The sequence below is a fragment of the Adiantum capillus-veneris genome, chromosome 25, assembly GCF_014529385.1.
Source record: "Adiantum capillus-veneris isolate H3 chromosome 25, ASM1452938v2, whole genome shotgun sequence".
NCBI lineage: Eukaryota > Viridiplantae > Streptophyta > Polypodiopsida > Polypodiales > Pteridaceae > Adiantum > Adiantum capillus-veneris.
In genome coordinates, this window is record NC_140955.1 from 142,059,971 (window position 1) to 142,204,149 (window position 144,179).

Sequence of the window (144,179 nt, forward strand, 5' to 3'; positions counted from 1 at the left end):
GGATTTTAGTGTTTTGAAGTGTTATTCCAAGGTTTTTATGCATTCATGGTGTTCTTTTTGTATTATGGAAACATCTCTTATGTGTTTTCTCTCATTGCACATCACATCGCTCATTAAGATTCACGGACATGGATTTGTGTGCACACTTAAGTTGGGCTCTTGAAAAGCATTTTGTACGAGCATACACATGAGTGATTGGGCAAACTTATACCTTGTGTACTTTTCAGGATTACCTCTCTCTATGTTGAGGTGGCGTTTCTTACAGGGCCCAAAATTGAGTCCAAATTTCTCCTAATGTGACTAGGATGTAGTATTGCTTTCTCGTTTTAATCAAAATAATGGCTCATATGTAATCTTGCTTTCTCATCTCATGTTTATGGAATGTAATGGCTCGAGCGAAATTAAATCCCCATCAATAACAAGATCGCCCCCCCACAAAAAAAAAACCTTTTGGCCTTGGCCTTGCAACGAGGTAGCGAGGCATCGTCTCAACTGCACTCAAAGTTGTCCTACGCGACCTCCCCCCTCCTGCACCTCCACGCGACCTCCTTCCTCCTGTCCCCCCTGCCTTGGGGGTGGGGGGGGGGGGAGAGAGAGAGAGAGAGAGAGAGAGAGAGAGAGAGAGAGAGAGAGTCACCCACCTCCAATCGACAAATAGAGAGAGAATCTCCTTGGAGATCTTTGATTTTTCTTTTTTTTGCTATGGTGCACACATAATCATCTTCCAGTTGGTACCTCCTCTTATTGGTGTTGGTTTAAAAAAATTCCATTACCTACAAGAGTCCCCAAATCTCCTCCCCCTCCTTATAAAAAAGAGAGAGAAAAATGCTATGTGCCTCTTCGTCTCCTCCCTCGCTGCTCGTTCCTCTGCATCTCTATGCCCCCCCCCCCCGACAAACCACCATGTTAACATGTCCTGCCAGCAGTCACCTCATCCCAAACGTTTCAAGCTCATACTCAAGCAACTCTCGCTTTCTCACAGCTTTCTCTTCCTCATCTTCCACGGGGTAGCATCTTGCACACGCTGAAAGCAGCCAGAAAGGCTTCTATGATTGAACAACACAAGAGATAGATAGATAGATAGATAGTTCTATTATCGTCCTCACAGGTCAAATATGACCTGTGGTACCAAATAAACATGTCACGTGGTGTGAGTGGAGGTCATAAGTGACTCTCGATGCTCAAAAATGGCTGAAATGAGCATCGCAATAGAGAGTCCACATTGTGGTTGGGAGAGGAAAATATGTAGGGAGAGCTCATGGCTGAATATATGGGGAAAAGAGGACCTAATGTGGTCAAAAGCTGAGCACTCAAGTAGTGTGTGGTACTCACACTCTCGCACTTGACGAGGGCATAAGGTGCAAAGTCGATGAGACTCCTCGCCAATGCCCCAACGTCCTATCTCGCATCGTAGAGAATAGGAGCTAAGACGAATGGAGGCAATGGTGCGGATCGCACTCAACGGGATGGGCTCAAGGATGTAGGGATGGATTCCGTTACCTCGTTCACAAAAGAAGAGAGATTTGTAGTTTGGGGTAATGTGTGTGGTGTAATGGCTGAAGCGAGAACCTCCGGATTTCTCCCAAGCCGTGATACATTGGTGTTGTAAGAAGGCCTCATTAACTCGGGAGTTGATCGACGCATCCTTGACCAAGTGACATGCATCCCATCTTCCAAACCATTTCTTGATGTCAAGAATCCACTCCGAACTTAATTTTTAGCTCTTGCATGTCTTTTGGACCTTTTGACTTGCTTCATATGCGATTCTAGGAAGTCGATACAAAGGGCTACATTGTGTCTTAAGCATGTACTTCACAACCCTTTGCATGCCCAAGACCTCAATGGGAACCGATCCGAACTCAAGAAGTAAGAGCATGTAGGGTGTTTGTGTCTTGACTTTGAAAAAGTTGGTGAGAAAACGCTTTTGGACATTCTCAAACTCTTTCCAAGTAGACTTCCTGACGCTACCATCCCACAGTTCCACTCCATAAAGAAGCATTGACCAATGTGTCAAAGAGGTACTTTTTGAGAGCCCAACACTTGATCTCTCCAGCATTGCACATGTTCTCAAGTGCATAATAAGCCCTCTTTCTGACTTCCAAGCGACGCATTGCACAATCCTTCCATCTATGATTGGATGGAATCTCAAGGCCAAGGTACTTGAAGCTATCTACCTCTTTAAGTTGCTCATTGCTGTATACAATGCATGGATTTTCATCATTGAAGGTCTTTACAAGCATAACTTTGGTTTTGGATCCATTCACGATCAGCCGGCTATGTAGGCAAAAGCGTTCCAAGACACTCATAAGCTTTTGTGCATCTTCTAAAGTATGTGCCAAGAGCACTACATCATCGGCATAAAGCAAAAGCATGATCATCGCATTTCCGATCTTAACCTCTTCTATGCCTTCTTGTTGCATAAAATCAAGAACCATGCGTTCCAATTCATCAATGAGTAGCCCAAAGAGGGTCGGGGAAAGTGGGCATTCTTGTTTGACACCAATGGTGATTGAAAAAAATTCTGAAATTCCATCTCCCATATGTAGTTGACATATCACTTTTTGGCAAATGCGAAAGATTGCATGCATAAATTCTCTCGGCACTTGAAGGCTTTGCATATGTCTCCAAAGATTTCCTCGTGGTACCATGTCAAAAGCTTTCTTGAAATACACAAAGCAACAATACAACTTTTTTGCTTTCAATCGAGACGCTTCCATAAGAACTCAAAGAGTGACAAGGTGATTAATAGTGCTACGATGCTTTGAAAAACCTGCTTGGCCAAGCGTACGTTTGTCGTTCTTTTCAGCCCATTCACTTATCTTCATCTCAGTGATACATCCAAATAACCTTGCCATCAAAGAACCAACCATTATAGTGCGATAGTTGTTCACATTGTTTACATCTCCTCCTTTGTGTAAAGGTTTGATCCAATTTGCACTCCAATCATGAGGCATGTCATGCTGAAGTGCAAGGTTAAACATATCGCGTATCCAATATCATGTTTTCTTACTTGTCCATTTAATCATTTCAACCTTGAGAGCTTGAAGGTTCCCTGCCTTGCGAGTAGCAAGTTTCTCAAGCGCGCGGCATACATCTTCAATGGTAAAGAAGGGAGGCATAAACGGAAGGGAGCTACAACACTCCATCTTATCAACATTGTATTGCTCATAGAGGTTCTTGCAATGTGTATACATATCCTCAAGAGTCAAGTCACCAAAGCTCTCAACACGCTTGCCTTTTAGATTTTGCCAAAACTTGCCACATGCATGTGCTTTCTTTTACACTAAAAGAAATTGTTTTTTGACTTCTCACCTTCTCCTCTGTTTTTGAACAAGTGCTTTGTATGTGTGTGAACGTTCCAAGTAAACTTCCTTGTCTTTGCTTGCATCCAACCTTAGCAAGTGTTTTCGGGCTTGACTACATCCCATGTCAAACCATTTCTTCTTGGTGCTACCTTTCTTAGACCTTTTGCAAGATATGTGTTTCGTCGAAAAGCATTCCTTCGCACAAGAGCAAATTACTTCTTTGAAAACTTTCCACTTGCATTCTAATGTTGGGCTATCTTGATGCTCTGTCATGCTTAACATTTGGTCCACCATATCAACATATATAAGTGCTCGTTTGAAGTCTAGACGTAGGTACAAATGATTCACATCATGATTGGAGGCTACATGCTCGGGTCTTTTACCACACTTGAGGTCAATACATAACATCCTATGATCTGATTCCGGATTCCATTCACCAAGTGAAAAGCTTTGTGTACATTCTAGAGTGGCTTCCGAAAACAACAGACAGTCAATCACGCTATCACCATTGTGTTTTCTACATGTAAAGTCAATGGTGCCTTGCCATAAAGATACACCATTTGCAATGAGCATTTCGGTACTATTGCACATATGTAGAAGTGACTTTCCATAGTGATCCAGTTCTTTTGCATCATTAGAACTTCGATTATACATGTATGAGTCATCCATTCTTCTTGAGACATGCGGCATGTCGACTTGTTGTGTGTCGTGTTGTAACGTATTTGTGCGAGCATTCATGTCTCCAAAGACAATGACTTCACCCTGGTCCTTGTACTGAGCAATGTCTTCCTCTAGTTCAACAAAGGGCTGATCTCTATCCATATCCAAGTGAGCATAAACGTTGGAGTCATAGTGAGGAATAGCAACCAGCCACAAACATGACTTGACCATTTGGTGGGCTGATTTTCAGCCATAAGGAGCGTTTATACTTATCTTCTTTGACAATAGAAACATCTTTCAAACCCTTTTTGATCATACATGCTACGCCTCCTTGGCCTCTACATTGCTTTGCCTTTTTGGCCCACATCAAAGCACATCGTATTTGTCAAATCCAAGAATTCGTTGCGCATCATGCTCCCATGTTTCGACAAGAAGTATCACATCGGAGTCATTGGTAAGCTCATCAATGCCAATTCCCGCATTCCATGGATACCCGTCACAATTCCAAAAGCATATTGGCAAGCGTGAGTTGGTCTCATAGATCATGTGTCCCTATTTGTTGGGTGGCTTTGCATCCTCCTCAAGTGACTTTTCTTCTTGAGATGATACCTTAACCTTCTTGCTTCTTTCCTCATATGCTTTGCAACGTACATTTTGTTGCATAAGAGTGCGATCCTCATATACATTACAACCCATTTCTTTGAGGTAGATCCAACTATTGTCAAGAATGATCTTTCTCTTTACTTCATCAGCCATTTACATACAACAGGTCTTTCTCCCGAGTGAGGGACTCCTTGTTTTCCAACTCGATGTGCACCATAAGACATGATTCCAGACATGCCAAAGCATGTAGCAAAAAACTCTTCAATAGCAATCTCAAGAGATTGGGGTGTTTCCATGCTTTCCTCCTTGATTCCACAAATGACGATGTTCTTTGAGCGTTTTTGCCGTTCTTGCAATTCTTGAGTGTCCACATTCTCTACATTCTTTGCTTGGACAACGGCTTGCATGATAGGAGATGTAGAAACCACATTATCCTTACATATATCAACCCATGATTTGGATAAATTCTCAACTTTGCTCAAGCACTCTTTCAATACATTCATGTCAACAAGAGAGTGCTTACATTCTTGAACTTCATTCTCAAGATGCATCAAGCGTGTTGTTTGCATTTCAAGAACCTTCTTAAGGTGCTCATTCTCCACAACGAGAACTCTTAAAGTTCCATTCTCCATTGCAAGTGCTCGCAGCTCTTCACCTTGCTTGTTGATGGCTTCTTGTAATGAGACCAAGCAAGCCATGATCATTGCTTCCGTTGTTGTAGACGATGTGGTTGGATTAGCATCCAAATTCCTTGGAGATTTTGCATCATTCTCCATGATGAGTGTGGATTTTCCACCCTTGCGAGTTTTGTCCGACATTGCCTTCAAGTCGGCAACAAAAACACAAAGTTTTGATAGTTTTTTCAATTCTGAGATGCTCTGTGTGTGTGTGTGTGTGTCTGTGTGTGTGTGTGTGTGTGTGTGTGAGAGAGAGAGAGAGAGAGAGAGAGAGAGAGAGAGAGAGAGAGAGAGAGAGAGCCGTGGCATCTTGCACAAGCTCAAAGCAGCTAGAAAGGCTTCTATGATTGAACAATGCGAGAGAGAGAGAGAGAGAGAGAGAGAGAGAGAGAGAGAGAGAAAGAGAGAGAGAGAGAGAGAGAGAGAGAGAGAGAGAGAGATGCATGCTGTCATGGCCTTCCATGTAAACAAAAGATAAAAGGAGGGAGACATGGAAGTGGCAGTCGCCTACAATTTAGAGAGAAGAGAAAGAGAAACAGAAAGAGAGAGAATCTCTTGAGATTCTCCTCGTTTTTCTTTTATAAAAATGGTATCACAGACTCATCTTAATAAGCTCTAATGACTCGTTTGCATTTATATCAAGGAGAATCTTCACAGATTTTGTAAAACATTTCCCATGGATCTCACTTTGGGATGCTTCATCAAAATTCTGAGAGCAAGAATTCAACCAGTGCGCCTTGGAGATTGCCTCTATAGGCGGTTAGCTAACCAATCTAGCCAAGAGCTGCCACTGTGTTCAAAGTGTAGCCAAAAACCCACTCCCTAGCCCTCGCGAGCCCCTGCGTTAGCTGCTTTCCTCCTCACCCTGCCTGCCTGTGTCTTCACCATCCGCTCCATCCCTTCGCTGCCATGCATGCACGTACCCATTCTCCTTCCCCCATCCCTTTGCTTTTCTTTCTAAAACCCTTCCCCTTTCACTTTAAAACTATCACCACCATTTTTCGATTTTACACCAACTGATATCCCCTACTCATCTATTACCTTTAAAACTATTACCACCATTTTTCGATTTTACACCAGTTGGTACCCTACTTATTTTCTTCTAATGGCTTCAAAAAAAAAAAATTCACTACTTACATAGTGCAAGGACATTCTAAGAGAAGAAAACCCTAAGGAAAAAATAAGCAAAGAAAAACACAAATGCATCAAAGTCCACTCAATCATCTCTATTTATATGGGAAAAAAAAAGTCTTTTGTCTTCCATGTGGTCTTTTCATTTCCTAAACTCACCTTTCACTTATGCACTTAAGATGTCTTGAAAGATTTTTCGAGATTGGGTGACCTAATGAAATTTTTACTTTGTTAGCGTAGAAGGCAAATTTTCAGTTCTGGCTCCACGTTCGTCCACCTGGCATCAAGCCCATAATCAAAACCTGGGTCGTTCGTAGAAAAGCAAATGGCCGACCAATTTAAAGAGCGAGAGACTAAGATGCGCAGGGAAACGCGATGCAGCAGGGACCGAGGGCCGTGGGATTTCCACGTAGTTCGCTCTTGCAACAGCAACCCAGGAGCTTCGTTGCCATAGCCATGTTGGGCATATGCTGCAATCAAGAGAACTCTCATGAGCTTCTTGCTACATTTCAACACGAGTCTTAATGTTTTGCATGTCTTTCAGATCTTCATTGTCTCTAAAGTTTTTTGCTTCCCTATGGATACATGAGAGTACCTACAAGTCATCGATTTATGGCTGCCACACGCTTTGCTGTTGTTGGTAAGTTTTCTAAGCAGAGGCTTTCCACACGCAAGATAGCCGACGGAGGCTCAGAAGCAATAAAATTGGGTTGTTCGCGTACTTTCTGCAGTAACATATAGTTGTCGAGCTCAGTGTGTATCCTGCTGGCGTGGCAAAGCTCCTTTCCCTAAGCATAGGCTTTCAGTCCAATCAAAAAAGAAAAACTTGTTGCAATGTGATGTTGTCACCATATGCAAAGGGAAGGCCTCTTTCCAGATGTTGTGCTTGGTGCTTCTTTGATTGATATGTTGGTCAAATGTCATCGCTACATGCGAATGGAAGGTCTCTTTCCAGCTGCATTCAACTATGTTTGTAAGTCATGGGCTGTTGCAGAAACATGTGCTCCTTGGCAATGCGTTGGTCCATATGTATGCCAATTGTGGTGCCATCATGGAAGCACGAAAATGTCTTTATAGTCATGCTCTTCACTTGGAATGCGTTGTTTGCAGAACACGCCCAACATTGCTTATGGAAGGAAGCTGTGGAATGTTTTAACTTCATGTGAATGGAAGGTCTCTTTCCATCTACATTCACCTATGCTTGCACCTACAAAGCCTATGGTATTCTATACGCAGGGGCTGTTGCAGAAAGATTTCAGTGCTTTCATCAATTGTATGCCAAATGCGATTCCCTTACAAAATCCATTTGATGGGCATCCCCTTTGGGATGTGGTCTCTTGGAGTGCGTCGTATGCAAGATATGCCCAAAATGCTTGTGGCAAAGACATTCTTGGCTATTTTACCCAGATGCGAAGAGGAGGCCTTTCTCCAAAGGCAATCACCTATGCTTGCACCTTGAACCCATGTGGCCTTATGCAAGATCTTCACATAAGTGAGAGAATTCACAATGAGATTGCTGGTCATGGACTTTTGGAGAAACAAGTTGTGCTTGGCACCTTTTTATGCTTGGTCTTTCTAGTGTGGTACCCTCGGGAATGCACGAGGAGTTCTTGACGACCTTCTTGTTGGGAATGTCATCACTTGGAACATGTGGATTGCAAGATATGCCCAACATGGCAGCAACATGGAAGTTGTGGGCTGTTTTTAGTGGATGCGAAGGGAAGGTCTCTCCCCACATGCGCCTTCACATGACTGAGAGACTTCACGATGATCTTGCAAGTCAAGGACTGTGGGAAGAATATGCATTTGTTCCAGGCTGGGTTGAGGAACCTTTGGACTGGCTAGTCATGGGCTGTTGCAAAAACATGCGCTGCTTAGAAATGTGTAGGTCCATGTATATGTCAAATGTGGTGCCATCATGGCAGCACGAAAAGGCATGCTCTTCACTTGGAATGTGTTGTCTGCAAAATACGCCCAACATTGCTATGGAAGGAAGCTCTGGGATGTTTTAACTACATGTAAATGGAAGGTCTCTTTCCATCTGCATTCACCTATGCTTGTACTCAGGGGTTGTTGGAGAAAGATTTCGTGCTTGGCAATGCTTTGATCAATTTGTATGTCAAATGCAGTTCCCTTACAAAATGTACTTGTTGGGCATCCTCTTTGGGATGTCGTTTCTTGGAGTGTGTTGTATGCAGGAACACTCTCGGCTGTTTTGCCCAAATGCGAAGAGGATGCCTTTCTCCAAAGGCAATCACCTATGCTTGCACCTTGAAGGCATGTGGCCTTATACAAGATCTTCACACAAGTGAGAGAATTCACACTGAGGCTGCTGGTCAGGGGCTTTTGGAGAAACAAGTTGTGCCTGGCAAGAATGTATGCTAAATGTGTTGCCCTCACGAAAGTTCTTGACGAGTTTTCTACTCAAGAGCACATCGTCGAGTGTGTATGTGAAATACGGTGCCCTTACGAAAGCACATAAACACCGTTATGAGCTTTCTATCTAAAATGTCATCTCTTGGAGTGTGTTGATTGCAGAATTAACATAGCTTTGGCAAGGAAGCTATGGGTGTCATGCAAAAGAAAATCATTGCTGCAAATGCAATCATCTATGCTTGCATCTTGATTGCAAGATATGCCAAACATGGCTTTGTCAAGGAAACTGTGGGCTCTTTTGACCACACATGACGGAGCTGCCTTTCTCCAAATGCAATCACCTATGCTTGCACCTTGCCCAGATTGTCATCACTTGCAACGTCTTGATTGCATGATTTTCTAAACATGACTATGGCAAGGACGCTATGTGTGTTTTCACCAAATGCTGATGCGAGGATATGGCTTTTCTCTAAATGGATTCACCTTTGATTGATATGTATGCTGCCTGTGGTGCAAAAGCACATAAGGTTCTTGACATACATCCTTTTTCGGATGTCGTCTCTTGCAGTGCGTTGGTTACAAGTTATGCCTAACGTGGTTTGTGAAGCGATGTTTAGGGCTATTTTACCAAGATGCAAAGCCAAGGTAGATATGTATGCCAAATTTGGTGCCTTTACAAAAGCATATAAAGTTCTTGCAACCTCTCTAGGGTGTGGTCTCTTGTAGTGCATTGATAGCTCGAGGCTGTTTTTAGCAATCTATGAAGGAAAGGCCTTTCTCCATTGCAATAATCTATGCACCTTAAAGGATTGTGGCCTTATCCAAGACCTTTACATGGGTCGCACGATTCATGATGAGCTTGCTACTCATGGCCTGTTGGAGAATTATGTTGTGCTTGCCAATGCTTTGCTCAATATCTCTATCAAATGTATGTTATCATAGAGCGTTCTTGATGAGGACACTGCTATTTTCAGCTTATGCAAGACCTTCACATTGAAAGAGAATTCACAATTAGCTTGCCTAGTCAACGGTTAGAGAAAGATGTTGTTCTTGGCGGTGCTTTGGTCGATATGTATGCCAAATGAGATTTGCGCTACAAGAGCAGGGCGAGGAAGCTCTAGGCTGTTTTTAGCGGATGCAAAGCATTGGAATGCAATGGTCGCGAGATACGCACAACACGAGCGGGGCCGGTTGCGAGATGTGCGCAACAAGAGCAGCACCAGAGGCTGTTGAAAAAAGATGTCGTGCTTGGCACTGTCTTGGTCGATATGTATGCCAAATGTGATGCACTTTAGAAAGCTCAGAAAGTGCTTGAGCAGCTTTCTGTTGCCTCTTGGAATGCATTGATTGGGGGGTGTGCACAACAAGAGCAGGGCCAGGAAGCTCTAGGCTGTTTTCAGTGGATGCAAGGCATTGGAATGCACTAGTCGCGAGATATGCACAACAGGAGCAGGGCATGTTACGAGATGTGCGCAAAAAGAGCAGCGCCAAAAACTGTTGAAAAAAGATGTCGTGCTTGGATCTATCTTGGTCAATATGTATGCCAAATGTGGTGCATTTGAGAAAGCACAAAAAGTGCTCGAGGAGCTTCCCGTTGCCTCTTGGAATGTATTGATTAGGGGATGTGCACAACAAGAGCAGGGCCAAAAAGCTCTAGGTTGTTTTCAGCTGATGCAAAGCATTGGAATACATTGGTCGTGAGATACGCACAACACGATCAGGCCAGTTGCAAGATGTGTGCAACAAGAGCAGCGCCAGTAGAGGCTGTTGAAAAAAGATGTCGTGCTCGGATCTGTCCTTGTTAATATGTATGCCAAATATGGTGCGGTTGAGAAGGCACAAAAAGTGCTTGAGGAGCTTCTTGTCTGGAAGGTCACCTCTTGGAATGCACTGATTGCGGGATGTGTGCAACAAGAGCATCGCCAGAGTCCGTAGTGTGGACTCTCGGAATGCACTGAGTGCAAGATTTGCCACGGGAGAAAGCTCTAGTCTGTTTGCATCATATCCAATCACCTACGCATGCATCTTGAAGGCATGTGGCTCTACGCAAGATGCTGACAAAAATTTACGCTGATATTGTTAGTCAAGGGTTGTTGATGACAAAAGATGTCGTGCTTGGCACTACCTTGGTCGATGTGCATGCCAAGTGGTGCGCTTGAGTAAGCACAAAAAGTGCTTGAGGAGCTTCATGTCCAGAATGTCGCCTCTTGGAATGCATTGATTGCGGGATGTGCACAATAAGAGCAGGGCGCGGATGCAAAGCAAGAAAGCTCTAAGCTGTTTTTATCGTATGCAAAGCATTGGAACACACTGGTTGCGGGACACACATAACACGAGCAGGGCCAGAAAACTCTAGGCTACTTTCAACTTCTCTTATAGCAGATTAAGTGCAGGACATGCTCACATCACAGATACAAGGAAGCTCTAGGTTGTTTTAATCGGATGCAAATTGAAGTTTCTCGCTAAACGAAGTCTCTTGGCATCAAGAGGAACCTTTGAACTGTTTTTGTTGAGATGCAACATGAGGGCAACTCTATTGCAATCTTCTTTCTTAGTGTGCTCATTGCATGGGTTGTTGATTATAAAGGCTCTTGGAAACATGTGCTTGCTGATTCTTTGGCTCATATGTATGCCAAATGTTGTTCCCTTTTACAAAGGACAAAAAGTTGTTGGAATGTGTTAATGAGTGATTCTTATGAAAATGCTTGCATATCAGAGACGACACAAAAATTTGAATGCATGAGGATTAAGAATGGTGCTCAAAAGCAGTGAGGACAAAGCTGTTGGACTAATGCAAGTGGAAGGGCTCAATGATTTGTTGATGACGATATCAAGTATCTACAAGGCAAACATATCTAGTTGTAGGCTATCATATGCGCGTATTGCGCTCATACTTGTCCCCTATCACTACAAAAGAGCCTCTCGGCTCTTCCATACTAAAGCTTTGGTGATGCAACTTCAACCTTCGCCTTGGTCACTACGTCTTTAGTATGCACCTATTGGGCTCAAAATAATTCTCTACCACTGTAAAAAATCCCTCTCGGCTCTTTCATACCAAAGCTTGGTGATGCAGCTTCAACCTTTGCAATGTCCACTCCGCATCCACTTTCATGTTTGTTTCGAGTAGTGCGGCCATATGGAAGATTGAATGCAACGTGTGTGCATCGATGATAGACATTCAATCGCACAGTGAGTAAGCATTACCATTTTTTATTTTTGACACTGAGAACGCAAATAATGAATGCGCTATAAATTGCACACTGTCGTGGGAATGGCATGTTCCCTCGTATTATAAAAATTGGGGAGGACTGTGCAGATGCCCCATGCAAGGAGTTGATATGGGCAGAAAAAGTGCTTGAGGAGTTTCGTTTCCGGAATGTCGCCTCTTGAAATGGATTGATTACGGGTTGTGCAAAACAAATCGCAGGAAGGGTCTCTATCCATATGCAATCAACTACGCCTACACAGGAATCTAGAAGGCACGTGGGTCAGCAGATGCAATGACGTACACAACCATAGATATTAGAATTCACGATATGATCGCTAGTCAACGTTGTTGGGAGTATGATTTCATGCTTGGTAGTGGTTTGATCGATATGTATACAAAATGTGGTGTTCTCACAATAGCACAAAATCTTCTTGAAGGGTATCCTCCTAGGGATGTCGTCTCTTGCAGCGGGTTAAGTGCAGGAGATGCCCAACATCGTTGATACAAGGAAGTCCATTGGCGATAGACATTCAATCGTGCGGTGAGTAAGCATTATTATTTCCTGATTTTTGACACTTAGAATGCAGTTAATGAATACACTGAAAATTGCACGCTGCCGTGGGAATGACACGTTCCCTCGTATTATAAAACTTGGGGAGGACTGTGCAAACTCCCCCATGCAACGAGACTTGCATGTTTTTTTTAAAAAAAACATAAAAATGGAACAACAAACAATTAATAACATTGTCATCTTGTATGATCATGAACATTGAGCTTAACAAAACTCTTAACATTCCTTGTGGTTTTTGGCGAGGTACCCCTCTAAAGCACTACGATCGGTAACCAATTTATGCAAAGGTACACGACTAAACCATGACGATCGGATATCCCAAACACTCTCAGGTAAAAAATTCTAACACTCTTTCATGAAATCTCTCTCTCTCTTCCTCAGTTTCCAATATTTTGTTCGATTTCAATTCGATGGAACATAGCTAACGAAGCACTCTAGTTTAATCGAATAAGCATACAACTCATTTAACATGACTTAATTTAGCACTGCTGAAATTTACAGAAGCTAAGTAGTGCACGCGTTTCTTCTACGCCCGAACGAGAGGGCGAGGATGGGCGACAATGTGGGGGATTCTAGTTCTGCTGTGGCCAAGGAGCTGGTGACTTTCCTCAACGCTTCGCCTACTCCTTTCCATGCCGTCCGTAAGTGCTCATAACTTCTCTGTACATTGGGCTTGCGTATTGTGTTATCACCTGCAATGAGCTGCTTCAACAGATGAAGCTAAGCTCATGCTTAAGGCAGCGGGTTATCAGCAGATTTCTGAAAGGTCTGATTGGAATCTCAATAGAGGTGGCAAATACTTCTTCACTCGCAACCATTCTACAATCATCGCCTTCGCTGTTGGCGGAAAGTAAGTAGGAATCATTTACGTATTTTTCTCTTATCCATGGATGCAAATGGCTTGCTTTGAAGGACTCACTTTTGTGGGTTCTCCTTAGAGCTGAGCAATAATTCTGGATGAATACCACCATTAGAGCTGAAAAGAATTCTGGATGAATATCTTTTGTATGAGTAGTTGCCGGTTGAGCACATGTATTTTGCCATTGCTAGTTTTAGTGCTTTAGTTTTTCTTATATTACGGGAAATCGTTATTTCTAGACGATTTTTCTGAATACTTAGTGTTGAGTTTCTTTGATGTGGCAGATATGAAGCTGGGAACGGTTTCATGATAGTGGGAGCCCATACTGATAGCCCTTGTCCTAAATTGAAGCCAGTTTCAAAAGTACAGTGTTGTCTCATCTCTAATTTTTTTTTTCAATAAGATAATGCATGATAGTATAGGATGCTGAATGATTTATGTGATCAATCCTATGATCATTTAGGGAAGATGGTACGATTGAGCACTTGAGAGGTTGCGAGCAATTGATATATCTCACTAGGTATATAAATATATCTTGCATGTTGGTGTCGTTGGAATTTTCTAGATATGCCTAATCATCATGTTGATTCTTCATTTTGTATCATTTATAATGTCAATAATTGTATAGACGGGCATTAAGCCAGACATTAAACTCAAAATAATGTCCCTTTGCTGTGGACAGTGTCTCATAGAGAAAACAGCACTCTGATCACAAAGTTGCACCTAAATAGGCAAAAAATGAACTCATTTTAGCAGAATTCATGAATAAAACAGTGATGGTGTGATGATGGATACTAGATAAGTACATTATGGTTGAGTCTGCCCTGCATCTCTAGAGTTATGAGCACATAGATCTCTGTATGCTTGTGTGGGAGCATATATTAGTACCTAGTTTGATACCCATTATTGAGCAATGACGGTGCTAGTGGAGATGTCATAGTATTTTAGTCAATACTATGCACGATGCAGCTGATGGGTATATTGTCTTATAGATGACTCCCATCAGTCTATACCTTGCATTTTCCTTCAAAGGTGAATCTGGGATTATTTGGAACTCATCTAGATTTTTTTTTGAATGTCGTAAAGTGGACATGTAGACTTTATATTGTGAAGTTTTTGTCCGGGTTATGACCAGTTGATGTTGTGTTAATTCTTTCTTTCTTTTGAGGTGAGTATGCCGTATTGACTACCTTATTTTTGTGCTAATTTTTTGTAACCGGCTTGGCATTGACAAGGCGGCAATTTTACAGCAGACACACAAATAGAACTGAAAAATTGTAACACTTGAATTTTGAAACAAACTGTAGTTGTGACATGAAGTGGCGGAATTCCACTTCCAAATGCAATAGCCCAACTGCCCCTTTTGATACTTCCTTTTAAATTGATAAGTCACAGAGTATAATTGCCGGGGAATCACTTTGTAACTGTGCAACCATGTACCGATCTGCTAGAAGTGACCACTAGCGCACTATTTTATAGGCACTTGGCCCAAAAGCATATGATACAAAAAGCCGGCGCTAAAAGCCAGACTGCTCAAAATAAAGCAGTGTAGAATTCATTTGGTTTCACACTTGGCTTGCCATGTGATTGTTCGTACTACTTTTGTTTATAAATTACGGGTGCCACGTCAATAGTCGCTGAACTCTCTCTCTCTCTCTCTCTCTCTCTCCTGTTGGCAATGTAACTGGCTTGGTGCAGACAAGGCGCTGGGGTAATCTTACATCAGCATACATACAAAACTGATAACTTTAGTACTTGAACTTGAAATCAAATAATAGCCGTGACACGAAGACGCACAGTTTCACATCCAGATGCACTAGCACCAAAGTTTGGTGCTCCTTTTGATGTTTTATATCGATAAGACACAAAGTACAATTGCGGTGTACTATACGACTGGGGAATTGTGCACTATGGATGAGATTGTGTCCGGGTTGCTTGGACGGTGTGTGTGAAAGCATAAGGCTAACAGATGAGTTTCTACTGCGTTTTACAGGTTCAGACTATTTTTAAAAGTGAGGGGCTGCCCACTTCAATTTTAAACCTATAGATAAAAATAGCCCTCCCAAATCTGGGTGGCCCTGAAAAGCAATACTCTCTCTCTCTCTCTCTCTCTCTCTCTCTCTCTCTCTCAAATCAGCTGACTCTCTCTCTTCCATTGTTTTTGGTGATGGAAAAAGCAACCTCCTCCCTCTTTCCTAGGCGTCCCAAATCTGCCCCTATTTATGCGAAGGAAAAGAAGTCCTTGCTGTCACAAACTGCTGACGTGCCAAGCCAGTGAAGACCTGGCGGGCTAGGGCTCTCTGAGCCTAACCCTAGCCAACGTGTAGATCTCGGTCGAGGAGCCTAAACCCTAAGAAGCAGCAACAAAAGAAGTAGAAGTAGCAAAAGAAGTCTTACCAATTTACAGATCCTCGCCGAGTGGGGTAATTTTAAAAGAAGTTTCTACCAACTTATGGGATCCTGTCCGATGGGGCCCTGTTAGGTGCAGCCGAATGAATGTTTGCGCTTTGCTCAAGACGAGTGCTCCGAACTGAGCTCAAGGTTCCTTTTGTTCTTATGGAAGGGAGAGCTTTTCGTTCTTAATGGAAAGTGCTATGATCACAAACAAAGTGAATGGACACTGTGCGTGCAAGTGTATGAGACTGAGAGATAGAGAGAGAAGAGAGATACGACACTAGAGACGTTGTAAAACCCTCCTCCAAAGGCCCCACTCTTGTCGGCGAGAGTGGTCTACTTATTGATTGCGCAAGTGGTACCGTTAGTAAAACGCTGGGGACTTAGGGATGCTGGCGATGATGTGAAGCTGAAAATTCCAGGGATCTGGTAATGATGGAAGTGCTAGCGATTGTGAAAACGCTAGGGCTGATTGTATCTGTGGCGGTGAAGCCAATCTGAAAAACGCCAGGGGTGGAAGGTGTCTGGCGATGAAGGGGATGTGAAAACGCTAGGCTTGGGGAGGGAGGTCGCCAAGGCTCGCGGGTGCTGAGGTTACTGCGGGTTCTTGCTGAGAAGATGCCTGTTGAGCATGTGCTCCTGCTGCCTCTTCTGCCAGAAAGTGCTAACTTGGGTTTGCTTATATATTAACTTAGCAAAATTGCCCTACCTACTTTTGTTGGAAAGTCACTTAAAAATAATAAGTGAAAAATACCAAAAATAGGGAAAATAAATGCATTGGAAAATTCCCCTGACTGAATCTGATGGATTCTGAAGGGAATACTGATGATCATGCTGTCTGCAACCAGAGGATATGCATCTATGCTAAGTGACTGGGCATGCACGGTTTACGAATAGACTCACAAAAGTGTCAGATCACTTCTAATCTAGACTTGACTGAACCCTGATCATGCTGTAGCTTGTCCACGACACATAGGGTTGGATGTGTCACCTGACATCCCCTCCTTTTCAAAGTGAGGTACTGGTACCGAACTGTATGGCGTCGAGGGAGATCGCCAATAGCATCCGGAATCCTGGAAGGGACTCTTCGTCGGCCCACTCTGATGTGTGGGTCGTGCGGTACTTGAACTTCATAAAGGTGTGCAATGCCTTCTTCTTTGGGCCGCGCCGAAAGCGACACAGTCTTTTGTGGCTCCTTTGATGCTTCAACTTCATCTAGTGTCATGCTTCTTCCTTCTTCAAGAATCTCCATGGCTGAAAATTCTTGAAACCATTTCCAACACAAAACCATGAACATACCCATTCCATGTAAAGTGAGTGGAAAAAATCTTGTCTTCCTCAAAGACTGTGCATGCAATGTAGATGAACAAAGAGACGGAGTGCTAAACCGTTCACCACATACACGCAAACAATGAGAGCAAATCTTTCTCTTATGATCTAGAGCAATCAACTGTGGCAAAACACAATGGAAATGCCCATGCTTGGTGCTTACACTTTCATGTGCTCGTTCGGAAACTGTGTCATGCCAAGGAAGAGACATGGAATATGACTTCCTGACATACATACTTTTTAGCTTTTCATGAAAAATCCGCATACATTCGTGCTCATCCATGAGAGAATATGTCATGCCTAGGAAAAGGGATCACATAACGATGCTGACTAAAATACAGGAAACGATCACGAATGAAACACTCCAACAATGCGTGCGTATCAATCATGTGAACACACAATACTTCCTGTAAGGGTTCTTTAAAGGGACCTAGGCTCGAGAGCCAAGATCGGTTCTTCCCGAATGATCGAATCGTCGTGTGGGGGTTCTTTGGACCTCAACTCGAAAGCCAAGAAGATTTGTTGAATTGCAAACAACACATCAAGGCACTCCTCCGTGATGAGAGCGTCCATACCGGGACGAAAGCCAGAGACCTCGATAGGAGATCTCGGACTAACTTCGAGGCGGGCTCTCTCAACAAGAGAGGAACTGATCACATCATGCATACTACCTGGGTCAAACAATATGACAAAACGTTGCCCCGACGTACGACCATAACATTTAATGAGAGAATAATCAATGGGAGGGTCAGGAGAAACGTGGGACACACTCGTGTTATCATTCATTGCATTGATAGAGGAAGTGGGTTCTGTGGATTCTTTAGATTCATTCGATTCAAGCTTAGGACATGTTCTTTTTATGTGACCCTTAATGTGACAATGAAAACAACGACCTTCCTTAGAATAAGTGCTTTGCTCTTCCGACGTGATAGTATCCTCCTACAATTCCTTGTGCTACCTTTTCATCTGGAGTAAGCTTAGGTTTAGCAATTGTGTTAGCCTTACCCTTAGATTCATTGGAAGAATTCTTTTCGGAGAGACTGTTGGAAGATTGGTTAGAAGAGTTGAAACCGGCCTGTTCAATCCAAAAAGGGCGGTAGACTTTACTTTAAACCTTGATTTAGCTTTCACCCATTATTAGTCGTCTATTTTACCTGTACTTTCAAGACACAACAAAGGGGAGAGGGATACAGGCTGCTAGATTGCACCTGTATAAGTAGACAGACACCAGATTGGCCCCTAACTTAGGCGCCCCTTTCGGTATTTCTTTATTGTTCAAAAGAGGGAATAAACGCTGTGGTTCCTACAAGCTGCCCCGCACAAACTCGGCTGAATTTCCACTGTTCCAGCCCGATTTCGGCAGCATAACTGTACTAGAACCTTTCACGGTCAGTATTCCCACGCATTGACTGACTTTCCCGACGCATACGGGCACTTTGCAAAACCTGGCGAGAATCTGCAGCACGCTGAATTCTCTGTTTTCAGCCCTGAAAATACGCCAGATCGCCTGTACAGCGGTCCCCTTGCGTCCCCGAACCTCCTGGGGGTATTAGGGTCCGTTTAGGGCCAAAACCCTAAACCTGCAAAAATACACAGCAGGCTGTAATTCACTGTTTCGGGCTCCGTTTCGCGTGCCGGTCGCATCCCTAGCAAGTCCTCGAGCTCCCGCACCTGTAGGGCTACTTGCCCTTTGAATTGGACGAGATTTCTGGCGTGAAACCTCTCCGAATTCACCTGTACCTGCGGGGGGATTAGCCGCTAGCTAATCCAGTACCTGTGCAAGAGGCTCTTGCCTCGGCAATCGCGCATGAACCCACACAACTGTACATTGGTCAAATGAAGAGCCCACTAGAGGGGCATAACATACTGCCAAAGGGGAGAGAGAGGGCAGTGCGTAGCGTGCAGGGCATCACTCCTGGCACCGCACTGTGCATAAGAGGGAAAGCAAGCACTCCATAGCTCTTAACCTGTGACAGAGACTTGCAAAATGAGCCTCCCAACTATAAATCACGTTTTTGCCTTCTCTATAAGTAGTAAACTGGCCTCAAAGTGCCAAGTGTCACTCATTTGTGCATTTTCCCGCTTTAGACCCTCGGGTCTAAAAATATCTCACCTGCAGCCTCTGTTGACTTGGCCACAGAGTAACAAAATGATCCCCATGTCAAACTGCACGTAATGACGCGAAGACATTTTCAGGTCCCAAAATAGCAGTTCCCTAAATTTTAGGAGATGCTGCCATTATATCTTTCTAGGTCATCCGACCCTCTTTGTACACTGCGGCCACATCCAAAACTGAAATGTAGCCTCTGTAGCAAAGGATTCCACTTTGGCTAGTCAATGACCCCACTTGGCTAACCATAGTCCTTGTCCAACCTTAGTGCTCTCTTGCCCTCAGGCCTGGACTCCCTCTGGACAGTTCCACACTAGCTATGCAATGCAGGGCAGTTAGATTTCCCGAGGGGTGTTTCCAAAAAGTGAAAGTAAATAGATAATAAGAAAGAAATCAACAAAAAGGATAGATAGTAGTCACACGCTGGTGACATACCCCCCTCCTGAAATCTCAAACGTCCTCGTTTGCATCTATGTCGTACATGCTTACTGTCAACACTGATGTATTCAACACCTCGTCGACTCATGTATTGCCTGCGTGTGAACCCTGTCCCAATGACATAGTGGTAGCTTCGCACTCTGCCATTGCTTTGAGTCACGAACTTTCCAATGACAAAATGGTAGCTGCACATTTTGCCACTGTCTTATAGTACACGTTGGATCCCGTAACACTTGCGAGCATACCCAAACCGACAGTTTAAGAATGCAGTTACACATGTACTCTTTAATAGAAGCAATCACTGTATCCTTGACAGACTGACAAGAAATACTCACTTCTATAGCACTAACCAAACTTTTGGACATTCCATAAGAGCAATTGCCAAACTGACAATCTGTACAGCTCTAACATTCATGTAACAGGTATTTGATTTGAGCTCACTTTAAATACCATGTACATCATTTGTTTCAAAAGCCATTGTCACACTGACAATCCATTTAGCTTTGAAACTCAAGGGGTCAAGGTAGGTTGCAAATGGAAGGCTTCCAGGTAAAGTGATAACACAGTTGGTGACTCTGCAAGTTCACCTTCTTCCATCCACTTAGCATCCATTGGTGGATAGTTTCTGAACTTTACCAAGTAACGCCTAGTAACCTTGCCTTTCACTTTCCTTTCTTTGTGTGCCAAAATCTGTTCAGGGACCAAGATCTCGTCAAGTTCCTCGACTTCCGGCTGATCTTCAGCTGGTATATCTTCTGGCACATCACCCACATAGGGTCTGAGAAGACTCACATGAAACGCATTGTGAATCTTCCAACTGTCAGGCAATTTCAGCCTATATGCAACATCACTGATTATGTCGCACACTTGAAAAGGCCCATAGTAACGCATGCTGAGCTTTGGAAAGAGTCTTTCCTTGCCCTTCATCTTCTTTAACCTTGCCTTTTCAAACCGTAGAAGCACCCAATCACCAAGTGAATATACCACTTCACGACGGTGACGATCAGCTGCTTTCTTTTGCTTTGCCTGAGTCCTTTCTAAGGCCACTTTGACCTTCTTGTACATTTCATCCATGTCCTGAACATACTTATCTGCTTCAAATATCTTATCCTTTGTATGCAGTATGGGAGGAATTTTCTTGCCACCTTCAACTATTTCAAAAGGTGCCTTGCCAGTTGATGAATGCACTGTATTATTGTATGCATACTCCACCAATGGCAAATACTGCTCCCACTTTCCTTTATGCTCTGACACATAGCACTTCAGCAGATCTAGGACAGTAGAATTTGCCTCTTCTGACTGCCCATCTGTTTGAGGATGAAATGACGAAGAGAATTTGAGCGTGGTACCCATATTCTCAAACAAGCCTTTCCAGAACAAACTAGTCATGCGTGGATCACGGTCGCTAACAATCGACTGTGGCATGCCATGATACTTGAAAATATTGCTCATAAACAAGCGTGCCATCTGATCTGGCTTTATCTTCTTCCTGACAGGAATAAAATGAGCCTGTTTGCTGAATCTGCAAATAATGGTCCAAATACCATCATTTCCTGTCTGCGTTCTTGGAAGATCAAAGATAAAATCCATAGCAATACTTTCCCATGGTTTATCTGGAATAGGTAGTGGTTGCAATAACCCTGGTGCCTTTTGCCTGTCAAACTTGACCTTTTGGCATATTAGGCATTCTCGCACAAAGGCATCCACATCCCTTCTCAATGTAGGCCAATAGAAGAATGTCTCAACCGCTTTAACTGTAGCATCAATACCACGATGCCCTGCATACGGTGGGACATGACTCTCTTCCATAACTTTGCGTCGCAATGGCTTTGTGACACACAATCTGCCATGCATCATCATGAACCCGTCTTTAAGAAGATAGTGTTCATGACGTTGTCCATCCATTAGTTGCTCGAAGACCCTTGCAAAATCTTCATCATTTGCATACTGTTCTCTCATATCATCAAGTTCATGATGATAAGGAATCGACACAGCTGAAATTTGTGGCTTCCTTGACAAGGCATCAGCCACAACGTTCTTCTTGCCTTCCACATGCACAATCTGAAAATGGAACATGGACAAGATATTTGCCCATCGCATATGCTTCTCAGATAACTTTGTCTGTGTCAAGAAGTATCGCAAGGTCTGATGGTCCGTTTGGACAACAAAGTCTGCACCTAGCAGGTAGTGTTTCCAACTTAAGAGCGCATGAATCACAGCCAGTAACTCTTTCTCATAGACCTGCATGGTCATCTCTGGCCCTTGCAAAATTCTGCTCTCATAGGCTACTACCCTGCCATCTTGCATTAGCACAGCACCAATGCTACTACCGCAGGCATCACACTGGACCACAAATGACTTCCTAAGATCTGGCAACACAATGACTGGATCCGAAGTCATCTTTTCCTTTAAGAGATTAAAAGCTGAAATCTCTTTTTGTGTCCATCTAAAGGTGACTGCCTTCTTTTGAAGAGCATGTAAAGGTGAAGCAATCTCAGCGAAATTTCGGATAAACCTTCTGTAATAGGAGCATAGTCCCAAAAAGCTTCGGACATCATGCACCGTCTTCAAATTTGGCCATGACTTGATCGCTTCAACTTTTGCAGGATCCATTCTGACACCGTCCTTTGAGACAATGTGTCCCAGAAAGTGAATCTCTTCCAGAAAAAACTCACTTTTCTTTGCATTGATGAGCAACCTATGACTGCGTAGCTCTTTGAACACAATGGCCAAGTGATGCCTATGCTCCTCTTCATTCTTTGAATAGACTATCATGTCATCAAAGAACGTACCAACAAACTGCTGGTGTGGACGGAAAATTCTGTCCATCATCCTATTGAACGTAGCAGGAGCATTTGTGAGACCAAAGGGCATCACTAAAAATTCGTAAAGGCCAAACGTTGTTCTAAAAGCAGTCTTGTGCACATCCTCTGATCTAATGCGGATCTGATGATACCCACTCTTTAGATCTATCCTGCTAAACATAGCTGCTCCTTCTAATTTGTCCATAATATCATCAATTCTAGGTATAGGGAACCTATTCTTGATGGTATTCTTGTTCAGTGCACGGTAGTCGATGCACATACGCCATGAGCCATCCTTTTTCTGCACCAACAACACTGGAGAACAGAATGGAGATGAACTGGGCTGAATCAGCCCCTTTTCTAACAGCTCCTGTACTTGGCCCATTATCTCTTTCTGCTGAGCCGCACTAACCCTGTACGGAGGCTTATTTGGTGGGCTACTGCCTGGCACCAAATCTATCGCATGGTCCTCGGGTCTCTCTGGCGGTAATTGAGACGGTAATGAATCGGAAAAACAGTCACTATACTGTTGTAAAAACATTGACCTTTCTTTATCTAGCACAGATAAATTTGATTCATCACAATCTGACACTTCACGTGCAAAAACCAAGTACGCAGAAAGATGCTTTTTCATTACAGAAGTAATAGCAGAAGCTGATACAGTAGGAATAGACTCCCCTTTAAGCTTTACATCCAGAATATGAGTCTTTCCCCTGCTCTGTACAGTGATCTTTTTGTTGTAGGCATCCATGATTCCCTGTACACGAAATAACCAAGGAATACCTAACAACACATCACATCCGTCCAGTGGCATGATGTAAAATTCTTCAGCATCTACATAGGACTGGATATGTAGACGCAACTTTCCAATGATGGGTGTCACAGCCTCTGTATGGCCAGGACATGCCAAACCTGCCTCTGCTGTATACCCCATCTCTTCAGGTCTGATTCCCAACTTTGAAGCCAATTCTGGGGAAATGAAGTTGGCTTTGGCACCTGGATCAAAGAAGATAAGCACTGTTTGATCCCTAACCTTTCCCCATGCTCTGCAAAGCTCACTTGCATCTGAATTTGGCTTGTCGCCCACCATATCTGGCACTAGACCAGCCATGGGCTTCTTTCCTTTCTTGTCTTCCTTGTCTTCAGAATCAGCTGGCCTTTTCTTTGTAGGACAGTTGTAAGCGATGTGGCCAGGCTGCTCACATATAAAGCATTTGTTCTCTGTCCTCAGGACCTTCTTTTGCTCTTCTGACTTGCGAGGAAAACGTCTTTTCCATTTCTTTGCTGGTCCTTTTTCTGATTCAGCCGTAGCTTTGTCTTTCCCTGTGTTGGCCGACTCCTGAGTCCCTTTAGGAGCCTCATTGGGAACGTGCTTCTTGGCTGAATTTTTCTTGCCTGATCCTGCCTTGACGCCAGTGTTAAATTCACAATCTTCTCCCTTGAGCAAACCATTGCCAGTGTTTGCTACCTCGATGAGCTGCGTCAAAGTAGTGACTTTGGTCTTTGTGCAGTATTTTCTCAATCCTTTGGGTAGGCCACAACAGTATTTTTCTATCTGTTCTGTCAATGGCACAAACCTATAGGAAGTTACTGGAAGTAGAGCTTTCCAAAACTTCCGATTGTAATCATCCAGATTTCTGCAAGTGGCAGCATTTAGCTGGTGCCATTCTGTCATGACATCTGCTTCGAAATCATCAGATAACCATGCTGCTGCAAAAATCTGCTTGAAGTAAATCCATGTGGACGGAGCTTGCCCTTGAAGCAATAAAGTTGTCCACCATTGTCCCGCATTCCCTGTCAAGAAAGTGGCTGCCTTGCGGACCTTTGAAGCCTCTGTAAAGTTTCCCCCTGCATAGGCCTTGTCAAACTGCTGGAGGAATGAAAGAGCCTTCTTCCTGTCATCAAACCCTGTAAAGGTCGTGAATGACACTCCTTTGCCACCTTCTTTGTACGGAGTTGGCCTCTCCAGCGGCGTTAAATTGTCATATGGAAGTGACTGAAACATGGGAACACTATTAGGGTTCATTTGTGTTCCTTGGCCGCTATTAACTTGACCTGGAAATGCCATATTTGGCTGCTGATTTGTAATTCCAGCCATACCAAAATTTGCTTGTGGCATCCCAAATTGTCCCTGAGTGCTTTGAAACCCTGGTTGCATACCCATGACACTGTACATGGGGTTAGGCATCATCGTTTGAGCACCCCCAAACACTGTTCCTGGCGTATAAAACTGATTTCCAGGTGCATGACCAGCCATGCTCTGAAATACCGATCCACCTCCAAAATAGCCAGGGTGTACTGAAGGTGGTGGGAAGACCTGTTGCATAGCCTGTAAGTTGCTTCCCTGCCCATTAGAACCAGCTATAGGCTGTTGAAAGGTGGCGGGCTGAATTGGTACAGCTTGAAAAACTGGCATCTCAGCCACCTGTTCTTGCACCTTAGGCATACGTTGTGGAGACTGCATGTTCTCCGTCAAGTGTACAGGTGTTTCCATTGACTGTGCGGTATGAATCACCTGTGTTCGAGCCTTAACAGGCTTTTGAATATGATCCAGTGACCCAACTTGCTGAGACGGAACAGGAGGTTGCAGAAAGGCTAAAAACCTTGGGTTCTGCATTACTTGTGTGAACATAGCCACAGCAGTAGCCAACTGGGTCCTGAATATATCATCATCAGTCTGTGGTGGTCTTGAGGACTCACCCACTTCATGTGTCTGTTGACCCTGTGAAGAGGAAACCTCTTCAGTCACATCATCTGGTCTGTCAGCCATAATTACAATTCCCTGTGTCTCGTCTATGATCCCCTGTGTCTTCAAGTCCAAAACTGCCCAAGGCTCACTTCTATGGGAAAAAGTGATTTAATCCCGTCGATGGAACCATGAAACCGGCCTGTTCAATCCAAAAAGGGCGGTAGACTTTACTTTAAACCTTGATTTAGCTTTCACCCATTATTAGTCGTCTATTTTACCTGTACTTTCAAGACACAACAAAGGGGAGAGGGATACAGGCTGCTAGATTGCACCTGTATAAGTAGACAGACACCAGATTGGCCCCTAACTTAGGCGCCCCTTTCGGTATTTCTTTATTGTTCAAAAGAGGGAATAAACGCTGTGGTTCCTACAAGCTGCCCCGCACAAACTCGGCTGAATTTCCACTGTTCCAGCCCGATTTCGGCAGCATAACTGTACTAGAACCTTTCACGGTCAGTATTCCCACGCATTGACTGACTTTCCCGACGCATACGGGCACTTTGCAAAACCTGGCGAGAATCTGCAGCACGCTGAATTCTCTGTTTTCAGCCCTGAAAATACGCCAGATCGCCTGTACAGCGGTCCCCTTGCGTCCCCGAACCTCCTGGGGGTATTAGGGTCCGTTTAGGGCCAAAACCCTAAACCTGCAAAAATACACAGCAGGCTGTAATTCACTGTTTCGGGCTCCGTTTCGCGTGCCGGTCGCATCCCTAGCAAGTCCTCGAGCTCCCGCACCTGTAGGGCTACTTGCCCTTTGAATTGGACGAGATTTCTGGCGTGAAACCTCTCCGAATTCACCTGTACCTGCGGGGGGATTAGCCGCTAGCTAATCCAGTACCTGTGCAAGAGGCTCTTGCCTCGGCAATCGCGCATGAACCCACACAACTGTACATTGGTCAAATGAAGAGCCCACTAGAGGGGCATAACATACTGCCAAAGGGGAGAGAGAGGGCAGTGCGTAGCGTGCAGGGCATCACTCCTGGCACCGCACTGTGCATAAGAGGGAAAGCAAGCACTCCATAGCTCTTAACCTGTGACAGAGACTTGCAAAATGAGCCTCCCAACTATAAATCACGTTTTTGCCTTCTCTATAAGTAGTAAACTGGCCTCAAAGTGCCAAGTGTCACTCATTTGTGCATTTTCCCGCTTTAGACCCTCGGGTCTAAAAATATCTCACCTGCAGCCTCTGTTGACTTGGCCACAGAGTAACAAAATGATCCCCATGTCAAACTGCACGTAATGACGCGAAGACATTTTCAGGTCCCAAAATAGCAGTTCCCTAAATTTTAGGAGATGCTGCCATTATATCTTTCTAGGTCATCCGACCCTCTTTGTACACTGCGGCCACATCCAAAACTGAAATGTAGCCTCTGTAGCAAAGGATTCCACTTTGGCTAGTCAATGACCCCACTTGGCTAACCATAGTCCTTGTCCAACCTTAGTGCTCTCTTGCCCTCAGGCCTGGACTCCCTCTGGACAGTTCCACACTAGCTATGCAATGCAGGGCAGTTAGATTTCCCGAGGGGTGTTTCCAAAAAGTGAAAGTAAATAGATAATAAGAAAGAAATCAACAAAAAGGATAGATAGTAGTCACACGCTGGTGACAAGAGTTACCATTCTTAACGTTCTTAGCGTTCTGAGGGTTCTGAAAAGTCTGCGAGGTACTTGTGGAAGTCTTGTTCTCCTTAGGCTTTCCCTTGTTGTGCTTCATCTCCTGTGCGAGAGCAATCGCTACCGCCTTGTTGAGATCGATTGGATCGAGAACCTCGACATGGTACTTGATATACTCGTCCAATCCAAAGAGAAAAGCCTCTTTGCGCTCATCATCCGATTTTCGTAGTTGAGTACCTAGTTGCAAAACACTATTAGAAAAAGACATGACTGGCATACCATTTTGCTTGAGAGAGCGCCAATCGTCCTTCAATCGTGCGAGGTACTGAGGTGGCATAAATCGCGCCTTGAGCTTGTCTTGGAAATCAGCCCAATTGAAGGAAAGGGGCGTGAATCCGTCGGCTTCCTCTAAGTGCGCGGCTAGCTGTGCCTCTTGCCATGCGTGGTACCAATTGATGGCATCATCGACAAGGTACATAGTTGCCGTCAAAACTTTGCTATTTCCTGTCTTCTTAGTTGTCGCAAAATAAGCATTAAATTGATGCAACCAAGAATGAATAACCGTAGCATCCATCTCACTGTCATACTTACTGAAGGTCAACTTCTCTGTGACTGGATGGTTGGAATCCGCATCGTGGCTTGCACCACTTGATGAACTCCCACGATCTTTGGGTGGTTCGGTTTTCGAGGCTAGCGTTTGTCGAAGCAATTCTTGAGTGCGTAGCTCTCTTTGAACTTCACGCTCGGTCTCCAAAGCCAATCTTTGAGCAGCCTCGTCCGCCTTTCTTTGTTGTTTTCGCTCTTTGTGTGCGTCGCGCTCGCGTGCTAAAGCAAGGCGATTGTCTTCTTGTTATGCGGCAATTCTTGTGTTTCTTTCGTCGCGCTCACGGTCCTGAGCAAGGCGATTTGCTTCTTGTCTATCCATCATGGCCATCATCTGCTTGACCATTGCCTCCATAGGGTTTGGTACACTTGGTAGCGTAGATGGCGAAGGGGGAGGGTTGAAAAAATCTTCTGGTGGAGAAAAGTCTTCATCGCCTCTCTCATGCTCATCACCTGTATGCGAAGTATCCATTCCGCTTCGGGTGACGACCATGCACTATGATCTTTGGTTCTTGAGGGTCTTGGGTTCTTGAGGATCTTGAGGGTCTTGAGGTTTTCTTTTTCTTGCAAATCGCGTTTGAGAAGGATCTTCTCTTCACCCGAGTTCTACTCTTTTCCGCGGGCGCATCCCTTGACGGCCTTGCGCTCACACCAAGGTTGCTTTTTCCCACCTCACGTCGATTGGCTGGCCGCTTAGTGCACGGTCCGCTCTCAATGAGTGAAAAGAGACACAAGGGGAGGCTGGACAAGCCTTTCTTTCTTGGGATTCCTGTCACTCTTCAACAACACACGATTAGGAATCGGCATGCCCAAGCGAACTTGGGTTCGTGCGACCGCAACAAGCAAAAAAAATCTTGTGGTTCTTTCCTTGAGTGATACAGAACACTGCCAAAGCTCTGTTACCAATGTTAGGTGCAGTGGAATGAATGTTTGCGCTTTGCTCAAGATCAGTGCTCCGAACTGTGCTCAAGGTTCCTTTTGTTCTTATGGAAGGGAGAGCCTTCCGTTCTTAATGGAAAGTGCTATGATCACAAACAAAGTGAATGGACATTGTGCGTGCAAGTGTATGAGACTGAGAGATAGAGAGAGAAGAGAGATACGACACCAGAGACGTAAAACCCTCCTCCGAAGGCCCCACTCTCGTCGGCGAGAGTGGTCTACTTATTGATTGCACAAAGTGGTACAATGCGATGCAATGGACTGATGCAACCTGGGACTATGCCAATGACAACGACGGGGATGACGACGACGACTTTAGGGCCGAAATCTGTGGTCTTTCTACTGCTGAATTTCGGGGCTGTTTCGGTGGCTGAAAATGAATATTTTGGCTGCGTTTTCTAGGGCTGAAAATAGGGAATATCTGCAACCAACCAGGGCTGAATCTACTACCGTCTTCAAGGCTGAAAACGCTGCTGCATCTGATGCAAAATGGGCTGAAAACCAAAAACGCTGGACTCTGCTGTAGCGTTAGTAAAACGCTGGGGACTTAGGGATGTTGGCGATGATGGGAAGCTGAAAACACCAGGGATCTCTTAATGATGGAAGTGCTAGCGATTGTGAAAATGCTAGGGCTGATTGTATCTGTGGCGGTGAAGCCAATCTGAAAAACGCCAGGGGTAGGGGTGGAAGGTGTCACAAAGTGATGACGTGGCGGACAGCATAAACCCTAATTTCTGCCAAAAACCCTAAAATTCTTGCAAACCGTAATTTTTGCCAAAAACCCTAATTTCCGGAAATCGCGTTTAAATGATGAGCGACGCGAATTTTGCTTTTTTTATAAAAAAAAAGAGAAAAGACTCTCTAAGAGAGAGAGAGAACTGATGCTTTTTATTTTAAAAGCTTTTGGGGCTCTGCTTTTGGGCATCCCTTGTATCTTTAAATAAGTGGTGAGGGCTTCACTTCTCAGAGCATGTGGACGCAGAGTCTGAGAGTGAAACCCTAGCCACTCTCGTACTTTGATCTGATTAATATAAAAAGAAATACCGAAAGGGGCGCCAGTCTTTGGGGCCAATATCTCTAGGCCCGGAACTCCGCCGGCCTGGTGCAAATCTATTGTGATCTGTGAATTGTTTTGAAGTGGTGCTGTCGCGGTTGATTCTTGATTTGGAGTGTCCAAGTCTGTTACAGTGGTATCAGAGCACGGCCGATTTCTCTTCTACGGGAAATCCGATCCCCGATTTTTTTTTTCCGCGGCACCTATGGCTTCAGGCAATGATCAGTCGACTCCCTTTGCATCTGGAGATGCAGGCAGGGATCACAACGAAGATTCCGACACGGAATATGGCCCGTCTAGGCCGACTCAGGCGGAGCAGCAAGAGATGGAGCGTCGTCAATTGATTGGCGATGCAACAAAGATCAAGGACCCGAAGATGGCAAAATATATGAACCAGACCTCTTTGGAAGAGGTACAGACGGAGTGGCAGAGAACCACAACACTACTCCCGAAACCCGTTTTCAAGAAACCTTCTGCCTCCAAGAAATATACGGAGAAGGAACTGGAGAACGTGGTTGATGCACGGATTGCTCAGCTTTTCGACGTGCAAAAGAAAGACAAAAAGCACGGCAAAAAGCAGAAGAAAGGCACTGACTTCCTGGGATATTTGGGTCGTTGGTCGACATTCGACAAGGCAAAGAAACAGAAGAAGCATGTCAAGTTTGAAGGCTTACCCAGTTCTTCTTCTTCTTCTGACAGTTCTTCTAGCTCTTCAGACTCGAGCGAAGAAGACAGAAAAGCAAAAAGCGAAGCAAGAAACAAAGCTTCGGAAAGGGCAAGAAAAAGGCAAAGAAGGCTAAATCTCGCCCAGAGACTGACAGTTCTACTGAGGACTCGTCTACAGGCAGCTCAGATTCTGATGATGGAAACTTTTATGCGAACAAGAAGAATCTTTACAAAGCTAACCAGTATGACTTTCTCGAAAATAAAAGCAAGAAAGTCCGAGAGTTTAAGGAAGGTGGCCACTCGATCAATTTTGATACTTTTTCAGGATACTCAGATGCTTCGAAGGCTTTGTCTTTTATACAGCAGTTTGACATCGCTTTCGCGGGAGGACGCTATTCAGAGCACTCCAAGATTCGGAGAGCTGCCTCTTACTTTAAGAGGAATGCTCGTACTTGGTGGTCCACGCTTCTTTTAAACAAGACGGGGCCAGTTAAATGGCTGAAATTTAAAAAGCTTTTTATTTCTTCTTGATTGACGCAAGAATATGAACGAGATATACGAGCTGCTTGGAACCATCTTCGGATGACCAAGAAAGATACAATCAATGCTTATTGTGAACGATTCTGGAGATCTTTTCTACCCCTCTTCATTCAAGAAGATCTCGTTCAGAGAACAGATTGAGCGGTTTACCTTGGGTCTACCTACAGAGATCCGAGATCACTGCTTGGAACAGAAGTCAGCTTCTATTCAGGAGTTGATGAGTCATGCGAAGCGGGGCTTTGCCATTCACTCTGGCAGTCTGACCTCCCCCAAAGACGAGGCCATGACACAACGAGCCGAACAGACTTCTGGGAATGAAAGTAGAAAGAAAAAAGAGCAACCCAAAGAAGAAGGATGCACGACCCAAGCTTACTCCTGAGGAGAGAGCTCGCTTCATCAGAGAGGGGAAGTGCTTTGGATGCGGGGATCAAGGACATATCTCCGCGAAGTGCCCTAAAAAGGCATAGAACGAACAGAATGATAAGAACGACGACAGGCCTAAGAGTTCGAGAGCAGCTGAGGTACGTGGCAGAAAAGGCAGATAGAAAAGCAGAACTGGTACCACATGGCGTGGGACTTGCACCGAATCTAATGAATGAAAGTACAAACTTTGCCGCTTTTAGGGCAAAGTGAAGGATCAAGAAGCTCTTTTGAAGGAGCCAAGGCCAACTTCTTTTCACTTGGAATTGGCAGCTCGATTTGGAATTACGCCCGACAGACTGACGCCACAGGCGGAGGTAGTTCGACTGGCACCCGGATGGGATGTTGCCATTACACCGAGCATTGGCAAACTTCATTTGCAATGACAGGGGTGTTCAGGGCACGTGAGTGATGTGCTACTCAGAATCCCTTGGTACCACAAGAACTACGCCGTGGTTGACTACCGGGCCGAGAAAGCGACTTTGATAAATGAAGGGCTTAGGGATTGTACTTGATGAACTTCAGTTTCTTACTCATTCTTTTGGGAGAGAACTGAACGATGGATAATGTTTTGACCTGATCAAAAGAACACCAAGATTTTTCTCCACACTCATGCCGATTGCTTTTCAGAGGGCCTGAAGACCAAACCATTGATCTGATACCTGGAAGCACTCCACCGAATCGGCCACCTTACCGTGTGAGCCGAGTACAGAATGAAAAAGATTATGAACCCAGTGAAAGACCTCTTGGAAAAGGGTCTTGTCCAGCCTAGTACTTCACCGTATTGCTTTCCAGTGTTGTTGGTTTTGAAGAAAGACGGATCTTGGAGAATGTGCATCGATTATAGCACTCTCAATGAAATCACCATCAAGAATAGATTTCCGATTCCTAGGATCGATGATATACTCGACAGGTTACAGGGATCCTAGTGCTTTAGCAGGATTGACTTGAAGAGTGGATATCATCAGATCAGGATAGCGCTGAGAGATGTCTACAAAGACAGCTTTTCGGACGACTTTTGTGTTATTTGAGTTTTGGGTGATGCCTTTTGGCTTAACCAATGCTCCTGCGACATTTAACCGGATGATGGACAGGATTTTTCAAGAGTACAGGCTATTTGTTGGCACTTTCTTTACAACATCATTGTTTTCTCCAAGAATGAGGCAGAACACAGAGATCATCTGCTTCAGGTCTTTCAGGCATTACGAGATCACAAGTTAGTGATTAATGCAAAGAAAAGTGAATTTTTTTCCTACCAGAGATACACTTTTTGGGACACATTGTGTCAAGCAGGAGTGCAAATGGACCCGGCCAAGATAAAGACTATCCGTGATTGGCCCGATTTGAGGAATGTCCATGAAGTTAGAAGCTTCTTGGGATTGTGTTCGTACTACAGGCGGTTCATACGAAAGTTTGCAGAGGTTGCTTCCCCTTTGCATACCTTGACACAGAAAGGAGTACCTTTTTCGTGGGGACCCACAGAGGTGACTACCTTTCGGACAATAAAAGAGAAATTGACTACGGGACCTAGTTTGACTTTGCTGGACTTGTAGAAGTCATTTGAAGTATATTGTGATGCTTGTGGTCGTAGTCTGGGTGCGGTCTTGATGCAAGAAGGCCATGTCATAGCTTACAAGAGCCGTTTGTTCTCTAGGCCGGAGATGACAGCACAGATCTATGAGAAAGAGCTTTTGGCGGTTATCCATGCTCTTACTCAGTGGCGGCATTACCTACTCGGAGCGGATTTTACTGTCTTTACAGACCATCAGAGTTTGCGCTACTTCTTGTCACAGAAGCAGCTTTCGGAAAAGCAGATGCGTATCCATGCTCTTACTCAGTGGCGGCATTACCTACTCGGAGCGGATTTTACTGTCTTTACAGACCATCAGAGTTTGCGCTACTTCTTGTCACAGAAGCAGCTTTCGGAAAAGCAGATGCGGTGGGCGAACATCTTGTCACAGTTCCACTTCCAGATTGTCCATGTGCAGGGACAGAAGAATGTGGTGGCAGATGCTTTGTTTCGGAAACCGTTGGTTCTGGCTATTTCCGCGATACATCATAGGAGCTTCGAGGATATGGTCGATCAATATGCCACAGATACAGATTTTGCAGATATTTTCAGACGGATACGGGATGGGGAGACAGTAGCTCGATACTCCCTTCGGGAAGGCTACTTGATGAAAAAGACTATGTTGTGCGTTACACAACCGTTGAGGGCAAAGGTTATGACTGAATGCCACTGTCCACCTTTTACGGGTCACCGTGGCATTGCTACCACCATGACGGGGGTAGAGAGATACTTCTTTTGGGCCGAGACTCAAAAAGGATGTGGAAGAGTTTGTGCGCAGTTGCTTAGTATGCCAGAAGGTCAATTTTGATAGGCATAAGGCACAATAATTGTTAGCGCCTTTACCCATACCCACCTACGCCTGGAAAAGTATTGAAATGGATTTCATTTTTGATCTCCCGAGAACACAGAATGATCACGATGATTTTCCGATTACATGGCACGTCTGAGACGATTGTCTCCGACAGAGACCCCAGATTTATGAGTTTGTTTTGGAAGGCAATTTGGGAGAACATTGGCACGCGGTTGCAGTTCTCGTCATCGTTCCACTTGCAGACTGACGGGCAATCTGAGATTGCCAATTCAGTGGTTTTAGATTTATTGAAGTCTTGTATCTCGGATCAGAAGACCCAATGGGAAAAGAACTTACCTTTGGCGGAATTTGCCTACAATAACACGATACACTCTTCGAGGGGGAAGACGCCATGTGAGATTGTTGAAAGTGCTGCGAAGGTTTCATCCTTCCTGAGCACGAAAGATTAGATATTTGAAGCGGATGAATATTCGCGAGATTTGGATACGGCTTTTGCCAAGGTTCACAAGACTTTGCAGGAGTCTCAAGAACGACAGAAAAAGGTAGTGGATCGCCATCGTTGCGATTTGAAATTGAAGGAGGATGATTGGGTGCTCTTACGTTTTGAGAAGGCACACCTACGAAAGAAAAAGGGAAAGGAGAGGCTTTTTCCAAAGCTTAGTATGCGATACTACTGACCTTTCCAGATCACTGACAAGATAAATGATGTCTCCTTCCGATTGAAACTGCCGGATACTTGGAGGATTCACAATGCATTGCATGTGAGTCTCTTGAAACGTGTTAAGGGTGATGTGCCTGATGATAGGGAGCCTGATGAGCAACCCGAAGTGGAAGAAAAGGAGGAGATCCTTGTTCCGGAACAGATTTTGGCACATAACGATACGAAGAAAGGTAAAGTCCAAAGGCGGTTCTTGGTTAAGTTCGAGAACTTTCCTGCATTTGATGCGAAGTGGATGGAGGAGGAGGACCTAGCAGATACTCCTCGGATTGTGAAACTTTACCTCGATGTTTTGGTTTAGCATAGTCTACTCCAAACGGAACCCAAAATTCAGCTTGGCGGGAAATCTGGTGCAGTGGGATGCACAAGAGGGGAGTCACTCCGCTCCCTTGTCAACAAATGCCTCGATTTTGATACTAAAGTCAGTGATGTCTCTTTGAGCTTCAGGGATACTGAGAGCTGACAGTATTCTGCTGGATGACTTTATGAAATGGAATTCCTGATAACGATACTGATTTGTTCTTGACTTCTTGTGAGTGCAGGAACTGACAGACGAAATGACTGCAGCATTTTGGTCTGATTGATCTCGAATAGACATGGTTGCAATAGGGGTTAGTCAATCGGACATCGATGAGGTCTCGATTGGACCTAGATGTGATTGCTAGCTACATTGCCGATAAATCATGGTCTAAGATCCGAATGAATGTTGAATGTCATGTGATGTCCTGTGATGTCTGGTGATGTCTTGTGATGTCGTGTGATGTGACTGGCGATTTTGTACATGTGCTAGATGTGTGTTCCTAGTACGTAGGTACTAACAGTCAGTGTATGCTAAGACGGTTTATGGCTTTTGTCGATTTTGCAGGCGTAATCGCGGTCGATTACAATGCTTTCAAGAGGGGAGTATGTCACAAAGTGATGACGTGGCGGACAACAAAAACCCTAATTTTTGCGAAAAACCCTAAAATTCCTGCAAACCCTAATTTTTGCCAGAAATCCATATTTCCGGAAATCGCGCTTAAATGATGAGTGACGCGAATTTTGCTTTTTTTATTAAAAAAAAGAGAAAAGACTCTCTAAGAGAGAGAGAGAACTGATGCTTTTTATTTTAAAAGCTTTTGGGGCTCTGCTTTTGGGCATCCCTTGTATCTTTAAATAAGTGGTGAGGACTTCACTTCTCAGAGCATCTGGACGCAGAGTCTGAGAGTGAAACCCTAATTAATATAAAAAGAAATACCGAAAGGGGCGCCAGTCTTTGGGGCCAATATCTCTAGGCACGGAACTCTGCCGGGCTAGTGCAAATCTATTGTGATTTGTGAATTGTTTTGAAGTGGTGCTGTCGCAGTTGATTCTTGACTTGGAGTGTCCAAGTATGTTACAGAAGGTGTCTGGCGATGAAGGGGATCTGAAAACGCTAGGGTTGGGGAGGGAGGTCGCCAAGGCTCGCGGGTGCTGAGGGTATTGCGGGTTCTTGGTGAGAATGTGCCTGTTGAGCATGTGCTCCTACTGCCTCTTCTGCCAGAAAGTGCTAACTTGGGTTTGTTTATATATTAACTTAGAAAAATTGCCCTACCTACTTTTGTTGGAAAGTCACTTAAAAATAATAAGTAAAAAATACCAAAAATAGGAAAAATAGGCTAAATGCACTGGAAAATTCCCCTGACTGAATCTGATGGATCCTGAAGGGAATATTGATGATCATGCTGTGTGCAACTAGAGGATATGCATCTATGCTAAGTGACTGGGCATGCACGGTCTACGAATAGACTCACAAAAGTGTCAGATCACTTCTAATCTAGACTTGACTGGACTGACTGAACCCTGGTCATGCTGTAGCTTGTCCACGACACATAGGGTTTGATGTGTCACGTGACAGGCCCAAATGTCTAGAGCTAATTTAAATAAAGCAAGACCACACACACACAAAAACTATTGCGTAAGAATGATGACGTGGCTGCTGTATGGACGCTCGCGAATTGCGTTGACAGTGCCACGTGGCAGCCTGTATGGACTTTCACGTTTTACGCTACTGCTGATGACGTACGCGTTTTGAGCTACGGCCCGCTTTTGCAATCAGATGCTTTTAAGGCTTGTAGCTTTTCATGTAATTGCTTTTGGATAGGCCCACTGGCTTTAAATATGTGCCATGGGCTCAGTGTCTGGCATGCTCCCGCGTGGAGCTACAGAGGACAGAGTTCCAACGTTGTATTGAGTTCAAGTAATATAAAGAAATACCCAAAGGGGTGCCAGGTTTGGGGCCAATGCTCTCTTGGGTGGAACTCCGCCACTCCCCATCTCGTGTGTCATGCATCTCTTTCAGTTCAATTGTTATTTGAAGTGCTTAAAGTTGTTCAATTTGTTCTTTTTTGTTGACACTTGGTGCCCTCTCGTTACAGTGGTATCAGAGCTCCGGGCGTGTGCTTTTCTGAAAGCATATCGGTCCTATCAAAGAGTAGACAGAGTAAGATGGCACTTCCAATCTTTTCAGAAATTTTTATGAAAAAATCTTTATGTCCCTGCCTCGGACTGACTAACCACTCCCATGCTTAGTCCATCGCGCATCCGGCGTGCTTCTGTCTTCATGGGTCTGTCTGAAGGGGCATAAGCCATAAAGAACCCAAGACCGCTTGCAAGAGAAGGATCAAAGATTTTTTTTCGAGCCAGCATTTTTCTCAAAGGTAGTGCCATGAAGTGGTGGATGTCTATAGCTACCAAGGCGCATACTCCAAGGACTTGGCAAGCTTTCAAGATTTTCTTTTTTTTGGGCCCGAAGTTACATGCCTTCGGACATCTTCCTCCGGAGCGCTGCTTCGTCTCTTCTCGAGATGATAACCTTGGAGGCCCAGCGTGACTGCTATATCATTAGACTACCATCACCACTACAAGAACACTGTTTGACGATTCAAGAGCTTATGGACCATGCTGCGGTCGGCTACAAACTTTTGGAAGAAACCTAATCCTAATTTTTGGTACATGTTTCAACATGGAAAGCCAATCGACTTTTCGAGCTCGACTAATGTCGAGAATGCTTTTTCAGTTTGATTTAGCAGTTTTTTGAATTCTGTTTGAGAAATTGTTTGGTGATCATGTTTGGAATTTGTTTGAAATGGATGGTATCTGTTTTAAACCTGTCTTGGTGCTGATTTGAATTGTTTGACTCTGGTTTTAATATTGCTTTCAATGATTGGTGATTTACTGCCGAGAGGAGTATTGACGAAAATTGATGCTTGATAATGCTTGCCCATACTCATGGACCAGACCCTTGTGGTTATTTGCGGGGGGAGTAACAGACCCTTGTGGTTATTTTCGGGGGAGTATTGAATGTTTGAAAAGTGCTGGTTTTACTCATGGCCCAGACCCTTACGGTTATTTACGGGGGAAGTATTGTTTGTGTTGATGGGACATGCAAAGCAAGGGTTTGCAATGCATCGGGGCACTCCTACGTACCCCACAAATAGATTAGTCACAGCTTGGACCGGACAAGATACAAACAATAGTAACAAAAGGAAGGGAAAGCAATAGAAGAAGATACTTTCAGGCCCTCGATTGCTGGCAGAACAACGAGCCGAATACTTCGAGGAGGGTAAATGTTACGATTGTGGAGAACAGTGGCATGTTTTAGCGAGGTGCCCTAACAAGGCACCAAAAGAATAGCCAGAGGACAAGCTTGCGAGTTCTAGAGCAGTAGAGGAGCGAGCAAAGAAGGGAAAGACAAACGTTGGACTGGTTGCAGATTTCGGGACCGACCCTGAGCAAATGGATTAAAGTACAGAGATCTACACAAGATGTCTCACAAATGAGACTCAAGTCCTATTTATAGGACTTCATAACCAAGGGACCATGTTCACAATGGTTGGACATAACTTTAGGCGCCCATCCTGATGTCTGGGGACGTAACACTTCCCCCCTTATTTTTAATTGCCGTCCTCAACAATTTCCTCGGTTATAAAGCTGGGGAAATGATTCCTTAACGATCTAATTGACTCTCAAGTGGCTTGGGACTCAGGATGATACTTCCACTTGGTCAAATATTCGGGGTACGAAGACTCGCAAGACTTGCAGACACTTTGATCAAGAACTGATTCGGGTTCAAGTGGAATGTAACAGGTGGCGTTTTCTAAGTTCGGGACTTGCTCAGGAGGAATTACTAAGTCATCCTTCCCCAACCGTTCTTTCAAACAGCTCACATGGAACAACAATGCCTGGAGGTAGGTCCAACTTTTAAGAAACCCCACTTATCCTCTTTGTGATTTGAAATGGACCACAATATCGAGAAGATAATGCTAGTTCGGATCGTTTCGGAATCCTGGAGTTCATGGGGTTGCCGACGTTGATTGGCATAAAAAGTGGCACGATCTTGTGCCGTCTTAATGTTCTCTTTTGCGATATGAAGTGTAAGGATTCTAGGTACTAATCCTTAATTAAGTACTTAAAGTCATGATTAAGACTTAAGAAACTTGAACTGAACTTAGAAACAAGACTTAGAAGACTCTGTGTTGATTCATTGAATGTGTGATACAAGGGCTCCTTATATAGGAGATGAAGAGACACAAATGAAAGACATGTCTCCTGGTGAAGAGACATGACTTTAGAGGTAAAGACACATCCTTTCGGCGAAGAGCTGCAACCATTGGGCGAAGAGTCGCACCCGTAGAGCGAAGGGGTGTGACCAATCGTCGAAGGAGTGTGGCTTTTGGTGAAGAGGCACGTCTTTTGGGCGAAGGGGTGTGACCATCCAAGAGTAGGGGTCCTCCTTGGCATGGCACTTCGCATATCTGCAACTAGGAGTGTATGTAATACTGCAACATAGTCACAATTGTGACATTCCCTCCCATTTAAGATGAGAGAGCCCGTGTCAAAGAAATGACTTCTGATGTTGATAGAAATGTGGAAAAGCATTGAATCTTCGAAAATCTTCAATCTTTGAGTTATCGGAAACCTTTGTCTTGAACCTTTGCCTCTTGCGAAACCTTTTTGCTTTGACTGCTAAATCCCGTGTCATTGCATTATTTGTCACGTGACACATCTAACCCTATGTATACGTGGACAAGCTACTTCATGACAAGGGTTCAATTCAGTTCAGTTAGTCTAGAATAGGAAGTGATCGAGCACTTTTGTGAGTGTTCGTAGACCGTGCATGTCCAGACACTTAGATTAGATGCATATCCTCTGGTTGCACACAGCATGATCATCAGATTTCAATCAGAACCCATCAGGAGCATTTTCCAGTGCACATAACCTATTTTCCCTATTTTTGACATTTTTCACTTATTAGTTTTAAGTGACTTTTGTTGGAAACTAGGTAGGGCAATTTTGCTAAGTTTGTATATATAGAAACCTAGCGCTAGCACATTCTGGCAGAAGAGGCAACAGGAGCACTTGCTCACATGCAACTTCTCAGCAGGACCCCAAGTTTCTCTAGCGTTTTGCATCACAGTAGAAGAGCTAGCGTTTTTGGACAAGAACCCAGATTAGCCAGCGTTTTTGCATCTGCATCAGCGTGGCGGCAACAAAGGACGGATCAGCACTAGCGTTAGTGGTTTGCACCAGCAGATCCACATTGTGTTTGCAACATAATTCATTTTCAGCCCTAGCGTTTTTGGTTTGCAGATCAACCTCAGCGTTTTTGCAGATCTTCGCGACGGATCAGCCCTAGACTCGGCGTTTTCAGTTTTCAGCAGTCAATTTCCGTAGTAGAACCCCCGAACCTCGCAGACCTCACCTTCCCGCAGCAGATCCTCGCCGCACGGTCAAATCCCGGGAAGTTTGCAGATTCAGCCCGGAAAACACAGATTTCAGCATCTGCATTTTCAACGCATCCTCGTCGCATCGTTGCCATCGACATCGTCATCGACATAGAGTCAAAATTCAGCAGCAGACAAAGATTTGCGGACTTCAGCCCTTAGCATTTTCAAATTTCAGCCGTCTCGTCGTCCTCCTAATCGTCGTCGACATCGTCGGCAAGTCCAAGCATTGTAGAGATTTGTGCAATCAATAGTAGACCGCTCTCGCCATAGAGAGTGGGGCCTTCGGAGGAGGGTTTGACAACTGGTGTCGTATTCTTCTCTCTCTATTTGTCAGTCTCATGTACCTTCATTCACAGTGTTCATCCACTTTGTTTGTGTCCATTGCACTCTCTCACTAAAGGAACGGAAGGCTCTCCCTTCTGTAAGTAAAAGGAACCTTGAGCACAGTTCGGAGCACTCATCTTGAGCAAAGTTCAACATTCACTTCCGCTGCACCTTACATTATTCAAAGACTTTTTGGAGGAATCTGGCATAATCAGGTTGACTGCAACAAGAGGTTGATCTTCAAAATTCTTCATGCGATGTAAGATTTCTGGTTCAAAATCATCTAATAACTGTGAAATATTTGGCGAAGAGGAAATCTTCTCAAGTCATTCTTTAGATGGGATAACTTCAACTTTAGTAATCACTGGAGAGGAGTTTGGCTTGAGACTGTAATCATCTTCCAATAATGAATCCAAAATTCTTTAGAATCATCTTCAGAAACTGTCACTTCATGACTTGCAATTGGCATACCATCATCCAATAAAGAATCAAAGAAAGCATACTCGTCTTCAGACTCGGAATCCGCAACTATGTCCTTATCTTTTTCATCATCAATTGATTGAGGAGAAGTTAATGAATTAAAAAATTCATCAATAATAATTTTTGCACGTGCATCGGAGATCATATTTGCTTCATAATCCACTGTGTCATGTTGTTTGACTTGTACACGTGAGGCTTGAATCACTCGTTCCGCATGATAAAGCCCGTGTAAAATCAATTCACGTCCATCTTTGAACAAGTTGATAGTATGTCCTCGAAAGCTAATAGCTTGATCATACTAGAATAACCAATGTTGACCAAGAATCATGTCGTAATAAGATAAAGGCATGACTTTGAAATCCAATTGATCTGCGTAAGTTTGAATCTCGAACTGCAACTGTCGAACTGTGTGATCACAAGTCAAAATTGATCCATCTGCTAATTCCATATCATATAAGTGAGACGTCTTCTGAGTTGGTAAGCCAAGCGGGTTTATGCCAGTGGAAGTGAGTTCTAGCAGGGGAATAGGTTTCGCGCAAGTTTTGGGGCTGTTATGTTGCGGAAATTTGGCCAAAACGGGTGGCATCTAGCTGGATACAGGTAAAGAATTCCCAGGACTCTACTTTGTAATTTACCCTCTCAAAGAAAAAAGAAATACCAAAAGGGGCGCCAATTGAGGCATTCTACAGGTTGTTGGTGTCTGCTCGGAGCATTCTAGCTTCCGAGCTGTGTGTGTGCTTAAGTGTTAATTCCCGTCGCAGGTTCCTTTTGCAAAGTGCTTTGTGTGTGTGTCTAAAGTAAAGAATTTCGGGTGAAAGCCAAAGCCTACCGCCCCATGGGCAGTTTCAGTCCAAACCCTCAAAGGCCCCCTTGCTCTATTGCTAAGAGCAAGTACTTTCTTTATGCTTGCACAAATGATACTACAATGGTTGGATGCTGAGATGCTGATGCTAATGGTTACTGTTGCTACTAATGCTGGGTACCAGTACTGACATACTGAAGGCTACTGAGGTACTGAGGTACTGAAGGGGACTATGTCAAAGACGATGATGTCGACGACGGGTACTGCGGGTTCTATGTCGAAGGCGGGGAGGCCGACGACGAGGTCTATGTCGAAGACGATGAAGTCGACGACGAGTTTTGTTGCCGAAGACCAGGAGGTCAACGACGGTCCTGTTGCCGAAGACTGGGGGGTCGACGATGGTCCTGTGTCGAAGACCGGGAAGTCGACGACGGTTTTGTTGCCGAAGATCGGGAGGTCGAGGACGGGTGTATTGCGACGAGGACGACGATGGTGTAGTCGCCAAGTCCGGGATTGCGATGACGATGACGATGTCGATGGCAAAGACGGTGTTGCCGAGGACAACGACGTCAAGCTGAAACTGAAAACGCTAGGGATTCTGCTATCTTCGCACTGCGACGGGCTGAAGTCTGCCATTGCCGAGTAGGCGATGGGCTGAAAAACACTGACCTGCTGTACTGGCTGAAAACGCTACTAATGGGCTGCTGCTGATCTGAAAAAATGCTGAGGCTGAAACTGTAAACGCTGGCTGAAAACGTTACTACTGGTCTGCTATCTGAAAACGCTGCTGGCTGGCTGCAACGCTGAGAGGGAGAGGCCTCCAAAATGCTGGCTGGCTACTGGTGCTCCCCTGTTGCCTCTTCTGGTGCTCAAGGCCCTGCCTTTATAGGCTGCGCAAGTTGGGTCGAGCAAGGCTTGCTGGCAGCCCACGATTCATTTTAATTAACTCCCAAAGTCCACTTAATAAGTTAAGTGACCAATAAGAGTGGGTTCACACGGCAAACACCTACATGGTGAAAATGCTCTACTGTGCAAGAGAGGGTATGCAACTGTGACCGGCCTGGACATGCACGTCCTGCTAGAGGTTCACAAAGTGCCAGGCTCAATCCTACGCTCAGATTGACGCTAGACTATGGCAGAAGCATGTCCACGTAGCGCAAGTGAAGTGCGCATGTGACAAAGATCCTCTCTCTAAGTCCATATAGATGCTCTTGTGTAAGCAAGTGATTTGATGTGTCGAGGTCAAGTGGTAAGTGTCTGTCCACCCAAGATGGTGGTGTCTTCTCTAAGAATGTCGGAATCCCATATGCCATGAGCATGGCCATATCTCGTGTGAACTCCTCTAATGAGTGCATAGGTGTGTCCAAAACAAACCACAAGTCACCATCCCCTCTGACTCTATGTCAGTGACGATGTCGATGGCGACGATGCGCTGAAAACGCAGATGCTGAAATCTGCGTTTTCCGGGCTGAATTTGCAAACTTCGCGGGATCTGACCTTGCGGCGAGGATCTGCTGTGGAAAGGTGAGATCTGCGAGGTTCGGGACTTGTTCTGTTGTGTCTAAAGGCTGAAAACTGAAAACGCTGGTCCTAGGGCTGAATCTGTCGCAATGGAATTGCAAAACGCTAACGCTGATCTGCAAACCAAAAACGCTAGGCTGAATTCTGCTTCTTGCGGTGGAAATCTGCTGACGTTGGGAATCTGCTGTCTTCTGGGGAATCTGCTAATGCTAGGGCTGATCTGCTGCCTACTGTTGTCGGGAATCTGCAAGTGCAAAAACGCTGGCTGATCTGATGCAAAAACGCTAGGCCTTCTGGTGAGTGAAAATGCTAGAATTGTTGCGGGGGGGAGTCTTGCTTAGAAGTTGCCTGATGAACACTGGGTTCCTGCTGCCTCTTCTGCCAGAAAGTGCTAGCGCTCGGTTTCTTATATACATCCTTGTTAAAATTGCCCTAGTTCCCAACAAAAGTCACTTAATAAATAAGTGAAAAATGTCAAAAATAGGAAAAATAGGTCTATGCACTGTAAAAATGCTCTTGATGGGTTCTGACTGTAATCTGATGATCATGCTGTGTGCAACCAGAGGATATGCATCTAATCTAAGTGTTTGGACATGCACGGTCTGCGAACAGACTCACAAAAGTGCCAGAACACTTTCTAGGCTAGACTGACTGAACCCTTGTCATGAAGTAGCTTGTCCACGTACGCATAGGGTTAGATGTGCACGTGACATCCTCTCCTTTTCAATGTGAGGTACTGGTACCAAACTGTATGGCGTCGAGGGAGATCGCCAACAACGTTTGGAATCTTGGAAAGGACTCTTCGCCGACCCACTCTGATGTGTGGGTCATGCGATACTTGAACCTCATAAAGGTCTGCAATGCTTCCTTCTTTGGGCCGTGCTGAAAGTGACAGTCATTCGTGGCTCCTTCAATGCTTCAACTTCGTTGAGGGTCATGCGTCTACCTTCTTCAAGAATTTCCATGGTTGAAAATTCCTGAAACCACTTCCAACACAAAAACATGAACATACCCATTCCATGTAAAGTGACTAGAAAAAATCTCGTCTTCTCTAAAGACTGTGCATGCAATGTAGATGAACATAGAGACGGAGTGCCAAACCGTTCATCAAACACACGTAAACAATGAGATCAAATCTTGATTTTCTGATCTAAGTCAATCAATTGTGGCAAATCACAATGGAAATGCCTATGCTTGATGCTCAATTCTTCTTGTGCTCTTTCGGATACTGTGTCATGCCAAGGAAGAGATATAGAATGTGAATTCCTTGAATGCAAACAATTCATCTTTTCATGAATAATCCGCATACATCCGTGCTCATTCATGAGTGAATCGTGCTCAGCATACAATATGTCGTGCCTATGAAAAGGGATCACATAAGGACGGTGACTAAAATACAGGAAAGCATCACGAATGAAACACTCGAACAATGCGTGCTGACTAATCATTCGAACACATAGTACTTCCTGTGAGGGTTCTTTGGACCTAGGCTCGAGAGCCAAGATCGGTTCTTTGTGATTGATCGAATCTGCAATGAGGTTAGCTTCACTAGAGAAAGTATCAACTAATACATCATCCTTGTGAACAATCACATCATCTTCATGCAAATCATCATGCTTGTGAGAAATCACATCTTGATCATCATGCAAATCATCATGCTTGTCCTTATCATCCAAATCATCATGCTCATCATAAAACAGTAACAAAAAGAGGAGAGACCAGCGCTCGCTACTGCTGGTCCCCCCCCCCCCTGCTGCGCCATCGCTGCCTCCCCCCTTGCTGCCTCCCGACCCCCGCCTGCCCTTGCGCACATCTGCCCAGCCCAGCCCGCCCGCCTGCGTGCATCCGCCCCGCCCCGCCCCGCCCCGCCTGCCCTTGCGCGCAGCAGCCTGCTGCCCTCACCTCACGTTGCCCCCCAGCCCGTCCACTGCCCCCTTCTCGCGCTGCCATCCCTCCCTTCCCCCCGCCCGTTGCCCCTTGAATTCTCGCTCACTGCCTTATCCTTTCTTCCCCCCCCCCCCGTCTTCGTCATTCTCGAAGGTTCCTGCACTTGGCTGTGCAACACTGTTTCTTCGGACAGTGCTCGGCGTGCTCGGTTGCAGAGTCTCTTCACCGTCTGCTTCTTCGCCACAGCAGTAGACACAGATGGAGGCTCCAGCTCTGCCACAGAGGGACTCATCCGAAGCCCCCTCGCCCGACCCCGCTGAGCCCACCATTCGACTTGCTCTATCGCCGACAGAGTAAGCGAGCCTAGCCGCGGAGGTTGAGCGTTTGCAGGCGACTTCGGTCATCTGCAAAATTCTCGGCACCCGTCCTAACAGAGGAGAGCTGCGAGACCTTCTCTAGGCCCGCCTTCTCGCAGAGGTGGGCAAGATCTTGGATGTCCAGATTCTCGGACGGGGGTACTACCAGATCGAGTTCGAGACCTCCGAGATGGCTTCCAAGTTCATAGCTATGAGTCCACTGGCCATCCGAGCATCGCGCGCCTACTTTCGACAGTGGCGACGTGGTTTTGACCTGACTTCGGATGTGCTAGTAGAGGAGGCAGACATCCCCATCTCAGTCCGCTTTCCGGGTTTACGGAGGGAGTACCTACCACTTCTCTCTAGGATTGGCTCTGCCATCGGGATTGTCCTGGAGTCATCTCGTACGCCAGCATTAGTAGCTGCCAAGGCGGCTGGCATCCCCTCAGTTTGAGTTTTGGTCAGAGATACCCACACGCTCCCGAAGGTCATCCTTCTGCCTCTGGTGAGTGGGGGTTGGTTCAGACAGAGTGTGCAGTACTCGGGTCTCCCGAACCAGTGCTTCATTTGCAGACAGATGGGCCACTTAGCGAAGGCCTGTCCACGGAGGAGGCCACGACCTGCACCTCAGCCTCAGCCCCAGCCTGCCAAGGCTGGGCCGCAGCCCACAGCTAGCGGCACAGTGCACAGATTCAGAGCCACCCTCCGAGCCTGGGGCTCCAGCGGAGGAGGGGTGGCAGCAGGCCCGTGGTTGTCGACGCCAGGGGCCACAGCGACAGCGTGGCACTCAGAGTGGTCCTCAAGTGCCTACTCAGCAACAGTGGGTTCCCACGGGGAACCGCTTTGGTCCTCTTGAGTAGGACGAGCCCCCTATGCCAGCCTCCACCTCCGCTTCACCCTCGCCAGCCGCCCCCCCTTCAGAGTTCTCCTCCTCCTTCTCATCCTTCCCCCCGCCTTCTGCTCCCGTCCACTCCCCACCTCGCCCCTCTACCTCTGTGGCCCCACCTCGCTTTTCCTCCCCTCCGTCCCCCCCAGCTCCTTCCCCCCCCCCCCCCCCCCCCCCCCCCCCCCCCCCCCTCCTGCTCCAGTTCCACAGTCGACTCAGGAGACTGGTCCCTCGCCGGCGGCTAGGAGATCTCTTGGCAGCGCCTTTGCCACGAGTCGCCTAGCGAGAGAGGGTAAGCCCTTCTTGCGGCCCCCTCTGCAGATTCAGACATCTTCCCTTGCAGCTATCCCTCGTGGTCTGACAAGCATTGACCTCCGACGCCGTTGGGATTTCTTTGACTACGGGTTCACTCGCTTTCTCGGCGATTCCGCAGCAGACCACGAGGCAGCCTGCTTCAGGGTCCATGCTTTGTTCCTCGCCGCTAGGGGGACAGAGGCCTTGGACTCAGCAGTTGGTTTCTCCTTCCCCCTCTGTGGTAGGACCGAGACAGAGTGGTCCCTGGACTCAGTGGTGGGATGGTTGCATACACAGGTTCTCGAGTTCTCTCACCACATGGGAGAACTTGGAGTTACAGATTTGCTGCAGACTTTGTGGCCACTGGCCAAGTTTGCGGTGACACCCCTAGACTCAGCAGGATGTAGGCACATTGTGGTGTACTTTTTTGCTGATACGCAGTGTTTGCCTTGCTATGTATACATTCACATTCATGAGGACTCCTGGACAGAAGAGGTTGCTCTACGCACGGCTCGCTCTGCTTGGGCTTGGGCTAGGCACTCATTGCAGTCTCGCCTATCTAGAGGACGCTCGGATGCGGATTACTCCCCATCCAAGCCAGCCTCGAAGATAGCCCGTCTTGCTGCTGCGGCAGCATCTGTTCTCTCTCGCTCCCCATGAGGATCGTCTCGTGGAACGTGCAGGGACTAGGTGGGCCCCAGTTTCAGCGACAGCGGGGCCGATTGCGTCAGGAGCTTCAGCGTTGCCTTGTGAGAGGAGAGATTGATCTCCTTATGCTTCAGGAGCACCATCTGTCTGAGAGCCGCATTCGGCGATGTGGTCAGATTTTGCGTGGACGATATGATACCTTTTGGTCGGTTGCGTTTGGACCTGGAGGCATCCAGGGTGGGGTATGTATGACTATTGCGGACTCATTGCAGCAGGCCATTGTGGGCAGAGGGATTATTGTGCCAGGCAGGGCTCAATGGATTACTAGGTAGGTTCAGGGTGGCCTTGTGGGCTTCCTGAACATCTATGCGCCCAATGTGGCGAGTGCTCGTGCAGAGTTTTGGTCACAGATTGTTGAGTCTTTGCCACAGGCTGACCATTGGTGTGTAGGAGGGGACTTCAACATGTTGGAGGACCCTTCTGACAAGATTGGAGGCAGCCATGCTACTGTGCATGGAATCGAGTTAGCAGCTTGGGAGAGGTTGTGTATGACTTTGAGGGTCTCGGATACATGGCAGCACTCTGGCTTTGTGAGGCCTCCAGAGAGTCTTGCCTTCTCTAGATCGGACCGCAGAGTGGAAGGAGTGAATCTATTGCAGATAGATCGCTTCTACGCCAGTGACCACTTCAGTGACTTGGGGGGATCAGTGGGCATCCTGGCAGGGACATCCTTCTCGGACCATGCACCAGTGATCCTCACAGTGGCAGACAGGCAGAGGAGTGGGAGCACGATGCTTCGCATCCCAGAGCGGGTCTTGTTGGACTCAGCACTCAGAGAGAGGGTAGAGGCTCTCTGGACTGAGGGCATGGACAGCCAGGCTCTACGTGCAGACAGAGTGGCCTCAGGCCTAGCTCAGCTTAGCCACTTTTTTCTCCAGGAGTCTCTGGCTCGACGGGCTGCAATGAGAGGAGGAGCAGCGTCTCAGACGAGGCATTGCTTCACCATAGAGGATGCAGGAGCAGCATCCAGACAGTCCATGGTTGGAGGAGCAGTTACAGCAGGCTCGACAGGAGCTTGCTTGCACAGAGGAGAGGCGTCATGAGTTTGCCTTTCACCGACAGGCATCTCAGTGGACTCAGGTGGGTGACAGAGTGACTGGTTTGAGACAGTGGGACCTCGGCCCTCGCATGCCAAGGTCAATCAGTTGAGGAGACCCGATGGGTCAATTGTTTGTGAGCCCGAGGATGTGCGTGCAGTTGCTACTGACTTTTACCGTGAGTTACTGTCGGTTGAGTCCTAGTCAGAGCGGCAGGATGCATGCAGGGAGCAGGTTTGGGCACAGATGCCTTGTCTTGTGACTGAGGAGATGCGCCAGAGGCTAGAGATGCCTCTTCAGCTTGAGGAGCTGCACACGGCTCTTAGGGCCCTCCCTCGTGGTAGGTGTCCAGGTGAGGATGGGTTGACTCCCAGCTTCTTCTTGGAGTACTGGGACCTGCTTGGCCTAGATCTTTGTAGTGCCTTTCAGTACATTCTGCACACAGGAGTGATGCCGGATAGCATGAGTGAGGGCCTCATTCACCTCATTCCAAAGGAGGGTGGCTCCTTGGATGAGATTCGACAGTGGCGCCCCATCACCATCCTCAACTCAGCCTACAAAATTCTTGCCAAGGCTCTGAGTTTGAGGATTCAGCCACTTTTGGAGAGCCTTATACATGGGACTCAAACAGGTTTTGTCAAGGAACGTAGTATCCTTGACAACATCTTTACTTTCTGGGAGGCTTCTGCCCTGGCACGGCTCCGTGGGGAGGACCTTGTGATTCTTCTTCTCGATTTTGAGAAGGCATACGACAGAGTTGACTGGGACTTTCTAGAGGGCACTCTGCGCAGGATGGGCTTCTCAGATGCTTGGATTAGAGGGGTGTCAGCTTTGTACAGACAGGCTCACAGTCAGGTGCTTTTGGCAGGAGGTAGAGGTGAGCGCTTCATGCTCACACGATCGGTCAGTCAGGGTTGTCCTCTTGCCCCCTTTCTCTTTCTGTTCTATGCGGAGGCGATGAGCAGATTTTTGGTGTCACAGCAGGTTGGTCTGAGGGGCTTAGCACTCCCTATATGGGGAGATGAGCTTCTGGACGCTGAGTTTGCCGACGACTCAGCCTTGTACTTAAGAGGGCCAGGAGGCCAACTCTCCTTTGCTCATAGTCTGTCATACACTGCTGTAAGGAGTCCCCAATGTCATATCTCTCCCTCAGCTCTGTGTAAGCTGGGCATCTGATCACAAAATGCTCCTCACTCTCTACCTCTGTATGGCATATCTGGCATATACGCTCCTCTCGTGGTATATCTCTAGCTCTACCTCTCTCAATCTCCAGCTGGTGTGATGAGACTCAAAGCTGGCCGATGCTCACTCGTGAGCGGTGTGGCATATACTCCTGCATGTATCGTGGGGTCTCAATGAATCCTTGATCAGTAAGCCTCAGAAAATGCTCATAATAGTAGAGCATTTTCGGCGGCAGGAGGTCTGTATGCTGACGCCGTGTCCGCTGAATGTAGGTATGCCATATCTCCTGTCTGATGACCCGATTTCTGTCAGAACGTGAGAGAGAGTAGGTCGGAGCCTGAGTATCATAATGGAGTGGTGGTAGTCTGTCAATGTCAATGCCATGTCGGGATAACCAGTCTCGTGTCTGGGCATACCATGAACCAGTGGCCCCATCTAGAGCCATCGCTCTGGATGCTGTAAATGCTCTGTAAGATATCCTGTCCGTCCCCATGTCTCTGAATCTACGTAGAAGACAGACTGTCTGAAATAATGCCTCTATCAGCATCGGTGGGGCAGCAAGCTCGGCTTGGATAATATCATGTGGAACCGATGACTTGCTGCGGATCATCCTGGAGATCATAAGAACCTGGGGTCTCTCTATCTGTGTCCATACTGAGTCTGCCAATCCCGGTCCCCAAATAGATGATCCGTACATAAGTGCAGGGATGACCAATGTATCAAAAATCCACCCCTTCGTCCGGGGCTCTTGGAAGTGGGCCTGGTAGCACTGTCTCTCCATCAGAGCTAGTGATGCATATCCTCTGGTGAGTCTATTTCTGGCTGCCTGTGCCATCGAGAATGCTCTAGAAGCTGCTGTAAATGTCACCCCCAGATAAACATATGAGCCAAAATGATCTATGAGACCAAAAGGTTACATGTGGTGAATCTAATACCAGGTCTGGGTACAAAAAATACTAAGAACTGAAAAGAAAATAGTGGGTAGGGGTGGGGTGAAAGCTGATACAAAGGGAATACAAAGGGTGAGCTGCTACAATGGAGCTCTCTCTCTGACAGTCAAGGCATCATTACACATCAATATCCAGGACGGCTCCTATGTCGCGCTAGTACAGTATGGATCCTCTGTCGGACCAGGGACAACCTAGACTATGGGTGGCCAGCCTGGAGACATACTAGCCGTACAAGTATGCCCTAGACCTATGTGTATTTGCCGCCAAATCCCTTGTGCATTGACAAGGAGCGAAAAGCCACATAGGTGGACGGTAGTGCCATTGGAGCACACCCTGGACCATGGTGAAAAAAGGCCGTGGACGCCAGAGTCGAAGGAAAGCCTCTCTGCGCTCCCGCATGCGGTCGGAACTGCCCCGGAGTCTCTCGAATTGTCCTTTGAGAGTATGGATCAGCTCTAGCCAAAGAGCCTGAACAGTCTCTGCTGGTGGTATAGGGCAAGCCTCGAAGATGCGGAAGCAGCGGGCCCGCCAGATGAACCAGAGTGTCAGGACTCAGGTCACTGATGAGCTCCCAACACTCCTCTCTCACACTGCACCACTCCTGTGGAGTAAGCTCTGTATAGCAGGCTGGGGTGTAGGTCGACCCCCCTGCATCACTATCATCCTGCTGGTGGAAGATAGCTCAAACCGAAGTGCCGGGCCCGTGAGAGTGGACCAAGCAGTTGCCCCCCAAGTGTATTGCCGAGCTGTGGAAAGAGCTGGCATCAGCCGAAGGACACGAAGCCACACCTGCTGTGCCGAAGGACAGTCCCAAAGACAGTGACGCTGACTCTCCACAAGATGGTCATAAGCTACACATGCGGCCAAGAGACCACTATGCAAGCCAGCTCCCAACTGTTGTAGCTTTGTGTGCAACCAGCCATTGGAACAAAGTGACTCGTCTCGGCTGTCTGGAGTCCCACAACCTCTCCCAAAATGCTGCCAAGAACTCAGTTGTGAGACCCTCCTCCTGCCAATGAAGTGCTGCAGCAGGACGAGCCTCTCTCTGCGCTGCCAGTATGTGACGTCCTAGTCGAACAGTGTACTGAAAGAAAGGGACGCTTGGGTGGTCTGTTGTCACAAACGGGAGCGCATAACAATATAAAATACATTCGAATAAATAGACTTTATCACTTATTATTGAAGCCAAATGATATAGAGAGAAGTAGATAGAGAGAGAGATAGAGAGTGAGAAGATCGACACAGTATTCTGGGGGTAAAGGCCCCCTGTGGCCCCCCTCTTGTATAGTGTACACATACTTATACTTAAAACTCACTTATCAGTGAGTACACACATTTTTTATTAAGTGTCCGGCCACTTTGGCCGGACAACTTATAAGTGTACTTAATAAAACAAAGAACCCTCAAAATGACAATCGTGGGTTTCTTACGCTTGAGCCTTCTCTCTCTCTCTTTCGATCTGCTGCGCATCCTACTTCTTGCAGTGTGTGTCCATCTCCTCCTGCTCTCACACACTCCCTGCGCTCAACAAACTGGTATCAGAGCAAGGCTACGTGCCTTGGGCGAATCTCTCACGTGTAGGAAGGAGTTTTTCTCTCCTGCGCAGATTTTCTCTCTCTAGAAACAGCAGCGCAGCAGATTTCTCTCTCTTCTCCAAGTACGGCACGTCGACTACCATTAATTACATGCTGAAAACAGGGAATTACAGGTCCAAAACAGGTGTTTTTGGGCTGTTTTTGGCTAAAAATAGGCCATTTTCTGCATATTCAAGTGTAAAAACAACAAAAACAGGTTTACAGGCTGTCACAGGGCACTTTGGGAACCCAATTTCACGTTTGGAATTGGGGCTTTCTACCACTTTGCTGAAATTTGTCAAATTTCAGCAATTATTCGCGACAAAACTTGGGGCTTTTGCTAATTTCAGCAAAAACTACCAAGTTTACTCCTTACAGGTGGAGGTGGCAAAGCTACAGTGGAGAATTGAGCTGTGAGAATTTGGGGTTTTTAAAATTCGGCAAAATTTTACTTATGTACTTACATTTGTGGTCAATTTGAGCAGAGAGATTGAGGCTTGTGGAGCCTACATGTGTTTATTCAATTATTTGAGCAACTTTCACTTCTTATGTGTATTGCCAAATGTACTTTATGCAGTGAAACTGTGGCAAGTACAACATTGGGGTCATTGCAAATGCATTTGGTGATGTATACTTGATGTGAGGTTGTTCTATGCGTTGAGTTTGACATGCTCAATATGTCATCTTGCTGAAAATTTTACTTTTGAAGTAAATTACAGCATTATATTTGCTCTTGCAGACACTTTTACAGTGTATATTTGCATTTGCTTTTGCGGTACAGTGATTGTACTTTTTGGCTGAAAATTATCAGTTTTTGTTTTGCCTCATTATGGCTGACACTTCGTCATCCTCGGACTCTAAGAGCCTCTTTGAGATCCGTAGGTTTGATGGTACAGGTTTTGATTTGTGGAAGGATCGCATACAGGGCATTCTTTTCTTAAAAGAGTGCGATGATGCATTGTCTGCAAATAAGCCAGAGGGTATATCAGATGCAGATTGGACTAAGCTTAACAGGAAAGCCATTACTTACATCAAGATGGCTGTGACTGATGATATCCTTGTTGACATCAAGGGACTTGACACAGCTATGGCTGTGTGGGATAAGCTTAAAGCAACTTATGAGAATACGACTCCTGTAAATCAGGTCCATCTCATGAGGAAGCTTGTAAGCTTAGAGCTTGATGAGTCCAAATCTGTCTCTGATCACTTGAATGTTTTTGGTGGGATTTTGAGTCAGTTAAGTGATTCAGGTTTGCAGGCTTTTGAGGATGATAAGCTCAAGGCTATCTTTCTACTTCTGACACTGCCAGAGTCTTGGGAAGCATTGGTTGTTTCTTTGAGTAACAACTCCAACTTCACCTATGATGGTGTGCGTGGTTCTATCCTCAATGAGGAGATTAGACGCAAGTCAAGTGGGAGTGGTAGTGGATCAGCCTATAATGTGCGTGGACGCAATGAAAAAAGGAAAAATGTTGCAAATAAGCAAAGAAATCGTAGCAAAAGCAAGGAAAAACAGCAAGACATCACTTGCTATCAATGCGGAAGAAAGGGACATAAAAAGCCCGATTGTAGGTATTTTAAGAAAGAGCAGGAGCGCAAGAAGCAAATGAATGCAAAAGGCAAGAAAAATGAGAAAGAGGGCAGCTCTTCCCCTAAGGAAAGTGAGCCTGAAAAGGCAAATGTGATCTCTAGTGTTGTCATTAAAGAGATTGATGAAAATGAAGACACTAGTGATCTTTATGCTGCATCTTTAGATCCACATGTCATGACTGTTGAGGATATGCATATCACTAAGCATGATATGATAGATGCTTTGCTTTCTACTCACGATGGCGTGTCACAATCTTGGATTGTTGACAATGGTGCCTCTTTTCATGTAACTCCCTCTTTGGAGTGTTTTGCCTCATACACTGCAGGAAACCTTGGAAAAGTGTATTTGGGCAATAACTATGCTTGTGACATTGAGGCAGTTGGCACCATACACCTGGCACTTGATAATGGCGAGGAACTCACTCTTCATGATGTTAGATATGTGCCTGGTATCAAGAAGAGTTTGCTTTCAGTTGGGCAGTTGGATAGCAGAGGCTTCTTCACTACATTTGGTGGTGGCATGTGGAAGATCCAAAAGGGATCTATGCTTGTGTCTAGAGGCAGTAAGAAGGGTACTTTATACTATCTGCATTGCAAGGCATTACCTGGTCGTTTTGTTGCAATTGCAGAAGTGCAATCACACATGGAGCTTTGGCATAAGCGTCTTGGACATATGAGTCATAAGGGATTGCAGACTCTTTCCTCCCTTGGTAGGATTGATGTAAAAAGCTCTAAACTTGATTTTTGTGATGATTGTGTACTTGGGAAGCATGTAAAAGCTTCTTACTCTCATGGAGCCTCTAAAAAGGCTAGTATTTTGGATCTTGTACATTCTGATGTATGCACAATGTCAATAAAAACTCATGGTGGTTCTCGTTACTTTGTGTCTTTCATTGATGATTGTTCACGTAAGCTATGGGTTTATTTGCTCAAGGACAAGAGTGAGGTTTTGAATGCATTTAAAAAGTTTTATGCCTTTGTTTGTACTCAAAACGGTTTGAAACTTAAATGCATACGTACAGATAATGGGGGGGAGTATGTTTCTAAAGATTTTAATGTTTTTTGTGATGAGAATAGGATTAAAAGGGAGCTCACTGCCCCTTATAATCCATCTTCAAATGGTGTGGCTGAGCGTATGAATCGCACGTTATGTGAGAAGATTCGGTGCACGGTCTACAACTAATCTCTCGCAACACTTAAAACCGCGGTGCATATATGCAACCGATCTCCACATCGTGCACTTGATGGTGGCATCCCTGAAGAGGTTTGGTCTGGCAAACCGGCTTCATATGACCACTTGAAAGTCTTTGGTTGTGAATGCTATGTACATGTGCCTGTTGACTTGAGGACCAAACTCGATATGAAATCCTTGAAAGGCATCTTCTTGGGTTATGGAGATGAAGGTGAAATGGGATATAGAGTTTGGATTCCGGGGTCACATAAGGTAATTCGCAGCCGGGATGTGGTATTTAATGAACCTAAGCTGCTGAAAAATGTCACATCCTGTGCCTTTGATAAGAAAAAGGTGAAATTTCAGCATGATCAGTCACTTTCACAGCCATTTTCTATTGAAAATTCAGCTCCTTTTGATGCTGGTCATGAGGGTCAGCGTGTTATCATTGAGCCAGATGATAATGGACAGCAAGGGGATGCTGAAATTCAGCCTGAGGGTCAAAATCAGCATGCTGAAAATCAATTACAGCAGGGTATAAATGCTGAAAATCAGCCTCTTATTGATGGGGTTAATGTTCCGCATGATGTAGAACCCTTGCCGGTTAATGTAGATCATTGGGTGAGGCGGTCTACACGTGTAAGAAGACAACCAGAGAGGTTTTAGCCCTCTTGGATTGTGTCTTGTTGACAGATGGGGGAGAGCCTCTTACATACAAAGAGGCCCAGTCATGTGCAGATAAGAGTAAGTGGGAGCTTGCTATGAAATCTGAGATGCAATCATTGTATGCAAATAATACATGGGAGCTTGTGCCTTTGCCCAAAGGAAGGAAAGCTATTCCTAACAAGTGGGTTTATAAGGTCAAATGTGTTGATGACAAACCCAAGTACAAAGCACGTCTAGTTGCTAAGGGTTATGCATAGAAGAAAGGCATTGATTTCCAAGAGATTTTTTCACCTGTGGTGAAGATGTCCACTCTCCGTGTGCTGTTTGCTTTATGTGCTATCTCGGATTTGGAGCTGGATCAAATGGATGTGATCACTGCTTTCTTACATGGTGACTTGGATGAGGAGCTGTATATGCAGCAGCCTGAGGGCTTTGTCATTCCAGGGAAAGAGCATTTGGTATGCAAATTGAAACGTAGCTTGTATGGGTTGAAACAATCCCCTAGACAGTGGTACAAGAAGTTTGATACTTTTATGCTCAACCATGGGTTCAAACGCAGTCATGCAGATCACTGTCTTTACACTAAAAAGGCTGAGGATGGAAGCCTTATTGTGTTGGTCCTTTATGTGGATGATATGCTACTTGCAAGAAAGCATAGAGAGACATTAGATGCATTGAAGAAAGAGCTGAATTCAGCCTTTTCTATGAAGGATTTGGGTGCAGCTGAAAATATTTTGGGCATGCGCATTAAGCGAGATAGAAAGAAACGATTGTTGTTTCTATCACAGGACAAGTACATCAAGAAGGTACTTGAACGTTTTCATGTGGCTGATGCTAAGCCACTTGGTGTGCCTTTACCGCCACTATAACCGGCCTGTACAACGTAGAGGGCGGTACTATTTCAATTACCTGTTAACTTTACACAGAGCACTGAGAAGGGAAGAGAACACAGTTGCGTCCAGCGACTAGAATGTCACTACGCACACGAGACCGACACCCTGTAGGCCCCAAAGACTGGCGCCCCTTTCGGTATTTCTTTATTCAAATTAAAGTAGACGATCCGACCACTTCGCACAAGCTTTCACAAAGCTGTCCAAACCTGGCGAGGGCTGAAAACGTAGGTTTTCGACCTGATTTTGGCAGCATAACGGCACAAAAACCCCTGTAGGTCAAAAGCACCTGTCGGATTCCCTCGCTATCTGGAAGCTTTCTGGCGAGCTGTCACAGAATTTCAGCAGGCTGTAATTCCCTGTTTTTCACTGCCGGGTGCCCAAAAGCCTGTACACACATCCCAAGGCTCTCACGAGACTCCCCTGGTGTTTCCTTGCAGTTTAGGTGCGAAACCCTAAACCTGCAGAAAAACACAGCAGGCTGTAATTCGCTGTTTCGGATCGTTTTTAGCGGAGCGAACACGCCTACGCGTGTCCCAAGGGCTCCCGCACGCAATGGGACAGTTCCTCTGTGAATTGGACAAGTTTTCACGCTAGAAAACTCTCCGAACTCGCAATCTTTCGCGATGGAAGTGTGCGTACCTGTGGGGGATTAGCAATTAGCTAATCCGGTTCCTGTTCAGAAGGCTCTTGCCTTGGCAAACGCGCATAAACCCCTAGAACTGTACATGTTCAACTGAGTAGCCCATCTAGTGGGGCATTACCATATGTGCCAAAGGGGAGAGAGAGATGCACGAGAGCAAATCATCGCGCTACATGAGACAGAGGAGAAGGCAAGCTTTCCATTAAAGCTGTAGACCTGCACCCACTACTCACACACACACACACACTGTAGCTCACTTAGAGTAAAAATCAGCCTCCTCTCTCAAATTGTGCGTCCCCTCCAGCTGAGGTGTCTTGCAGGCAGCTCTCCTCCTGCCAAGTGTCCAGTTTGCCCCTTTGAGTTAATTCTCTAGTTCCCACTGACTTATAAAGTTATAAGTGACTTTCCGAGTGGCCCAGACTTCATTTGGCGCACACAGGCTTCCATACTCATCAGAATTCAGTGCTAACTGGCCCGACCAGTCCCAGACTGACCGACCTAGACTCCCGATGTGAGAAACCGATTCGGCCGCAACCGTTTCACACTGGCCATACAATGTCCACTTGCACCTTTTCAAGGGTCCCGGGGAAAACAAGTAAAAATATAAATAAATAAAAATATCTAGTACTTATTTACGGAAGGCAACAGGAAAAATACACCTCCTGGTGACACACCCCACCCTTGAAATATTGCAAGCGACCTCGCTTGCATGCCAATAATACATACAGTATCTCCTGATATCACATATATTCTATGATGGGAATCCAAGATATACATGCTTCCGGAAATGTAGCGTTGGACGATTAAACAATCCCACCAACCTGGCTATGACACATATATCAAGCATAGAAGTCTTCTAGTGTACTCTCAAGCACAAACTTCTCTAGCTAAATTCTGTATGGAAAGAGTAGATACATTTGCTTAACTACTCTCTTGAGCATCATGAACCATGCTCTTGCCTTGCTCCAAAAAGTCTACATCAAGTCACTGTGGGTTCCATCTGAAAGGCTTCAAGATACAATTGCAATAGCTGAGGTGAATCAAGCAATTCAAACTCTTCCATCCATTTGGCATCCAATGATGGATAGTTCTTGAACTTCACCAAATAGCATCTTGCAACTTTTCCTCTAACCTTTCTTTCTTTATGTGCCAATATCTGTTCAGGAACAAGGATTTCATCCAATTCTTCCACTTCGGGTTGTTCCTCATCAAGCATATTCTCTGGCACATCACCAACAAAGGGTCTTAGAAGGCTGACATGAAAAGCATTATGTATTTTCCAGCCTTCTGGTAGCTTTAACCTGTAAGCTACATCGCTGATCTTTTCTGAAATCTGAAAAGGACCATAATATCGCATACTGAGCTTAGGAAACAATCGTTCCTTGCCTTTCCTTTTCCTTAACCTGGCCTTTTCAAAGCGCAAAAGCACCCAATCACCAAGTGAAAATACAAGTTCACGACGGTGACGATCAACAGCTTTCTTTTGCTTAGCCTGAGTCTTCTCAAGAGCAATCTTTATTTTCCTGTATGTTTCATCCATATCTTACACATACTTGTCTGCCTCAAAAATCTTATCCTTAGTCTGCAAAATGGGCGGGACTTTCTTCCCTCCTTCCACTATCTCAAATGGTGCCTTACCTGTTGATGTATGCACAGTGTTATTGTAAGCATATTCAACCAATGGAAGATGGTGTTCCCAAGTTGCCTTGTGCTCTGACACATAACATTTGAGCAGGTCCAGGACAGTAGAATTTGCCTCTTCTGACTGTCCATCAGTTTGCGGATGTAACGAAGAAGAGAACTTTAGCGTAGTGCCCATGTTCTCAAACAATGCCTTCCAGAAAAGACTCGTCATACGTGGATCCCTGTCACTGACAATTGACTGAGGCATCCCATGATATTTAAAGATATTGCTCATGAATATCTTGACCATGTGTTGTGGCTTTATCTTCTTCCTAACAGGAATGAAATGGGCCTGCTTACTGAACCTACAAATGATAGTCCAAATCCCATCATTTCCTGTTTGCGTCCTTGGAAGATCAAAGATAAAGTCCATTGCTATAATTTCCCATGGCCTATCAGGGATCGGCAATGGTTGCAACAATCCCGGTTGCTTTTGTTTGTCAAATTTGACTTTTTGGCATACTAAGCATGATCTTACAAATGTGTCAACATCTTGACGCAAAGCTGGCCAATAGAAGAATGCCTCAACCCCTTTCACTGTCGCATCAATTCCACGATGCCCAGCATAAGGTGGAGCATGACTTTCCATCAAAATCTTTGGCCGTAACTGTTTAGTAACGCATAACTTTCCATGCATCATGAGAAAGTCATTCTTAAGCATATAGTGCTCATGATGTTGCCCATCAACAAGCTGGTCATAGATCCTTGCAAAATCTGAATCTTCAGCATATTGTGTCTTCATTTCGTCTAGTTCACAATGGTACGGAATTGACACTGCTGAAATTAGGGGCTTTCGTGACAACGCATCAGCCACCACGTTCTTTTTCCCTTGCACATGCACAATCTGAAAATGGAACATTGACAATATGTTTGCCCATCGCATGTGCTTCTCAGACAACTTCCTCTGTGTGAGAAAATATCGCAAGGTTTGATGATCCGTTTGGACAACAAAATCAGCCCCTAGCAGATAGTGTTTCCAACTAGTGAGAGCATGAATTACTGCCAGCAATTCTTTCTCATAGACTCGCAAGTTCCTTTCAGTCTTCAAAAGAATTCTGCTCTCATATGCGACTACTCGGCCATTCTGCATTAGAACTGCACCAAGACTATGGCCACACGCATCACACTGAACCACAAAAGGTTTCGAAAGATCTGGCAAAATGATTACCGGATCTGAAGTCAGGTTCTCTTTCAAGTGTTTGAACGCTAAAATTTCCTTGGCTGTCCACTTGAAAGTAACTCCTTTTCCTTGCAGTGCATGGAGTGGAGAAGCAATCTCAGCAAAATTTCGGATGAACCTTCTGTAATAGGAACATAAGCCTAGAAAGCTTCGAATGTCATGTACGGACTTCAAGTCTGGCCATGACCTAATTGCTTCCACTTTAGCGGGATCCATGCGTACCCCATCCTTTGAAACAATGTGCCCAAGGAAGTGAATTTCTTGCAAAAAGAACTCACTTTTCTTCGCATTGATGAGTAGCCTATTCTTGTGTAGCTCATTGAAAACTGCGGTCAAGTGATCCCTATGCTCCTCTTCAGACTTTGAGTAGACAATCATGTCATCAAAGAAGGTACCCACGAAGTTTCTATGTGGTCTAAAAATTCTGTCCATCATTCTATTAAATGTGGCAGGAGCATTTGTGAGACCAAATGGCATGACAAGAAACTCATAGAGACCAAATGTTGTCCTGAACGCAGTCTTATGGACATCTTCTGGTCTAATGCGTATCTGATGATACCCGCTCTTTAGGTCTATTCTTGTAAACAATGACGCTCCCTCAAGCCGATCAAGAATGTCATCTATCCTCGGTATGGGGAACCTGTTCTTGATAGTATTCTTATTCAAGGCGCGATAGTCAATGCACATGCGCCATGAACCATCCTTCTTCTGCACTAAGAGTACAGGCGAACAAAAAGGGGATGAACTGGGCTGAATCAGCCCCTTCTCTAAAAGCTCGTTGACCTGACCCATAATCTCTTTCTGCTGGGCTGCACTAACCCTGTATGGTGGTCTATTCGGTGGACTAGAGCCTGGCACAAGATCTATAGTATGATCCTCAGGTCTCTCAGGAGGTAACTCCCCTGGCAAAGAGTCCGAAAAACAATCACTGAAACCACTCAAAAAAGTTGACTTGTCTTTATCTAAGGTAGACAAATTAGATACAACTTGAGGTACTTCTTTTGCAAAGATCAAGTACGCAGAAAGATGATTCTTTATTACAGATGAAATAGCAGAAGCAGAAACAACTGGAACAGACTCGCCTCTAAGCTTTACATCAAGGACATGAGTCTTTCCTCTATGTACAAGGGTAATCTTTTTGTTGTAAGTATCCACCATAGCATGCAACCTGTAACACCATGGGATACCCAGTAATACATCACAGCCCTCAAGTGGCATAATATGAAATTCTTCCGCATCCACATAGCTCTGAATGTGCAGACGAAGCTTTCCCAAAATGGGAGTAACAGGCTTTGAATGACCTGGGCATGCCAAACCTGCTTCCCCTGTCATACCCATCTCCTCTGCACGAATGCCCAACTCTGATGCCAATTCTGGTGATATGAAATTTGCATGGGCTCTTGGATCAAAGAAAACCAGCACTGTCTGGTCTCTAACTTTGCCCCAAGCTCTGCACAGCTCCGTGGCATCTGTGTTTGGCTGATCTCCAACCAAATCTGGAACAAGTCCTGCACTCGGCTTTGGCTTCTTCCCTTTATGGTCTGACTTGTCATCCTTATCCTGTGACTTCTTCTGTGGGCACTCATTTGCAAAGTGTCCTTCCTGTTCACAAATGTAGCATTTCTTGGCCTCCCTAAGAGCTTTCCTTTCTTGAAAAGTTTTGCGAGAAAAATGCCTTTTTTGTCCTTGTCCTCGTTCCGAAGAAGATTTAGACTGCTTCTTGGACGTATCAGCTTCTTGAGTGGAGGGCTTCTTTGTAGGAGACTCAGAAGGCTTTGCTGCAACATTGCCCTTGGCTGAAAACTGTTTGCCCTGGGCCCCTTTCTTGTGGCTATTAAATCCATCGGAATCTCCCTTCGACAGATTGTTGGCCACTCTTGCATTCTCTATCAATTGAAACATATTCATGACAGTAGTCTTTGTGCATTAGTCCCTGATTTTCTTGGGCAATCCGCAACAGTACTTCTCAATTTGTTCTGACAAAGGCACAAACCTGTAAGAGGTGACTTGCAACAGTGCGGCCCAAAACCGTTTATTGTACTCTTCTAGATCCGCACACTGTTTAGCATTCAACTCGTGCCATTCTGTCATTACATCCACTTCAAAAGTGTTTGTCAACCATGTAGGCGCAAAAAGTTGTTTGAATTGGACCCACGTTGTTGGGGCTTGACCTTGGTTCAACAATGCGGTCCACCATTGAAGCGCATTCCCTTTCAAGAAAGTGGCAGCCTTGCGTATCTTTGAAGATTCCGTGAAGTTGCCTCCAGCATAAGCTGCATCGAACTGCTGTATAAAGGTCAAAGCCTTTAATTGGTTCTCAGTTCCTCTGAAAGTTTCAAACTTCACTCCCTGCCCACCTTCCTTGTAATCCTTAGGCTGACTCAAAGGAGCCACATTATCATAAACAGGTGTTTGTAACAGTGGTGCTCCATGAGTGTTCATTCCAGCACTCGCATCAACTATTTTCCCTGTCATATCTGCATTTTGTACGTATGGCTGCGAAAAACCAGCCATACCAAATTGTGTTCCAGGCACTCGAAACTGGTCGTAGGCACCCTGAAAACCTGGTTGGACACCCATGTTCGCGTACATAGGGTTACCCATGCCTGTTTGCATTGTCCCGAACACATTCCCTGGCATATAACCTGTGGAAGGTCCAGCCATAGCTTGAAACACTGAACCACCTCCAAAATAACCAGGATAAGTATTAGGTAATGGAAGAGTCTGACGCACAGCGTGTTCATTACTCCCTTGACCATTCACAAACGGTTCCTGTCCAGCTAAAGCAAGCTGCTTTGGATCATTGGACACCGCTAGTTACTCAACCACATGGGCTTTCCCTCGAGCATCATGAGTCCTCTGCGCATTGGAAATCTCCTTTTCCTGCAACGGCTCAGTCGTGCCCTGTGTAGGAGGCTGAAAATCCTGTGTCGGAGCCTGTAAGAACTCCTGCATCCTTGGATTGTTAGCCAACTGCTGAAACATGTCCATGCAGCAACGCAATTGAGTTCTAAACAACCTGTCCTCTTCTTGAAGAGTTGAAGGAACTTTCTCCGTGCCATGTGAGGAAGATCCCTCTTCAGGTACTTGGTCTCTCTTCTCTGCCATATCGACAAGCTCTGTGTTGCTTTCACCCACAACAATCCACGCTGCACTTTTTGAAGAAAAAGTGACTATCCCGTCTATGGAACCATATAACCGGCCTGTACAACGTAGAGGGCGGTACTATTTCAATTACCTGTTAACTTTACACAGAGCACTGAGAAGGGAAGAGAACACAGTTGCGTCCAGCGACTAGAATGTCACTGCGCACACGAGACCGACACCCTGTAGGCCCCAAAGACTGGCGCCCCTTTCGGTATTTCTTTATTCAAATTAAAGTAGACGATCTGGCCACTTCGCACAAGCTTTCACAAAGCTGTCCAAACCTGGCGAGGGCTGAAAACGCAGGTTTTCAACCTGATTTTGGCAGCATAACGGCGCAAAAACCCCTGTAGGTCAAAAGCACCTGTCTAGGACGGATTCCCTCGCTATCTGGAAGCTTTCTGGCGAGCTGTCACAGAATTTCAGCAGGCTGTAATTCCCTGTTTTTCACTGCCGGGTGCCTAAAAGCCTGTACACGCATCCCAAGGCTCTCACGAGACTCCCCTGGTGTTCCCTTGCAGTTTAGGTGCGAAACCCTAAACCTGCAGAAAAACACAGCAGGCTGTAATTCGCTGTTTCGGATTGTTTTTAGCGGAGCGAACACGCCTACGCGTGTCCCAAGGGCTCCCGCACGCAATGGGACAGTTCCCCTATGAATTGGACGAGTTTTCACGCGAGAAAACTCTCCGAACTCGCAATCTTTCGCGATGGAAGTGTGCGTACTTGTGGGGGATTAGCAATTAGCTAATCCGGTTCTTGTTCAGAAGGCTCTTGCCTTGGCAAACGCGCATAAACCCCTAGAACTGTACATGTTCAACTGAGTAGCCCATCTAGTGGGGCATTACCATATGTGCCAAAGGGGAGAGAGAGATGCACGAGAGCAAATCATCGCGCTACATGAGACAGAGGAGAAGGCAAGCTTTCCATTAAAGCTGTAGACCTGCACCCACTACTCACACACACACACACACACTGTAGCTCACTTAGAGTAAAAATAAGCCTCCTCTCTCAAATTGGGCGCCCCCTCCAGCTGAGGTGTCCTGCAGGCAGCTCTCCTCCTGCCAAGTGTCCAGTTTGCCCCTTTGAGTTAATTCTCTAGTTCCCACTGACTTATAAAGTTATAAGTGACTTTTCGAGTGGCCCAGACTTTATTTGGCGCACACAGGCTTCCATACTCATCAGAATTCAGTGCTAACTGGCCCGACCAGTCCCAGACTGACTTACCTAGACTCCCGATGTGAGAAACCTTTTCTGAGCACTACAGAGGCTGAATATATTTCAGCCACAGAGGCTTCTAAGGAAGTCATATGGCTTGGTAGGTTGGTCAGGGATTTTGGTCTTCTTGCGCATGCTCCAGTGCTTGGTTGTGATAGTCAGAGTGCTTCATGCTTGGCTAAGAATGCCATGTTTCATGCTCGTACCAAACACATAGATGTGCGGTACTACTTTATACGACAAGTCTTGGATGATGGTCTTGTCTCATTGACAAAGATCAAAACACAAGACAACCCTACAGATGTCCTCACTAAAAGTCTTGCAAAGTCTCAACATGAGCATTGCATACTCTTAGTGAGAGTTGCTTAAAGGTACCACATTGGGCCTTTAAGTGGGAGGTTGTTGGGGGTAAAGGCCCCTCGTGGCCCCCCTCTTGTATAGTGTACACATACTTATACTTAAAACTCACTTATAAGTGAGTACACACATTTTTTATTAAGTGTCCGGCCACTTTGGCCGGACAACTTAAAAGTGTACTTAATAAAACAAAGAACCCTCAAAATGACAATCGTGGGTTTCTTACGCTTAAGCCTTCTCTCTCTCTCTTTCGATCTGCTGCGCATCCTACTTCCTGTATTGTGTGTCCATCTCCTCCTGCTCTCACACACTCCCTGCGCTCAACACAGTACTGGGGATTAGAAGATGGGCTGGTCCCCCCCCGTAATAGTATCTTTATTACTGAGGAGAAGTCTATACAAGCACTTGAACCGAACGTATTACCACATTCGTTCTAGAATAAGACTTGATGGTTCCCGGAAGCCTCGGCTTCCGATTCCTAAGGAAAACCCCTATTCCAAGGAACTTCCGTTCCTTATTCCAAATCCTTGAGAACCAAGGTTCTCGCCTCTGGATCTCACCTTCCAGACTCAGGGCATGACATCCCTGCAACTCTCTTTTCCAACTCTGTTTCCAGAGTCCTCTTCCCGCAGAACAACTCTGCTTTCCCGGACACGAAGTCCTTACTTGGGAATCCCAACTTCCGGATCACAAACTTGAGAGACTACCTCTCTCCGATCCGTGGATCTACTTCCCAAACTCGGGTACGAAACCCTTGGGCTGATCTGGCTCTAGTTCCTCAGAGCGCTTTTCTCTTGCAGAGGCTCATGCCTTCCTTTGCTCCTACTCCCTCACGAAGAGGAAGTACACCTGCAATCAAATACTCCGAGATCATAACATGAAAATCGTTACCTTCAAAGTCTCGATGCTCGAAATGCAACTCGGTTCTCGAAAAGCAATTTCCCGGAAGAGATCTCTACATAGAATATCCTCTCTTCCAATCCTACACACAAAAGAGGTGTGTTCTCGGGTTCCTTCTCGTAAACTAGCCCCGTCTACGACGTTTATGGGCTGAAAACAGAGAAAAACAGAAACTTGTCGCGATGGAAACACGCTCTGTAGGCACTTCTTTGCGAGGGAACTCGCGCACTGGGTCTTGGCGACATCGTGTACACTTGGGACAGTCATGGGCATCACCGGCAAACGTCTTCTTTGCGGGTGAACTCTGCAGCAACATCTCCTTCTTGCAAAAATTGATCCTCCTCTCTGAGTGAGGGCATGTGACGCTTTTATAGCTCCTAGCCATGGGCATAGTAGCTGCTCGCGTAGAGATCGCGGCCCTTTTTTTTTCCATTTTTTTTTCTTTGTTCTGCCAGAAAAAGAGAGAGTGAAAACGCTGGCTGATCTGTGCCCTTATTTATCAGATGGCTGCCCACTTATTAAATGGGCGGTCGACATATTTTAAAAATAGTATGAATCTGCCCAAAAACTCAATAAAATCTTATAAGTTAAAAACAATGCTTTCACAGCACTTCCTAGGCGTCCCTGGATGCAATCACACGCACAGTTGCAATGCAGACATAGACTTCCTCGCGGGAAAGCATTTGCTTTCCCGAAAAGCAATCCCGCTTTCTCAGAAAGCATTTGTTTTTCCTCAAAGTTTCCTCTGAACCCATCTTCATTTAAGTGCTTGCTTTTCCTTGTGCACAATTCTAACACAGTTCGGAATTTCCTCTTGACTATGGATATCCCCTTTCCGATGCACCCGTCACCCACCTGTGACGCATCAGGAATACCCATCACCTAGTCCTTTTCTACCGAACTTACGGTACAATCTCCTTCAGGATGCTCTATGTCACTCATCCTATGACGCATCAGAGATGTCCGTTCTCGGATGGTTGGATACTTCTTTTCGATGCTCCCTGTCACCCATCTGATGTGACGCATCAGAAGTACCCGTTCCTGGTGGCCTTACAGATATTCCCGTTTTCAGTGCTCCCGTCATTACTTTGAATGACGCACTAGGAATACTCTGTACTCGGATCTCTCCAGTGAGAAAAACTCTCTCACTTAAAACTCCAATAATTCATTTAGAATTATTTTTCCTTGGTGTTCCAAGCGAGAAAACCCTCTCACTTATAAATGCAATAATTCAGTTAGAATTATTTTTCTATAAGATAAAGCCAACTTAGCAACATCCCTCTCACTTATAAACAGTTGTCCTCAACTGTAGAGGTCGAACTGAACTGCCGGGGAGAAACCGGAAAGAGTCCAAATCTTGCTCAATGGTGAGTTGAGCTAGTCCTTTCTCAAAAGAGAACTTAAAGTAAATTAAACAAAAATTCAAAAATTCAATAATTCAATACTACCTTACCGGTTTATGTCGTTCCTCTAGTACCTAGAGGATATCCTTCACCATTCATCAAACTAACGAGCCACGTAAGAACTCATCATTCACGTCTTTCGGAGAATCTGTTAATTCAATTCCACCTTCTCAATTTCGAGAAGAATAATCCTCCTAGAAATCAATCTAGGTCTTTGCCCTTGCGCATAACCTTGCGCTATTAGTCCTGAGGATATTAAACCTCTTGTGTCCTCTCGCATAGGGCATGTCGAGAGCATTAAGCTCATGTGAATCTTCCTGTGGCAGACAAAGTGTGCCATCTTACCAGAGTAAGTTCTTATTCCGGAGCCTTTGCTTTGGGTAGGCCAATTGTTATGATCCAAAGTTTCCTTATCCGAGACTCTGTTAACTTGATTCCGTCTTCTCAAATAATCTTCCTAGAAATCAATCTAGGTATCTGTCCTTGCGCATAATCCTGATCTGTTAGTCCAGAGGGTATTAAACCTCTTGTGTCCTCCCACATAGGGAATGCCCAAGTCATAGAGCATTAAGATCGATGTCTTTCTTTCACAATTTGCGATCACCTTAAAGAAGGTTCTTGTTCCGGGCCGTCGCTCAATGTAGGCGGACGGTTCTAATCCGAAGATTCCTTGTGCACGGTGGCACTTCCTTCCAATCTTTTCCTCCTGCGAGTTATTACCACCAGCAGTGTTTTCCCGACGTCTATTAGCGTCTCTTCCTTACAAAATCATAAAAAATGATTCACCTTGCGAGCATCAATGACGACTTGCAAAATCTCAGGCAGATAGGATTCTAGCCATAGCATTTTCTGAACGTACGGGCAAACCCGGTTCACAATAGAGCGAACCCTCTTTGATTCTTAGGGTTGTTCTCCCATATGTAATTCTTACCATTTTGAAACGGTTGGCGAACTATATTCTTATGAACATAATAGTTCGAATTTATTTCAGCAGCGTGTAAATGCTACTTGATCTGCTCATGGAGAAACATATACCGCAACCAAAAGTTGCTACTGTAATGGTAAAGGCACATAGCGTACTCAATGATCAACAACCGTCAGAAAACCTCTTCTCCGTAGAGAAACTCAAATTCCTTCTACCAAACACATCTCAAATAGAGATTCTCGTGTCGGAATATCCTTGCGCTCAAAATGGCGCTCAAGAGAGTATAACAAACTCTTGTCCAGTTCCTTGGCATAGGTTTGCATCTTGGTGTGTTATCCATGTACTCAAAAGTGCACATAATTCTTAAGCTGTGTTAGAGTTTCAATGAACCTGGGAAATTACCTTCCCTTCGTAAGATCCTTAGAGCAAAGACGCTCAACTTGACAATCCCTTGGCTCGATCTTAGAGCAAAACCTGCTCATCAATTAATGATTTCAATCCTTGGATTCCTCGAGCACAGGCCGTAGTCGTCGCTTGTTCCTTCCCTCGTAAAGAGTGTTCATTCACTCGTGCGTAAAGCACTACCATATCTTTCCTTACCGGGTAGGGGGTGTGGGCTTAAAGAGTATTCAAGCTTAATGAAAGCTTTTCTTTGCTGGAAAGCTCAGAATGGTTCCTTCATAATTTCCTACCCGTAGTAGCAAGCAATCTGTTCGAGAATTACCGGATACCAGATCAAGAGTTGACCTTCCGGCTAGTTAAGCAAACCAATTCATCTCAGAAAACAATGTTTCAATTTGATCCTGCTCTCATAAACACTCGAGAGTGATTGTTTGTTCTGGTTAGACACATGCATATCTCGTGTATAAAAGCAATACGCAGTTTATGAATTCCTCAAAGATTGAACTTTGATCAAAGACCTGCTCTCTCACTTAAAGTTTTAGGGTCTTCTATTCAAGAACTCAGGAGTTAGATTGAATTCCCTTACTCCAAACTTTCTCCAGATAGCAACGTATCCTTCGAGGAGAAATAACAAAAATTCGTTGTTTCTGTGTTTCAATGGTTCTCGTCCCACTGCGGAGATTGTATTCTTTGTACACTAAGGTGTACAATTTCAGCTTTTATTACTGACTCCACCATCTGCTGCAAAGTATCTTGAAGACGTGTTTACAAAATTCGGGCAAAAGTCTTTTGTTAAATTTGTTCATCTTTTCTTCCTCAGAGAGGATCAAGAATGGAGCTACCTTGGCAAGAGTGAACCACTACTTGCTTTGACTCGCTCGTGTTCCTATTGGATAAACCAATCCCAATCTTCTTGGATGCCTTCCTCAAAGCGTAGAGGAAAAAAATTTGTCGGAAAATTCAGCCTTGAATTGAATCCAAGTCTTGTTGTAAGTTCCTTGCAAAGCTTTGGTATACCACCAAGTACTTGCAATTCTCCTTGAGGTGTTTGGTCACATGCCTCACCTTCGACGCTTCTGAGAAATTACCGTTTGCAAAGGCAACTTCATACTGTCGAATGATAGTGGTAGCTTTCAGGACATCTTCCCTTCCGTCAAAAGTATCAAACTTGACCGGAGGGTTCTGAGGTCTAAAGACCTTCTTCATATCCTTCCCGAAATGACGGGATTTCTTGGCTATGGTTCTGGATTGATGTTCATGGATATCTTCTGGGTTTTGAAGTATCTCGAGCATTCCGCTCCTTGGATTCTCTAGGTTCTTGAGCATCATGCTCTTGTTGCCTTCTCAGAGAATCCCAAGTCTTGTGTCGACTTCTTGCAGAGAGAAAAATTTTCCTAATTCCGCGAGCTTTTTCTTGCAGGACTTAGGGTTCCGCCTGCTTACATCTCTCTTGGCTTGTCATGGCTTCTTCTCGTATCTTCCCAGAGTCGTCCTCCTTTACAGAGAAAGAGAGGAGACCATGCTCTGATACCACTGTCACAAACGGGAGCGCATAACAATATAAAATACATTCGGATAAATAGACTTTATCACTTATTACTGAAGCCAAAGGATATAGAGAGAAGTAGATAGAGAGTGAGAAGGTCGACAGAGTACTGGGGATTAGAAGATGGGCTGGTCCCCCCCCTAATAGTATCTTTATAACTGAGGAGAAGTCTATACAAGCACTTGAACCGAACGTATTACCACATTCGTTCTAGAATAAGACTTGATGGTTCCCGGAAGCCTCGGCTTCCGATTCCTAGGGCAAAACCCTATTCCAAGGAACTTCCATTCCTTATTCCAAATCCTTGAGAACCAAGGTTCTCGCCTTTGGATCTCACCTTCCAGACTCAAGGCATGACATCCTTGCAACTCTCTTTTCCAACTCTATTTTCAGAGTCCTCTTCCCGCAGAACAACTCTGCTTTCCCGGACACGAAGTCCTTACTTGGGAATCCCAACTTCCGGATCACAAAATTGAGAGACTACCTCTCTCTGATCCGTGGATCTACTTCCCAAATTTGTGTACGAAACCCTTGGGCTGATCTGGCTCTAGTTCCTCAGAGTGCTTTTCTCCTACAGAGGCTCATGCCTTCCTCTGCTCCTACTCCCTCACGAAGAGGAAGTACACCTGCAATCAAATACTCAGAGATCATAACATGAAAATCATTACCTTCAAGGTCTCGACGCTCGAAACGCAACTCGGTTCTCGAAAAGCAATTTCCCGGAAGAGATCTCTACATAGAAAATCCTCTCTTCCAATCCTACACACAAAAGAGGTGTGTTCTTGGGTTCCTTCTCGTAAATCAGCCCCGTCTATGACGTTTATGGGTTGAAAAACAAGAAAAACAGCAACTTGTCGCGATGGAAACACGCTCCGTAGGCACTTCTTTGCGAGGGACGCACTGGGTCTTGGCGACATCGGGTACACTTGGGACAGTCATGGGCATCACCGGCAAACGTCTTCTTTGCGGGTGAACTCTGTAGCAACATCTCCTTCTTGCAAAAACTGATCCTCCCCTCTGAGTGAGGGCATGTGATGCTTTTATAGCTCCTAGCCACAGGTACGAATAGCTGCTCGCGTAGAGATCGCGGCCCTCTTTTTTTTTTTTTTCAAAATTTTTTGGCATTTTTTTCTTTTTTTTTTGCTGTCCTGCTAGAAAAAGAGAGAGAGAAAACACTGGCTGATCTGTGCCCTTATTTATCATATGGCTGCCCACTTATTAAATGGGCGGCTGGTGTATTTTAAAAATAGTGTGAATTTGTTCAATCATACGCATAGTTGCAGTGCAGACATAGACTTCCTTGCGGGAAAGCATTTGCTTTCCCGAAAAGCAATCCCGCTTTCTCAGAAAGCATCTGTTTTTCCTCAAACTTTTCTCTGAACCCATCTTCATTCAAGTACTTGCTTTTCCTTGTGCAGAATTCTAACACAGTTCGGAATTTCCTCTTGACTATGGATATCCCCTTTCCGATGCACTCGTCACCCACCTTGTGACGCATCAGGAATACCCATCACCAAGTCCTTTCCTACCGAACTTACGGTACAATCTCCTTCACGATGCTCTATGTCACCCATCCTATGACGCATCAGAGATGTCCGTTCGGATACTTCTTTCCGATGCTCCCTGTCACCCATTTGATGTGACCCATCAGAAGTACACGTTCCTGGTGGCCTTACAGATATTCCCGTTCTCAGTGCTCCGCTCCCGTCGTTACTTTGAATGACGCACTAGGAATACTCTATACTCGGATGTCTCCAGTGAGAAAAACCCTCTCACTTAAAATTCCAATAATTCATTTAGAATTATTTTTCCTTGGTGTTCCAAGCGAGAAAACGCCTCACTTATAAATCCAATAATTCATTTAGAATTATTTTTCTATAAGATAAAGCCAATTTATCAACATCTGTAGAGGAGAAAGAGTCCCTCCAACGCCACTCTTCAAGATCGCACTGTACTCGTGCCAGTGGACAGCTCTCCCAAGCCCACAGTCTCCAATGGCTAGTCTCAAGAGCTACTTGGTCGGGATCTATTACACAAGTCCTCCCACAGATGCCCACCACGTGGATCCTTTGAAAACAGCACTGTGCCACGTGTGGGGCCTCTATTGCAACTCGGTGTAAGCGTCCCTCACCCTGTAGCTCGAAAAACAAGGAGGGAATAGTCTCTGAGCAAGCCCGAACTGAGATGAGAACCTCTAGTTGCGTGAAGGCTCCCATCCATCTGGGCGCTGCTGACTCGAGAGGTGTGAGCCACTCGGCTGGTACTGCCTCTGAGATGTCCTAACACATGCTCTGCACCCCTCTCATGCCCTGTAGCTAAATGCCCTGAAGCTCCTCTGACAAGCCTGAAAACTGTAACCAGTCACCTAGAGAGCGTGTTGGACCCTCTGTCCTAGGACCCTGGGAAACATGAGGCCGACTACCAACCAAGTGGCCTCTCTGAGTGCTAACCATGGGGTTCCAAACAAGGGGCTATCTCAGGCGCTCCTCCGTGCAAGTAGGCTGACGCTGCTCCAGGTCTCGTCGCAGTTGCTACCAAGATCGGAGCAGACTCACAGCGAAGTGGTCCTCCAGTCTCCTGCTAGAGCCAACTCTGTGTATCTTTGTGAAAATTCATGGAGTCGAGGGTCGCCAGGGACCTCCAGCCTGAGGAACCCTAGCACTAAGCCGTTGAAGCAAGAACTCCTTCAAGGGTTTCTCTCGTGGAAGAAGTCCTCTGACGATGAACTTCCCAAGAAGGGCTCTGCTCTGCTGTGCTGGGTCTATGATTCCCAACCCTCCCTTAGAACAAGGAAGAGTGATGACCTGCCATGCCACTTTGGCCCGGGCTATCTGTGTGTCACGCCCTGACCAAAGGAAGTTCCTGATCAGCCTCTCTACTTGGTTGATACAAGAACTCGAGGATATCCAACAAAAAGTGATGTACCACATAGTAGCCAACAACACCTGGTTGGCCACTACGACTCTGCCTGCCAAAGAAAGTCGTGTCGAGCTCCAATGTAACAACTTCCTCCTGATAGGACAGGAGGAGGGGAGCAATCTGCTGCTCGGGAGACAAGTCAAAACCAACCTGACAGCCCAAGTACCGAACTGCAGTCCCTGGGGGAATCCACCTGAAACCCTCACCTGGCATCCAATCGGGCATAGGAGCACTACCAACCGAGAAAGCCACTGTCTTCCTCCAGTCGATCAGTGTGCCAGATGCACAACAGAAAGTCTCAAGAGCCTGCTCACACCTGTGTAGGTTGGCCTCCTGGCCATCCAAGTACAAGGCTGAGTCGTCTGCAAACTCAGCGTCCAGTAGCTCATCTCCTCGAATAGGGAGCGCTAAGCTACGTAAACCAACCTGCTGTGAAACCAAAAACCTGCTCATCGCCTCAGCATAGAACAGAAAGGGGCAAGAGGGCAGCTCTGTCTGACCGAATGTGTGAGCATGAAACGATCACCTCTACCTCCTGACAAAAGCACCTGACTGTGTGCCCGTTTGTACAAAGCTGACATCCCTCTGATCCAAGCATCTGAGAAGCCCATCCTGCGTAGAGTGCCCTCCAAAAAATCCCAGTCAACTTTGTCATAGGCCTTCTCAAAATCGAGAAGAAGAATCACCAAATCCTCACCACGGAGCCACGCGAGGGTAGAAGCCTCCCAAAAAGTAAAGATGTTATCAAGGATACTACACTCCTTGACAAAACCTGTCTGAGTCTCATGTATAAGAGTGGCTGAATCCTCAAACTCAGAGCCTTGGCAAGAATTTTGTAGGTTGAGTTGAGGATGGTGATGGAGTGCCACTGTCGAATCTCATCCAAGGAGCCACTTTTTTTGGGAATGAGGTAAATCAGGCCCTCACTCATGCTGTCAGGCATCTTACCTGTGTGCAGGATGTACTGAAAAGCACTACAAAGATCTGAGCCAAGCAAGTCCCAATACTCCAAGAAAAAGCTGGGAGTCAAGCCATCCTCACCTGGACAACTACCATGGGGGAGTGCACTAAGAGCCGTGTGTAGCTCCTCTAGTTGTAGAGGCAGCTCAAACCTCTGACGCATCTCCTCAGTCACCAGACAAGGCATCTGTGCCCACACCTGCTGTCTGCATGCATCCTGCCGCTCTTTGACTGGGCCTCTGCAGACAGTAGCTCACGGTAAAAGTGAGTAGCAACTGCACGCATGTCCTCTGGATCTGAAGCCACTGATTCGTCGAGCCTCCTCAACTGTTTGACCTTGGCATGCGTATGCCGAGGTCTCACTGCCTCAAAGAAAGCGCCTGTCACTCTGTCACCCACTTGGGTCCACTGAGATGCCTGTCAATGGAAAGCAAACTCATGGCGCCTCTCCTCTGTGCTGACGAGCTCCTGGTGAGCCTACTGTTACTACTCCTCCAACCAATGACTGTCTGGATGCTGCTCCTACATCCTTTGCAAGGAAGCAATGCCTCGTCGGAGACGTTGCTCCTCCTCTCTCATTGCAGCCAGGCGGGCTGAAGACTCTTGAAGAAAGAAACGACTAAGCTGAGCAAGTGCTGAGGCCACTCTATCAGTCGGAGAATCCTGCATGTCTAAGCTCTCTGTCCAAAGAGCCTCCACTCGCTCTCTCAGCGCTGAGTCCATCAAGACCCTCTCAGGATGCGTAGCATCGTGCTTCCCCTCCTCTGCCTATCAGTCACTGTAAGGATCATTGGTGCATGGTCCGAGAAGGAAGTCCCTGCCAGAATGCCAACTGTCCCACCCGTCACAGAAGTGGTCACTAGTGTAGAAGCGATCTATCTGAGATAGATTCATGCTTCCCACTCTGTGGTCCGAAGGAGAAAAGGCCAGCCTGTCTGGGGGCCTCACAAAGCTAGAATGCTGCCACACATTTGAAACCCGCAATCATACAAAACCTCTCCAAAGCTTCCAACTCAACTCCATGCACAATAGTATGGCTGCCACCAATCCTGTCAGAGGGTTCCTCCAACATGTTGAAGTCACCCCCTATGAACCATTGCTCTGCCTGCGGCAGAGACTCAACAATCTGAGACCAAAACTCTGCACGTGCACTCGCCACATTGGGCGCATAGATGTTCAGGAAGCCACGAGAGACAATCTTGAATCTGCATAGTGATCCACTGAGCCCTGCCTGGCACAATAATCCCTCTACCCACAATGGCCTGCTGCAAAGAATCCGCAATAGTCATACATATCCCGCCCTGGATGCCTCCGGGTCCAAATGCAGCTGACCAAAAAGTCTCATATTGTCCATGCAAAAGCTGACCACAACGTCTAATGCGGCTCACACAGATGATGCTCCTGTAGCATAAGAAGGTCAATCTCTCCTCCCACAAGACCGCTGGAGCTTCAAATGAATCCGGCCCCTCTGACGTTGAAACTGGGGCCCACCTAGTCCCTGTACATTCCATGAGACTATCCTCATGGGGAGCGAGAGAGAACTGATGCTGCCGCACCAGCTAACCGTGCTATCTTCGAGGTAGGCTTGGATGGGGAGTAATCCGCATCCGATCGTCCTCGAGATAGGCGTGACTGCATAGAGTGTCCAGCCCAAGCCCAAGTAGACCGAGCCGTGCGTAAAGCAACCTCCTCTGTCCAGGAGTCCTCATGTATGTGTACGTAGCATGGCGGGCTTTGCGTGTTAGTCAAAAAGTAAACCACAATGTGTCTACATCCTGCTGTGTCTGGAGGTCACAACAAACTTGGCCAATGGCCAAAGAGTCTGTAGCAAGTTTGTAACCCCTAGGTCTCCCTTGTGATGAGAGAACTCTAGGGCCTGTGTCTGCAGCCACTCCGACACTGAGTCTATAGTCCACTCAGCCTGGTCCGTGCCGCATAGGGGAAAAGAGAAGCCAACTGCTGAGTCCAAGCCCTCTATCCCCCTAGCTACAAGGAACAACACATGAACTCTGAAGCAGGCTGCCTCAAGGTGTGGTGAGGGGTCGCCGAGAAACCATGTAAAGTCATAGGCAAAGAAATCCCAACGACGATGAATGTCAAAGCTCGTCAGACCATGAGGGTGCAAAGGGAGATGTCTGTACCTGAAGAGGGGGTCGCAAGAAAGGGTGTCCCTCTCTCGCCAAGTGACTCGTGGCAAAGGTGTTGCCAAGAGATCTCCAAGCAGCCGAGGAAGGCTGTGGGACTGGAGCGGGAGGAGGTGAGGGAGCAGGGGGAGAAAGGGGGGAGGGAGGGCGAGGAGGATCGGCAAAGGTGGGAGGGCGAGATGGAGAGGCAGAGGGGGCGAGGCGAAAGAGGGGGGGAGCTCGAGGGGGGGGCTGTCGAAGGTGAGGCTGAGGTGGAGGCTGGAGCAGGGGCCTCATTCTACTGTAGAGGGTCGAAACGGTTCCCCGTGGGAACCCATTGCTGCTGGGCAGGAGCCTGAGGACCACTCTGAGCGCCAGGCTGGCGCGGTGGCCCCTGCCAACGTCGACCACGAACCGATTGCTAGCCCTCCTCCGCTTGACCCCTAGGCTCGGAGGGTGGCCCTGTCGACGTCGACCACGACCTGCTGCCAGCTCTTCGCTTGAGCCCTAGGCTCGGAGGGTGGCTCTGCCTGCGTGCTCTATGGCTCTGCCTGTTCTGCTGCTGGCCAGCCCTTGTGGGCTGGGGCTGTGCCTGTGCCTGTGGAGTAGGTCGGGGTCTCCTCCGTGGAGAGGCCTTCGCAAGATGGCCCATCTGTCGACAAATGAAACACTGATTCGGGAGGCCCGAATACTCCACGCTCTGTCTGAACCAACCCCCACTCACCCGAGGAAGTAGTATGACCTTCAGGAGAGTGTGGGTGTCCCAACCAGAACTCAAACCGAGGGAATGCCGGCCGCCTTGGCAAATACTGAGGCTGCCGTGCGAGGTGTCTCCAGGACAGTCCCAATCTCTAAGCCTATCCTGGACAAAAGTGGTAGGTACTCCCTTCTCAAACCAGGAAAGCAGACGGAGATGGAAAGGTCTGCCTCCTCTACCAGAACATCCGAAGCTGGGTCAAAACCGTGTCTCCATTGTTGAAAGTGGGCGCGAACTGCTTGGATGGTCAAGGGGCTCATCGCGGTGACCTTGTACGCCATCTCGGATGTCTCAAACTCTATCTGATAGTAGCCGCGTCTGAGGAACTGAACGTCTAAGATCTTGCCCACCACTGCAAGAAGGCGGGCCTGGAGAAGGTCATGCAACTCTCCTCTGCTGGGTCTGGTGCCGAGAATCTTGCAAATGACGGAAGTCGCCTGCAGGCGTTCCACCTCTGCGGCTAGGCTCGCTTGCTCGCTCGGAGTGAGAGCAAGTCGAATGGTCGGCTCAGCGGGGTCGGGTGAGGAGACTTATAAGAGTCCCTCTGTGGCGGAGCTTGAGTCTCCATCTGTGTCTGCTGCTCTAGCGGAGGAGTGGATAAAGATTTTTCTCTGCAGAAAGACCTCGACAAGCACTGTCAAGAAACCAGCATTGCCAGAGCCTGAACGAAAGAAACCTTCGGGGAGAGCACGGCAGAGAGCGAAATGAGCGGTAGCCCGGGGGGGGGGGGGAGATGGTGCGGGATGGGTTAGAATCAGCAGCACGAGACGGGCTGGAACGACAGCGAGGGCAATGGGCGGGCGCAATGGCAGGGGCTTGCGACAGGGAGGGGCAGCGCAAGGGAAGGGCAGGGGACAGCGCACGCAGCAAGGCTGTTGGCAGCGCTTGGCGGGGGGGGGGGGGGGGGGGGGGGGGGGGGGACAGGTGCTGGAGAGGGGGGAGCGTGTGGCAGCAGCAGCGAGCCGAGAGGTGGTCTATCACCGTATCGCCACCTTGCTCACTTGCAAATAGCTTGTTTTTTTATGGATAATCATTTGATTGTACGCTTTCGAAATAGTCTAACTGACAACGCTTTGTATGTAAAACATGCAGATGATGTATATGTAAGGATTCTAGGTACTGATCCTTAATTAAGTACTTAAACTCATGATTAAGACTTAAGAACTTGAACTGAACTTAGAAATAAGACTCAGAAGACTCTGTTTTGATTCATTGAGGCTTGAAACTGAGTACAATAGGCTTCTTATATAGGAGACGAAGAGACACAAATGAAAAGACACATCTCCTGGTGAAGAGACATGACTTTAGACGTAAAGACACATCCTTTCGGCGAAGAGCTGCAACCATTGGGCAAAGAGTTGTACCCGTAGAGCGAAGGGGTGTGACCAGTCGTCCAAGGAGTGTGGCTTTTGGCGAAGAGGCACGTCTCTTGGGCGAAGGGGTGTGACCATCCAAGCGCAGGGGTCCTTCTTGGCATGGCACTTTGCGTATCCGCAACTAGGAGTAGATGTATTTCTATTAACATAGTCACAATCGTGACATTCCCTCCCATTTAAAATGAGAGCCCGTGTCAAAGAAATGATTTCTGATGTTTATAGAACTCTGGAAAAGCATTGAATCTTCGAAAATCTTCAATCTTTGAGTTATCGGAAACCTTTGTCTTAAACCTTTGCTTCTTGCGAAACCTTTTTGCTTTGATTGCTAAATCCCATGTCGTTGCATTATTCACAGACTTTTTAGAGGAATTTGGCATAATCAGGGTGACTGCAACAAGAGATTGATCTTCAAAATTCTTCATGTGATGTAAGATTTCTGGTTCAAACTCTTCCAGTGACTGCGAAATATATGGGGAAGAGGAAATTTTCTCAAGGTACTCTTCAAATGGGGTAACCTTAACTTTATGAATCACTGGAGAGGATTTTGGCTTGAGACTGTGATCATCTTCCAATAACCGAAAATTCTTCAGAATCATCTTTAGGAACTGTCACTTCATGACTTTCAATTGGTATATCATCATCCAGCAAAGAATCAAAGAAAGCATAGTTGTCTTCAGACTCAGAATGTGCAATTGTCTCCTTATCTTTGTCTTTGTCTGGTAACGAAGTATCGCTTGGAAAACTTCTCGTTTGAAATCATCTTTGTCTTCATCAATTGATTCAATGAAAGTTAATGAATTCAAAAAATCATCAATAATAATATCTGCATCTGCATCGGAAATCATATTCCCTTCATAATTTACCGTATCATGTCGTTTGACTTGTACACGTGAGGCTTCAATCACTCGTTCCAAATGAGAAAGCCCGTGTAAAATCAGTTCTCGTCCATCTTTGAACAAGTTGATAGTATGTCCTCAAAAGCTAATTGCGGGATCATATTGGAATAACCAATGCTGACCAAGAATCACGTCGTAATAAGATAAAGGCATGACTTCGAAATCCAATTGATCTGCATAAGTTTGAATCTCAAATTGCAAATGTCGAACTGTCTGATCACAAGTCAAGATTGATCTATCTGCTAATTTCACATCATATAAGTGAGATGTCTTCTGAGTTGGCAAACCAAGCTGTTGAACTATTTGAGTGCTGACGAAATTATTCGAGCATCCGCTGTCCACCAAAATATTGATGGAGGGACCATTGATAGTTCCAAGAAGACTCAAAACTTGCTTTGAGAGAGTCTCCAAAACTGAAGAATTGCACTGAGCATGCTTCATAAGAATAGTCGTATCCGAGTATACACACCATTGCTTGGCGCTCGCTGCTACCCTCGCCCCCCCCAACCCCCCCCTCTCCTGCGCCATCTCTCTCCCCCCCTCCCCCCCAGCGCGCGTTGCCCAGCTGCCTGTACTCGGACCAGCCTACTCGCTCACCTCAGCCTCAGCCTCAGCCTCCTCGCTCGCTCACCTCAACCTCAGCCCGCTCGCTCACCTCAGTCTCAGTCTCAGTCTCAGCCCGCTCGCTCACCTCAGCCTCAGCCCGTGCCGCCCCAACTTCGCACTCCCAATTCTTCCGCCTCGCTACCCCCACCCCCTCCCCCCGGGTCTTGCTCAACTGAAGTCGTCAGCATTTTTGGCGAGCTCGTCCAATCGAGGGCCACATCTCGTCATCGCCTTCTTGCCCTTCTCCACGGCACCAGATACAAATGGAGGCTCATGCTCCACCCCAGAGGGACTCCTCAGAAGCCCCCTCGCCCGACCCTGCAGAGCCCACCATCCGACTTGCTCTTTCACCGACAGAGCAAGCGAGCCTCGCAGCAGAGGTGGAGCGCCTCCAGGCGACCTTCGTCATCTGCAAGATTCTCGGCACCAGACCTAGCAGAGGAGAGCTGCGAGACCTTCTCCAGGCCCGCCTTCTTGCAAAGGTGGGCAAGATCTTGGACGTCCAGTTCCTCGGACAAGGCTACTATCAGATCGAGTTTGAGACCTCCAAGATGGCGTCCAAGGTCATCGCCATGAGCCCTTTGACCATCCGAGCAGTTGAGCCCACTTTCGACAGTGGAGACATGGTTTTGACCCTGCTTCAAATGTTTTGGTAGAGGAGGCAGACCTTCCCATCTCCGTCTGCTTTCCTGGTTTGCGGAGGGAGTACCTACTACTTTTGTCCAAGATAGGCTCAGCGATTGTGACTGTCCTATAGAGACACCTCGCACGGCAGTCTCAATAGCTGCCAAGGCGGTCGGCATTCCCTCAGTTCGCGTTTTGGTTAGGGACACCCACACTCTCCCGAAGGTCATCCTTCTTCCTCGGGTGAGTGGGGGTTGGTTTAGACAGAGCGTGGAGTATTCGGGCCTCTCGAATCAGTGCTTCATTTGTTGACAGATGGGCCATCTTGTGAAGGCTTGTCCACGGCCTGTCCATGGAGGAGGCCCCGACCTACATCTCAAGCCCAGCCCCAGCCTTCAAGGGCTGGCCAGCAGCAGCAGGCAGAGACACACAGCACATAGGCAAAGTGACCCTGCGAGCCTAGGGCTCCAGTGGAGGAGGGTTGGCAGCAGGTTCGTGGTCAACAACGGCAGGGGCCACAACGACAGCCTGACACTCAAAGTGGTCCTCAGGCGCCTGCCGAGCAGCAGTGGGTTCCCACGGGGAATCGATTCGGTCCTCTTTAGCAGGACGAGGTCCCTCCCCCCCCCCCCCCCCCCCCCCCCCCCCACGAGTTCCCCCCTCCTCTTAAGCCTCCCCTCCCCGCCTCCTGCTCCCTCTGCCTCTCCTCCTCGCCCCCCTACCCTTGCTGATCCCAAAGTTGCCTGGAACGGGAACGGGGGCCTCCGGAACGTTTCTGGAACGCCCCCCCCTCCCCCCCAAAAAGGCGGAACGGGAACGGGGGCCGGAACGGTAAGTTTAAAATATGCTTAAATTAGGTTGGATTTAACTTATATGTTAGTAGAGAGCCATGCACACTCATTAGTCCAAGTAGATTCCTATTTAGGCATGCTCTGCAATGATTCTTCAGTCTTAAGGGCCAAGGCTTACACGCGATTGCGCAATACACAATATATGATTTGGGATCATCCTTCACAAAAGCATCTTGATTCTTCATAGAAAGAACATTAACTCAAAGTTGAAGAATAGAGTCCAGACTCCATACTCCACACAAAAGCTTGGAGCAAAAAGATAATAGATCATAGATTTTAAAGATGGCTTACAAGGCCAGCCAAGGCGCTACAAAAAGACATGTAGAGGCTAAGAGTGCTAAATAATAACTGTAAGAGTCAATATGTGACAGGTCAAGACTCAATCACTCATATGGTAGTGCAATACAAAAAGGGGGCAAAGCCGGCGGCCATGAAGGAAACAAATATCAAAACCAATGAGCAATGAGTCATGACTCATGCTTGAAGCTCACCTCTAGGTAGGGGCAAAAGAGCATCCAACCCCCCAATTTGTAGTGGAGTCTTGGACGTCGTGAATATCATCCCAATCCTCCTGCATAGGCTCATCCTCATGCGTATCCTCCTGCCTCTCCAAGCACCTCTGCCTCTGTCTCCATCTCCCACTGTAGAAAGGGATCTGTCACTTTGGATGCTGACTTGCAAAGCATTCTTAAGTTTGCACTGACAAAAACAAGGTCATTTGCTTTCTTCACTCCAAGCAAGAGGAGCTAACCGCTTGGCTGAGAATGCGGACGGCCAGTTGCTGGGACCATCTGAACCATTTTCTTGCCATCACAAGATGAAGGAAATCTTGGTGCGATCAATTTGGGCATCGGTTGTCCCAAATGATCCTCGCATATCCCTGTAAAATGCAAGCTAATCCTTTATCTTGCGTTGCATGTCACGTTCAGGGTGAAGCTTCTTCAAGATGGCGTTCCAATGTGTTTACCTCCGAATCATACTCCTGCCCTGCACCCTGGAACTCTGGGTCCAACACAAAAGCTGCACCATGAAGAGGTGAACTATAGGCTTTCTACCTGCTACTGCAAAGCTCTTTGATTTCTTTGAGCCTATCTGGGTCCTGCTCATACTCTTCAAGGGCCTCGACCATGCGATCCATTGCTTCATAGACCTTGCCAATGCAAGGTTGCATACCATCCATCACTCTAAGCAAGTGGATCACTGGTTTCACCATTTTGTCAATACTCTTTAGGGACTCCCAGAACTCAGGATCCTCCACCTTCCTTGTACAAATGATCCCTGCGACTGTACTTGCATGGATGTCTGAGCAAACTCTGTACTGATGAAGAGCTTCCGCATTGCACTTTGACACTCTACAAAGCGGCTCACCATTAGATAGTTGTAGGCGAAGCGGGTCTCACAATACTTTAGAAGCACTTTGCCCCCCGACCGCTTCAAGAACTCGGCTCGAAGTATGTTGTGGTTGTTGATGAAAGCAACCACCTTTGACGTGGATGCAATGAGAGGCTCTATCCAAGGTAGTTTGCCGGAATCCTTCAAGAGGTTGTTAAGGCAATGTGCCATGCAAAAAGCCATCGTGATGTGAGGATAAGTGCCTGCCAAAATAGCTCCGGCTGCCCTGTTTGATGCCTCTCCATCGGTGACCAGACCTATCACAAGGTCCGACCCAATGGTCTCTATAGCGGAGGCCCACTCACCCGCAAGGACATCTGCTGATTTTCCTGTCTCCGTGGCGTCATGGGAGTGGGCAAAATACATCTCCCCTATGGAATAGGCAACAATGCCATGGATGGACCTCCTCCTAGTGTCGCTCCATCCATCCGCAATGAGGGTCACGCCATACTTTGTCCATTGCCTCTTCATGTTGAGGGTTGCCATCTCCACAACGGCCTTCTCTCTATCGAGTAGAGTAGTACAGAGGGCCTCGGAAGAGGGTGGCACGTAGCGTGTCCCATACTCTCCAATCCTCGTACACATGGTCTTGAAGTACTCCGACCTAGACATTGTACACAAGAGGTATTAATATTTACTATTTAGATGAGGATGAGAATCGAGATGATTGATTGTATGAAAAATCGAAAATGATAGTAAGTCTTACCGAGCCTTTATGAAGGGGATGTGATCGTGATAGAAAAAGCGGGCAACACTTGCATCCACATTCTCCTTTCTTTTTGGATCCCAAGTGGTATGTAGGGTGCGTTGGTGAGATTTGGGAGTGGAGACCGGAGTAGTATTAGGCATTGAAAATGCCGATTGAAATGATGTCGTCGTTGTCTTCGTCGTTGCTGCATTGCTATCACCACCAACCGATGTAGAAGGTGTAGAAGAGGGGAAAACCAAGTTGCTGGGGTCGATTGCGGGACGCTTAGGCCTTGCCGCTTCTTTCTCTTCTTTGTTGGCTTTGATGGCGGCATCCTTGGCTTCAAATTCCTTCAACCATTGCTCGTTGACGGCCTTGCATATTGCTACGTGTTGTCCCTCTAGCTTAAGGAGGTGAGCAGGACTTTGGTTGTGCCGGATTGCCGTTCGAAGCCGCATAGTTTGCACTTCCATGCGCGTGCACCACCGGACTTTCCCAACGCTGGGGAATGCACTTCATCCCATTCATCCCACCATGATGCTTCGTTCTTCTTCTTCTTGGCACCCAAGGGATCACGTTCGCTTGATGCGGAAGCTTGCGCCATACGTGATGAGACTCGAGAGAGGAAGGAATCTTGAGAGAGAGAGAGAGAGAGAGAGAGAGAGAGAGAGAGAGAGAGAGAGAGAGAGAGGGATGATGGCACAGTGGAGAGTGATGGAGTCTTGACCCTCAAGCTTGAGCCTTGATACTTAAAGCCTTGAGGCCCAAGGGAGAGAGAGAGAGAGGTGACGAATGAGTGAATCATGACTCGAGACTCGAAGTTGAGAGAGATGGAGAGGTGGAGCTTGAGGGAGAAGTGGAGCGGCAACTTGCAAGCGTCAAGCTTGAGCCTTGAGGCCCAAGGGAGGTAGAGTGAGTGCCTTGGGAGAGAGAGAGTGCCTTGCCTTGGCCCTTGACTCTTGAGAGAGGAAAGTTGAGGGGCTTATGCTTCATTGCCTTGAGGCTTGAGGGCCTTGGCTTATATAGGAGAGGAGAAGACCCCCTCTTTTGACCTGGAGGCATTCAGGGTGGGGTATGTATGACTATTGCAGATTCCTTGGAGCAGGCCATTGTGGGCAGAGGGATTATTGTGCCAGGCAGGGCTCGGTGGATCACCATGCCTTGTGGGCTTCCTGAATATATATGCGCCCAATGTGGCGAGTGCACGAGCTAAGTTTTGGTCACAGAATGTTGAGTCTTTGCCGTAGGTAGAGCAGTGGTGCATAGGGGGTGATTTTAACATGTTGGAGGACCCTTCTGACAGGATTGGTGGTAGCCATGCTATTGTGCATGGAGTTGAGCTGGCAGCTTGGGAGCGGTTTTGTATGACTGAGGGTTTCGGATGTGTGGCAGCACTCTAGCTTCGTGAGGCCCCCAGACAGCCTAGCCTTCTCTCGCTCGGACCGCAGAGTGGGAGGAGTGAATGTATCGCGGATAGATCGCTTCTACACTAGTGACCATTTCTGTGACTCAATTGGCATTCTGGCAGGGACTTCCTTCTGGGACTGTGCACCAGTGATCCTCACAGTGGCAGATAGGCAGAGGAGGGGGAGCACGATGCTTCGCATCCTTGAGAGGGTCTTGCTGGACTCTGCACTCAGAGGGCAAGTGGAGGCTCTTTGGACAGAGAGCTTGGATATGCAGGATTCTCTTGCTGACAGAGTGGCCTCAGGACTAGCCCAGCTTAGTCGTTTCTTTCTCCAGGAGTCTTTGGCTCGCCTGGCTGCAGCGAGAGAGGAGGAGCAGTGTCTCAGACGGGGCGTTGTTTCCTTGCAGAGGATGCAGGAGCAACATCCAGATAGTCCTTGGTTGGAGGAGCAGTTACAACAGGCTCTCCAGGAGCTTGTTAGCACAGAGGAGCGGCGCAATGAGTTTGCTTCGACAGGCATCTTAGTGGACGCAGGTGGGTGATAGAGTGACTGGTGCTTTCTTCGAGGCAGTGGGACCTCGACATACGCATGCCAAGGTCAGTCAATTGAGGAGGTCGGACGGGTCAGTTGCTTTTGAGCCAGAGGACATGCGTGTAGTTGCTAGTGACTTTTACCATGAGTTACTGTCTGCAGACCTCGGTCAGAGCGTCAGGATGCATACAGGGAGCAGGTGTGGGCACATATGCCTTGCCTTGTGACTGAGGAGATGCGTCAGAGGCTTGAGCTACCAGTTCAGCTTTAGGAGTTGCACAAACTCTTAGTGCACTTCCCCGTGGTAGCTGACTCCACAGGAGTGGTGCAGTGAGAGGGACGAGTGCTGGGAGCTTATCAGTGGCCTGACACTCTGGTTCATCTGGCGGGCCCGTTGCTTCCGCATCTTTGAGGCTCGCCTTGTACCACCAGTAGAGACTGTTCACGATCTTTGGCTAGAGCTGATCCACACTCTCAGAGGACAACTCGAGAGACTCCAAGGCAGCTCTGACCGCATGCGGGAGCGCAGAGAGGCTTTTCTTCGACTCTGGCTCCTTGGCCTTTTTTCAGCATGGTCCAGGGTGTACTCAGATGGCACTACCGTCCACTTGTGTGGCTTTTCCCTCCTCCCATTTCTTGATTTAGCCTCATTGTACATATTGTGTTTTTTCATTGGGAGAGTCTCCCCATCATGGTTGTTGTAGCCCTCTCTCGAAGAGGTGGTTGTAGCCCTATGGGCAATTTCATTAACTAATAGAAGGATCTTTTTCTCGGGAAAAAAAAGAATAGTCGTATCCTCTAAGACTCGAATCGTATTGACCACATATTTTCCTTTATCCTTAGCAGAATCCGGTTGTCAGTATTCGATGATGTTTTCGCGTTGGAACTTCTTTTCAAATTAGACGGATTTGGTTTCTTTGGACATTGATACCATCTATGGTCACCACCGCAAATTGTACATAATCCATCCTTCTTTGAAGTCGAAGATCCATTTGACGAAGCGCCTTGCTGAGTATTGGAATGCCGATCTTGAGAAAAATCACGTCTATTACCATGATCAAGTGGAGGAACATGTGAAGAAGATCTGCTTTGAGATTGTCGATCTTGAGAATAGAACCTTGAAGTTGAATAAGGTTGCATTGCTTGCTGTCTAAACTAAGACTGATGTTGCTGACTTTGGCTATAGCTGCGATCGTGCTATGAAAAGCGAGCGTTGTTTGAAGATCTATCACCAGGGAGAAAATTCCGTGTAGGGCGCCGATTATCACCAAGACGCTCCACATAGGCAATTGAAGCATCCAAGGTGGTAAAGTTGTATTTGTGCACATCGTCCTTCAGGTTGGGTTCAAGTCCATCGATAAAGCTGTGATGTTTATCAGAGGGACTAAGGGTCTCTATCTCCAGAGTTAGCCTTTGGAACTCTATGATGTACGCGGCCAAGGAACCTGTCTGGCTCAGGCGGCGAAGAGAAGACCGGGCCTGAAAATCCACATTGGTAGGCTCGAACTCCTTGTGAATAGCACACCGGAATTTATCCCAAGAAGATGGGTGTTTACCATCAGCAACCTGTCGTTGCCACCAAAGTAATGCTATGTCCTTGAGCAGAGAACTAGCAAGTGCAACTTTTTTACTCTCGACCAAGTCCGTGTTGGACAAGTAGACCTCCATTTTGAATAGCCATTGGTCCAGCACGCGCTTGTCGCAGCAACCATTGTACGGTTCCGACAGTTTAACATCAAGCTTCTTCTTTTGTGCAACATTAAAATTCTTATAAAGTAATTGAAGTTCGCGATTGTCTACCTCTTCAGTTGGATCTGGTTTGTTTGGTTCGTCCACTGAAGCTTCGGAAGAAGGTGTTGAAGATGTTGCATTAGTAGTACGAGAAACAGCAGGACGACTTCGAGAAGCGTTTTGCGTGTGCATTTCATCCAAGAGAGTGTGAAGTGATGCGAGACTTATGGAAAGTGTGGCCATCTGCTCCTTGATAAGAGTAAGGGCATCGTCAGATTGACCACCTCCATCCTGAGAATTTGACATGGTTACGCCTCAAAGGGAACTCTTGAACAGGTGCAAGTTCTGGGATGGGTACTCCGGGAGCGGAAATTATGTTTAGAACGGGTTCCGACGTTGAAAAAGTCTACGAACACTTCATGTGCAGAGGGGTACATTCGTAATTCTTCTTTGGTATCTCGTCTATGTACGAGAAGTAGAGGGTAGGTGTAGGTGCGCACACAATGAGGCTGCCAGATGCTTTGGCGTTGGAGAAATGCAGGACATTTGAACTGGCTGGCGGAGAGCACCCACGCTGCAAATAGGCCATCGCTTAAGTGTTTGGGGTAATTTTTTAATGGTTTTGGGATTTCACAATGTAGCAAGTTGGCTGGCCACTGAATGAGTAAAATTGAGGTCATTATAATAAGGTAAACTTGACTTGCTGCCCAGCGTAAAAAATTAAAGCCCAGCGTAAGAAAATAAAGCCCAACGTAAGAAATTCCCTCTTGCCAGCGTAAGAAATTCAGCGTGGCTGAAATTTGCTACCGCTTGGGTGGTTTTGGTGGGTGAAGAGTTGCTTGGAGCATGTGGCGCTTGGCAACGGATGCGACGCGAGGAGTCACCAGCGAAAGGGTGCAATTCAGCCAGCTTTCGGAATTTCCGCCAGAGGGTACTTAGATGAACAGGTACACATTGGAGCTTGAAAAGGCATAGTCTTTTGCATTGACCCATGCAGCATCACGAGCATCACGCTTGCACACATCCATGCTGCTGTCTGTATAATACTAGAACATAAGTAACTTTGGGTTACCTCATGCCGAGATGTGCGTGTACCACCACCTTTCTTCTGCTTCCATGCAACTCCGGGAAGGGCGGGAGAGGGTAGCGGCGAGGGTGAGAAGCTCACAACCTTTGGGTCTCGGGAAAAAAATTTGCTCTGATCCACTGTAAGGATTGTAGGTACTAATCCTTAATTAAGTACTTAAACTCATGATTAACACTTAAGAACTTGAACTGAACTCAGAAACAAGACTCAGAAGACTTTGTGTTCATTGATGTATGCTTGAAACCGAGTACAATAGGCTCCTTTTGTAGGAGACAAAGAGACACAAATGAAAAGACACGTCTCCTGGTGAAGAGACATGACTTTAGACGTAAAGACACATCCTTTCGGCGAAGAGCTGCAACCATTGGGCGAAGAGTTGCACCCGTAGAGCGAAGGGGTGTGACCAGTCGTCGAAGGAGTGTGGCTTTTGGCGAAGAGGCACTTCTTTTGGGCGAAGGGTGTGACCATCCAAGCGTAGGGTCCTCCTTGGCATGGCACTTCGCGGATCTGCAACTAGGAGTAGATGTATTTCTGTTAACATAGTCACAATAGTGACAGCATATCTTAACATTATTGTTTTTGTGGATGATTTATTGCTCACTTATTCGAATGAGACACCTATTGTCTGATTTGAGTGCCACATTTGAGACATCATATTTGCGGCTTTTGCGTCATTATTTGGGCATTCAGTATAAGCAGTGTGAGGGTAGCTTTCACAGCTGTGGCTTAGACGCCGTATGGTTGATTCGAGAGTTGGACAAGAGTCTGGTACTCTCATCTACATCTCATCTACACTGACAATCAGAGCAATTCGGAGGAACCCAATCTTTCATGCTCGCACAAAGTACATTGAAGTGCATTATCACTATGTTAGGGAGAGACTCTTAGCTGGAGAGAGCATCTTGGCTTATGTGCTGACATAGGTTAAGCTTGCAAATTTTCTCACAAAAAGGAATTGTCCCCTGAGAAGTTCGAAGCTGTTCGCAAAGCTTTGGGCTTGCTTCCCTTTGTGGAATGGTCACGTCCATACAGTACGACACTTCCCTATACTCCAGAGTCCATGTGCCAGCTCTCGTACACCGAATGCCCCTCGGAGGGATTTGTTACCATGTATAGGGTAGTGATATATGTGAACACAATGCACACTTAGAACTGTTGGGGCACTTGCTCCCTCACTAGGACGTATTTTTCCCGTGCTTGTGTATATGCCCATCACTCTAGGGCTATCTTATCTTGTAGCCACACTTAGTTATACATTCTTTGTTGTGTGCCTTGAGCTTTTTCTCCATCTCCAAGCTGTGTGTGCATTCCAACACCCATAGTATCTTTTACTTAGCTTTGGAAAAAGCCTCTCCTTACCCTTCTTCTTTCTAAGGCGTACCTTCTCAAACCAAAGAACCACCCGATCACCTTTCTTCAACTGCAAGCCACGGGGATACTTATCTGCCGCTTTCTTATGCCATTCTTGAGACTTCTGCCAAGCCTCCTACCTTAGCACAAGCAGTCTCTAGATCGTGTACAAAATGATTTTCTTGGAATGTCTTGTCTTGATGCACAAAATAGGAGGAACCTTTTTACCACCCTCAACAATCTCAAATGGTGGCTTCCCCGTCGAAGTGTGAACAATGTTGTTAGAAGCAAACTCACCAATGATAAATACTTCTCCCACTGAGACTTAGTTTCAAAGATGTAGCACTTAAACGAGTCTAAAACCGGTGAGTTAGTAATTTGTGACTATCATCGGTCTTTGGATGACATGAAGATGGGAACTTGAGCATAAGATGAGAGCTTGAGCATAGTGCCCACATTTTGATACACCGCACCCAAAACAAATTGCTAAAGTGGGGTTCTCTAACTGGAACAATAGACTTAGGCATCCCGTGTGGCAAAAGATGTGTGAGACAAACAACTTTGCCAAATGATCAACCTTAATTGTCTGTGGTTCAAAATTAGCATGTTTGTTGAATCTATCCACAATAGTCAAAATACCATCATGCGCACTCCGAGTCGTGGGAAGATAAAAGATGAAGTCCATCGCTATACTCTCCCATGGTCGATTCGGAATGGGTAAAGGTTGTAGGAATCATGTCATTTTGTGTCTATCATATATCACCATACTAAACAAGTACCATAAAGTCATGAGTTGTGGCCAACAAAAGCATCTCTCAACACGACCCAACAAAGTGTCACACACATGGTCTTTCACATCAAAAACCCTTCCTTGAGAGAGTACCCTAAAACTATTTCCCTACAACCCACTATATCCCTTGTCGAAGATCTCACCAAAGTGAGGATGTGTAGCATACTACTCCCGCATCGCATCAAAATCTTGCTGATGCACTGATGTAACAACAGATATGTGTGGCTTCTTGTAAGGATTCTAGGTGCTAATCCTTAATTAAGTACTTAAAACTCATGATTAAGACTTAAGAAACTTGAATCGAACTCAGAAACAAGACTCAGAAGACTCTGTGTTGATTGATTGAATGACTTCCTGAAATTGAGTACAATAGGCTCCTTATATAGGAGACGAAGAGACACAAATGAATAGATGTAAAGGCACATCCTTTCGGCGAAGAGTTGCAATCATTGGGCAAAGAGTCGCACCCGTATAGCGAAGGGGTGTGACTAGTCGTCGAAGGAGTGTGGCTTTTGGCGAAGAGGCACGTTTCTTGGGCGAAGGGGTGTGACCATCCAAGCGCAGGGGTCGTACTAAGGTACTTTGTGTCTAGTTGTCTCGGAGAAACCATGCTTTGGGTGAGAAAATTTTGATTGCAAAACCTCCCATTTGGTCGGTTCAGAAGTTTGCATCTGCAACTGATCCAAGTGAGTGTTAATCGATGCAAGGCTTGTTGAAATTGTTGCCATCTCCTTACTGAAAACTGCTATCGGATCTTCGGTAATATATTGTCGTCGCCATCTTGTCTCTATTGCCGATTATGTAGCAATAGCTACTGGGAGAAGAGAGTGTGCTGAACCATTGTTGGGTTGTGCTCGTGTGCAGACCAGGCACCAAGGGGTAGCGAAACCATGTGGTGGGCTAAGGGTGGGTAATTGCCAATATCCGAGGTAATGGGACTTTCAAATCTGCTGAACCCACGCTGGGTTTTTTTTTCCAGATTTGCTGCGGCTCGAAAAGCTATACGTTGGCTGGTTGACGTTTTTGCAGATTGGAGTCTTACCAATCACGCTGCTGCTCGCTGTGGTCAATTCGAATCTAGGGATGAGGTCGCTTTTTAATAAAAGTGCCCAATGGTTAAAATTTTGAGGTTCACTTATAATAAGCTGCCGGGCTCAATGGGAAAAGAGTTAAATCAAGTGAATTAATCAAGAGGCCTCCAACGTGAAAAAAAAACCCACGATCAGTGAACGGACATTCCAACCAACTTGGAAAAAAAACTCATGAACGGTACCACCCGAATCAGCAAGGGGGGGGTTGCGATCGCATGAAGAGGTGCACTTCTTCACCAAGGGGTGTCGAAGAGGGTGAAAAGCTTTGAAGAAGGCGAGGGAGCAACGCGCGCTGCTATGATAAATCGGGATAGAAGCAACACCCACGCAAGCACAATCTTCAGGTAAGAGGTGCACAACATCTTTCTTTTGATAGTGTTTGTTTCGGGAGCGGGGAGGGTTACATACGCTGGTTATACTCCAGTAGGAAGGACCACCTTTCTTTTGCTTCCATGCAACTCCGGGAAGGGGGGAGAGGGTAGCGGCGAGGGTGAGAGGCTCACAACCTTCGGGTCCCGAGAAATTTTTTTGCTCTGATACCACTGTAAGGTTCTGAGTGCTAATTTTTAATTAAGTACTTAAACTCATGATTAAGACTTAAGAAACTTAAACTGAACTCAGAAACAAGACTCAAAAGACTGTGTGTTGATTGATTGAATGACTTCCTGAAACTAAGTACAATAGGCTCCTTATATAGGAGACAAAGAGACACAAATGAATAGACATAAAGACATATCCTTTCGACGAAGAGCTGCAATCATTGGGCAAAGAGTTGCACCCGTGGAGCGAAGGGGTGTGACCAGTCGTCGAAGGAGTGTGGCTTTTGGCGAAGAGGCACGTTTCTTGGGCGAAAGGGTGTGACCATCCAAGCGCAGGGATCCTCCTTGTCATGGCATTTCGCCTATCTGCAACTAGGAGTAGATGTAATACTGCAACATAGTCACAATCGTGATACTTGCTGTCACAAAATGATGACGTAGCAGTACTGTCCGAACACACACAATTGATGATGTGGTAGAAATTGTTCGGAGAGGCTGTATGGCAAATGATGTGGCCGACAATACGACCTTTCGCGATGTGCGTTGACAGGTACTGAAGTGGCAGCATGCACGGATTTCTGCAAAATTGCGCAAACTGCTTTTTCTGACAGATTTTGGAACTAGTTGCTTTTGGGATTATTTGCTTTTGATCTTATTGCTTTTGGGGTATCCCTTGTAAGTGTTGGGTTAAAAGCCTAAATAACCCCTTTTTGTACATTTTTATACGTTGTCCAGGTTCAATGTGAACCTGTTTTAAATGCACTTATAATAAAAGTGAGAAAACCCAAAACTCACTGATTGAGTTTTCCCCAAAAACGTGAGCTCTCTCTCTCTCTCTCTCTCTCTCTCTCTCTCTCTCTCTCTCTCTCCTTGCTTCGATCTCTAGTGCTAGCTCTCTCCTGCTCTGTGCCTCCTGCTTCTTGCCCCAATCCTGCACTACATCGCGACGTGCACCTACCGGTACTTTCTGCTTCGCGCTTTCAACTGGTATCAGAGCCCCAGGGTTTCAAAACAGCCCTGCACAGTCTGTTGGACAGCGAGTTAAATTTCCTCTCCCGTGTTCAATTTCGCTTCTATCGCGAAGCCCCTTACTTCTGGGGGTCGAAAATGTCACCAAAACTGTCAAAACAGCCCAAAACAGGGTGTTTTTAGGTAAAAACAGGTGATTTACAGGTTATTACAGGTCAAAACAGCAATATGCAAGTGTACCAAAGTTGTGGGATCACATGTATTGATGTTTGTCGCGACAAATTGAGTGAAAAGCTGAGTACAAGTGCTTGAAATTGCACATTTCAGCTGAAATTTTAGATTTGGACTGTTTCATGTAAAGAAATTGTGTCTCTTTGTATGCAAAGTCTTGTAGTTGCTACTATTTGCTGAAATTTTCAGCCTATTGCTAAGATGGCTTCTTCCTCTTCTGCATCTGACACTAAAAGCTTGATGGAAATCAAATGGTTTGATGGTCAAGGTTTTGATCTTTGGGAAGAACGCATGCAAGGTATTCTTTTTTTAAAGGATTGTGAAGATGCATTGGAACAGAATAAGGCACCAGGTTTGTCTGATGAAGAGTGGGCCAGGTTAAATAAGAAGGCTATGGCCTACATCAAAATGGTTACCAATGATGACATTTTGACGGACATCAAGCGTTTGGACTCTGCTTATGCAATATGGCAAAAGCTAAAGTCCAATTATGAAAACACCACGCTTGAGAAATAGGTGCATTTGATGCGAAAGTTGGTGAATATGTAGCTTGATGACTCGAAGTTAGGTGCATTTGATGCGAAAGTTGATGAATATGCAGCTTGATGACTTTAAGTCTGCTTCTGAGCATTTGAGTGCTTTTACAGGTGTGTTGAGTCAGTTGCAGGACAGTGGGCTTCAACAATTCGATGATAAGTTGAAAGCTGTTTTCTTGCTTATGACATTGCCAGATACTTAGGAAACTTTGGTTGTCTCCTTGAGCAAGAGTCCCACCCTCACTTATGATGGTGTGAGAGGGTCTATTCTCAATGAAGAGATTAGACGCAAGTCTAGTGGAGAAGGTGGCAGTTCTGCCTACAATGCAAGAGGTAGAAATCAAAAGCGTGATGCGGGCAACAGGACTCAAAATAGAAGTAAGAGCAAGACAAAAGATAAGGATGTCACTTGTTATCAATGTGGCAGAAAGTGTCACAAGAAACCCGATTGCAGGTATTTCAAGAAAGAGCAGGAAAGGAAGAAGGAAACGCAAGAAAAGAAGAAGAAAGATGAGAAGAAAGGGGAAAAATTAGCAGGTGATTCCTCCAGGGATGCTAAGAATGCAAATGTATCCTCCATTGTGGTCATTGAGGAGTTGTCAGACGTTGAGGAAATCTTGGTTGCGGCTTTATGCCCCTCAGATTTGGTGATAGCTAACGCAGAAGACATGCTTATCTCGAAGAAAGATGTCATTGATGCATTTCTCAGTGCTAATGATGGCCTATCCCAGTCATGGATAGTGGATTCTGGTGCTTCATTCCATGTGACTCCATCTTTGGAGTGTTTTGCTACATATGCTGCAGGCAATTATGGCAAGGTGTACTTTGATGATAATTTTGCTTGCAATATTGAGGGAATGGGTACTATGTGTTTGGCTCTTAACAATGGCTAAGAGCTTGTGTTGAATGATGTCAGGTTTGTACCAGGCATTAAGAAAAGTTTGCTATCTGTTGGCCAGCTAGATGCACATGGTTATACTACCATCTTTGCTGGGGGTTCATGGAAGTTGCTTAAGGGCTCTATGCTTGTTGCAAAATGGTCTAAAAGAGGTACTTTGTACTATCTTCGATGCAAAGCTTTGCCTGGCAAGTTTCTTGCTGTTGCTGAAATTGCTTCACACACGGAATTGTGGCATAAGAGACTTGGCTAAATGAGCCAAAAGGATATTGATGTGCTTTTCTCTTTGAAGAGGGTTGATGTAAAAGGCAAAAACTTAGATTTTTGTAACGATTGTCTTTATGGAAAGCAAAAGAAATCTTCTTATTACTCTGGTGTCTCTCGCAAAGCTAATCCTCTTGATCTTATTCACTCCGATGTGTGCACTTCGCCTGTTAAGTATTTGGTGGTGCATTGTATTTTGTTACATTCATTGATGACTGTACTAGGAAAGGATGGATGCATTTGTTGAAAAGTAAGAGCGAGACTTTTAATGCTTTTAAGAAGTTTCATGCTTTTGTCACTACGCAAAAGAGTGCGAAGACTAAATGTCTCAGATCTGATAATGGAGGAAAGTATGTATCTATTGAATTTTAGTGTTTTTTTGATGAAAATTGGATTAAAAGAGAGTTGACAGCTCCTTATAATCCGTCTTCTAATGGTGTGGCTGAGAGGTATAATCATACTTTATGTGAGAGAGTGTGTTGCATGTTGTCCACTGTTAAATCTTTCCCAAGAGTTTTGGGGGGAGGCATTGAAAACTACAGTTCATATTTGCAATGCTCTCCTAATAGTACGCTGAAAAATGACATTCCAGAGGAGGTTTGGTCTAGCAAACCTGTCTCTTATGATCATTTGAGAGTATTTGGCTGCAAAGCTTTTGTTCACGTACGCAATGACTTGAGAACAAAGCTTGATATGAAGTCCATTAAAGGAGTCTTCCTAAGTTATGGGAAAGAAGGTGAAATGGGCTATAGAGTGTGGTTACCATAGTTTAGAAAGGTAATACACAGCCGAGATGTAGTGTTCAATGAGACAAAATTGCTTAAGAATGCTACAAAATCTGATGCTGACAAGAAAACAGTCAGATTTCAGCCTTCCGTGCCACCCATTGATGTTGAAAAAGAGCCTCATGATGCATTATCGCAAGCTCAAATTGATAATCAGTCGGTTAACCTGTTGGGTTAAAGGCCTAAATAACCCCTTTTTGTACATATTTATACTTTGTCCAGGTTCAATATTGTTCAGGTTCCTGGACACATTTTTTAAAGGTCACTTATAATAAAAGTGGGAAAACCAAAAACTCACTTATTGAGTTTTCCCCAAAAACGTGAGCCCTCTCTCTCTCCCTCTTCGTTCTGCTAGCGCTTCCTCTCTTGCTGGCTTTCGCCACCCCTCTCTGCACACACACTGCACTTCCTCGGGTGCTCTTTCACTTGCACACACCGCCGCGCGCTCATCAACTGGTATCAGAGCCAGATTAGGGTTTCCGAAGCTTTGCGCAGGTGGCTGGACAGCAGGCAAAAGGCTTATCTCGCGTCAAATTTCCGCTTTCATCGCGAAGCCCCTTGCTTCCGGTGTCACCTAGGGTGATTAGGGTTCCCAAAACAGCCTAAAACAGGCTGAAATTAGGTCAAAACAGGCAAAAACCAGAAAATTACAGGTCAAAACAGCAAAACGCAGGTGTTCTAAATCGATTTCCGTGAATGCCCCTTGCTTTTCCCACTCAAAATAGGTCCATTTGATGCAAATTGATGCGCCAAAACAGTAAATTTGCAGAAAATTCAGAATTGGACTGTTTTTATGTACACAAATTGAGGTTTATGTACGCCTTTTGTGAGTTTATGCAAGTACGCATTGGGGATACTCGTTAATTGCTGAAATTTTCAGCACATTGTATGCAACGTGTAGTACATTGTGATTACTGAAAATTTTCAGATTTTGTGTAGACACTTTTTGCTGCATTTTTATCCGTACAAATGGCCTCTACTTCCTCGTCGTCTGATGCCAAGAGCTTGATGGAAATCAAGCGATTTGACGGTACAGGTTTCGACTTATGGTAGGACAGGATACAGGGGATTTTGTTTCTCAAGGATTGTGAGGGCGCCCTTTTGGCTGTAAAGCCTGAGGATATGCCGGATGAGGATTGAGCCAAGCTCAACAAGAGGGCAAAGGCCTATATCAAAATGGCTGTGAGGACCGATGACATTCTGGTGGACATAAAGGGCTTGGACAGTGCACATGCAATTTGGCATAAGTTGAAGGCCAATTATGAGAATGCCACCCCTGTGAATCAGGTGCATTTGATGCGCAAACTGGTGAACATGATGCTTGACGAAGCCAAGTCGGCTTTTGAGCACTTAAGTGCTTTCACCAGTGTTATGAGTCAGCTACAGGATACTGGGCTTCAACCTTTTGATGACAAGTTTAAAGCCATAATTTTGTTGTTGATGACTTTGCCAGACTCTTGGGAAACGCTTATGGTTTCTTTGAGTAATAGCCCCAACCTCACATATGATGGAGTGCGAGGCTCCATCTTAAATGAGGAAATTAGACGCAAGTCTAGTGGTGGGGAAGGTGGCAGTTCTGCTTCAATGCGAGAGGCAGAAGTCAGAAGCAAAATACAGGTACCAAGACTCAAAACAGGAGCAAAAGCAAGTCTAGGGATAATGATGTGACTTGTTATCAGTGTGGCAGAAAAGGCCATAAGAAGCCAGATTGCAAGTATTTCAAGAAAGAGCAGGAAAGAAAGAAGGAATCATAGGAGAAGAAGAAGACAAAGATAAGAAAGGGGAAAAATTAGCAGGTACCTCCTCCAAGGATTTAGAGACTGTCAATGTATCCTCTAGTGTGGTTATCACAGAGTTATCCGACAGTGAGGAGATCTTGGTTGCAGCTTCATGCCCCTCAGATTTTGTTGTAGCAAATGCAGAAGACATGCTTATCTCACGTAGAGATGTCATTGATGCATTGCTAAGTGCAAATGATGGCCTTACACAGTCTTGGATAGTAGATTCGGGTGCCTCATTTCATGTGACTCCATCTGTGGAGTGTTTTGCTTCTTATCATGCAGGCAAGTATGGCAAGGTTTATCTTGGGGATAACCATGCTTGTGACATTGAAGGAATGGGCACTGTGCGCTTGGCATTAAACAATGGCCAAGATTTATGCTTAAAGATGTAAGGTATGTACCAGGCATCAAGAAGAGTCTATTGTCTGTTGGCCAGACGGATGCACAGAGTTATACAACCATTTTTGTTGGGGGTTCATGGAAGTTGCTTAAGGGATCAATGCTCATTGTCAAGGGATGCAAGAGTGGTACATTGTACTATTTACATGGCAAAGCTTTGCCTGGCAAGTTTCTTGCAGTGGCCGAAGTTGCTTCTCATTTGGAGTTGTGGCACAAAAAGACTTGGCCATATGAGCCAGAAGGGACTTGATGTGCTCTCCTCTTTGAAGAGGGTTGATGTAAAGGGCACCAAGTTAGATTTTTGTAACGACTGCTTGTATGGTAAACAAAAGAAGTCTTCTTATTATTCTGGTGTCTCACGCAAAGCTAATGCTCTTGATTTAATTCACTCCGATGTATGTTCAATGCCTGTTAAGTCTTTTGGTGGTGCATCATACTTTGTTACATTCATTGATGATTGCACTAGGAAAGGCTGGGCATATTTGTTAAAGAATAAGAGTGAGACATTTAATGCATTTAAGAGGTTTCATGCTTTTGTGACCACGCAAAAGGGTAGTAAGCTTAAATGTCTGAGATCTGACAATGAGGGGGGGGTACACGTTTGCTGAATTTCAGCGTTATTGCGAAGAATATGGGATTAAAAGGGAGTTGACAGCCCCTTATAATCTATCTTCTAATGGTGTGGCTGAGAGGTATAACCGTACTTTATGTGAGAGAGTGCGTTGCATGTTGTCCACGGCTAATCTCTCTCATGGGTTTTGGGGAGAGGCTTTGAAAACTGCAGTTCATGTATGCAATCGCTCTCCTAACTGTACGGTAAAAAATGACATTCCAGAGGAGGTTTGGTATGGCAAACCTGCCTCTTATGATCATTTGAGAGTGTTTGGCTGCGAGGCTTTTATCCATGTTCGTAATGATTTGAGGACAAAGCTAGATGCCAAGTCCATCCAAGGACTCTTCTTAGGTTATGGGGAAGAGGGTGAAATGGGCTACAGGATATGGTTACCTCAGTTTAAGAGGGTAGTACGCAGCCGAGATGTAGTGTTCAATGAGGCTAAATTGCTGAAAAATGCTACATCTTCTGAAATTGACAAGAAATCGGTCAAATTTCAGCCTCTCTTGCCACCTATTGATGTTGAAAAAGAGCCTCAGGATGCATTACCGCAAGCTGAAATTGATAATCAGCCGGTTAACCTTGAGCCAGAAGAGGTAGGACATGATTTAGATGCTCCAAATGAGGATGGACAGCCACCTGTCATGGCTGAAAATGATTTTCAGCAGCATGAGCATGTTGAAAATGAGTTGCCTCCTGATGTAGAACCTGTGCCTGAGAATGTAGATCATTGGGTACGCAGGTCTACTCGTGTCAGAAGGTTGATACAGCGCTTTGACCCCTCTTTGCATCATGTTATGTTGACAGATGAGGGAGAGCCTCTTACATATAAAGAGGCAAAATCATGTGAGTTAAGCAGTAAGTGGGAGCTTGCAATGCAAGAGGAAATGAAATCCTTGTATGCAAATGATACTTGGGATCTTGTGCCATTGCCTAAAGGGAGAAAGGCTCTTCCTAACAAATGGGTATAAAAGATTAAGATTGTGGATGAAAAACCCAAGTACAAGGCAAGATTGGTTGCAAAAGGATATGCACAGAAAGAAGGAATTGATTTTCAAGAAATCTTTTCTCCCGTTGTAAAGCTTACAATTTACGTGTCCTTTTTGCTCTCGTTGTGGTGCTTGATTTGGAATTGAATCAAATGGATGTAAAGACGACGTTTTTGCACGGTGACATTGAAGAGGACATATACATGAAACAACTTGAAGGTTTTGTAGTTCCTACACGTGAGGAACTTGTATGCAGACTGAAAAGGGCTTTGTATGGTTTGAGACAATCATCACGGCAGTGGTATAAGAAGTTTGACACTTTTATGCTATCTCAAGGCTTTAAACGCAGCCATGCAGATCATTGTTTGTATACGAAAAGGGATGAAGATGGTAGTCCCATCATACTTGTTCTCTATGTTGATGACATGCTGCTTACCGGGAAACATAAGACTAGTCTTGATGCTCTGAAACGTAAGCTAAATTCAACATTTTCTATGAAGGATTTGGGTGATGCAGAGCATATTTTTGGCATGCGTATTAAAAGAGATAGAAAGCTGAAATTTTTGTTTTTATCTCAAGAAAGGTACATTGCAAAAGTACTTGACAGGTTTAATATGGTTGATGCTAAGCCTCTTGGAGTACCTTTACCTCCATACACTAAGCTTAGCAAAGCAGATTGCCCAAAGGATGAGGTGGCATTGAAAGCAATGAAGGGAATCCTATATGCATTAGCTTGTGGTTCTCTTATGTATGCTATGGTTGCCACTCGTCCCGGCATTGCTTATGCAATGGGAGTTGTTAGTCGATACATGTCGAATCCCGGCAAAGCGCATTGGGAAGCTGTCAAATGCATTTTGAGATATTTGAAAGGTACACAATCAAAGTGTATTTGTTATGGAAAAAGTGACTTAAAGTTGCAGGGATATTGTGATGCAGACATGGCAGGTGACATGGATACCAGGAAATCTACCAGTGGATATGTATTTGCCATTGCTGGTGATGCAGTCTCTTGGTGTTCTAGGTTGCAAACAATTGTGGCATTGAGTACTATTGAGGCTGAATATTTTTCAGCCACAGAGGCTTCAAAGGAGGCCATTTGGTTGGGTAGACTTGCAAAAGAACTTGGCATGTCTGCTTATACACACGTGTTGGGTTGTGATAGCCAGAGTGCTGTCTATTTAGCCAAAAATGCCATGTTTCATGCGTGTACCAAACACATAGAGGTGCGATACCACTTCATACGTCAGGTATTGGAGGATGGTCTAGTCACCTTGACTGAGATCCATACACAGGATAACCTTGTAGATGTTCTCACCAAGAGTCTTGCTAAGGCTCAACATGAGCCATTGCATGCAGCTGGTGGGAGTTGGTTAACTTAAAGGCGTCATTTATGTCTCTAGGTGGGAGGTTGTTGGATTAAAGGCCTAAATAACCCCTTTTTGTACATTTTTATACTTTGTCCAGGTTCCGGGACATATTTTTTTAAAGTCACTTGTAATAAAAGTGGGAAAACCCAAAACTCACTTATTGAGTTTTTCCCAGAAACGTGAGCTCTCTCTCTCTCTCTCTCTCTCTCTCTCTCCCTTGCTTGGATCTCTAGCGTTAGCTCTCTGCTGCTCTGTGCCTCCTGCTTCTTGCCCCAATCCTGCACTACATCGCGACCCGCACCTACCGGTACTTTCTGCTTCGCGCTTTCAGTAAGAATAAATAAGCCCAAGGGGCCTCACTCTTGAGGGCATCTGTACGCAGAGTCCGAGAGCAGAGGACCCTTTGGGTGTTGTACTTTGCTCAAAGCATTAATATAATAAAGAGGGGCGCCAGGTTTTGGGGCCAATACCTCTGGGCATGGAACTACGCCGGGCCGTATCGACTCAAGTTTTAAGTTGTGAAGTATTTTTTAGCGATTCTCTCATGTGTCGTGCCCGATTCTCGACTTGGTGTGCCCAAGTGTGTGACAATGGTATCAGAGCATCAGGCGTGTGCTTTTCTCAAAGCATACCGGTCCTATCAAATAATAGACAAGGCACTTTGGAAATTGTTATTGGAGAATCTTCGTGTCCCAACCTCAGACTTATTAGCCACTCCCACCTTTACTTCATCGCTTATCAGGCGTGCTCCCGTCTTCATCGCTCTGTCTTACAGGGCATAAGCCATAAAGAATCCCATATTACACATGGGTTCTGTCACAAGACGGGCACCACGTGCCAATAGAAAAGAACAGACTGAACACACTTTTAGCACTTACTTTTAGCACTTCAATAACAACTGAACTGAAAGAGAGAGAGAGAGAGACGACACACGACACGGAGTGGCGGAATTCCACCCCAGAGAGTATTGGCCCCAAACCTTGGCGCCCCTTTCGGTATTTCTTTATATTACTGCCGATTCACAAAGTACAACAGCGGAGGGGCACCTGCTTTGCAATCTGCGCGCTAAAAAAGTGCCAGAGAGGGCCCCCAAGGCTCATATTTAAAGGCCCAAAGCCTAAAAACATCAAATATGAAAAGCTGACCCCAAAAAATCACTTTCCTAAAATTTCGGGATTTTCCTAAAAATCTGCCACGAATTTCTGGACGTCCGTACTGGTGTCACATCATCATATTTTGATGTGCAAAGTCTTTTGAGTGTGTTCTGCTTTATTTTTAATGCCTTTATGTCACTTGGGGCCCCATCGGACGGGGTCCCCATAAGTTGGTAGGACTTCTTCTTGTGTTGCTTGTTCTTCTTAGGGTTTCTAGAATTAGGTTTTAGGTTAGGGTTTCCAGAATTAGGGTTTCAGTAGTTAGGGTTTTTGGCAAAAATTAGGGTTAGGGTTTCTGCTCTCGGACAGCCACATCATCTGTAAGTGGGCTCCATTCTTTAGGCTTTGACACGTCAGCAGTTTGTTACATCTCCCCTTCTCGAAAGAGAGTAATCGTCCGTGATTACAGCATATCTGCAAAACAACTCAAGTTAGCTCAAAAATTTCCGAGGGACGTTTTGAGGGACAATCAGTTTGCTCTTTTTATTAAGGAGTTAGCTTCTCCTTTCTGCTCTTTTGATCAAGGAGTTAGCTGCTCCTATCGGCTGTTTTGATCAAGGAGTTAGCTTCCCCTTTCGTCCAGATCGGAACTCTTGATATTCCGGCGTAGTAAAATTAGCCATCACACCCAGACCGTACTGATCTTCCACGGGTGTCTTGATACACTAAAATTACATACCTAGGCAATCTCATCCAATTAGGAATATTCAGTGGTGGTTGGCACATCACAATGCAACACAAATGCTCACATATGCATGTTACAAGACATAGAAACATAAAGCCGCCGATGAACACTCCCCCTGCAAATAACCATCTAGGTCCGGGCCATGAGAGGTCCGGGCCCTCATGGCCCGGACCTGTTCAACGACTCCCTCGTCACTCCTCCCGCAAATAACCTAAAAAGGTCCGGGCCATGAGATATAGAGGCCTTTTACAACCAAATGCCCCCCAGACCGCAGCTTGCGCCGTTTGGAGGTGCTGAGAGTAACCACTGCTCAGACTTCTTAATACTCCCCCCGTAAATAACCATAAGGGTCCGGGCCATGAGTAAAAGCAACACTTTTCAATCATTCAATACTCCCCCCGCAAATAACCACAAGGGTTCGGGCCATGAGTAAACACATCACTTTTCAATCATTCAATACTCCCCCCGCAAATAACCACAAGGGTCCAGGCCATGAGTATGAACAAGCATTCTCAAACATAAATTCTCACTTCTCCACCCGGGAGTAAAATCACCAATCATTGAAACCAGTATCAAACCAGAGTCAAACAATTCAAATTGGCACCAAAACAGGTTCAAAACAGATACCATCCATTTCAAACAGATCACCAAACAAGATCAAACGGAACTCAAACTTAAAAAGCAATCTGGACATCAGTCGAGCTCGAAAAGTCGACTGACCTTCCATCCTGAAACCTGCACAAAAAATTTGGGTTAGGTTCATTCCATAAGGTCGTAGCCGAGCACAACATGGTCCATCAGCTCTTAGACAAACAATGTTTCTTTGGCGGCAATGGTAGTCCCAAGAGATAGCAATCACACCGAACCTCCAAGGTTATCAACTCGAGAAGAGACATCTACTGAGAGATATCGAGAAATTTCAAGATATAATCTGCTAGGGTTTCCATGGCAAGCATTTCAGGATACCCCACTCTGCCAGAAGTTGCACTCCGCAGGAAGATGTCAGAAACCATATATCTTCGGGCAAATTTTTTTTTTTTTCTTGAAAGCTTGCCAAGTACTTAGAGTATGTTGCTTGGTAGCTGTAGACATCAACATCTGCATGGCACTGCTTCTGAGAAAAATAGTGACTTGAAACAAATCTGGATCCTTCTCTTGCAAGTGATCTTAATTGGCTTATGCCCTGTAAGACATGAGCGATGAAGACGGGAGCGCGCCCGATCCGCGATGAAGTAAGGGTGGGAGTGGCTGATACCTCAAATATAATTCAATTCCAATAGCTCTGTCTGCTCTTTTGTAGGACCGGTATGCTTTCAGAAAAGCACACGCCTGATGCTCTGATACCACTGTCACAAGACGGGCACCACGTGCCAATAGAAAAGAATAGACTGAACACACTTTTAGCACTTCAATAACAACTGAACTGAAAGAGAGAGAGAGAGAGAGAGAGAGAGAGAGAGAGAGAGAGAGAGAGAGAGAGAGAGAGAGAGAGAGAGAGAGACGACATGCGACACGGAGTGGCGGAATTCCACCCCAGAGAGTATTGGCCCCAAACCTTGGTGCCCCTTTCGGTATTTCTTTATATTACCTCCGATTCACGAAGTATAACAGCCGAGGAGCACCTGCTCTGCAATTTGCGCGCTAAAAAAGTGCCAGAGAGGGCCCCCAAGGCTCATATTTAATTTAAAGGTCCAAAGCCTAAAAGCATCAAATATAAAAAGCTGACCCCAAAAAATCACTTTCCTAAAATTTCGGGATTTCCCTAGAAATCCGCCGCGAATTTCTGGAAGTCCGTACAGGTGCCACATCATCATATTTTGATGTGCAAAGTCTTTTGATTGTGTTCTGCTTTATTTTTAATGCCTTTATGTCACTTGGGGCCCCATCGGACGGGGTCCCCATAAGTTGGTAGGACTTCTTCTTTGTTGCTCGTTCTTCTTAGAGTTTCTAGAATTAGGGTTTGCAGGTTTTAGGGTTAGGGTTTCCAGAATTAGGGTTTCAGCAGTTAGGGTTTTTGGCAAAAATTAGGGTTAGGGTTTTTGCTCTCGGGCAGTCACACCATCTGTAAGTTGGCTCCATTCTTTAGGCTTTGACACGTTAGCAGTTTGTTACCAGTTCTCGTGGAGAATCTGACAGAGATAACGCCTCTCATCGGGAAGGTAAAGAAAAGTTGAAGTCTGGCATGGGAACTGAAGAAAAGAATGAAGAATACGACGAATTTTCGGCAAGGAAGTTTGCGAGAACTTTAAAAATCTCTTGAACGGTTGAGAATTTGGATATGCGACAAGAGGCAAAGTTGATCCTCTCGACAAGCTCTATGCATTGACATGAACATATCTTATGGCCAACAACTTTGCAAAATTAGGATTTTTGCAAAAAAATTCAGTATGTGTGGAATTAATGTTTTTGGAAGCTCTTGTTATCTGTGTGCAGATAACTACTAGAAACGGGAAACATGGATATGAAAGCATTTGGAAGCATGGAGCCGGGCATTGACTCTTTTGTAACAAGGTAAACCATTTGCTTGAAATTTTGCCTGTTTTGCAGGTGAAATCGAGATGACATGGCAAGGAATTTGCATCTGAAAGCAATCGGGAGCAACGGTAGCTCAAGAATAAATCCGTCGATTTAAGATAAGAACGATGAATTTTGTTTTGAAATCTGAATGAATGAATGATGATGCATGAGGAATGTTGAATGATGATGAATCATTCTAGTGCATCAAGATTCCATTTGAATGAGATGATTGGATACTGTGGTGAGTGCATCAAGAGTTCCTGCGGGATGAGATGGGTACACAGGGATGTAGGTTCATCAAGACTTCTCGACGTATGAGATCACTAGATGATTGAAATACTGTGGCCAGTATGAACTAAGTGTGTGATTTGTGAACTGCATGGAAATTTCCTAAGATGAATTTGATTTATGAAATTAATGTTTTTTGGAAGAACATGCTAGTTGTGTGCAAATAACAAGTGAAAATCGAGAGTGAGATGATGACAATTCGGAGCAATGACAGCTCTAGAATGAACTTGATAATGATAAGAATCATGATGAATGATTGAATGGAAATGTCATGAGTGCATCAAGAGTTCCCGCGGGATGAGATGGCCACACAACTAGAACTGAATGATTAAAACGCTCTGTTCAGTATGAACTCAGTGTGTGATTGATGGATTGGGATCCCCGGAAAATGATTGCTCGCACATGATAGTGCTTGAGTGCAGATGGAATGATTGACCAAATGACTGCAGCATTTCGGTCTTGGAAATCTATGGACATGATCGCAATATGGGATTAGTCAATCCGACATCAGTAAGATCTAGGATAGATCTCCTAGATTCTATGTGATATGATTAGAATGTGATGTGATGTACTGTCGTCTTTGTACAAGTGTTGGATTTGTCGTCTAGTGTGTTGGTACCTAGAGTCAGTCTCTACTGAACTGGTTTATGGCTTGTCTGATTTTGCAGGCGTAATCGAGGGCGATTACAATTCTTTCAAGAGGTGGGTCACAATGATGACGTGGCAATATTGCCCGGACATAGTTGATGACATGGCAGAAATTGTATGGACAGGTTGTACGGTAGATGCCGTGGCAAACAGTACGGCCTTCCGCGATTTGCACTGACAGGTGCTGATGTGGTAGCCTATACGGATTTCCATAAATTGCGCAAATTGCTTTTCTGGCAGATTTTGGAGCCAGTTGCTTTTGGGATTATTTGCTTTTGAGTTTATTGCTTTTGGGGCATCCCTTGTAAGAACAAGTAAGCCCAAGGGGCCTCACTCTTCAAGGCATCTGGACGCAGAGTCTGAGAGTAGAGGACCCTTCGGGTGTTGTACTTCGCTCAAGTATTAATATAATAAAGAAATACCGAAAGGGGCGCCAAGTTTTGGGGCCAATACCTCTAGGCACGGAACTACGCCGGGCCGTGTCGACTCAAGTTTTAAAGTTGTTAAGTATTTTTCAATGATTCTCTCCTGTGTCGTGCCCGATTCTCGACTTGGGGTGCCCAAGTCTGTGACACTTGCAAGACATCTCCCACTACATTCTTCCTCCCTTAGGTCAATACTCTCGTTTACGGAGATCTTGATTTACGTCAAGCTTTCTCTTTTTGGGCGGGTCGAAAAGGATCCTCACTTTGATAGGAGCTGACTGTGAGTCCAAGAGGGATTAAGTAGCCAAGAAAGCTATGGCTCTCCAGACAGCCCATGGCCGGCTACATAGGGAAAGATAGTAATGAAGTGTTCATGAAAGGTGCTCTACTTTTCAGACAAGGCGAAATGTGTGTACAATGATTAGGATAGCCACCAAAAAAATTATATATGAGTGTCATGATGTGCCTAGTGCGAGAAGGGGCCGATGGTGTGAGGTCTAACTGCAGCTAGCATCAATTCTTGTTGTCTTATCCTTGTTGTAGATTGTTTTTAAAGTTTAGTACTTGTTTCAAGTTTAGTCAAGTAAGCTTCCAGTTTGCCTTGGTCTTTTCTGAAAGCATTTTTAAGGATATGTTGTTTTGTTTTTATCTATTTTGTTTAGAAACAAACAAGGTGTTTAGTTCTTCTTTATCTATTTTCTTGTGTATGCTGATTTTGTGTTTTGTGCAAGTGTTTTAGCCCTCTTATAATCCCTAAGTTTAGATTATCTAACCTTATGAAGGTTTATACACACTACCCTCATTAACTATTTCAAAGCATCCTAAATTAGTTAGTAATGGATTGGGTACCCACTTTGAAAAGCGAATGCAACCTTATTGTAGAAAAATTGATCACCTTCTAGGATTCGAAGCATTCAAAACGTGATGAATTGGGTGAAAACAAGGAAACATCATTTCATGAGATATTATAAATATTTATGCTACTTGGCTTAATATGTGGGCCCAGGTTTTGGTCTAAGAAAATACCAGATCAGAATACTGTAAGCCTACTAATAATCTCTTTGCTTTCTATACAGGTAAATAAAGGGGGCTTTTTAGAGGTTGGAGTGCAGACGTATGGTTCTGGTTTGTGGCATACCTGGTTTGATAGAGACTTGACTATTGCTGGCAGAGTGATTCTGAAGCGAGGAAGTGGAGAAAGCATGTCTTTCTCACACGAGTTGGTCAAAATTGGCGATCCAATCTTGAGAATTCCAACATTGGCTATTCATTTGGATAGGTATTTATAAAAAATCTCTAGCACATAGTTGAATTTGAAAGTTCAGAATCAGGTCCATCTCCAGATATTCCAACGCATTTAACATTTTCTGAGTTGAGAAACTGATGACATTTGCTCCTGACTCAGTGTGTTTCCATCATGCTTAAAATACTGAAATACTCCAGTGTTTCCATCGTTTCCATCGGCTGTATATTTTCTAGTGGCAGATTATCTATATTTTCCATCAAAAGGAAGATCATTGCAGAAATGATTGTATTCCAGAATTTTGTGAGATAATACTGTGTTCGAGGAAAAGCAAGTAGTGAAACGATTGCCTGAATGCATCAGGTTTTCTAGTAGCTATCAGCAGTCATCAGATATATCGTTTCATAGATCAGGTGCTTCTGCTACAAACGAAGCCATCACCATGCTCTTATCGATTCTCTCTTAACAGGGTGCGTTTGATGTGAACCTTTTAGCCAAGGTACTGAGGAGAGTGTGTGTCAATACACAATTTACAGCAATGGGGCTTGGTTATCTTCTTAGGGAAATTGCTTGTATAGAATGCTCAAATTAGCAATGGGCTTAAAGAAGGAATTTTAATTTGAAGTACCCTTCCAGGGCTGGTAGTGTCTCTTTCACTTCCTCAATGAAGGTGTTTAAACATCCACTATGTACGTTGTCTGTGCCCAAAATGGTAGCTAGATTAAAAGCTTTAGGGAGTGTCACAGGAAAATGGTATGGCTTCCTTTCTGGTGAATTCATCATAGATCTACAAAGAGCCTTTTGAACCAATACTGTTATTACCTGAACAAATCTTAAACATGTTCTTGAACTCGGTGTAGTGCAATTAGTTGCTCAAGTAGGCGATTGGATTTTGATTCTTTTGTTGAATAATGCGGCTATGCTTTGTGCAGAAATGTGCAAGAAGGGTTCAAATTCAATACACAAACGCATCTTGCACCTGTGCTAGCTACAGCAATTAAGGTTAGATTCCCATGCCATACAACATAAGTAATGTCTACCTCACTTTTCTGTACATGGTTTTACTTCACTAGCATTGAACCTTTGGTAGAGGCTTTAGTTACATTTGTGTTGAACATTTTTAGGATGAAATGAACAAACAAACTGGTACAGAGAATAAAAGCTTTTCCGCGGAAGAAAATGGTAGTGACGGCACATTGACAAAGAAAGTTGAGGACAGTTCGAAGGAGATCCACCATGGTCTGCTTTTACAGGTACGTATAAGTTGTTGGTAAAGAAATTGTTTTACTGAAGACAACTTCCACTTTCTGCTGTATTCGTACCAACCTCTTATCTTTTGTCACATTCAGCTTCTTGCACAAGAGCTAGAATGCCAACCAGGGGAGATTTGTGATTTTGAATTGCAACTTTGCGATACACAGCCCAGCCTAATTGGAGGGGCTCTTAAAGAGTTCATTTTTTCTGGGCGTCTGGACAACCTTTGCATGTCCTTCTGTTCTCTAAAGGTCACTCACTTGTTAATACAAATTTCAAAAACTCTCTTTCTGTCTGGCACATAAAGATCGATTGTTTTTTCTGTTTTGATATTTCTCGATTCCTAATGCTGGTTGAAAGGTTACAGGCCCTGATTGATGCCTCGAACGATGATAGTTTGGATCAGGAGGTGGGAGTGAGGATGGTGGCTCTGTTTGACCACGAGGAGGTAGGGTCTAATTCAGCGCAGGGTGCGGGATCTCCTGCTATGTTTGATGCTTTGTCGCGTGCAACACTGTCCTTTGCCAGCTCTAGCTTGAAGGCAAGTGGTAAATGACTTTGAACATTTGAAACTGCAATGACTTTTAAGCCTCATGCAATACTGAATTAATGAACTCCTCTAACAGGGATGTCCTGAAACTTTGGAATTTATTATTTTTCTTTTGGGTTCCCGTGCAGGTGGTGGTTGACAAAGCTATTCAACGCAGCTTTCTGGTCTCAGCAGATATGGCTCATTGCTTACATCCAAATTATTCTGTGCGTATCCATGTTGCTTTTTATTTTGTTTGTACAAAGTCTCATGCCTGAGGGAACTGATGAACAGCGGGATTTTGATTGCTTGTGAAATCTTCTCCTCTTATCAGGGAGAGCAAAATTGGTTTTGCTTTTAAATCATTTGATTTTTCCTTTCGTGATACAGAGAGAATGGAAACCAAGTCTATGTTACTGTCTTTTTTTTGTTTTCCTGATATTTTCTTTTGCATATTCAGGAGAAGCATGAAGACAATCATCAACCTAAAATGCACAAAGGTCTTGTAATAAAGCATAATGCTAACCAACGATATGCAACGAATGCAGTCACTTCTTTCATTTTTCGGCATATCGCAACGAAGTACAAACTTCCAGTTCAGGTATCTGTTGGTCAACTAGCTTGATACAATATAATGCACTCCGTTGTAGTCGGATGCCTTCTTTCATATGGATAATTGAAATTGGTGTAACCCTGATAATGTGTAGGATTTTGTTGTCCGTAATGATATGGGCTGTGGCTCTACAATTGGTCCGATACTCGCAAGTGGTGTCGGCATTCGTACTGTGGATGTGGGTGCTCCTCAGCTTTCAATGCACAGCATACGAGAGATGTGTGGTGTCGATGATGTTGACCATTCATATCAACACTTGAAAGCGTTTTTCAAGGAGTTTTCGCAGATCGATACACAACTCTCTGTTGACTGCTAAGTTAATACCATGAAAAGAAGCTACCTTAGCTAAGAAACCAATAGTTTTGAAAACCAAAGAAGAAGAGGACCGAGGAGGAAGGATCAAGGTTGCTGAGTACGAGTTCCAGTACACATGTAGGTTAGTACCAAGCTTTCCCATTATGTTACTTTTGGGAAGCATTTCACATAGACAAGATGTGCAAGTATATTCTGTCAATGTAAAAGATTCATTTATGATGTGAGTGGAACTTTTAAGTATTGCTGGAATCATTAATGTTTCAATTTTTTGCTTCTGTTTCGGTTGTATTCTAGGTTCTCTTTTCGGCTGAGTACTCGTGATGACTCCTTAACAAGCATGCCATGGGGTGGTGAACCTTCTCATAGTAGAATCTCTCTCCTGCCTAGTAGACTACATGCCATGGGCTGGTTGGCCTTCTCGTAGTGGAGCTATTTTCCTGTCTAGTAACATACAAGCAAATATGTGGAGGTGAAGTTTGGCATTCATTTTGTGAAAGCCATACCGTTATCATCACAGTAGGCAAAGTAGGTGTTACTTCGGCAAGAGAGTAGGTGTAAACCCTCAAACGCGCACCGCACACCTCACACAATTTACTAATTCTATGTCACTGCATTGGGTGGAACCTCATTCATTTTAAAGTTTAGTGCTCCATACAAAAGTAACTATAACATCCAAGAAAGTGAATAGAGTAAACACAATGCAGTCACCAGGATTCTTATCCTGATGGAATACAAATTTGCATGAGCATCCAGAATGTAACCTAAATGTAAAGTCTAATATTGTGCTACATTGGCAGCTTTATGTAAGCATCCAAAATGTAACCCATCTTTTAAGTCTAATACTGTGCTATGTTGGCGATTATGTATGAATGATAGTTTAGACTATCCCAAATTTTTAGCTTATTTAATCAATTCAATTATAAATAAGGCACACCTTTATTTTTTCTTCTACTTGTTCTCCAAGACAGCCTATGTATGCTTGGTCTCTACCACTATATCCTTGTTTTAGCGGAGGCTGCCTTATGAGCTAATAGCCCTTTATGGGACACGGGTGTCTTCAGGAGTGTTATTGAAGTCGAGAGGCCAAGATGATGTGTTTGGAAGTGAGCTCTATCTTATGAAACTAACCTTCAGTGCAAACCTCGAATTATTTCCACAATACATTAAGCAGGACTTTGTCTTATTTCCATCGGTTTTGGAGCTGCTGAAATTACCTCATTGAGATGGTAAGAAATATCTCTTTGGTTTCTGATTTTCTTGCAATTTTTTGCTATTTGGAAAATACTCCCCCTGCGTGACATTCTTTAGCCCATGTATGCTATGGATATTGTTTTCCCACATTGTACATGCCTGCTGGCAAGGGTGGAAGAGACATTTTGGCAGCCATAGGACTTGTTGGAATGTGGCATTAAGAGGTGGAGGATTCTGCTCTCAACCTCTTATAAGGTGAGGGTTTTTACCCTCGCTTAGCCTCGGTTTGTTTCACGGGTTGCCATTCAGCGCTTGCACTTACACTTGCACATATGTGTGTGTGTGTGTGAGAGAGAGAGAGAGAGAGAGAGAGAGAGAGAGAGAGAGAGAGAGAGAGAGAGAGAGAGAGAGAAGATTTGTTGATTTTTTTGCAATATGGAGAATGTCGATGAAGCTTCCTCATAAGTCACTGGATTTTTGGACTGCACTATATTGGTAATTCTTTTTGAAGCAAACTAGTGCCCATCGCTTTCATTAACTTTGAATGGCTTGGTTAGACTATACCTGGCTTTTGTTGCTTTCGGATTTTTTGAAGAAATTTAAACTTCAGTGGTTAGTGACTTGACTTCTATTCATGGCTTGTTGGTATCTTCTAAAAGATATTGGAATTGAGATTGGGCTGCTTGGATTTTTTCATGATGGGACTTTGATTTAGTTTAGTTGCCTTCAACATAGCAATTGCATAATTGCTTGCGGGGTATTGACTCTCTTTTGATTACTGGCAAGAGCTTATAGATATAGTCAGGGAAACTTCAATCTTTGTGAGGGATGTTTATGGTGGGATATGGGTGCTTGTGATGGCTTTACATGACAAACTATACATGGCTAGTACGAGTTTTTTTAAATTTTATCCCTGTATCTGACTTATATTTGTATCTGCCTATGTGTTTTACTTTCTAAAAGACTTGGAGCAGAGTGGTGTGTGGCCTTGATCAATGTTGATGACTATTACCTACTGCATTGTTGGTTACTTTTTGTATGGTAAAACCCGGTCGTGGGATATGGTTGTTTGTGCAGGCTCTTTGCATGACAAAGCATATTGGGCTGGACTAAAACCTTTTTGTTTTGTTCAATGAAGGGTACATGGGGAGTTTAAATATTGATCATCCTAAGCATATATGGTTGTACATGACTGGGACTATTGATCACCCTTAGCATGTATGGTTCTACATGACTAAGGCTATTGATTGTGTGGCCTTGATGAGAACTAACGCAAGAGCCTACCATGCCGTATTCAGAGTCAAACCCCTTAGCCATGGCGCCACATGCCTTGCCTTGTTTTGGAGTGCCTAAAAAAGGTAATTTACGCTTAGCTTGACAAAAAATGTGCACAACCCCACACACCTATATTTAGAAAGTTAATTGGATGAGCAAATGGTGTCAAATTGGGGATCTTAGGCTATGTACATTGCTATTGTTGGGCACTATCTCATGACATGAAAATCGAAGGAAGAAGAGCTTCAAGATGCAACCAATTAAAATCACAAAATGTAAAAAAAAACATGCAAAATTGACATAAAAAATGCACTATACCTCCAAGTTTCCCTCATTAAAGGGAGAGGAAAATTTTCAACCAATTTATTTGGAGAGAAATTGCTAAATGCAAACACTAAATGCTAATGACGCAACTCCTTAATCAACTCTAATGGACCTATGGAGGGTAGTGGCTCATTGGACTTCACCAAGAACACGTCGACACATAGAAGATTAGGGTGTTGATTAGGGAGTAATTAAACAAGTGCGCTTAAAAAGTATAAACCACTATTATGTTGCTCTCATACCCGTTGAAAGGTTAGGGTTAAGGTGTTATGCTTAGTGTAGCATTGATAAGGAGTAATTCAAGAGAGAAATTGGACAACGCACTAAGTATAAAAATAATAAAAGTAAAAATTATGTGATAATGAAATGATCAACAACACTAGGAAGTGTGTATAATGTGTGGCCACTTAAGTAGTAGCAACATATGGTCAGGTGCACCGCTCAAGGGTCACTAGTATCTTTCACCAAGGGTCAAATGAAATCTCTCAAAAGGCCAAGAGTGGCTTCATAAATCATGTGTTGATTTTTCAAGTAGCGTGTGATTGGAAAGAATCTTGGACTCTTGTGAAAGTCACCATGTCATGTATGTTAGGCCTTGTTCCCTCACATGCACACAAGATGACTAGACTGTTGACTATAGAAGAGGTGGTACCTATGGAGGTTTGGAGAGGTCTAGGCTAAGGGCCCTAAACAACAATTACACCTTCCAGCTAGTGCATACATGGACTTTTGTTCCTAGAGATATTGCCTCTTTTAAATCATGCATGAGGCCAATGCATGTCTTCACCTCTTTTTTCTTGGAGGTAGTTCAATCGGGCTTTATAGTAACCAAAGGTTGGGGTTGCAACACTCACAAAAAATGCTCAGTTGTGATAGATAATGTCAAGCTAGAGAATCTTAACAAGGATTAAACTTGAACAAAGAGCTACTGCTGTATTAGTTTAGACTTGCTTCCAACTTATAAGACGATTGTGGTAGATTCAACAAGTCAATTTTCCCTGCCTTTGGTTATGAAAATAGGCTGCTTCAATAATAAGTGGACTTTCTCTTGCCCAACCTTATTGCAATCAACAAACGTAATGTATTTGAATGGTGCTCCTAGGTGCAAAAAGTTTTGATGATGACGAAAACATACAAATGATGATATTATGAAGTTAGTTTTAGGTAGGGAAAAACAAAATACTCTCTCATAGGCTCTGATACCAATTGGGGATTAAGAGCTCTAGAAGATCAAATATGAAGGGTTCATGGTGGAGATACACATAATGAGAGAGGAAGTGGGATGTACACAAAGTAAAATAGAAGAGAAAATACATAGTCACATTGTCTGGGGGTTACACTATTATCACCTATCACATCTCTTGACGAGACGGACCCCAGACTATAATGCCAATCCTAGGAAGCAAGTGAGTTGACTAGGGCATGGAGGCATGCCAAGTTCTCAATCTCTCATCTGAACACAATACACTCCATCAAAACTGTATGTGCATTCTAACTATGAAAAACCTGGCTTTTATCTCCATGATCCATTCATGCATAAACAAGCAAAACCAATAGCAAAGTAAATCCAAATAACACCGAACTTAAAAGGTATTATCCACGTATGGTTAGAGACACTTTTCAATCAACAAACCTAAAATACGCACCCTAGAAAAAATTGCGTTTTTTTAAGAACAAACTTGTAGGTCATTAAATCCAATGTTGAACACACCTACTAGGTGCTCCAAAGTGTTGGGAATCTAATGCAATTGAAAAAATCTTCAAACAATACTCGGATAGTGAGATATATCATCTGGAATGTTGTGGCAGTCGACACTCGGATCTTACAACACGCTTTCAATGTAGATATCCACGCGTAGAGCTCCTTGAGATTAACACAATGGTGCTTTCAGAATTTCAATGCTATGATCGTGCGGTGCGGTGCAAAGAGATAACAGACACACAACGTATAAAGAAAAGTTTATCTGCTCCCTTTTATTAATAGTTATCCTAAAAAAATTACAAAAGTTGCCTTTTATACCTCGGCTCAGGGTCTCATGTACAAGGACTGAACCTGCTTCAAAAATAGCATACAATACAACTTGAGAGTTCATACCCTCAAATTCTTCGTAATTACAGATTGAACAAAGAGCTACTAGTTTTTTGGCAAGATAATTGCAATAATTTTCTATTAGGACTAAAAAATCTTTTCGAGCATCTCCTTTTCTAGAGCCGATATCTACTGTTGTTGGAATCTTCCAACATTCACCCCCTCCTATTTCAGGTCGTCCTCGACATGAGTCAATAGTGGGGTGGCTATTGAATGGAAAGCCGACTTTGCAGATGATGTGCTATCCATCTGAGCCCTTCTTTATATTCTCTAGCTAGTTGGATATCTTCTTGGGGATAAGGCTTAAATGTGTTTTGATGATGGAGCTCCATGACATGGTAATTGACAAAGCACGCTCTTAGATCATTGACTTTTGGCCCAAAAATGATTGTATCCAGTGTGAAAAATCTTGTGTAAAAAGCCTCTTCAAAAGTACTCATGTAGTATGAAGTCATAAATGTAACGAACAAAGAAGCCATGCAGAATTTTCTCATCAGGTTGCTTGCTGACTTTGTATACCAGTCCTTTATTCCCCTCCAAAAGGGACATCCATGGAGTCTCTCTAACATGCGCTTTGTGGTAACATTCGGTATATTCTTCATAGCATCTGGCAGGACAGATCTGCAAAGCCTTCATATTTCTTAATTGCCGACGTGAGAGTGCGTATCATGTATTTTTAATCTAACCTTTCATTGTCATGTGAACCTGGTAGTGCTAGATAATTTAGCCAATTGCAGTGTCTTCTTTGTATCATTTCATGTTGGCCCCAGGTTCTGACTCTAGGAATCGGGAAAAAATTGACATCCTATTGGAGGGGATAAGGTAGATCAACCATTCACGATTCTTATCGAGACATACCTTCCTCTATCTGGGTTACCAGTCATTGGACTGAGCTTTAGTCATCTCTTGCTCTCTACCAGCTCTGTGGTGAAGTCAATTGTATTTGATCAGTGAGGTTGAGAGGGCTCCCACTCCCATTGATCAAGCTTATCAAGCCATGTCATCCTCCATCTGGGTTGTCGATCACTGGATTGAGCTTCGGTCATCTCTTGGTCTATGGATGCTTTGTGGTTTCAAAGCTTCATTCTCTCTTTGTAGATCATCCTCACGAGCCATGGCTGTTGTTGTGGCATCTTGTTTCATGTGCTCTTGTACTATGACAACTTTTTCTAATTCTTTGATTCGCTCTTCCATATTTGACGATGTAGTGCTTGTATCTGTGAGCTGTGAAAATCAGGGGTTCGTCTTGATTCTTTGAACTATACGCTTTTATACTGCCAATTCTTTTGTTAGAGTTTTGGCATCTCAAGTGAATTGGTCAATGTGCTCCAATTATTTATTTTGGCTTTTAGGTATTTATTTTACTTATTTGTTAAAGTTTGGTAGGGCAATTTATTGAGGTGGTATATATGTGACCCCTTTATCAGGTATTCATTGCCAAGGTTGATTGATTCAAGAGACTCTCTCTCTCTCTCTCTCTCTCTCTCTCTCTCTCTCTCTCTCTCTCTCTCTCTCTCTCTCTCTCTCTCGGATGTGTGTGTGGGTGTGCTAATAAAAAGAGGAAAATGGTATAACCTTTCTATCACCCAAGTGTGGTAGATTGGTTATGCAATTTCCCTCTTGAATAACAGGTCTTGAGTTCAACTCTCCTCGTCGAATAGATCTTTAAGGTCTCTTGGGATAGTTTCCTTAACGATGTTAAAATTCTCTTCTTCTCGGGTGTGTGTGGGTGAGTGTGTGTGGGTGTGCTAATAAAAAGAGGAAAATGGTATAACCTTTCTATCACCCAAGTGTGGTAGATTGGTTATGCAATTTCCCTCTTGAATAATAGGTCTTGAGTTCAACTCTCCTCCTCGAATAGATCTTTAAGGTCTCTTGGGATAGTTTCCTATGACGTTAAAATTCTCTTCTTCTTCTCTCTCTCTCTCTCTCTCTCGCTCTCTCGCGTGCGCGTGCTTTCTCCCCTTGGTCTCTACGCCTTTGCATCGTCGACTTTGACATGGTATTAGAGCTTTGTGCTTCATGAACTTGGGCAAGGACAAGGACCCGTTCATGGAGAAGAAAAGCCAAAGAGGAGGACTTGTTGTGTTTTTTGGTTGCATATCGATCAACACAACAAAGAAACATGATCTACAAGCCAGTGCTCTCCTTAAGCTCTTTACAACGTTTTAAAACACTACTGTAGTGCTAGTGGGAGCTCACCAATGGCTATTAAATCCTGTAGCATTTCAAAATGCTAGCTTGCTTTGCACGCAATAGTGCCTTGCTTCCCCCTTATTCTTTGCCTTGCGTCGTTACTCCCCTCCTCTGGCAACATCTTGAAACACTAAAGGTAGTTAGCTTGTGTTGCCTACGTGAACCTTCTGTCGTTGCTACAGATTCTATTTTAGAACGTCGGTTCACCGGCACGTACTTCAAGATTTGCGTTTTGATACGTATGCGGTGGTGCCTCTAGGCAAAGGCTATGATAGGTAGGCGGTCCATAACCCTACGTTTTGATGACACACTGTTCCGTAGCATCCCTTGAAGATGATGAAGACGGCTTTCCTCCCTACCTCTTGGCAGCAAAAGTGCACCCCCGTCCCACCGAGTGTTTTAAAACGCTACGTGTTGAAAAGGAAAGGCAATTTTTTGGACTAAAGAGACGGAGAAAGTCTTGGCTAAGAAGAAGGGATTTAGGTGCAGCTTTGCAAAGGCAACATGATACGATATGAGAAATGTGCTATTGATTGACAACAGTCTTTATAAAATGCCATTATAGTTTGCATGGTTCCAACATCATTGTACCTGTCCTAGAGGATTAGTGTAGTGAATTCTTGTCGAGGGATTTGCAGGAGGTTCCTTGCCAAGTGGCGTGATGCTGTAGATCGATCAGCCAAAGCTTTCACCTTCAATGTGAAGCCTACATTGGAGGAGAGTCTTACGATACACCGAGCAAAATATACCGAGCGAATGGTAGAACCGAGCAAGACCCACTAGAAAGAATGCAATTGAACACTACCCTATGTCCATGCTTAGGGGAGGGACTTATGGTTGCAACACATCGAGTCTGGTTTAGTTGAATAACTTTTGTTCAAACTCTACCATATGAGTTGACAATAGGTCACTCTACTAGCACAAACGTAGCCACACCACTTACTACCACTCCCTCTTCTTGTTTTTTCATGGAGCTACGACAATCAAACATCACATACATTCCCTAACTCTCCTCCAAGGCTCCTAGGGTCATAATATTGGACCACTGCTATGTACTAGAGCCAACCCAAGGAGGTTTATAGTACCCACGATGCCGCCATTATTCTTTTGCGCTTATGTTTAGTCATGGGCCGGGCTTGTGAGTCGAAGAGGTTTATAGTAAAAGGTTTATATTGGATCACTACTATAATAGAGCTGTCGCATCACAAGGAAACAGAAAATCAATTTTCAAAACTGCACATTTATGCTTGCTTACCATGAAATTTATTAAAACTCTATATTTTCTTAAAGTGTTCATCATGGAGTTATTAAATATTGTTAAATCAGATATCAAACAATCCAATAAATAACAACATTTGAAACTGGTTACATCAATATTGATGGTATTTAATTTGGCGTACCTGGAAGTTTGACATCGGCGAGGTGGCATTTCAGTGTGGTATTATGCCGGGATGGGAAGAACCAATTGCCGGGAGCAACAATAGGAATTATATTTGCAATTTGAATCGTGTGAACCAACTTAGCAATTAAAATTATGCAATTACAATCAAGAATACGTAACGCAGTGCAAATTAACATGCTTCATTAAATTTTTTCTGGAAAAAATATATGCCAACCTTCTACTCCTAGGGCAGCTTAGAAACAATTCCTTAAAAGCTTGATTCGGTGCAGACTGGTTGCAGCACCTAACCAGGCTTTTAAGGAATTGTTCTTAAGCTGGCTTAGGAGCAGAAGGTTGGTGTTGCTTACTCGCTAGGAATGTAAGTCGGTGCAGCAAGAGGCGACCAAAGTCTGATGCTTTAAGGCTTGAGTATGTTTTACTGTAGCGTGGCTTCGCTCACTCACTGCATGTGAACAAATTATATTTTGGGTCCAAATTCCAACACCACCCTCAAACAACACAAAAACCAGTGACCTTGAATTTACACCTCCAAAGAAGTCATTTCCAAAACATAAATTTGAATCTGATTATACCTGGTTATATGAATTGGACTGTAGGATGGAGCAAAGCCTCCTTCATTGAGCCTCCTAAACTAAAGAATGAAAGGCCTCCAAAAGCTCGCAAAAACAATGACATAAAATAACTACAGTAATGACACCTAATCTTAACAGTCTCATCATGGCCACATATAAAAAAAATGGCCTACTGGTCCAATTTGTGGCCCAGGTCATATGGGTTTTTAACCACTCATAAATCTTTATACATGTATCTCCATCTAAAATCCCTAGAAAAGAAGTCTTAGTACACCAAGTTTCAAGGCCTCAAGACCATTCTCAACAACGTCTAAACTGCTATTAAAATGGCACCCAGACCCGTCGAATGTGGAGAACACTTCACACTTATAACAACACCGGACGCAAGAGTTAGGCCTCCAACAATACACCTTACTGCAAGAGTAGCAGTAGGTGTCTGCAGTGCAAATTAAATACAAGGAAAATTACCAAAATACCCCTCTAATTTGTGGAAATTTCCAAAATACCCCTCAAATTTCAAAAATTCCCACAACACCCCCAATATTTTGTCATAAATTCCCAAAATGCCCTTCAAATTTTCCAAAATTCCCAAAATACCCTTGGTTGTGAAATCAAATTTCTCCAAAGATTAAAAAAGCTGTAGCTTTTCATAAGAAGTCTCATTGCTTATCAATATAAGATGCTAAATCCAGAGTTTGAGTCGATTATGTAGGCTTTGGAGATGAATTGCTTCATTATCTGTAGACATAATCGCCTTTTTTTGCAAGGTAATTCGTGGCAAATTACATGTTAAGCATGCAAAAATGGATCTCAATTATCAAAAAGGAATAAAGATTAAAAATTCTCGAACAATTCAACCAAAATAGATACAAGGGTATTTTTGGAATTTTGAAATTTGAGGGGTATTTTGGAAGTTTCCAAAAATTAGAGGGGTATTTTGCCTTAAATAAATATGCTGGCAAAATTAGTTTGCAGCACATATTAACTAAAATTTTGAAAATAAATCCGCTATTTTCACCTCCTCAGCACTGCAAAATCAATTTCCAAAAGAATTCTGGTTCGAATTATGCACTGTGCAAAATCAATTCCAAAAGAATTCTGGTTCGAATTAGTCTGCAGTGCATATTAACTAAAATTTTGAAAATAAATCTGCCAATTTTCACCTCCTCAGCAGTGCAAAATGAATTCCAAAAGAATCGTGGTTCGGTGTTGTAACCAGTCCGCGCCGGCGCGGACTGGTTGCAGCACCGAACCACGATTCTTTTGGAATTGATTATAGTGGACACTCGAAGGAGAAGGCATTACTGTAATGCAACGACCAGCCCTGAATCTACTGCCCCGTGATAACTAGGTGGCACGCTTGTCTATTCTGGAAATTGTTGCGCAAGCCAATAGCCACAAGCAGCTACTCAAGGGTGCCATTAGCGCTGATTGAGGAGGTGAAAATTGGATTGTCTTACCTATCCCATGTCGTGACCACTTGCAATGCAGAAGAGTTCCCAGCAGCCGTCAACTGTCGAGGTGGATAATATGCTAGTTCACTCGCTAGGATTGCAGATCAACACAGCAAGAGCCGACCACATTCATATTTAAGCATGCGATGGTTTCATCCAACAAACATCTGAGCATTCATGGGCTTGGGTAAAGTGTATCTGTGGCCGTGATTAGACTATTAACATTAGGAGTTTAACTAAGTTTATTGGTATGTAGCGCAGATTAACTTAGTCATTGAAAAGTCCTCATACCTCGTGCTCCTGCGACCAACACAATATCACTTCCAATACACCTTGGTTCGGTGCTGCAACCAGTCCGCGCGGACTGGTTGCAGCACCGAACCAAGGTGTATTGGAAGTGATATTGTGTTGGTCGCAGGGGTAGGATGTTGGATTGTCTTACCCGCCAGGATTGCAAATCAGTGCATCAAGAACCATCCAAATTTGTGTGCAAGCTATGGTTTTATTGCAGCGCGAACTAAGGAGAAATTGAATTTTTGATGCTCTGCTCGATTCAAACATGGGTGGACTCCCAAATGAGGCAAGAGTAAAATAAGGGTCATGTTTCCCATTTAGTCTAAGAAAATATCTAAGTCTATTTAAAAACACAATTAAATGCTTTAAAAAAATTATGAAACATTGAAGATTTTTAGTGTAATTTTCACATGCTATGGAAATTGTAGTTTCCTTGTTGAATTTTCGATTGTCTGCTTGGTTCAAACATGGTGGAAGCCCAAATGAGGCAAGACTAAAATCAGGGTCATTGTTCCCAGTTGGTCTAAGAAAATAGCCGAGTCTATTAAAAAACACTATTAAATCCTTTTGAAAAATTATGAAATATTGAGAACTTTTAGAGTAATTTTCACGAGCTAAGGAAATTGTATTTTCCATCACTTGAACTCGACACCCACTTTTTGGCTGCCAGTGACACTTCAAGACTTTGATAAGAGGCTCATAGGACCTGCACCTAGGACTTAGGTTGTGGCGGAGGGCACTAATCTACAGCCATCTGAAGTTGAAATGTTGTTGAACAATGGGTTTGTTCCTAAAGAATCACATGCAAATGCTGAGTGCAGCCGCAATGTTAGAATATGTGGTAGCACACCGAGTTCATTTCGTCCAAAATTTAGAGATGGAAAACTTGTTAGATGGAGATCAAAACTTACAAGAGATTTTCAGGATAGGATTGCATAGGGAAGAACTATGGCGGCCAAATTAGTAAGGGAGGTGATTGTGGTCCCGAATGTATCACATGTGTTTCATGTTAGTACAATTGGTCAGTGGAGAACGGTGTTATGCTGTCACACTTGCAGACTTCCCCGGATGCTCATGTGAGGATTTTCAGAGGCGTGATAGAAAACGTGTTGCATATGTGCCTTGCAAGCACATCTACTTTGTGTTTTTTAGAATCTTGGGTCTGGACTCTATTGCCTATAATTTTGTGCATCAATCTGCACTTACAAAAGTAGAGCTATTTCAAGCTTTGGGAGGTTCTTGGATATCATCCTAGGTGATAGAGTTCATGTGTTGACTTTTTATGGGAAATGTATGTGCCAAATTTTTGGTCGACTATTTTGGAGAGGATCACCTTGAATTACGCTATGTGTCAAGTATTATGTTTTATGAATGGTTCTAAAATCTAAATTTGTCTCTAATCGGTTCAAAGATTTGTGATACTAAAAATAACATGCATGGCATAATCAATTGTTTCTATTGTGTCAATTTACTTTGGACTTGCTCGGAATATGACTTCGCTCGATTTTTTTTGCTCGACGATTAGAAATCCCCTTGGAGGACAACTATGTTAAAGATGCACTCAAGTGAGGTGGAAATACGACCAGTTATGAAGGATACTTGATGGGACCACATTTGATGCCAATGGTCTTTTAGCCCTAGTATCTCATCCTTGTCTCATGAGGGATATTTGTAAAAAGCTCATGTAATTTTAGGAAGCCAAGCTTTGTAGCAAACCCTTATACTGCCAGTTTTGTCATTACAGCCTAATGCTCTCTACTAACCCATGTATATGCCTACTTCCCATGAGGGGTGGTTTTTTGGACATCATTTTGAATGTCTCTATACTGAGTGATTAACATGTAACTCATCGGCAACATGAAAGTTGAATTTATAGTTATTCCATTATGTCAATTTAACATACTTTGGACTCTAATTTTTGTGCTTTGGACTAAATTTATGTTGTGGGTAGTGTGTGTTTGGTTGTGGTCGTGGATGGTGCTAGACACGTAAGTTAAGGCTCCTAAGACCATATTGTGTAGTCATTAGAGGCCTCTTGTGATTACAATCATGTTGTGTTTTAGCATTCTGGCACTAGAAAGTAACAATACAGGTACCAACCAAGGTACTTGGTGTACCCGATGTGCAGGTAGGTATTTTAAAGGGAACTTTCAAAACACACACAGTGGTAGTTTAGGGTACCCTATCGGTAGACAGATACATGTGAAGAATGCTGGGAGACTAACAACAATGGTACTTAATGTAAATACTTTACATATATGTTCCATGCATGGTACGTTAAGTACCTAATCTGCACACTTCCACATTATAGAACATGCACTAAAAACTTATCATTGGTACTTTGAGGCTACCTGGATACCCCCTTTAAGTACCTGAACAAGTGGTCAGATGCTTGAAACCTGAAATGTAGTAAGTTTAAAATTACTTTGAAGTACACATGTTGGTATAGTAAATGAGAGATAGACAGTTTGTTGTCATGTAGATGAGCCTTTGGTGATTATTCCTCTAAAGTCATAGTGTCCATAATAGAGACTAATGACATGGACAAGGCCCCCCCAAGCCACCTCTTGCACAAACACAACCTCCTCTCCTCTACAAATTTTCAAACGATTGTCTGCAAGAGGGCTTAAAAATGCAAGCACCTCCAAGGGCTTCACCACATTAAAAACACAAGCAGGAGTCGCTCGGTCCCTTTTATAAAGAGAGGGTCTCCCACACTTTACTAACATGAAAACACTACTACATGTGCCTTGTATGCTAGCTAAAAATCAGCACTCTGATATCATGTGAGAAGTGGCCGTGGGAGAGAAGGAAACACACCACACATTGACTATTGAAAGAGAAAAGAGAATCAGGAGGCTACATTTGTGATCAGGTGTTTTGGGAGGACTCAGGTACAATAAACAATAATTGCAACAAAACAACTGTTTATTAGGCTCAAAGATACAAAGACCTACAACACCACTAGCATGATGTTGTACACATTTTTGTAAACCTCTAGAGATAATATGAACTTATGTGGGTTCCAAAGATATCTTAATGGATCGAACCAAGTGTGATGCCAACAATAGTTTTGGCTGGTCAGGAGGTATGTAATAAACATCCTCGGTACCATCAACTAGCTCATAGTAGTAGCCCTCAGCCAAATAGGAATTTGGAAAAATGCAGTTGTCCCAAGAATCTCTTAGAAGTCTGCTCCGTCTTCATTCATATTTGTGGCAAAGTTGTCACCTACACGCAAAGCATCACTAATGGCATCATGATGTTCACCATACATAGGCAAATTTGATCCTTCATTGTCACTTGACTGATCACTTTCTTCATCACCGTTGTCCAAGGGTTTGATGGCAATATACTGCCAGTTTTTGACATGTGTGATGTTAAGGCATTGCCTCCAATGTTGTGACATACAAAATTGACAAAAACATGCAAGAAATTTGTCGAGCAAAGTGCACACTTGTCATTCCTAGAGTCTCCACTTTCTAAAATTCTACCCATGCTTGTCATATAAAGTGAGCTTATACAGCCCACGACATAAAATGCATGATGCAACAATCTCATCACCAAAACTGAGATCATGAATTGTACATCTATCATCCAAAAATTTCACAACAAGACTAAGTCTAGCAAGTGCATATACAAAAAAATGGTTCTTCTTGATCCTAGGTACATAAAGTGCATCAACAAGTGTGAAAGAACTTCCATTTGCAGCAGTCAGCACAATCTTTCCAACTCCCTTGACCGATAAGAGGCATTGTTGGCACAAGTGATTGAATTCCCAAGAGGGACATCCTCGAGAGAGGTAAAAAAGTCACGATGAGAGGTAATGTACTTTGTAACACCGCTGTCAAAGTACCACATATGAGCATTTGTAGCAACTACATACATGCATCATGGACATAAGGATCATAAGTATACTCTGCACTAAAAGCCCATTCTGCATCAACATCAACATCACAATCTCCTTTCACAATAGAAGACTCAATAACTGCATTGGTATTTTTTCTTTTCGATCAAAAAATATTTCAATCGAAAAAACTGCTTATATAAAGATCGTCACTGATTTCGATCAAAACCAGCGACTGCAGTTGAGAGAGCAATATAAATCTAGAGCTTATTGAGGTATACTTTTAAAGTTGTTTACATTTTTTTAAAAGTTGTTTTTGTGTGCTGTGCCAGACTCGTGTGGTGAAGCATTAGTTTTTCTCTCACCACAGAGTTGGCTTGCAACTTTTAGGCCACTTCGTGGTGTGTAGCCATCCGGCTCACTCCAGAAGTGAGTAGAAGCTAGTCGCTTTTCTCATGCTGTGTAGCCACTTGGCTCACTGGAGGGAAGGGTTTTAGGACAAACTTAGATTCTCACTTGTGTGGTGCAGTAGTATATCTCTCACCCCATAGAGTTGAGTTAGAATTTAGTGATCGACTTGTGGAGTGCAGTGGGCATGGTGCTACACCTGTCACTTCAGAGTGACCTATAGGTTTCTCAATTTTAGATTATCTCAAATCATTGTTTGTACCACATAGAAATGCAAGAGTTCTACTTGTCAAACAGAGAGTGGAGAGATGCATAGTTTATACCCTCTCATCTCTGTGTGATGCACTGTTTACTCTTGTTTACATGTACGCTCCGATCATTTATGTGTATTATGTAACACACATAATAGGGTCTAGCTCTTGTGATGAGCATCCCTCACACTTTTGGCATGTTCACCTCTCTCCAAATCATTACTTTGCCAGGCATATCTAGTTGCATACAACTTGTGCAACAATTGTATATACTGAGTTCAAGAGCAAGCAGAAACTAGAAAGAGTAGCAAATCACACGAGAGTGGAAGCCAGTCTTTCAATGCTACTTAAGATCCTGGAGTTACCGTTAGAATAGAGTATGCTGCTAGTGCCACTCTCACTCTCAATCAGTCTCAACTCCCCCATGTATTGTATGTTTTACTATAAACTACAATCTTCCACATATAGGCTCCATAACTAGGAGAAGGGAGATGGGCACACGTGAAGTATCTAGGTGTCACATATCCTACATTTAAAGATACATTATATGCAATGAAGATCTTCAAAGTCCACTTGCATGGACCCATAGTGGATCAACATGTAACTTGAGAGAGAGAGAGAGAGAGAGAGAGAGAGAGAGAGAGAGAGAGAGAGAGAGAGAGGTGAACATCAAGTAGTGTAACATGGCGATGTGTCATAATTTTCATGTAGTCACATCGAGCAAAACTTATAGACCTTTAGTCATACATCTTTGTGTCCACCATCAAACACACCAAACATATCATCTATTTCATCCATATCAGAGCATTCTGAAGCTATCTTCCATTCCATATCGTCATCATCGTCTACTTTCGCAGCTATAGCTTCATAGGTTTGAAAGACACCGTAGTACTTTGTGCTGCTCTTGATGCAATGTTCATTGGCTTATGGATAAGTCTCATGTTGCAAAAAACATAAACCAAATCAGCAACCTGTTTAGAGTGAATCCGGTTTAGTTTCTTGGTATGCATAAAGTCAAAAGCCGAACAATTTCTCTCATGGCTTCCACTTGATATTACAACAAATAGAACCCTAACCGCAATGTGTTGCAGCTCCACTTTCTCCCCACCATACTCCTTCCACCATAGAGGCGCACTTTATATGCCACGGATCCTGGAACATGCTAGTTCTATTAGCATAATCAACTCGCTGATGAAAAGCAGTTTCCCATCCTCTTGTCCCAATAGTTGAGAGCACACTGTTTTGAAGTGATTCACGACTTCTTTATTGGCCGATTGTTGGTGCGTTTGAAATTTGGGATCCAATACAAATGCAACACCATGCAACGACGTATGCAATTGCACCCATCGCTTGTTGGTAGTTGTGATTATGAAAGCTTCGTCCTTTGCACCAAATCCAACACGCTCTCTTACTTTGCATAATGCCCCTGACATATACTAATAAACTCGACCAAAGACGAAAGAGTCTTTGTTGACTATTCACAAAAGATCTACAAATGGTTTGGCTAGGGTGACAATTCTCTCTACATTGCTCTAAAAAACTTGCGAGTTCACCAGCTGTGCATATCTTGTAGCTGCCTCTTGGTAGCTAGGATACTTGCTGAGCCAAGCATCCCATCGTCTATCGGCTATTGTTTCAATCAAAGCAGGCTTCACTTCTTGCAAGGTGGCAAGAACATAGTATGCGGTTGCAAGCCTTGTCGCACAAAATATGTGTAAAGTTTTGTTAGGTGATTTTATTCAAAAAAGAGCATACAAAAATTGATGCTCTCTAATAAATTTCACCATAGGATTTGCATGCACTAGTGTTTGTTTTATGAAGACCATTTTGCCAATGTATTTTAATAGCAAATTAAGAGTATGCGCATCACATGGCACCCAAGTAATCTCTTGGTACTTAACTTGGATAGACCTCCCTACGGCCTTGTGATTGGATGCATTATTTGTGGGAGTTATAGTCACATTCTTTGGCCCACCTACCTTTTCTATGGTGCGCTCATATATCCTTGCTAGATAATTGCTGGGTTTCTCTTTTAAAGAGGTGTCAATGACTTCTATGAACATAGACCCTCTAGGGTTGATAAGCATCACATTGATGAGTGACTTCTTCTGACAGTATGGTGCAACCATAGTGTTGGATGGATGAGCCATAGTGTTGGATGGATGAACCATTTTTCAACAAACTCATGTCAATCAAATTATATTTTCATGCGCTAAATAACTTCATCACTACAAACAAAACATTTCAATCACAATGCTCACATTGCACTATATCGATTCATATAAAGTGCAAGCTTTTGGATTTCAGACATTACGATTATTGATAATTTTAATAACTTATTTAAAATGAGGATATTAAATATAGGAGCTTTTCATTTAGAGATTTCTTTACAAAGTTAGAGCTTTTTATGGGTAGCAAAAGTAGATGAAACCTTTTACGCATACTAAGGTATATAGCTTTTCAACTAGGATAAAGTACATAGTAAAAACATTGTGCTCTACATCTTTGTAACACAATTAAGGGCCATAGTAACACAACATGGATTTGATAAAAAACTAACCATATCAATATCAACATATTGATACTGCAATGTCATATATATAGTATTTATAAGAAAGACAAAGTCTTTGTTTATGATCCTGCAAGAATTTTAGTACAAAGTAAATTTTTTGAATTTTTGGTATGAGGTAAGTTGAAGTCTACTCTAGCAGTGAGTCTTTATCCTGTTCACATTATAAGCCAATTAGAGATAATATGAGAGAGAGAGAGAGAGAGAGAGAGAGAGAGAGAGAGAGAGAGAGCAAAGTGAGATATTTGGATTTTTTGAATGGGATAAGTTGAAGTCCACCCTGGCAAAAAGTCTTTATCTTGTTTGCTCTACAAGCAATTAGAGAGAATATGTGTGTGTGTGTGTGTGTGAGTGAGAGAGAGAGAGAGAGAGAGAGAGAGAGAGAGAGAGAGAGAGAGAGAGAGAGAGAGAGTACAAAGTACAATATTTGAATTTTTGGTGTGTCTAGTAATGAGTCTTTATCTTTTTCATTCTATAAGCAATTAGTGAGAATATGAGAGAGAGAGAGAGAGAGAGAGAGAGAGAGAGAGAGAGAGAGAGAGAGAGTACAAATTGAAATATTTGAATTTTTGGCATGAGATCTAGTAATGAGTCTTTATCTTGTTCATTATATAAGAAATTAGAGAGAATATGAGAGAGAGAGAGAGAGAGAGAGAGAGAGAGAGAGAGAGAGAGAGAGAGAGAGAGAGAGAGATGAAAATCTAGAGCATTAAGAGACCCCACCCCACATACATAGAGACACACACACACATACATGATGATTATTGAGCAGGCATTTGCTTGCATTACCCTAAATCCCAATAAGAACAACAATAACAAGATAATGACATGACAAACACAACATTTTCCCCATAATTGAACAACATATAGATTGATCCTCGATTTGAGATATGAAACATCATCCCAAATCAACGAATCATGATTGTGGGTGAAAAAACCCTTGTGGGGACAAGGGAAAAACCCACAATCTCCATATGTTGCTTATTATTGCATTGAAAAAATACTATCTCAAACAATACATAGAGTCAAGTCACAAAAATAATTGTCCACCTATGGAAGTAACTTATCTTCTAGTTTTTCTCCTCAAGAGGAGGACCACAAACTTTTTCCTCTAAGCACTCATAGAAGACAAAGAAATCACCCTCTAGCATTAGACAGTGATGGATCTCCTTTGTGCAAGCAAGCCCCAAGCCACCACACCCAGCAAAAATGTCCATAACATGGTCGTCCTCATATGTGAATGTTTCTAGCAACCAACTGTGTCAAACATAATAATCAAAATTTAACGTCAAGAGCTAGCATCTAACTACCAAGATGAGTGTGCTGATCCACAAAGGTTCATGGCTAGAAAGTTACCTGTAAAAAGTCTCAGTACGCTCCGCTTCCCCTCAAATCAAATCTCCAGCTATCCTTGTATAATTATTAGATGAACGAGGTGGAGACTCTATGAGGTAGCTTCTTGAGGCCGAAAAGCACTCAAGAGAAACATCCTCCCCAGCCTTTCTATCATAATGAGGTGTAATGCTTTGAGAATCCTTACGATAAAACAAACCAAGAGTGAGATCCATTACCTATGTAAGGAGAAAATAACTCACTTAAAAAGAAGAGCTCTAAATTTCATGCACAAGCTTCACATAAAGAAGACAATTTCCATGACACCACTTGCCAAGGCAGTGGAAAAGTGGTTCCACTCAGGAACAACCTTTACATTACCTACGCACTCAAGTTAAAATGAAAAATTACATCATAACATATATGCATTGTATAACAAAAAAGAAGCCATAAAAAAGCTCACTTATAGTGCTATTGTGAATACCATCAACTAGCATGGACGTAGGGAAGTATGCAAAGATCAACCTTGCCACATATTGGGAGATTTCCCCCTTTAATGAATAGTCACGCCCATCATAGATTGGTGTTTTCTTAAACCACATTTCAATACTAACACAAACCAAAGGATCATGGTAAGTTAAATTATGGTAAGTTAAGTTTTTAGAGAAATATGTAAGTCTGTTTTTAGAGAAATATGTAAGTCTTACCTATGCCATGCTAGGTCATCAATTGCTTCCACATCCAACAACAAAGCATCCACACAAGTAATAAACTCCTCTCCTAAACATGAGAATGAAATTTTCAATTTCTTAGAATCTCAAAGAATGCTTAGAAAACCGTAGGAGTGTTAACGGTTAATGCATGCAATAATTAGAGTAATAAAAAGCAAATAAACAAGCAAAGAACGTCTACCTGTGGTGCGTTTTGATGGCATCCTCTCATGTAGTGAACGACTCATAATAGTCTCAGAGAAGCAAGACTTTGATGCTAGGGTGGATCCTTTTGGTGGAAGAGAAATTGGAAAGCTCTCCTCCTCACCACCATCAGAATCTTCAGGCACACATTGGGAGGGTATTTCTATACTTTTTTTACATTTTCTTCCACGCGAAGATAGCTTGGTGGATGGCTCAATGTGTGTAGCTTGGGGTGGGATTACACCGTCATTAGAGATGGGACTCTCTTTCAAAAAACCTTTCCATAAAAAAGTTCACCAAAAAAAGATCAACAAAATTCAATTTTAAACAAATTATATTAGTTTATACAAGAGATTGCGGTTCACTTACGAGCATGAATCTCTTGCTCACTCTTTGGGATAACACCTAGGGGATACTCCAACCACCATGGAAAGTGAGAGCACTCCCAAGGTGTAATACCCTTTTCCAAGAGTGTTGATGAGAACATACTATTCTCATCCTCTTTATCTAGCCATTCTTGTACATCCTCCGGCATAGACTCTATCATCCTCAGTCACATACAATTCAATAGCCATCTTAATGAAAAGTCAATATAAAAAAGAGACAATAAAATACATTGTGAAGAAAAATTAGTATTCAAACAATCCAATACCTGCACAAAAGACATTTGCTTGAATGCATCACTTCGGGTAAAGAGGCATAATCTGAAGCACTCTTCATGTTTGCCAGAACATGAGTATAAGCCAATGAAACATGTGTCTTCCTAGATGCCTTAAAAAAAACCTCAAATGTTTTTGGCAACAAAGGCCCCTCCACCTCAAACTTAGCAATAATAATTACTGCTTCGCCAAACATTCCTTGCCAATAGGTCTCTTGCCTCATGTAGGATCTAAGTTTCTTATAGTCTGCAAAATGACCTCCCTTGTCCTTAACTTTGGTCAAAATCATCATGTGAAGAATTTCTTTGCGTCTATTGAACAAATTTATAATCGTCAATCCAAAAGTTAATGTACTGATTACAGTGCACACTAAAACGACAAATCAAAGTTTAAGATGAACTGAAACAAACCTCTCTATTGTGATCTTTGCGGCCCACAAGCTGTATAATTTATCCCGAGTGATTCCTACCATTGTTTTGTCATGCCAATCCTTGTAAAATAGCGTAGTGAAAAACTCTTCACCATGTGCAGGATTTGCAATAGAAAGGTACTTATATCCGCTATCTCTGATTTTTCTTCTTCCTTCTTTAAAGCTTCATTCATCTTCTTTTTGAAATCCTCCCCAAGAAGACTTAAAGTTCTAAGCCTTCTCTTCTCATCAGCCAAAAAGGATTCCCATCTCCCCTTCATAGCAACACAATTATTTAACAATGTTTCTATGAGCCATTAGTAGCACAATGCAAACAAATCCATGACTACATAGGCTTCCCACACGGGAACCAAAACTCCATCCATAACTTGCCACCTCTACAAGGCTTCCCACGTGGGAATTTAGGGCATATACAAACCGTAACCCAATCCATTACTTGACACCTTTGAATAGACTTCCCACATACAAATTTAAGGCATATTTGAATGTAATTGTTATATTTATTATCCCAAACAAATTGAGCATGACATACCTTCCAAACAAGTTGAGCAACCAAAATGCACGACGTTGAGTACCATGGCACAATCCCTTGGTTATGTCTATCCTTCAATTTAAGCTCAACCTCCATCCAAGATTTTTTCTCAGGAGTTAGATATTCCATTATGCTCGATTTGTTAGCAATACCAAACTTCTGAAACATAAATACTTCATGTGCCAAGTTGGTTGGAGCTGTAGCCCGCGAGATTCTAGAAGCATTTAAATGTTGACGGGTAAGAAAATGAAAAAACATATTACAACCAGAGAATTGAACAACAATTAACCAACTAATCCTTACTTGTTTATTGTATCATGACTCAAAATCAACTCTGCTTCCTTCTTTTTATCTATCTCAGTAAATTCACAACGAACTTGCACATAATATTTTTCATCCTCAAAGTGCTCTATAAAAGAAACATCATCCAAATTGATTTTTCAAGTGCAACAATGTATATCTAAACTCAAACACAATAAGAAAAGAAGCACTTTGTAGACGGTTGGAAAGTCACTATGTGGGAACGTCTTCTTAGAAGATGGGTAGCGAACTACTTAGTAATTACTATGGTAATTACTACAGTAAACCCAAAGTGTATAAATAGGTCCCATTACATTGTAATCGGGTTGGCAATTGTTATCACTTGGGTTAGAGCTTTGGCTATAATTGTACTTGAGAATCATTGGTAGTATTGTCGACTGTACTTTCTCTCTGTAATCATATTCGTTGTAATCTTGATATGTAATTCCAATCATGGCATACATTTAAGTTATACTTACTTCTTGTCCAGTCTTCTGAATCTGAATCTGACTCTGAACCTTGCTTCCAGTATATAAGTCTGATTCTTATTTCAGTATCCACATTTTAGTCTGGTCTCTGATTCCTGTCCGGTCTGCTGTCTGAAATCTTCCCACACTAGTAGCTGAAATCTTCAAACACTGGAATTAGCTGTCTCAAGAGATCAGCTCCAATTCCATTTTGGCGATCACGGTGGCTCGAGCTGAAGCTCGTTGACTGAAAGACTCTTCTCCCAGTTGAAGTTTTCAGCAATGGCACCAAAATCCAATTGTGGCCGGAAATCTACCATTCGTGTGGACCCCATTCCTGAGGAGTCACGAAGAGAGTCTGACCCAAACCAAGAGAAGATGACTGACATTGAGGCTCAGGAGGAGCATAGTCAGGCTGATGAGGCGCAGGACTCACATCACTCCAGTCATTCTCAACGCCGACGGGCAGAACGGAAAACATGGAAGGCAAAGAGTTCCAAGAATTCTCAGTCTCGCCAAAGAGATGAGGATACCAAGGGCAGTAAGGGAAGTCACCGTACTTCTAGCAGACAAACCAGAGAAGACACTGACACTGAGACATAGACAAAGATTGATTAGGATGCTGACACTGACAATTGCAAGAAGGCTCCCAAGCGTTATTCTGAAGCCAAGAAGAGAAATGCCAGGATCAGAAGTAATCGAAATGATTACACAGCTTCCCTGAATATTTCCTTTCCAATATTCAAAGGGGGGGAAAAGGATGATCCAGATGTTCACATACAAGCTTTCGAGCAGTATGCTGAACTAAAAAACATTGATGAGGATGATTGGGGGGAATATTTTCCACAAACCTTGAAGGAGGCAGCGAGGAAATGGTATTACCATTACCTTGCATGCCAGCTGAGATCATATAACAAATTGCTTAAGGCCTTCAGGTTGGAATATTCCGACAATAGAGGGGACGAAGATATTCTCTGTGAATTAGATAAGATCAAACAGAGGACTTTGTCAGTCCACAGCTATGTGGAAAAGATAAAAGAGCTCACCAGGCAGTTGCAAGAACCGCCGTCTGAGAAGAGATTGAGGGCATGGTTCCTGAATGGGTTCAGAAGCAAGAAGCTTAGGGAACAAGAAGTACCAGCCCCTACAAAAAAAATCAATGATCTGGTCCAAAGGGCATTAAAGCTGGAACAACAGGCGAAGAAGGAGAAGAGCCACAAGAAGCGAAGGACCAGTAGCAGTAGCTCTGCTACTGAAACTTTTGATTCCAGTGAAATGTCCAGTAGCTCCGAGAGCAGCTCCAATGAACGAGCAAAGGAGAAATCAAAGAAGGGACCATGGACCAAGAAAATTGAAGAGATGGCTAGGCAAATTGCAAAAATTAGCCACACAAGACAGCCAGCCCGAAAGATGGAGACTTGGTGTTCAAGATGCAAATCCAAGGACCATATCTCCACTGAATGTCCACAATGTACCTACTGCAAGGTCTTTGGTCACCTATGGAATAATTGTGGCATCAGAATTCACCATTTTAAGAAAGGAAAGGATCTATCAGTGGTTGCCTACACTGAACCAGTGAAGGTAGAACCAGTCAAATTAGCTCAAGAGGAGAGACCAGGTACCAGTGGTATTGGTCAAGGACGTGGTAGATACCAACCAGGAATGGGCAGAGGAAGAGGAAGAGGCAATTTCCAGAACAGGAGCATGAATTGCTATACTTGTGGGAAGTATGGTCATTTTGCAGCCCAATGTCCAGATGCACGTGTAATGACTACTACTGAGGCTAAGGCACCAGAGCCAGTCCCAGTCAGGGTGGTTACCAGGAGCAAGGGAGTAGTCATTGAAGAAATCCCAGACATTTCAAAAGTACCAGTCAATCCTAACAGCAGCAAGTGGGCTCAACAAAGGGAAGTTTGGAAGGCCAAAGGTAAAGAAAAGGTGGTAGATGAGTGGCAAGAGCAGCGGGAACTAGCAGCTAAAATCACGGAGGATTTAGCTAAAAAGCTGCCAGAGCAGCCAGAAAGTTCCGAAGCTAGAGTCATTCAAAGGATACCAGCCCAATCGACTGATAAAGATCAGTCAGTACCGGCCATGACAGAGACCATGCTAGCTGTGGTACAAGGACTAGCTGATGAAATGGGAGTGGATGGAAAGAGTAGAAGCACTACAAACGAATGGCAGTGTGAAGATACCAGCTCTTCAAGCTCTGACAATCAGTCTAACCAAGAGAGAGAGAAGAAATTCATGTGAAAAGTTGTGATAGAATCCAGAAGCTGACTGTAGAGCTGGAGGATATAAGAAAGACCTTGCCTGAGGTGGCCAACTTTATCAGCAGATAGCACAGGAAGACTGAGGCAGAGGCCATAACAGTGGATGTGACGGCTGTCTGTGATGATGAAGTTCCACTTATTCTGGTAGACTACAAGGTCAGGAAGCAGTGGGAACCTCTATCAAGCGTTATCCTGGATGGAGGGGTAGAAGTCAACATAATGGGAGCCCATCTTCAGCAAAGAATGGGTATCACTAATATGAAACCAACACCATTCAAAGTAAAAATGGTAGATCATAGAGTCGTACATGCGACGGGTATGATTGAAAACATGCAGATAAGAGTTGCGAGGGCGAAATTCAAAACCAGTTTCCTAGTCCTAGATGTGCAGGGAGCATATGGAATGCTACTAGGACGCCCATGGTTAAGAACAACACATGCTGTTCATGACTATGCAAACCAAACTCTGACCATAGAAGGGGCCAGTGGCAGAATCCAAATCCAAACCAACAATACCGGGAGCTGTAAAAAGGAACTGAGGCCGAAGGAGTTGTGTCAGAAGTACATAGCCAAGAAAATCGAGCGAATGCTAGCGGCTATGAACGTATTTCCTTTGGCAGAAATCAACTTGAATGCAGTCTTGCTGAACAAAGAGCAGGCTGACAAGCAGAAGAGACAATTCCCTGATCAGTTTACCGAAGTCAATGCAGGGGAAAGAACAGTTCAGCTAACTGGAAGAATGGAGGAATTAGCTGATACTGGCATAGTAGAGGAACTAGTATGTTCTGAAGAATACCAACTGGATCAGAATAATGATTCAAAAATGAATGGACCATCCTGGGACTACGCTGAAGAATCGACCAAAAGAAAAGGAGGCGGACCAAACTGGTTGATCCCAGACGATCAGGAAGCAGAAGAGTGGAACCTGGGATCAGAGGAAAATCCCAGAATGATCAAGGTTAACAAGCACCTCAACCCGGCAATGAAGGAAAAGGCACGAAAAATGTTCCAGAACTATAAAGATGTGTTTGCCTGGGAACATACAGATTTGAAGGGAGTAGATCCTGAAGTTTGTCATCAGCACCGAATACCACTGAAACCGGATGCTAGGCCAGTAAGATTACAAAGATATCGGATGAACCCCTGCTATGCAAAGAAGGTCAAGGAGGAGATTGATAATATTCTCAAGCCTGGGTTCATTACAGAAGTGGCAAGCAATGATTGGTTATTTCCCATAGTTGTCGTTCCCAAAAAAGAATGGGAAATTGAGAGTTTGTGTCAACTATATGAAACTAAATGCCCAAACTATTAAGGATCCATTTCCCTTACCTTTTACTGATATGTTTCTTGATGAGATCGCAGGATATGAGATGTATAGCTTCATGGATGGTTATAGCGGCTATAACTAGTTACAGATCGCTCTTGAAGATAGTGCTAAGACCACTTTCATCACTGAGTGGGGAGCTTTCATGTATCTGGTGATGCCTTTTGGCCTGTGCAATGCACCAGATACTTTTCAGTGGTGTATAATGGAGATGTTTAATGAATTTCTTCATCGGTTCCTTGCCATTTTTATGGATGACTTCACTGTCTATTCAGATGAGGAACAACACCTTTTATTCCTAGAGATGGTTTTTAAACGTCAGGAGAAGAGGATTTGTTTGAATCCATTCAAATCTGTTTTTCTATTATGGAAGGGACATCTACTGGGACATGTGGTTTCCCGCAATGGAATAGAGATGGCCAATGACAAAATACAGTGTGTTCAGCAAGATAAAGCACCCAGAACTGCTTCAGAGTTGAGTTCTTTCTTGGGTTATGTGAATTTCTATAGAAGATTTGTACACAAGTTTGCTTCTCAAGCAATACCACTCTATGAGATTACCAAGAAGACCAGTAAGTTCAACTGGACTGCTGAGTGTGAGGAGAGTTTCCAGAATTTGAAAAAAGCCATTACCAGTAAACCAGTCCTTAGGCAGCCAAATTGGGATATTATTTTCCATGTACATGTAGATGCTTTAGGATTGGCAATGGGGGCAATATTAGCTTAGCCAGATGGAAGAACAGACTATCCAATTTATTTTGCAATTCGTAGATTCAGTCAGGCTGAACAAGGATATATGACTACTGAATAAGGCTATACGACTACTGAATAAGGCTATACGACTACTGAGAGAGAAGCCCTCGGAATGGTTTTTAGCGCCACGAAGTTCAGGCATTACCTGTTGGGAAAGTTATTTCATTTTTATGTAGACCATCAAGCTCTTCTGTTTCTGACTAAAAAAGTCATTATTCAAGGCAGGCTGATAAGATGGATGATGTTCCTTATGGAATTTGAATTCAAAATTTTCCATAAACCGGGCAGAAACCATTGTGGAGCTGATTTTCTTTCAAGAAGTACGAAAGGATATTCAGAATCACCCTTGAGAGATGAGCCAGTGGATGCTGATTTATTTCAGTTAGAGGCAGAAGAATCAGTGGATCCTGAATGGTATGATATTTATCAATTCCTTTCCCAAGGTGCCTTTCCAGAGGATTGGAAGCAGAATCAGGACAAAGCTCTGATCATAAAAAGCTTGAAATTTACCATCATAGGAGGATTACTTGATCGACTGGGTGTAGATGGTGTACTTCGACGATGTGTTCCTATGGAAGGAAGAATGCAAATAATTTCAGAAGCGCATAATGGTGAGTCTGGTGGACACTTTTCCAACAAAGTAACCTACAAGAAGATTCTGCAAGCTGGTCTGTGGTGGCAAACATTGATTGCTGATGTCAGAAGTTTTTGTAAAACTTGTGACATATGACAAAGAATGGGTCGACCAACAGCAGCTGCAGATATGACTCCCTTGATGCCAATACAACCACTGGGAGTATTCATGAAATGGGGACTGGATTTTATGGGACCTTTTAAGAAGGTGACTCCCAGGAAGAACAAGTACATAGTAATGGCTACTTGTTATGTTACCAAGTGGGTTGAAGCTAAGGCTCTTCCTGACAACACAGCCAAGTCAACTGCTGCAAGGTTTCTATTTGAGAATATTGTCTGCCGATATGGATGTCCAATAGAGATTGTGACCGATCAAGGAACACATTTTATCAATGACACTATGGAAATCCTATTGGATGTGCTTTCAGTCAAGCATCGGAAATCTACTCCTTACTATCCCAGATGCAATGGACAGGCTGAAAGTAGCAATAAGACAATAAAGACTATTCTCACTAAGGTGGTGCAAAAGAAACCAGACCAGTGGGATTTGAAACTTCAGACTGCTCTATGGGCTTATAGGACAACTTATAAGGTTACTACTGGAATGACACCATTCAGAATGGTGTATGGTACTGAAGCTGTGGTTCCTATGGAGTTTGTAATCCCCAGTCTGAGAATGACTGTGAAGTATGGATTAGACTTCAACCATAATCTTAAGAAGAGGTTGGATGAACTGATGCAATTAGATGAACTCAGGCAAAGGGCTATATTGGAACAAGAAATTGTTCAACAAGGAAGCACTGGCATGATCGCCGAATTAAAGTTCAAGAATTCCAGAAAGGAGACTTAGTGCTTCTATATCAGTCTAGAGTGGGTCCAAAGAAGCCAAACTTGAAGATTGCCTGGGCAGGACCTTTTGAGGTGGATTGGGTCTTCTCCAATGGCACAGTCAGAGTGAAAGATTTATCTGGACTAATGTTGCTAGGAGTATATAATGGAGCAAAGATCAAGCTTTATTATTCAGAGACCAGAGAAACTGAGCCAGAAAAAGGTACTAAGGAATTGGAGGTTGCTGATCAAGAGATACCGGAATCAGACATTTTTGGACTTTTTCATGTGCAACCAGTTCCATCTTCAGAACCAGTACCAGAAGGACCAGATCAGGCTGACCTTAGAATCAGTACCAGTATGGTCAAGCCAGACTGGAAATCAGTCCAGTACCAGTATGGATACACTTTCCAATTTTTAAGCACCCAACGGTCAAATGGCACGCCAGTGCTAATCATTTCAAAGATGGGTCGCAGTCTTGTCCAATGCATGTCTGCCACGACAACAACGACGCACAAAAGTCTAGGAGCGGCGAGTGGTGGAGCTTTTATGGCACGAATGCGTATAACAGTCAGGAGAGTTAACATTTTTCCTCATAAATCCCCTGCGCGACACTTCCCTCCTGTTAACCATTCGCCATCGCGAAGCTCCGAGGTTTCTTTGCTGCAGCCGCAAACTTCGACCTCTGACGAGACAGTTGACTGTCAGATAGTCTTGCCAGCGACACCAAGAAACGACTTTGCCACAACAAGTAAGTCATCTTCTCCTTCGCCTGTTTCATCGTCATCGACCTCACAGTGTATGGGTAGAAAGAAACGCTCAGAGAATATGCAGGAGTCTCTTGAGGAAACCCAGGCCATAGTTCTTGAGGCAAAGGCAAGCCTTCCTGTTATCCCATACAGTAAAATTCAACGTTATGTATTTATTGATCAAGCAATGACTCTGCTATAACTCTGGGATCTTCGAGTTGTGTTGCAAGCTAGAAGGATTGCTTTTGATGCAGATATCATCAAGAAAGTTCTTGATTCCTTTGATGCTGAAAATGGCAGTGCCATGGTAAATAGTAGGAAGGTGTCAGCGACACCAGAAGCCATAGCATTTGCATTCCGGATGGTGAACGAGCCCAAACCTTCTGTGACAAATGCACAACAAATAAGTATCACTCTGAAGGAAGATAAAACGGCTAGACGGAAGCGCAAGGCAAGTGCTCAAGGAGTTCCAGTAGTAGTGAGAGCGGATTTTTTGAGATGGGGCTCCAACTCAAGGCTCCCACCAGACAACCACTCCGTGAGACCCTACACACGCATATTTCTTAGGGGCACCACCCTCTTTTATGGACAAAGAAGGAAACCAAAACAAACCATATACAACACACACACACACACACACACACACACCCACACACACTCACACCTTCCTTATGTGCTTCAACACAAAATGCCCTTCAACCATTCAACACACACTCCTTAAGCAATCCCTTTGAACACTGCACAAACTCACATGCAAAGATTGACCTTCACCATATTAGTGCTCATATACTTCTAAGAAAAGCAAGCACAAAACCTCAAAACTCAAAACACCATAATGCACAAATACTTGACAACTCCTTTCCTTTCCCAAAAGAAGAGACTACTTACACACATAAGGCGGCATGCATAGAGAGCTCTTCTCCATCTATGCAGCCCCAAGACTTACTTACACACAACATAAGGAGAGAAGCCAAGAAAATAGACACCATGGTGCACAAAAACTTTCTCAACAAACAAGCAACCCAATGAGCACAAAATATGAGAAGCTGCCAAGATATGCTTACCAATTTTACATGCGTTTAGAGCAAAAGTGTGACGACGACACCCCAATTGCAACAATTTGTTGATCAAACCATGAGATATATCATTGAACTTGATATCCTTGCTCTCATATAGAATCTACAATCCTTATTTAGGGGTGAGTATGGTAAGAGAAATGTTTGCAAGAGAATGGTAGCAATAGCATATTGATGCTCTCTCTATGGTGCCGCTTATGATAGCGAGCTTAGGAAATGGATAGGGAGACAAGAGGAGAGAGAGATTAGGGCTTCCCTAACCTTTGAGGAGCTTATTTACAGCAATGGAGTAGGTTTGTGTATTTTTGTGCTTGCCAAAGGGCCTTTTTATAGTTGTACAAGACCTTGGGTTAGGTAAAACTTGACTAGGGTAGGTAATTAACCATAGTTAGGTTCCCTTTTGACCATTCCTTCAATTATGCAAATAAGGGACTTATTTTTTCATTAAAAATAGCCTTTTAAGTCGTGGAGGCTCCATAAGGGTTGATAATGTATGTGGGCCCCACCATGATGTCCCTCCAGTGGCTCCTGCAGAGTGTCCCCATCCTGCTTGTTGTGTCACTGAAAGCATCTTGAGCCGGCCCCTCCACATGCAAGTGGTTTTCAACTCCCCATTGGTATTTTAGAATGTTGAAGAAGTCAAGAAAACTTTTCACCTTTGTGGTTTACCTGATTGTAACTTTGACCTGCAGTAACAGTGTCCGCAGCACCTTGTTTTCACCATAACTTTCAGCCTGTAACTCAGAATTGGGTGCTGTAAAAGGCAAAGTTGACCTTCTCAAAGTGTTTAAGATGATTTTGGAGTGTTCCTCAAGTATACCCACGAGCTAAGGTGTTCAAGATGCATCCAAAAAGCCTTTTGAACCAAGTCTCCTTGTAGGGGGCCCTTTAGCATGCATCCAAGGTGTAGCATGCTTTTTTCAAAAGAGAATCCACCTTAAACAAATGAGGTAGGCTCCAATAAAGTTTGATTTATTGGGGATATACATTATATTTAAGATTTGTTGACCAACACAAGTAAATGATCCAAGAGTTGGGTCACATAGTGGTGGGGAAGGGAAGGCCTACAAGGTTAACCCTACCCTTGAGAGAAGATGGGTAAGATAAGTGCCCATAAATTATTAAAAAACTAGGAGAGTAGAATTAAGTTTACTATTTACATTTAGCATGAAGAGAGAAATATGATGTAAATGCATAAAGATCTAAGAAGGGTAAGGTGTTTGTATGGAAAAAGGCTATTACGGAAAGAGAGAATGAACACTAGGTTAAAACTTTGATAAAAAATGTATACATTTGAGTAGAAATGTAGTGCAAATGCAAGGTTACCATTTAACGCTACTCAGTAGCAGGACTGGAAGCCTCCACTGCTTACAGGTTTGTAGCCGAAGTAATAAGCCTTAAGAACAACCCAACGTATGTATCCGAAAAATTGTTTGCTATGCTGTTGGCCAAGATACTGGATCCATAGGTTCATATCAACCTTTGCCAAATTCTCTCGCACAATGTACTCCAGCAAACTGCCAAGCTAAAATCTCAAACTGTTTTCAAAGCCTGGTATGTTTGGCAATTCCTGTATTGGGCTACTGTTGCAGATGTTAATGAGCAGGTAAATAAGGCTTGGAGTGAGAAGCCAATTCCTGAACCAACGAACATTGAATTGTCCTCAGACGACGAGGAAATAGACAGTCAAACCATTTTCACCGACCTGAAAAGGAAAGCAACTGCAGAAGAGGCTGGCGGTTCAAAGAAGCCAAAAATTACACTGACAAAAAGCAGTGAATTTTTGAAGCAGATAGAAAGCCAGGTCACGGCAGTAACCACTGAGAAAGCTGTAGTGACGTAGACTGAGCAGCAATCTGCTCAAAAGACCGTGCTTGACCAGTCAGTTGTAAAAAATACAGTTGCTACTGGGTCTGGGAAAGATCATGGCAAGCCAGCCACTGTTGAGAAGATAGCAGACCAGTCAGGGACAAAGGCAATAGTCAACAGGACAAAGGGAAAGGTCCAGCGTTCTCGACTTTGCCAAGTGGAGTTCCTACAGATACTGGAAACCTTCTGCAAACAAGTGGTCAAACAGGATAAGTTGTAGCAAATGCAGACTCATCAATTGAAAGGGTATCTTCTGCTCAGCAAAGATGATTATGAAACTCTACCCTACGTGGCTCCAGTGGCAATATATGAGCCTACTGATTCTGATCCAACCACAGTCAAAGACAGATGTTCAGTCCTTATACAGTCTTCTTGGAATACCATTGTCAGTTGTATGGGACAACTGATGGAGGCTGCTGGATCAGAGGAGGAAGTCAAAAAGCTCAAAGCTGACTTGACAGAATGGCACAGCATCAGATTGAAAAGCTCCAGAAAGCCCAGGAAGAGCAGAAAATACAACACAGGGTACTGGAGGCTCACTCAGAAAGCACTAATGAGTTGTTGGTGAAAAAAAAGCTAGCAAAGGCTGAATCTGAAATAATGATTATCAAGAATCAAAGGAATGAAGCACTGAGAGCTGCCGAGCGGGCTGAAACAATGCTCAGGATGAAGCGGACGGAATTCAAAAAACTGCTACTGCACCATACAGCTCTGAAGGCTTCTCTAACTGAAAGATACATCTACAATAGCTTGTGTGAAATTTTAAACCCATCAGGCAATGCTATTTTCAATTTGGAGAATTTAAAGTCCTTGATGGAAAGTATGCAGAGTGATTTGCAGGACAAGGTGAGTGAGTACAATAATGCTCTGATAAACCAAGCTATAATGGATTATATTGAGCAGCAGACTTCTCCGGAACCATCTCCACCTCCAGGACCTGGGACTGGTGGGACAGGGCCAAATGAAGGAGGTCAGTCACAGCCAGACCAGTCAGATCAGAATGAGGGCCAGCAAGAAGGATAGGACAAAGAGCACTAGTCGGGTAACCAGCAGACTGAAGAGCAGCAGCCCAGTCACACTGGGAATCAGCCAACTGATCAGTTCCATCTCAGCAGAGATGCTAAAGGGAAAATGAAAGTACAGGATGAGGGACCAGTTGCTGATCATCAGCATTCACTGCAGCTCATTACTCTGAATAGGCAATTGAGACATCAACAGGCCTCCATCACCAGAAAGTATCTGGAGGATGATGATCTCTTGACTGACTTGGAAAGATTTCAAAGGCTATATGTGGGAGCCAGGGAAATGGTAGAACATTGGAAATCAGCAGCTTTCCATGATAAAGAAGCTTGCCGACTACCTGTGCATCCCAGTACAGACCAGCTGCTGCTGGAACGAGTTCCTAAATGGATACTCAATGCTGATGAGAGAGTGGTAAACCCATACTGGCAAAGGCAGTCTACTACAGATTGTCGCTCCCTAGCCCTACAACTGGAACTTCTGCTGGGTAACAAACCAACTTACCACTGTATGAAGGATGTTAGGGTACAACTCAAGGAAGTTTTGGTGCAAATGCAAACTGCTAGAGGTGTTTTGGATCAAAGAGTCCAAGACATTCTTGAGGACTTGACAGCCACTAGTAGAGGACCTCAGACATGAATGTCAGTCAGAGCACAGGCAACTGCTCTCCGAACACTGTTCCAGCTAGTGAGAATCACCAGAAAGATGATGCAGCAGGAGAACCAGGCTGTTCTCAATTTCTTAGAATTTGTGCTTGATTCTCCAGTTCTCTTGTATGCTGTTCCAGCAAGAGAAACTGAGCTGCCAAGATTCTTTCCAGCGCTATATCCTCAACATCAAGAACCAGTTGATCATCTCACATACTTCAAAATTACTGATGAGCTTCAGGATTGGTATGAGCAGTCAACTATGGAATGGAAGACTTGGTAGACGTTGTTCAATGAGGCTCTCCAAATCAATGACATTTAGGCAATAAAAGAGGAGATGCAAAGGATCCAGCTGTGTATGGGCCAGTGGAAGATTCAAGTCAGAGGACTGACCAGGATTACTAATCAGTTTTGCTACAACTTACGGTTGAATCTTCCAAAGTGCCTGAAAAAGACATTGCAACAAAGCGGGTCTGACACCATAGTACAAGGAGATGGCTGAAATTATTTTTGAAGCTCGAGTCAAAACTAATCAGCCTCTTCTAGAAGAATGGATCCATACTACTTCGCATTGTCATAAGCTGGCCAGAACCAGACTGAGCAAGGGCAAGCGTACACTCTATGATCCTGACACCAAAACTTATCATTCTCTCACGCCTTATGAAGTAGAGAT

At 44.3% G+C, this 144,179-nt stretch overlaps 1 protein-coding gene across 4 annotated transcripts; it reads left to right on the forward strand.

The window, feature by feature from the left end:
- Positions 1–13,002: 13,002 nt before the first annotated feature.
- LOC147425770 (Zn-dependent exopeptidases superfamily protein) lies at positions 13,003–110,717 on the forward strand. 4 transcript variants are annotated; one of them, XR_015186396.1, is made up of 12 exons: positions 13,003–13,172; positions 13,246–13,381; positions 13,675–13,753; positions 106,955–107,157; positions 108,054–108,123; positions 108,246–108,374; positions 108,471–108,626; positions 108,743–108,916; positions 109,054–109,131; positions 109,365–109,505; positions 109,612–109,953; positions 110,127–110,717. XR_015186396.1 is itself a non-coding variant. In XM_086499754.1 (11 exons), exons 1-11 carry the CDS (start codon positions 13,082–13,084, stop codon positions 109,831–109,833), a joined length of 1,479 nt encoding a protein of 492 aa, XP_086355880.1. In that variant the 5' UTR covers positions 13,003–13,081; the 3' UTR covers positions 109,834–110,084. The 4 variants fall into 4 exon arrangements, 3 of the variants coding, with proteins under 3 accessions (XP_086355880.1, XP_086355881.1, XP_086355882.1); XM_086499754.1 differs by lacking the exon at positions 110,127–110,717 and having other exon boundaries at positions 109,612–110,084; XM_086499755.1 differs by lacking the exon at positions 110,127–110,717 and having other exon boundaries at positions 13,031–13,172; positions 13,287–13,381; positions 109,612–110,084.
- Positions 110,718–144,179: the final 33,462 nt, after the last annotated feature.

What these genes read in the sequence shown, in the direction of transcription:
- LOC147425770 (XM_086499754.1), top strand. Translation starts at nt 13,082, where the DNA reads ATGGGCGACAATGTGGGGGATTCTAGTTCTGCTGTGGCCAAGGAGCTG. An exon ending in TGCTAGCTACAGCAATTAAG is followed by an intron (nt 108,124 to 108,245) that starts GTTAGATTCCCA and finishes GAACATTTTTAG; the next exon opens with GATGAAATGAACAAACAAAC. An exon ending in ACCATGGTCTGCTTTTACAG is followed by an intron (nt 108,375 to 108,470) that starts GTACGTATAAGT and finishes TGTCACATTCAG; the next exon opens with CTTCTTGCACAAGAGCTAGA.